The sequence below is a fragment of the Zeus faber genome, assembly GCF_960531495.2.
Source record: "Zeus faber genome assembly, chromosome: 20".
NCBI lineage: Eukaryota > Metazoa > Chordata > Actinopteri > Zeiformes > Zeidae > Zeus > Zeus faber.
The window spans coordinates 24349845-24482344 of record NC_137207.1 but is presented as its reverse complement, the minus strand read 5'-3'; the positions used below and the strand labels follow the sequence as shown (position 1 = coordinate 24482344).

Genomic DNA, 132500 nt, shown 5'->3' with positions numbered 1-132500 from the left:
GCACGGCAGGCACCAAGCCTCAAAGGAGATCTTTAATACTGAATACCAACAGAAAAAACAAAAAGTTTTTTTCAGCTTTAGTCATGGAATATGTGAAGTATTATGTAAAAAAATAAAATAAAATAGAAAATAAGTTATGTACTGTATCGTTTTGTTATTTACAACCTGAACGGAACACTACATTGAACCACGAACAGTGAAGAATTAAAAATAATGTTTTAAGGCTTGGGAAACAACTACTATTTCTTTCAGTCCTTATTTAAAAATGTCATTTTATGGTCAAAATGAATCTCAAAGACCAATGAAATAAGTGAAATAATATTCAACAGCTGAGTGGAAATTCCAGTATTTCTGTGTGAGAGTGAGACGGTTAATTTCTGTTTGTTTATGCATGTATACATTGATTCAGGTTGTGCAACAGGTTAGTGTGTGTGTGTGTGTGTGTGTGTGTGTGTGTGTGTGTGTGTGTGTGTGCGTGTGCGCGCAGTCAAAGTGCACATGCTCTGGTGTCAACACATGGCGGACTCAAGCAGAAGCTGCCATGGCGGTCAAATCATTATTATTATTATTTTTTTTCTGGTGTTAACTTTCTCAGGTCTGAGGTGAGAATGATCTGAAACTCTATCCTGGGACCAGCTCATGTTACGTCTGCTCTGCACAATACGTCTTGCCAGCATCCCATTCCAACAGGTTTCCACCAATCACAACCGTTTATCTAATATGGGGCGGGGTTGATACCGTGACAATGCAGAGGAGAGCCCTTTGCACACCTTACCAAGATGGCCGCCGCCGACCTGGAACGGTCTGTTGAATCCGCTATCGCCGTTGAGGCAGTGATGGAATGCGCCAGAGTTACTCCAGACTCCCGAGTCGTTTCAAAGGCTTGTTCTCTCAGAACGAAACCTCTGCGACTCGTGCATTTCTATTTCCTGCTGTGCATTTTTGTCCGTTTTGTCTTCCCTTTACACCAGGACTTCCTGTCTGCTACCGGTGCACACTGGGAGCTGGGGTTTAAAACCAGTGGCGTGTAGTGCATGGTGGTAGTACTACAGTAGCCGAGCACCCTTCTCAAGGGTTACCAGGCTAAGCAGAGTCTCACGCCGAGCGGCGACCCGAGGACGCGTCAGGTCGCACGTTGTCCTCTTCTGTCGCGCCAAAGGCCAGAGAGACAGACGGGTCCGAGGCGTGCCCTCGGCGCTCCGCTCGGACCCGGCGTTTAGAATCCAACCCCAGAATCCAATTACGATCCATTACGACTTTTTTTCGACTTCAAGGGATTTTCAGGTCGCTATGAGAGAAGCCAAGTGTCAGGTTGTCCCAGGATTCAAGGACTTTTCGGCGGTAGACGAGTTGAGGTTTTTGAGCCCGGATCGAGTCATCGATAACGACGGCTGGAAGACATTGACCACAAATACAAATATCACTGTATTATTTTTGACCGTAATAGTAATACCTCAATCTCGATAGTTTCACAGTATTTTCTGGGTGACAATTGGTGCTGTCATGATTGAACTGGTGTTTATCGGTGTCATTCAAGTTAAATGTTCAGTAGTTCTTGTAGCCGGCCGGGTCCCCTCCCCGCTCGGCGGTCTTACAGGCCGGAGACAGCGGGTTTCCACGTTTAGCTGTCCTTCTCCGGTTTCCCTCTTATGTGCTGTCATTCTAAATCCACCTTTTGCTAAGACCTAACGCCACGCCGGGCTTTCCATTCTGGGAGAGAACAGCGTGGAGCCTGTGGGGGGAAAAAAAAAACAAAAAACAAAAAAACCCTCCACGTCGGACAGCCGCCGGCGCTGTTCCGTCTTCACATTCCCGACACGTCAACACTCACTCTGGAACCAAATTCTAGTTTGTTTGGAGCCGGGTGACACCGGAGCGCAACACGAATACATACTGCGGGGCAGTAGCTCGGGAGGTGGAGTTGACAGTTCGATCCCCGGCTCCTCCTGCTAACATGCTGAAGTGACCTCGAGCGAGACACTTAACCCCTTATTGCCCCTGATGGCGGCGTCCATCGGTGTATGAATAAGTGTAGTTTAATTGGACAAAAGTGTCTCCTAAATGATGATGTACTGTATATAAGAAACCGTCTCAGGAAACAGGAATTCAGGTTCCAGTACTTTTGGCCTAACCGCAGGAGGAGCTTCGCTCGGAATTTGGTTCCACTTCGATAGTTCCCGGTCCCCAAAAATATCCCCGCCAGCGAGGTGCCGGTGCAGGCACGGGTTGTAGTACTGAACAACGCTGGTTGGTCAACGCACAAGCAACAGGGCTTTTTTTTTTTTTTTTTTTTTTAATAAAAGGAACGGGAAGCCAGAACCTGGAATACAGTGAGCGATGCGACCGGCCCCTGCTGAAATGACGTATCCAACCAGCCGCACGTTTGGCGTCGCCTCACCCTGATCTCCACGGTTCACCCGGTGCCGTGGGAAAGCAACCAAGAACTATTTCAGGGAGCGTTTCAGAATGTTCCGGGTCCAGATGGTTCCTTATTTAGCTCTTTGACTTGTTGGAGAAGAGCCTAATATGCCAAAATCGTGTAGTTGAGGCATGTCGTTTGAGAAGCTCCCCTGCTACTATCAGGAGGACTGGGCAGCAGACATCACCTGGACCGCCTTGGCATGGCGGTCCAGGTGATGTCTGCCAAGGACCGACTCCAGTTCTTGGGCCAGTGCCTTGCTCAAGGGCAGTGACGCGAGGGTGAACCTAACCTACGCGGATCATTTGGTGTGAGAGGGGGGGGGGCACTGGAGTGAGCCTGCAATCTGACATCTCCAGGAGGGGTTGAAGGCAGGACCTGTGAAGCATCAGCACAGCGTCTCCTAGCAGGTGGTTGGTAAATACAGATGGTTTCACTCCATACGATCTCCATTACTGTTGACACTTCAATCCACTACATACTGTACAGTACCAGGGGTGCGCTGACTTTTTAATTAAAGCTCTTATCAGTCCTCAGCAAAGTCAGAGGTCCAGGACTATTGCAGTGGACTGCAACGGCATCGGTGTCCAGAACTACTCTAGAACGTTCTGCAACTGTACGTAACAGTGCATTGAATTGGGGACGTGCAGCGTTTGGCACATGCAACCGATGATTTGAACCAAAATCCTATAAAGGCACTGAAGACGGTCACGTCTTTGATATGTGACCTAGAAGCAGGATCATCATAGTTGAGACGACCAATGACGGTAGCTCGATTTTAAAAACCACGTCTTCCCACTAATGTTTAAAATGCGGGTTCCCCTTTTCGGTGGCATTGACTGGGATTGCCCCCCCAGGAGGAGAGAGCATTTCTCAGGCCGGCAGCAAAACTTGGCACAACACCGGTGGAGAGGTCTCGTAGGCTGCTGTCGCTCGCTTTGAGGTACAAGACGCAAACGTTTTCACCTGGATCCAGGTTGATTCGTGTTTCAGACTCTGGATTTAAAGTGACGTGGGAATATTATTTACACTTGGAAAACCTGTGCAGTAATATAATGCAGTTGGTGGTACAGCACAGTACATACCGACACATCTATTGTATCCTGATGGACACATGCTTTTACTACTCAAAAGGATTATAACCACGCCGAAAAGGTCTCTGGTTTTATCACTTTCATCCCACCAAAATAATAATAATAATAATAATGAACTTATACTAATAACTTAGTTAATATATAGCAATAATTTACAATTATAATTTATACCCTATAAACCCATTTACCAATAATCCTGTGCCGAGAATCGCATTTGTATATTCTGTATATTTTTATATATTTGACTATTTATGTTTTGTATTTTTCACTCTTTGTGAAAGCGTCCCTCTGAGAACCTTATCCTAACCTCTAGGAACGCCAGGCCTCCTAATCTCGCGCTACGTGCTTGTCGCTGTGGCAACAAATCTCTGCGGTCACCGTGGGCCTGCGTGAGAGAGAGAGAGAGAGAGAGAGAAAGAGAGAGAGGGGAGGAGGGCAGGGTTCACCTTCTTCCTCCAGCTCTTCTCCTCCTATTAGCGCCACTCCTTCCTCTCCTCCTTTCCTTTCCTCCTCCCCATGTCTCTCCTCCTTTCCTCCTCACCTCGTCCCCCTTTCTCCTCTGTGCTGCTTATTTATTTTCCTTCCTTCCTTCCTCTACGCCACCTTTCTCCACCTGCTTTCACCTCCTCTCCTTGTTCTCCTCCCCTTGGCCCCGCTCCTTCTGTCCTCCCTCGCTCTCCTCCTTTTCTCTCCTCTCCTCGTCCCTTCTCCTGCCTTCTCCCTTCCTCTCATCTTTCCCTCTCCTTTGCTTCCTTCCTCTCTCCTTCTCCTCCTCCCCTCCCCCTCCATCACTGAACACGTCACTGAAGTTCTGGAAGTTAGAGCATCAGGATTTTCCGATAGATAGACGTAAATAAGGTTCAGCCTCTGATGATTACAGATGTGTGTTTTACCGTGTTTTACTGTGTTTAACTGTGTTTTACCGTGTTTAACACATGGACATTGTGATCAGCGATGGATCTTTACAACAACAGAGTTTTAAAGCTCTGCTGTTCTGTTGCGTGACTGACATAAAGCTGTGTGTGTGTGTGTGTGTGTGTGTGAGTGTGATTAAGGGATGGTAGTAATGAACTGCTGGAGCTGAAAGAGCGTGAGACATTGTCTCACACAAAGAGAGAGAGAGAGACTATTGTTGGTCTATTGGAGAGGCACATCCATCATCCCTCTATCACCCATCCAGCTCTCTATCAACCATCATCCATCCATCTTTTCATTTTCTTCAAGTCTAAAGGTGTTTTCTCTGTATAAAGTACTTTCCAGAGGGTGTGGCCCCCTACAGTCAGGCAGTTTGTTGACATGTCCCGCTCTCTAAACTAAATAAAATATTGAAAGTGTCTGTAAACCACCAGACAGACAAACAGACAACAGGACGTTTGTAGAAGTGAGTGTCTCACAGAAAGAATGTGAATTCTGTTCATTTTTAGAGAGGTTGGCACTTTTTGTATTTTTAGAGCTTATAGAGCTTATTGTGCGTCATCACCGGGTGTCATGACATTTCACTGCATATATGTATGACCGTATGTATATGTATGTGACAAATAATCTCTTGAACTTGAACTTGAACTTGAACTAATGAGAAAATCCACACGGTTGACTCAAAACTCTGGAATGGAACTTTACTTTCTGAACCCGGATTCCACAACCCTGGGAAATGCTGGGTTTTGTTTAAGGTTCTACCTTGGTTCAACATTGCACATGGAGTCGACGGAACATGAGCAGCTTGCTGTGTTGAGCTCTGAATGGGGCGGTCAAAACACAGCAATGTATCACATGAGCTGTCAAATCATCCCATCCATCGATCCATCCTCTAATAACAGAACCTCCCCCCCCCCCCCCCCCGCAGTGCACAATGCTCTGGACGGCCACGCTCCTCGGGAGAAACGGGTGGTTCAGTGCCACCGGTGTGGACAGCCGTGCAAGGGGGAGGTCCTGAGGGTGCAGACCGCACACTTCCACATCCACTGCTTCACCTGCAAGAGTGAGTAGTGTGTGTGTGTGTGTGTGTGTGTGTGTGTGTGTGTGTGTGTGTGTGTGTGTGTGTGTGTGTGTGTGTGTGTGTGTGTGTGTGTGTGTGTGTGTCTGTTAGTGTGTGTGAGAAGCGATGCAACTTCCTGTTTCTAGTGTCTTACTTCGTGTTTCTTCTCTTACTTCGCGTTTCTAGTCTCTTACTTCCTTTTTCTCCTCTCCTACTTCCTGTTCTTGTCTCTTACATCCTGTTTCCCGTCTTTTACTTCCTGGTTCCTTTGTCTTACTTTGCGTTTCTTCTCTTACTTCATGTTTCTCGTCTCTTACTTCCTGTTTCTCATCTCTTGCTCCCTGTTTTCGTCTCTTCCTGTTTCTAGTCTCTTTCTTCCTGTTTCTCGTCTCTTACTTCCTGTTTCTCGTCTCTTGCTCCCTGTTTTCGTCTCTTCCTGTTTCTAGTCTATTGCTTCCTATTTCTCGTCTCTTACTCCCTGTTTTCATCTCTTACGTCCTGTTTCTAGTCTCTTGCTTCCTGTTTCTAGTCTCTTGTGTTAGCGTGGTTGTAGCCCCAAGGCATTAATAGAGTTGTGTATAATGTAATCTGACTTGATCTAATCCCGGTACACAAATTGGTGCACCATCCTGAAATCTCTTTTCAGGACTGAATACATCCGTCGCTGTTGAGCGATTAGTGTTTTCCCAATGTTTTCCTTCCTCTCTGTGCCTGGAAACAAATGTAAGATCAAACATTCAGAGAACCAGAGATTTATTTTGATTAAAACAGAGTCATAGATGAATGCAGGTAGTAATAACTCAGATTTGAAAGATGTTCTCTGATGTAACACACATCCTCGCTTGGTTTAGAGTTTCATTTCTCTTGTAGCTACTGACGTCCAATCTGAATCTGTCCTTAATCCCAGATTACGCTGCAGGTACATTCAGATAAGAAAGTTGTTGTTATGTTTGTTGTCGTTTATTATTGTTACTTTTTTATTTCCATACATTAATGTAAAGCACTTTGAGTTGCATGTTATGTATAAAATCTGTTATTTGTTAATAACACAGGGCTGGCACCCTATTGTAATTGTACGGCAGCCCCTTACTGTTATTGTAAGAGAAAGATTATCTGAATTTGGAAGCTTCAGACTCTGGAACACCAACTTCTGCATAAATAAACCTCTTGAGTCTTGAACACATGAACACGGTTACATCTTGTTTGAACCGTGCCTCACAAAGATCCACATCCAGAGCAGGTATTAGTGAAAAACATTTTGACCACATTTTGAGAGATTTTAAGACCGACATACCAGTACGCCAGCCCAAAATATGTCCAACCCGGGTAAAAGTATCTGGAAGACAAACGTCAGCATAAGCTACGAACACTGGTGGGGTGTCGTTTATACTGCTAGCTAGGTCACAAGGAACTCGTGGTGTAAATTTTCGTCCAAAATCGATCCACATACGGAGCAGATATTGGTAAAAAGCTGAACATATTTGACCCAAAATATTCAGTTGGTCTGGTTACCTGACACGTCACACGTTTGGTTCTAAAATGAAGGAGATGATATTTACAGTAAGACGCTTAATGATGTCATCATATTATTTACTATAAATGATATTTACTGTAAGATGCTTTACGACGTCATCATATTATTTACTATAAATTATATTTACAGTAAGACGTTTTATGACGTCATCATATAAATTACTATAAATGATATTTACAGTAAGACGCTTTACAACGTCATCATATTATTTACTATAAATGTACAGATTCTGATCGCTGGACTGTGTCCAATGTGCGGTGTGGACTTGGTCACTCTAAACTATGGATTTACCTGTATATTTATATATAACTTCTTACCTGGTGGATGTCAGTAGATCTGTTAGATTGATATTTTCAATCCGCAGTCCATATAACTTTGCCGGATGAATGTAAAAATGAATGAAAAATGAATCCTTCAAATGTCATCTGAGCGTCTCGAAAACACTGAAATGTGTGATTCATGGATGAGTTCATGATTGAGAATGTCCACCGTGTCCAGGGTACAGAGTGAACACAGTCATTCTGTACTTGTTAGACGTTACCAAACTATGGATTTACGTGTATATTTATACAGCTTCTTCCCTGGTAGATGTCAGTAGATCTGTTAGAATGATATTATAAATCTGTGGTCCACATTACTTTGCTGGATTAATGAAAATACAATAAACAGTAGTCCACAGGGTTCATCATGGCATTCACTGGAAAGCTCTGAAATGTGCAGCTGAGTGATGTGTTCAAAATCCAACCAGGCATTGGAAAAATAGAAGCTGTGAAATGTTTATTGCTTATATAAATACCACTACGTTTCTCGTTTTCATGGAAAGTAACTTACTGAAAAATTACAAATAATTACGTAATTATTACATTCAACTGTTAATTTACGGGAATACATCATAATTGATGTATAACAGGCACAACGTAATCTCCGTAACGTAATCACACTCACATATGTGACAAATAATCTCTTGAATTTGAACTTGAACTTGAACACTGCAGATACTTCAATGCATTCAAGGTAAGATAAGAATAATATAGTTTAAAATAAAAACAAGACTTGGTTTGTAAAACACATCAGGTACAAACAGTCTTCTTCAGCTAAACTTAACAATTTTTAATGAAAAGGCAGAAAGTGTTTGTAATATTAACAAATTATTCAATAACAATTATAATTAAAAATGATCATTGAAGTTACATAAATGTTGTCTGTATTATAGTATAGACAAATAAGATATTAAACTGAATTGTACATTATTAACAGAATAGTACAATAAAGTAGTAATTACAAATGAATGTATTTATATATTTTTAAAATGAAATATATTTATTGTTATGAAAAGTAATTACTGAAGTTGTTTTTGTCATTGTTACAGAACTGAAAAATAGCAGAAAATATAAGACAAGAAAGACTCAGCTATTTAGAACAATTATTTAGAACTGACCTATCTTCATAATGCTTCATGAAAATGCTTCATACGTAATGCCATGAAAGTTGCACACATGAAATTCCTTGAATGTAATTACCCTACGTTTTTATGTCCAGGTTGCTCTGAAGGTCAGTCACAATATTATAAAAGAAACTATGGACGTAACTACCCGACGCACACCTCGATTATGCACATTTTAGTATTTTTAGAGCTTCTCGAGCTTATTGTGCGTAATCACCGGGTGTTGATCTTGAACCGTAATACGTACCTAACGCAAATAAACTGGACCCTGTGTATTGCTGCCTATGTCGCTCATCTTTACATCAGCATTACGTCTAAAACCGGTTACAATTTTCCGAGTTTCCATTGAATGCAGCATCGACTCACGTAATGTCGCAGTGAGTCCTGGTGACACGCTGAATTACTAGTACAAGGATCCTTGTTGCGCGTTGTGACTTTATCCTAAAAATGAGAAGATCCCTGTCTACTTCCTGTCAGGTCCCTGTCTACTTCCTGGTGTCCAGAGTCCTGCCTCTAGTCCATGTTTTGGACTGTTTTCCACTCTTACAGTTTGTATTACGACTGGCTCCAATGCTGCAAGATAAGAAGGAAACAGAATGTATTTATATTTACAAAAAGGGAAAAGGAACAAAAATTTGTTGCACCACCCGACCAGAGGTTTTACAACCTTGGCGTGTGGGTGATGCACGAACGTTGGGCTACTTCCTGTCGTATTAAGTCGGTTTTTCACAAATTCCTGCTCCGTATGTGGATCGATTTGGATGAAACCACAAGATGTCGGCGACGTCCCGGTTCAAATGACACCTCAACATTGTCCATAGCTTCGGTGGTTGTCCTGTTCCAGATGCTTTTAGCCCGAAAATAAGAATTATAATAATCAGAACAATCACAATAGGGTACATATAATATCAATAATAAATTCATTATAATTAGTATGTGCTGTCTAAAATATTATATATTTGGAAACTCGTACACTTTTTTGCAAAATTATTGTTAGGGTCTCCATAGCGGACTAATGTTATCACATGTGAAACTTGCTTCCCCCAATAATTATTAAATAGCATTTAAGACCCAGCCCACAATCAGGTTGAAACACAGGAGCTGTTTGTTGTGACCACTGATCCACCGTGCCTCCATGGGCCGTCTCTGGTGAGACCACCAACACTTCTGATACATATCTGGGATACTAAGGAGTGGATCTCAGTCCTGCGGGTTCTTGCTAAACGGCCTTTCATCTTTTATAAAGAATCCCCCTAAATGTGCAAACGGTGGCTCGGTGTTTTCTCTTACCAGAGGATTCTCCGGGTGGTGAATCTTTCCAGCAGCTTTGCTAATTGCTGTTTTGTGGACCCGCGGTCCTTCTGAATCCCATTGTCCTCACTAATCAACACTGACGGTCGGTTCTCGCTGACCTTTGTGTTGCATACTGACGGAGTTTAGAGCAGGGAGAAAACAAAGAAGTGTTTTCAGACCAGGACAATTCTCCGTCGCTTTCACAAAGGAGGGAAAATTAGTCCCGATTGGCTTGTTCCATGTTGTGATCAATGTGGGAACTTTCCACGTGGGAATTTTTAATGTTTGTCACAATCGTCCGACAACATCCTGTGTGTGATGTCCATGCTCTTTGTTTGTTAGAGCTTCTGCATTTCCAGGTGTGTGATATAGCGATGAAAGGTTCTGAGATTCGATTCTTGACGAGTCACTGGGTAAGAAGAGTCGTTTGATTGGTCCCACTCTCGGTTGGTGCGGTTCAGGTGGTGTAACGCACGTTGAGCGAGGGAGGACTTCCTGAACCATCAACAAGGTTGTTTTTTTTTTTTTTTTTTTTTACTCCAGTCCAAATGATTTATTTTGAGGGAATGCAAAGTTAGAACTCAGGCACATTTTCAACACGAACGCCTTGGCCTTTTTTTCCACATGCATGTGTTCCTTTGTAAATATCAAAGTATTATCAAGTCCAGGATTCACTTGCTCTCACAATCGAATCTTAAAGAACTCCTCTCATTCGTGAATCAAATTTTGCACTGAATCCAGATTCAGACTCAGTGAATGCCTGTGTCTGGCTGATGATGGAACAAACAAACGACTCTTTTGCCCGAGTGACTCTGGACGCCTGAGTCGCTCATTGAAAAGGTTTTTTCCCTGCATCGCCAGCCTGATGGTTTCCCCTCCGACGTCCTGTCGTGGGCCTGTGCTCGTGTCCCCAGTGTGTGGCTGCGACTTGGCCCAGGGAGGCTTCTACGTGAAGAACGGAGACCACCTGTGCACCCTGGACTTCCAGCAGCTCCACGGGACGCGGTGTCATACCTGCGGGGAGTTTATGGAGGGGGAGGTGGTGACGGCTCTGGGGAAGGCGTACCACCCCGCCTGCTTCGTCTGCACCGGCTGCAAGTAAGAGCCCAGCAGAAGGCTAGTTGGAGGGTGGTCTGAATGACAGATCAACTAGTCGGGGGTACAAAAGGCAAAATTTAACTTGCGGATGATTTCACTAAAATTGAATTTCAAGTGGACAAAATGTCAACCATAACATTAAAACCAAAAAGAAATTATATAAATTCCGCTTTTTTTTTTAACTCAGGTTGTTTTTTTCCCCAACAGAAATAGACCATATGAATTTATAAGAGAAAGGAAGAATCAGGCTCAATCTCCATCAGCCTTGTCTCTTGAATTTGAGTCATATCAATGACAAATATACACGGGGTCCAGTTTAGTCATGTTATGTACGTTATACAGGTTTTCAAGGTTCCGTAACTAAACACAAAAGAAAGGGACGGTTCCTCCAAAGGTTCTTAGAACTTCCTTTGCTGCGAAAGCGCCCTCTGTGACCGACACGAAGCTCTTCAAACTAATCACTTCATGCCAACGCTCTTCTACTTCCGGTAAATTAGCAACAGTTTTTCCACTAATTTCCGCTCCAAATAGATAGATGTGGAGAGTGATCAAACTTGAACAACATGATGTCTGAAACATTCCGGATCTAACGAGACCTCAGCCATGTCTGTGCGTACTGCGGTTGCCATGGGCCAGACACTTTTAGCCCGAAATATTAGTTTATTGGCTGAGTGAATAATGATGATAATATTATGAAGTTGATATGATATAAGTATGATGTTCTTCTGGCTTGTATGTGATGTCATGTACTAACATGACATCAAAGAGGGGGAACCTGACTGGGTACAACCGCTCAGAGCGTCTCCCGGCATTCAGCTATTTGGCAGTAAAACAGCCAGTCAGCAGAAAGGGACTCTGGCCTGACGCTCTACTCGTTGTGTGTAGCTGTGTGTATTTATTGTGTATTTATCCAGTAGGTCAGTGAGACACAGACGCCTGTGACGCACAACGGGAACAATCGGACGATTTCCCCCCCGAACCAGGAACAACACAAAGCGCCGTATTCAGTCAAAATGACTGAAACGAGCCCCACCCTCACGCAAACTCATTTGTATTGAAAACTGAAAGAACATTTTCAGTAACAAGAAACTGAGTGGGTACTACTTTGGTTTATTTTAATATTAAAACAAATAGTCTGGTAATAATTGGTAAATGGTGCTAATTGTCTGGAAATTCCAAACAGTTCAGGTCGTATGGTAAATGCTAGAAATGTTCTGTGAAACCAGGCAAAACAAGATAGTTTTGGAGTTTGGGGTTGAGTCTTTATTTTTTGGGCGTTCTGTGTTCTATTAGACAGCACTGTTTGGTTTCTGTATTTATTTCGATGTATTTCTCACATTTTCCGCCCTCCAGACGGCCGTTCCCCACCGGGGACCGGGTCACCTTCAGCGGGAAGGACTGCCTGTGTCAGCGCTGCGTGAGGCCGCATCCCTGCCCGACAAACATCCCCTGCTCCAACAGTGAGTAACAAGCAAACTAACTGTCTGTCTATCTGTCTGTCTGGTGTGCTTATCGGCATGAAAGTCCAGTCCGAGAGTCTGTCCGGGGATTTATTTCAAGCCAACACATTATACAAGCGGACTATTCAGAAAAACAACAAATACAGCTGGTATGACTCAAGTGTAAATAAATACGATGCAGGTCAAATATCGGTTCAGGAGTTGAATGATACCCCTTCCCCACTGCACCAGCAACCTGGTAACACCTGCTAACAATCGTCATTTGTCACCAGTGGGAAAGGAAAAACCCGGGTCTCAGTCCCGGGTCAAGTGACCCGGCAATAGACACGGGTTTTAATCGGCTCCACCTCTGATCGGCTCTGATGTGAACAGGACGCCCGGGTGGACCTACTCGTTTTGGCTCCTTACCCTGCGCCGTGCCACGCCCGTTGAAGTTCCGGAAGCCGCTATAATATATTAAATAATAATTTATATAATAATTAAAATATTATATTAAAAAAAGCTCTAAATGATAATAACTTCATAATAATATTCCAGACACAATATATATTTTTGTATCAGAACAATAACAATAGGGGAGGGGGGGTACAATTCAAGAAGTTCTTTAGTGTCTTGCGTGCATCGGGCTGAAAACCAGTCCTCCCAGTTCAGTTTGTACAGCATTTGATTAATTACACTTTTCATTTAGATAAAAAAAACAACCCCCCCCCCCCCCCCCAAAAGAATAATAGCATAGAAACAGTAACTACGATAATAGTAGAACCCCCCAAAAATCAACTTTTAAGGGGGTTTTTGAATTAAAGGGTTTTACGCCCTATCTCTTGGCCCTGTCCACCCTGTTGACTTGGAACTTTGGGTGCGGAACGGGTGCGGAACGGGTGCGGAACGGGTGCGTAACGGGTGTGTAACGGGTGCGGACGGGGTGCGGACGGGGTGCGGACGGGGTGCGGACGGGGTGCGGACGGGGTGCGGACGGGGGGCGGACGGGGTGTGTGTTTGCTGTTAATTGCTCCGTTTATTCTTCTACTAGTTCTACTTCTTCTCTTTCTTCAGCCTTTTTGAGTCGGCTTCTCGGAGCCTTAAGAAACTCCGAAGGTCGCGAGACTTTGCACACTCTTCAGTCCCGGTGCAGCGTTTGATGTTCCATGCGTCCCGTGCATGGGCGTGGCCAAATGGCTCTTTAGCAGACCGTAGAAAATGTAAAACAAAAAATCCTTTTCACCTTTTGCCACGAAAGCTCACAAAATTGGGTACACATATGTAACATCACTAGACTTAAAAAATAAAGATCAGCGCCATGATCCAAACACAACAGGAAGTTGGCCATATTTAATTAAAGGTGCCATATTAGTCACTTTTTGGTCATCTCCTCCCTGGTCGATTTATGGGATGGGCTTCAAACTTGGCGAGTGTCTACAAGACACCTTCATGATTAAAAGTTGGTAAAACATTGAGTTTTCGTCACACGGTGTGGGCGTGGGCAAAGCCTTGAATTTCATGTTTGGAAAAAAAGGCTGTATTTTCATGACCTTTACGTCTCTTTTTGGTAATTTTCATGCTCCCTACTTTCGCAAACTCCTCCTAGATGATTTATCTGACTGACTTCAAAGTTGCACGTGGAGGACCCAGTCACGGCTGCTTGCAGCTTTTATTCACTTTGAGCCTAAATGGATGGAACGATCGTTTTCAAAATCACAACCCAGGAGGCCCTCAAATGAACTGAAGTGCCAACATTTCAGCAAGTCTCTCGCCGTCTGTTTCCAAGTTGTTTGGCTGGAGCTGCAGCTGAACCAGGTTCAACGATCCTGATTCTCACTACGACAGTGAAAACAAAGTAAAACAGTGACGATATCCACACAGGCACACAGGAAATAGAATAAAATAGAACCATGTCACCAGGTCCAGGTGCTTTTAGGCTTTATAATCAGTTTTGTTCAGATAGTGTGTGTGTGTGTGTGTGTGTGTGTGTGTGTGTGTGTGTGTGTGTGTGTGTGTGTGTGTGTGTGTGTGTGTGTGTGTGTGTGTGTGCGCGCCTTTACACAATAATAAAAACTGGATTATAAAATCCCTTCATTGCATAATAACATTGTTCGCCGCAGAGGTGCCCTAATACACAACAATACTCACACACAGACACACACACACACACAAAGAAACATTCACATGCAGCACAATGGCGTCTTTGTGGAAATGTGCATTGGGAAGCGGAGGAATGATTCCTCAGATGAAGGGGGCAGATAAAGCTGCAGGTTGGAGTTTTGATGAAGAGGTGCAGCGTTCCCTGCACAATGAAGGACCACAGTGAGTGTACGGAGGGAAGCCATCCGTCCAGGCTGCATGGCAGGCTGCTCAGGTCCGGGCTGGTTTGGTCGATGGAACCTCATTTGTTCAGGTGGTGAGGTGTTTGGGGAAACCTGGGCGGACAGGAAGTGATGCCATAACCGCAGGAAGTCGTGCTCGATAACGTGTTCTGCAAATAAACAAACAAGAATTTGATTTAATAGTGTGTTCCTGCAACAGAGGAAGCTGCAGTCCTAGTACCCTACAGCGCCACCCAGCAGGTTTATTTTACCTATTCTACCTGCTACTTTCTGTCCAAGTTCCTATAGTTTTAAAGGTTTATTCCACCCAAATACTACTTTCTGCCCAAATACTTAGAGTTTTAAATGTTTATTTTTTTATAAACTCTTATCAGTCCCACAACGGGGAAATTCGCAATTTCTCTACATTTACCCATCCTGGTATCTGACGTATCTAGGAACAGTGGGCTGCCATGTAGAGGCGCCTGGGGAGCAGTTAGGGGGTTAAGTGTCGTGCTCAAGGACACATCAGCATGCTACCAGGAGGAGCCTGGGATCTAACCAGCAACCTTTTACTTACTAGACAACCCGCTCATATCGTATCCCTCATACCTCTGAAATGTAACTTTAAAACTTCATGTTCCGTGTTTAAATTCTTCTTCCATGTTCAGAGCAGTGTGCAGCTGTTTTTAGTGCAGGTTCCAGCTCTGATTTAATACTCCAATTTGGTCCAAAACACAGGAACAGTCACTTCATTCTGTATTCGTTTCTAAAGGAATTTTGATCACTTATCATGTTAAATGTTTTTCTTATCTTTTTTTTTTTCTTAAAAAAATGTAAAAAGTATTTTCAGGAAACAACAACCAACAGAAATACTTTTTAAAATGTTCCATGTATTGTGATGGATTGGATTAATGGATTAAGCGAAGCTAATAACACGATGAACGCAGAAACATGGATTTGTCATTTACTGTCATTTTCACCTAAAAGCTAAAGATGAAAGATAATCAGAACAGAGCAAAGATTGTGATTCAGACGGCGGATTCAACCCCAAATTCATATCCACGTCCAGAGCGCCGTGTCGGCCCCCGGCAGGGTGAGCAATGTGCATTCCTCGGTGGTTGTTTCCTGTCTTCCAGACTGCGTGGGCTGCGGCCGGGACATCAAGAACGGGCAGGCGCTGCTGGCGCTGGACGGCCGCTGGCACCTGGGCTGCTTCAGGTGCAGGAGCTGCTCCCGGCTGCTGACCGGGGAGTACATCAGCAAGTGGGTGTCGAGGGGATACCGCTGTTTTAAGGTTCTCGGCCAGCGCTTCACAGGCGTGTTCCTGCCCCGACGCACTTTTTACAGCGAAATGAGCCCGCGGTGCAAAAGCACTCTCCACTTACTCATTAACAACAGCAGCAGCGTCTACAGATTAAACATTCACGGTTTTGGGAGAATTTAATGACGCTGCACAACTCGGAGCGGAACCGACTGATGTTCACCGCTCAGGAGGACTCACTTTGCACTACACCAACTGAACCACGCCAACCGAGAGTCGGGAAACGTACAGACTCTTTTTACCTAGCGACTCGTCAAGAACCGAATCTTGAAAACAGAGTCAAACATTCGTCGCTACTAATAGTTCTGACTTTCAGTGTGAAACGTGTTCTGATGAACACTGAGCTGAGCTGCTGTTCTGCCCGAAGCGATCAACTAGATGAATCAGTGACGCCCTGCAGTTTGGATCTTGCAACACAGGGGCTAATTTCCATTATTTCTTTTTGAAAGTAGAATTTGAAAATTCTTCACGGCGCCACCCGGTGAGCGCTCACGGCACAGCGATTGGGGGGGAAAAAACACTGTTTCAGACCATGGGTCCCAAACGACAGGCCCGGGGACCACAGCCGGCCACTACGTGGTTAGAATATATGGTTAAATCCGGCCTACAAATTAAAACTAACACTTAATTAATCTGCACGATTTTACTTGTTGTTTTCAGAATATAAAACAGAATTAATAAAGACGAACATCACAGGTTTACACAGGGTCCATCAGCGTCAGCCCTTTGTTTCCTGCGTCTGTTCAGCACGCACTCTGACACTGTGTTGGTGTAAACTCTCCTTTGTCTCAGGGACGGCGTTCCGTACTGTGAGAGGGATTACCAGCTGCAGTTTGGAGTGCAGTGTGACGCCTGCAAACAGTTTATAACGGGGAAGGTTCTCGAGGTAAGAGACGACAATACAAACACGTCCACCCGGCTGCGGATGAGCATTCACCTTTGAACACATTCCACATTCCACACAGAATTTCACAATTTCACAAAAAACACCAGAGCGCTATCAAGCCACAAAATCATAAAATGATACTGTATATATACAGTTATACATTATACGGTTTTGTTAGAATATCTGATCCCTGCTGTTTAGAAGGAAAAAAATAATAATAAATAAAACAAAATGAAGAATACCTAAATATTTTAAACAAATTAATGAAATAACTTATTTGTCGACAGAACTCCGCTATCTATATATATATATATATATATATATATATATATATATATATATATATATATATATATATATATATACACACACACACTGTATATATAGACAAAAAAATATTAATTTATATTATTGTATCTTCATTAACATTAACATGTAAATCTAAATCCTCACTGTTGAAGCTAAACCTGTGTAGCTGCATTAATTGTAAACTCCATTCAATCAGTGAATTCTGATTGTAATGAACCAAGCGCTCCACCTCGAGAGTACACACAGTGTGTGTGTGTGTGTGTGTGTGTGTGTGTGTATGTGTGTGTGTGTGTGTGTGTGTGTGTGCGTGTGCGTGTGGGGTAGCTATGTGGGTGTGGAGGGTGTTATTGAACCACAGGACATCTGGTTTCGGAGCCTGTGATACTCTGGGGGGTCGACCCCGTTACACTCTGACAGAGTCTGGGTGGAGCAGCCGTTGTACCGAAGTGGGACCCTTCACATTTAAAAAGTAGAAGTCTTCCCAGACCCCTCCTCCATGTTGAATATCAGAATGTTGTTCAATTCAGTTTGCACTACTCTCAGAGAACCGTGTAGTTACTGTATCTCCACCACCAAGTACGTGAAGAACACCACCCCGTACCGGAAGGTTCATCCAGGCGTTTTCTGGAGTTCTTGTTCTCATGTGAACCTGAGATTTGAACAGAATTTCGACCGTGAGAGACGAGGTGGAGCGAAGCCATGACAACCCCAAGACCAGACGACGATCTGCTGGAGGAAGCGGAGGAAGGTTCTGAGCGAGCGTGCACCACCTTCTCAGCAGGTCCAAGAGGGAGCGACCTGGAAGCCTGGACGTTGCTTCACCTCGACATGACCGCTTGAACGGCAGCTCCACCTGGACTCCTCCTCCACTGTGCTCCCCATCCGGGGGGAGGGAGAGAGAGAGAGAGAGAGAGAGAGAGAGAGAGAGAGAGAGAGAGAGAGAGAGAGAGAGAGAGAGAGAGAGAGAGAGAGAGAGAGAGAGAGAGAGAGAGAGAGAGAGAGAGGAGAGAGAGAGAGAGAGAGAGAGAGAGAGAGAGAGAGAGAGAGAGAGAGAGAGAGAGAGAGCGCAAAGTGTGGAGTTAGTTGATGACTGTCAACACACAGTGGAGGTAAGAACGTCTCCAGACGTTAAACACTTGAATATAGTTTGAATGTAGTTATGATTGAAGGGTTTGATGCTGTTCAGAGCAGATTTAACTCATCGGTGTGTGATGAACAGCTGTGCATAGCTGCGACCCCGTGTGGTGACGTGGTGCATGGACTTGAGTTTTTTTACTATTTTTAGTATTTTAAGTTCATTTAAGGTGTCTTTGTTTAGACGGGAGGCTGAATGAAAGATGATATAAACACAACAGTGAAATAGTTTTATACTGGGGGGGGTGGGGGTAACTCAGTATTTGTATGACTGTGACTGAACAGTTATTTCGATGTCTCCACCTCTGCTTATTGACTGATTTTGTTCTGTTCAATAAGAAAATTGTCAGTTTGCAATTTCTCACTGTTTCTGCAGAAAAGAGCTACACACACACACACACACACACACACACACACACACACACACACACACACACACACACACACACACACACACACACACACACACACACACACACGGAACAGATCAGATTGTGTCACCGAGGTCGGTACCCCAGAGGAAAGGCTTTGAGTGTTTCCCTGGAAACCATGGAGACAACAGAAGCACATCTGGGGAACATCACAGCTCTCTGCAACATGGCGGCACAAAGTGTGTGTGTGTGCGTGTGTGCGTGTGCGTGCGTGATAATTATAATACTTTTGTTCAAGGTATATAAACAAAAATAAATCACATAGTAGAATACAGGAATGCATAAAGATTACAGGAAAAAGTGGGGATTGAGGTTTGGATAGTTCTTGGATACTACCCGGATACTTCTTTGATACTATTTGGATACTTCTTTGATACCATTTGGATACTACTTGGATACTTATGGATGGTAATCAGGTTTTCTTGTCTTTCTCCAGGCAGGAGATAACAGCTTTCACCCCAGCTGCGCACGATGCTGCAAATGTAAAAACATGTTCAGAGAAGGAGAGGAAATGTACCTGCACGGTGAGTTTGGAGAGTGTACGGCGAAGAAAAACCCCCGATGGACTTCTAATGAAGGCGCCACGAGGCGCGTATCCGGGAGGTTTACACTCTTCACCTTTCAGTGCACCACGCAGCGTTTTTTGCTTTTGGACGTAGCCGAGGTGTTTGTTGCCCTTGTCAAAGCGGAGGGAGCTACTTTTTGGTGCTTGTGCTTCTCGCGGCAGGATCGACGGTGTGGCACCCAGACTGCAGGAGCGACAGCAGGGCAGAGGAGAGACACAGGGTGAGGCCATCTGCACGTCTCCACCTGTCTAACCTCTTTGTCTGTTCTACCGTCCGCGTTCTGATCAGGCACAGGACTCCTCCTCCTTCTCCTCCTCCTGTCGACATCAGTTTGAGATGCAGTGGAATCCAGAAAGCAGAAGCCTTTCATTTCATTTCAGTCGTCTTAAACGAGGTGTCGACTGATGTGAAGGGGTCGCTGTGCTGCTGGTGAACGTTAAGCAGGATCTCCTTTCCCTCCGCAGACGTCTTGGTCCGTCAGATCCACAACGCCGTCCCTTGATTTCTTTTTCCCGCCGTCCGAACTCCAGGTCTCAGCGCCGAGCCCGCCGTCTGCACCGTTTGAGCGCTGAGCAGGCTGTAGCTCCACCGCTCGGGCCCGCTGCACGCTAACGCCTCACGTCATCCTAGAAATCCACTATTTAGAGTTAATTTCTGAAATGGCGGTGACTAAACTCACAGTTCACAGTTTGAGGGTTGCAGATGATGAATGATTGCGGTGAACTCATCGGATTATCAGAGGTTTGCTGTTAAAGAGCCTCAACTGGCAACCCCCGCCAAACATCTGGCAACCCTGCTCTTGCGAGCAGCGGGTTCCCTGCCTGCTCGCCAGTGTGACAGCTCATGAGCTAAAAGTCGAATAATGAATGAAGTAGTGATGAAGTCCTGAAGCACTCTGCATGTTCCACCAAACCCATTTGCTTTAGGTCTTTCCTCAAGAACAACCGACGAAAGGTTTTGTGAATGAGACGGAGTGTAGTTCAGAGGGGGACGGTCTCAGGGGCCCTCAGAGCCGAGCGCCTGCCGACTCCGTCCCCCTGGGTTTCCGCATTAAAATACGTCAAACGATGCCGCAGGAGGGCATTGGTCGGGGTAAAACGGGTGTGGTAAACACGCTTTTTAATGGTGCCGGTACAAGACCTCCAGCCGGGCTTGCTAGAACGCAGCGCTTCCTTTGTTTCACGTTTCGGGGCTGAAACGGTGTATTTTGTGAGGCATTCCCCGGCGCGGTTCGCGTGTGTCGGCGCTAAAATAACGCAGCTTTTCCCTGTTTGGTGCCCCCGCAGGCGACCAGATCCTCCACCGAGAGCATCTTCTCCAGACCCGGCTCCAGCGTCCCCGGCTCCCCCGGTCACTCCTTCTATGTGAGTTGTGGGCGGGAAGCCGCCGTTTGGCGTGGATTCCAGGCGCACGGCGTTCTGTGTGGGCTGACGCACCTCTCATCCTTCATTCCGTCTCGGCAGGAGAACCCCACTCGACGCGCTGACACTTTTTCCTCAGATTCCAGTTGACGATAGCAGACGATCCTAGGTGTAGATTTACCAAAGACAGGAGTAAAAAACAAAAACAAACAAAAAAACCCAAAAAAACACAGTTTAACACCAAACTCTTTTTGTGCCGTTTTGAGACGTTTTTCTATCCAAACGTGCTTGGCCCTGTAACCTTGACTGATCGGAAGTAGGGAGGCCAGTTTTCCTCTTTTATCTTTTCATTTGTGGTTGAACGTTCCGAAAGGTCAGGCCTTGCTTTTTTCGTTCCCTAAAAGTGCCAACCAGCTGAAAGGTAAAACAGTAGACTGCCCCGAAACCTTGTGCCTGACCAAGATCCACCGCATTATTGAGTTGGATTCTCGACCAGTCGATTTGAATGTCGCCGGATTTCAGATTGAGTGGTTGAATGGAATCCAAACGGTGCCCGGATGTCGTCTTGGTTCCACCTTCTCTCCCTCTGCTTTCCCTTGTTCCGCCTCCGCCATCCGCTGTGCCCCACCTCCGGAAAAACAGTGACTTCCATTTACCCTGACAAACACCGTTTCCCCACCGAAACGTTCTGGATAGATGCCCTTTGAATCTGAATCGGGGATCCAGAAAACAACTGACTTTGTTTCTGTTTTGAGTGGGGTGACCTCTTATCAGAAGGTGGTGCCTCCGCGTGGCGGCGGCGGGGGCAGCGCTTTGTTTTCCCGTCCGATGTGATGTCAGCGGCGACCTTTGACCCTCCGCCCTGCCCTAACCCTGCCTCTCCACCTCCCTTGTCTCTCCGTCCTGTGCTCCCATGTTTCCCCGTGTGTCGTCCTCCTCTGCCTCTCGTCGAACCCCAGGCCAAAGTAGACGGCGAGGTCATTGATTACAAGGATTTAGCCGCCATTCCCAGAGTCAAGGCCATTTATGACATAGAGCGTCCTGATTTGATTTCTTACGGCTCCTCCAACAACAACAACAAGTCGTCCACATTGGACGGCAGAAGACGCAGACGGGACAGACCCGACCCTGCAGAGGTAAAGCTCGTCGCAGCACAAGCTTCTGCCGCTTTTGGTAGGATGCTTCCTGGGTGCGATGCTTCCTGGGTGCGATGCTTCCTGGGTGCGATGCTTCCTGGGTGCGATGCTTCCTGGGTGCGATGCTTCCTGGGTGGGATGCTTCCTGGGTGCGATGCTTCCTGGGTGCGATGCTTCCTGGGTGCGATGCTTCCTGGGTGCGATGCTTCCTGGGTGCGATGCTTCCTGGGTGCGATGCTTCCTGGGTGGGATGCTCCCTGGGTGGGATGCTTCCTGGGTGGGATGCTTCCTGGGTAGGATGCTTCCTGGGTGGGATGATTATTGGGGAGGATGCTTCCTGGGTAGTATGCTTTGCTTCCTGGGTAGGATGCTTCTTAGGTAGGATGCTTCCTAGGTGGGATGCTTCCTGGGTGAGATGATTATTCGGTGGGATGCTTCCTGGTTAGGATGCTTGTTCCTGGGTAGGATGCCTCTTCCTGGGTGGGTTGATTAATGGTAAGGGCACTTCCCAGGTGGGATGCTTCCTGGGTAGGACGCTTCCTGGGTAGGATGTTTCCTAGGTAATGGGCCTCTTGGGTAGGATGCTTGCTGTGTAGGGCGTGTAGTACAATGATATGACCAGACACTGCTTCCTTCAACCCTATTTGCTCTCTAGGTTTAACTCATTTCCATGTCATGTAGAATTCTGACGACACTAAAAACTTTCTTTGTTTTATTTTGTTTTTAGTCACCATGGCCCTTATCTCCCACTCCGTCTGAGGTAAATACTTCACTTTTCTCACAGGAAACTATAACAAAAAAACACTCGACGACCAAAAAAATAACCTGTCAGTCTTCCCACTTGACAAACCCAAAGATGTTATTTGTAAAATCTATACATTAATCCATTCACATGGTTGTGTTTTGCCTATGACTCGGTCGGACCACCAGGGGGCAGCAACCTACAAACGGCTGCTTTAAAAAGCGCAGCATTGAGGCGTCTGTACGAACGAAGCCGTGTTGTATTTACTGGAGTCGTTTGAAGGTTCGTGTCGTCTTCTCAGGCGTTCCCGGCCATGAGGAGATCCACCAGCCAGAGGTCGGTCGCAGCCGCCGCGGCCTCCACCCGCCACAGCTACACGCCCAACGTGCTGGGCTCGCCCCAGCACTTCCACCGGCCGGGTAGGCCACGCCCCCTGCGGGACACCTTGTGCACACGCATTAGATCTATGAAACGGCACGTAACCATAGCAACGGTGCGATTTAAACCAGTGTTGGAACCCGAGTAGAGGAGTGATGGCGGAGGGTGGACCCCGGTTCCTCTGACTCTTCCGCTTCTCCTCCTCTTCCTCCTCTTTGGCTCTTCCTCTCTACCTGTCTTCCTCCATTCTCCTCTTACTGTCCACTTTTCTCCATCTCTTCACTTCTTCCCCTCCAACCTCCTCCTCTTCCTCTCCTCCTCCTGACTCCCCATCTTCTCATGTTCCTTCGCTCTTCCTCTCTACTTTTCTCTTAGTCATGTTTTTTTTCCTCTTGTCTCCTCCCCTCTTCCCTTCTTCCCCCCTTCCCGTCTTCTCCTCTTCCTCCCCTCATCCCCGCTTCCTGGCGACTGGTAGGTGTCCCCTGCGGCTCCGCCCCCTGCGGCCCCGCCCCCTCTCCTCCTTTCTCTCACCACTTCCTCCCCCTGGCGACAGGTAAGCCCCGCCCCCTTCCCGCCTTCATACGCCCCCCCCCTTGACTTTCTCTCAGCGCCGCTTGGAAGCGCAGCGCCCTCTACTGGTGGCTGGGTGTTGTGACGTCTCTAAGCTGCGGTGACCTTTCACCTCCGTACGCCCTTCTCGCCTCTCCACCACTCAAGGATCGGGACGGAAGATTGTGACACGGATACCTGCTGTGGCTTGCTTAATTCGGCCTAAAGTTTGGTGCTAGAAGGTGGTCATTATGCTCTTCGGTTTGTGTCGAAGCAAGATTCCGATCACAGCAGTTATGATCCTAAAATGAGGTTGAAATATAGAAGAACAACTTCACCAGATAAACCAGCTGTAATGCTGTATGACAACACATCACGAAATGTCAATGATTTTAACATTTACGTTCAGGGAATGGAGATGCTCAGATGGTTCAGAATGGCTGCCGCCATTTCTTTATATTATTATATTACCTGATGAGATTAATGGATTCAACTCTACAACAGTTTTCCACATTAATATTTGTTTTGTTGCAGACGAAGGCACCAACATGTACATGAAGCCTCCAATTTACAAACAGCAGGGTAGGACCCCTCCCTACCCCAGATTCTACTAACTACGCCCTTCTCTCAATAACCTAACTACGCCCTTCTCTCACTGATCTAACTACTCCCTTCTCTCAATAACCTAACTCGGCCCTTCTCTCACTGACCTCACTACACCCTTCTCTCAATAACCTAACTACGCCCTTCTCTCACTGATCTAACTACGCCCTTCCCTCAATAACCTAACTCGGCCCTTCTCTCACTAACCTAACTACGCCCTTCTCTCACTCACTAAGGTGCCTGTGTCAGTTGACTAAACACCGTCTGTTTGTTTGTTCTTGTGACAGAAGGAGGTTTCTGATGTGAGTCTGTTTGATGCTGATCATGTTGATCCAGTGCATTTAACGCAGTGGATTCAACTAGAGTGGTTGATTGGATGATTTGGTTGATTGGTTGGTTGATTGGTTGATTGGTTGATTGAATGTGCCCTTCAACCCTCATTCATCTGTCATTGTCTGACTTGCATTAAACTTGTGGTTTCATTTAGATTAGTCACTTTCAAAATGTTTTGTTAACTTCCAACATTAATTGCAGGTTAAAATGTTAATTTAACTCTGGGGAGTAGCATTTACTCCAACAGTCGTCTGTGTTGAAACTCTCAAGAGGCACTTTGAGCAGAAAGTCTTTCACATGCTCAAGTTGACAACAGTTTTTTGTTTTAATTAAATAACAGATATTATATCGATTATATTTCAAAGTATTTTCTCTCCTCTAACAATGAGAATATCTGTAAATAAATGTTCTGTATTTGGAATATCAACATCTGTTCTTGACATGGATGTTAAAAGATCTTTTTATTCGAATGTCTGTTATCTCCATATAAGATGTTTTCCTCGTCGCCCACTCCAGATTTGTTCCTCGTTCCTCAAAGCAAGTCGACAGGAGACATCATCAGATCTGCAAAGTTCCCGGCCGCCTGCTCCCCGAGCCTGGACACCGTCCCGAGGGTGGAGAGCGAGTTCTGGCCCACCCCGCCCTCCCGCGCCGCCTTAGGTACCGAGCTCCAAAATACAGGAACACCAAAATAATAAAGAACAGAAACATGGGATTGTTACTGAAACAAACAAGAAACACTTCAGGGAAATCAGAGAAAGTCTGAGTTTGACGACCGTTAAATTGTTTTATCGGCAACACAGAGGTCGTTGTTTAACAGGTTTCGAATTTCCGAGTGTCCATGAACGCATCGTGACGCAGCTTCCATCGTTTCTATGTGCAGTGGATGAAATGTGTGATGGTTGGTCCCTGTTTGTCAGGCTCGGAGAGGAGGACGCTGCCCCCCGGTGGAGGGGAGGACTCCGTCAAAGGAGGACACCTGCAGGAGGAGCATCTCAACAAGGTGGAGGAAACTGAGAAAACCTGTGAAATGATCCAGTTACACACACACAGTAGAACTGATCCTTTACTACAGTATTTTTCACCACTATGATTCACTGACTTATGACGGGTTAATATTTCTGCACATGTTAATTCCTAAAATCCAGAGCGGTTTGGGGAAGCTCATCCTGATGGAGGAGCGGGAGCGAGCCGCCAGCAGCGGGCGCTACGCCTGCGGCGGGCGCTACGCCTGCAGTGTGTACTCCCAGGGCTCAGACACACACCACTCCAGCACTACAGCCGGTATGAAGGCCAGACACATGTGTTCCATTTTGTATTTTTCAAGATTTGTTTTGTTGGAGGACACTGAAGATCTGCCTTGATGGGGAAAATCAAATTAAAGACATTTTTTTTTTGTTTTACACTTTTTATACTTCACATACATCCATTGATCTGATCTGAGCACAGGTTTAAGTACTTTTACATTTAACACCAACTATAACCATAATGCTATATAATACAACTGCTACTACTACTTCTACTTCTATTATTAATAATAATAATAATAATAATAATAATGATGATGATGATAATAATAACAATAGTATTATTAATAATAACAATAATTATAATATTAATAACAATTATAATGTATTATCATTATTATCATTATTAATAATAATAATAATAATAATAATAATAATAATATGAACAATAATATGAATAATAATATGAACAATAATGTGAATAATAATAATAATAATATTAATAATGATTAATATTAATAATTATAATAATATTGATGGTAATAATAATCATAATAGTAACTTCATACACATTCAGATTCTCATCTTTCAAAAACTGGACAAAGTTTTGAAAGTTTTCTTTCTTCCTCTGATCCATTGATTTGTTGTTGTTGTAGTTTTCCTCCATCACCTGAGGTGGTGGGGGACATGTTTTTTTGTGAATGTTGAGGGAGTAGAATGCTGTGAATGCACGTGTGGCGGACCACGCCACCCACCATGTAAAGCAGCAGGCGGAGGAGCAACACACAGAAAACAAATACACACAACGCTTCTTCCTCGGAAAGTATTTATTTTAAACACAATTATGTTGCAGGCGACAACGTGTGTGTCCTCTCTCTCCTAGATCCTCCTTCTCCCACGTCCAGAACCTGCTCCCTGCCGGGCCACGCCCAGAACGGCCTCCTCCAGGTGGGAGACAACGCCGTCACCTTCTTGTCTTTATTCCGCTAATGTAGATGTTTATCTGATCTCTTTTCCTCCGTCTTACGTGACCTGAACGTCGTGTGTGTCTCCATTAAAGCCCACATCCCCAGAGTTGAACCTGTTCTCCAGCAGCCACGGAGACCTGAGCGCCGGATTGAAAGGTGCGTGCAAATTTTACACAAGATATAATAACCATCGGTCTCATTCACACCAGTGTTGACTCACGTTTTAATGAAAATAATAATAGGAAAAAGCGTTTAACGGATCAAAAAAATAATGGTGTATATAAATATTTTATATTTAATTATTTTATTTGTATTATTATTTATAGTTTATAATATATAAATATATATTTGAAATAAATATTTGAAAAATTTCAGATTCATTTCATTTTTTTCTGAATGTTCTAATTTATTTTTCTCTGTTATTTTCCGGTTCCCTCCTACAGATCACAAGGTACGTTTTAGGGAAGTGTTATAAACGAATAAACTGTGCAGAAAGCTTTTCTATGGAGCAGCTCGATGGCAGATCAAAGTACACCACACGCCACCCTTCCATTTTGAATGCAAAGGGATTTCTCGACTGATCCATTCAAACTTTAAAACCAAATAACAGCTCGTGCCAGAGCAGGTCTTGTGTTTGTGGTGTTGTGTTCCTAAAACCTGACGGTGCTGCTCCGTCCCGTAGCTCTCCTCCACCCAGCGCCCACTAACACGCCTGGACCGCGGGGCCTCCATGCCCGATCTGTCCCAACCAAAAGCAAGTATCGTTTGTGTTCTCCTCCAGTTTATTACAGGAAAAAAGTCATAAAAATAGATGTTTACACACAGAACACGTTTAAAACATTGTTTACTGTTAGTGGGGAAAAAGTGGAGAGGAACAAATCAAAATGCATCAAAACAACTTTACACGTTGAACTTAAAGGTTGATTCTGCTTCCTTTGGACCTGGACCCCCTGACCTCACACCGGAACACAGTGTATGTGGATGCATGAAACACGCCTGTAGCAGGTAGCAGGTAGCATGTAGCAGGTAGCATGTAGCATGTAGACACGGAATGAACAGCTGGAAACCTCAACTCAGATGGTATTTGGGCCCAACATGGAGCTGAGTGTGACGTAGCCCAGTGCTTTAGTCTGCCCTGGAAGGATGACTTCACTCCTTTATCACAGCCAGAAAGAAGAGCGATCACAAACCCCGAACTCTGTCAGGTTTTCTCGGGGCTTTTATTCACTTTATTCACTCTTTGGCGCTTCCTCGAATCGGCTCCTTCGGCCGCATGCTGATGATAACATGAGAGGCTAGAAACGGGAAGTTGCGTGGCTACCCTGCTGGCGGCCTGCTTGGAGCCAACGTTCCGCTCGGGATCAACGGCGGCAACTGCAAAAAAAAGGTCCTTTCAAGGCAACGCGACGTCGGTGTTTTTCAAAAGACGGGAGTTTCCTGTTTTTTGTTTTTTTTTGGAAAAGTCTGTTTCCTGTCGTTACCTTTGCCCCATTGAGCCGCATCGAGGCAGCGTGAGAAGCAGCAGAAAAGCAGCACGGCTGCCAGGGCCTGCCCTTTAACCTCAGACTTTGGATTAAAAAAAGGTGTTGAATAATAAAATAGTTAAAGGTGTTTTTAATCCAGACTCCGTGCTCAGTGACTTCCTGCCTCCGTCACCTTCCTCCTCCGCAGGTCTATCCCTATGAGCTGCTCTCCGTCTCCAGCCGTGGAAACCTCCCCGGGGACGTGGACAGGACCAGGCTGGAGGTACCAGCTCCTTTTGCTTATTTCCGGTGTCGGCAGCGTGAAGGTTTGGGGCTTTTTGGGGATTATAAAGCGGTGTGGTTTTATTTTGTGATGTTTGACTTTTGATGACTTATTATCGTTTTGTTTTTGTTGATTAATTATTATTTTAATTTAATTTAATTTAATTTTAATTTAATAGTTTGTCTTATTTTACGTATACTTCCCATCCTTTTTAAAGCAGCTGTCATTTTTTTAAATATTAAAATGATTAAAAATGTCCGTGATATTAAATGCCACCGACGCTTTTAATCATTTTAATATTTACATTGGAGGAAAAAAAAAACCTCCAATGTTTCCACTGGGATGGAAGGACCAGACGGTCAGAACAGGCAGAACCGGCAGAACAAGCAGAACAGGCAGAACAGGCAGAACAAGCAGAACAAGCAGAACAGGCAGAACAGGCAGAACAAGGAGGTGGTGTTGTTGTAGTTCCTGCTGATGCCTCCAGGGGGCAGTACAGAGTTTATTGATGAACCATTAGATGTGAAAAGAGCTTCTATCATTCTGTCTGTCTCTCTCTCTCTGTCTCCCTCTCTCAACCCCCTGCCCCCCCCCCCTGCAGTGCCACCTGGCTGAGCAGATGTTCATTAAAATCTTTGGGATGGAAATGCGGGAGTTTGACAAACTTCCTCTCTGGAAGCGGAACGACCTGAAGAAAAGAGCGAATCTCTTCTAGACTCCCCTGCGGCTCCGTCCGTCGTCCTGCGCTCGTTCACTCGTCTCCTCCTCCTCCTTCGTCGTCGTCTTCCCTCGTTCATTCGTTCATTTTGCTTCTCTCTTCCTTTCGGCCTTTAGACCTCGGACACAAAGCTCCACGTGCACTGAACCCTGTTTCCCTATCTAATATTTGAAGATTTCAGGAAGTTATCGTAAAACAGCATTTTTAGTTTCCCAATATCGCATCAATATTTAAAAATATATTGTAATATATTATATCATATCCTATCATATCATATATTTGCTGCCCCATCAGACTGCATGACCCCTCTAAAACCAAAAATAAATATTTTAAATAAATCAAAATATTCTATTGTCATTCCCATGAAGGATTTATTGAGACAATTTAAGGAAATTTCAGGCTGTTCAGTGGAACTGCACTGAAGTGTCAGGACTTCCAGGCAGAGCTCCCTTGAATAGAGATCATTTTTCATTTTAATGACATTTTCTCCGCATTTTGAAGACCCTGGTTCTGCCTCCAGGAGCCCGAGGAGATGCAGACGTGTTTTTAAAATGGAGCACAAGATGAGCATCAGTCACTCTGACACTTTGTTGTCGTTTTGTTATGTTTTCTACCGTGCCTCCGTCCACCGCCCGTTGCTACGCAGGTTGACTAGTGGAGGAAGAAAGGAAGGAAGGAAGGAAGCAAGCGTTTCCTCCTCCTGCTCACACCTGGTTTCCTTCATTTCGTACAAACTGTTCAGTTCATCCGTTCAAATAAAGAAAGACTTTTAAAAATGTCTCTTTATTGTCGTTGCATTTTAACTTATTTTAATAAATACCTTAATGGATGTGATAAATAGGTTTACTTCCCCAAGAAATCCATCAAGTCAAATGGAAACGCCACAAAAAAATCCCACTCTTTCTCTGTGATTTAAAAAAGATGGACGCAAAAATCTTAAATGTGACTTTTTTCTTTTTTAACCTTTTGCATCCGTTTCTCTTCTCCCAAATTATTTGGTGGCCGCAAGCGACACAAAGCCCTTTCAGATCTCAGCTTTCAAATTCAATGGTTTGTTAATTGGGGCCTCTGACTCCAGTTGAAATGCACACAAAAATATATATTTTTAAAATTTCCCCAGAACATCCCAACACACACCTTTCAGTCCCATCTTGACGTGCGGCCCATGAAGTGCCACAATTATACACCATATTAAAACACATGTATAATCATAATATTCCATTTACGACAACTACACGTACACAGCATATTCATGCACAGCTCTCCACCCTCATGAACAGAACAGAACAACAGAACAATCTTTAATTGTCACACAGCACACCACACCACACCACAACACATGCACACACACACACACACACACACACACACACACAGGCACATGCTTTTTGGGGTGGTGGCCGGTGAAATGAGGCCTCTGCATTTAACCCATCCTGGCTTGTCCTTCCTCCGGGGGGGGGGGCAGCCAGGAGCAGCGGGGCAGCCAGGAGCAGCGGGCAGCATTCGTCGCGCCCCTGGGACCTGGTACCAAGTGTCCATCGCTGGTCAGACGATGGTGATGTGTGCATGTTTTTGGTGGGGTCCTTACTGATGGTAGGTGGTGGGGGAGAACATGCAAACTCCACACAGAAAGGCTCCTATTTGGGAGATAGCCCGCCGGGGCACGGTGCCAACAGCGCCCCAGGCGGGAATCGAACCCAGGACCTTCTCGCTGTGTAGTAAAACATAAATAGATCATTGACCCCTATGTGATTAATATGATTGATATCATCAATATAGTTCTAGTTCTAATACTAGTACTAGGACGACGGGACTGGGTTTGTTTCTGAGCCTCCACCAGGTGTCGCCCTGCACCGTTCCCTTTCAGCACGGCGCACACACCCAATCAGCACTAATTGGTGAAACAGACCATCATGTGCAGCACGCGACGTGCTGTTTCACTAACGAAACACTTCCATCGTCATCCTCACACAGCAGCATGAACACAGACGTACACGTGAAAAGTACCTTCCACTTGCTGACTGGAAGGTACTTTGGGCTCCACGCAAACAGGTTTTTTTTTTTTTGTTTTGTTTTTTTTCAAGTCAAAACAACCAGTCATGGATTATATTTATGAATTCACAGCATTCAGCTGATTTTTCACAACATTTTATATATATATATATATATATATATAAACAATTTCAGTTAAAGTTACTGGCGTACATGTACCCGGAAGTTACTATCTCGTTGTCATGGCGTCGGAGTGATTTGACATTCCATGCTGCGTTCAATTCACCACCATGCTCGGAAATCCCGACTCCCCTCCAACGCACTTCGCCGCTAAACCTGTTCCGTGGCCTCTGTTCTGGGGATGAAAACATGAACCTGCGCAGTAACTTACTGCGTTTTGGTTTGACCTGATTTAGCGTTTCGCGGGCGACTGCACGGGAGAGTAGTTTTGATCCAAGTTGAACGTGCTTTCAACTTAAAACCCAGGCAAAGGGAACTCTGCTCACCGTTAACGGTGTGTGTCGCCATTTAGCCGTCTTTATATCTGCAACCTTGCGATCTGCCCCCAAGTTTCGACTTAAATGTCCGTTATTTTTAGCATAACTTCGAATTTTCTTCGAGTTTAGATCCGCTGGAACGCAGCGAGAGCCCCGTTTAAAGCCCACCTTCCTCAAACACACACACACAGAGAGGGCGGGGACTCGAGCCGGCTTCCGATTGGACACGCAACCCCACGCGCGCGGCGTCCTCATCGCCTATTGGTCAACAGCGCCGTCCGTCGCACTGTCCGCTTACTTCAAGCCCCGCCCCTCCTCCCCTCCGCCCCCTCCAGGCCGTCCGCTCCGACCCCGAGCGCCGCGCCGCAGATACCGAGGCAGCGCACAGCGGCTCCCCGACATCCTCGCTCCTGCCACCGGGGGGACGGACGGGCATGACCACCGGCCGAAGGACGCTTCCCCGGAGCCGGACCGCGGTGCTTCGTCGCAGGCGTTGACAAGGAGAAGGAGACGGAGGTTGGGGAGCGTTGGTTCATGGACGGTGATGCGTAGCGGACCGGTCGGGTGAGCGCGGAGCTCCGGGAGCGGAGCCCCGGATGGGACGCTGAGTGCCGGGACGGGACGGGCGCAGGGAGCGGGAGGGCCCCCCTCCCTCCAGCGGGGGAGGAAGCCCCGGACTGAACGCTCTTTTAACCCGAGAAACAGGGGGCGGGCGGCCGTAGTGAGCTGCCCCAGCACCACCCGCACCACCCCGGATCATTTGGACCGAAAGTTGGAGCTGCTGGGTGGTGGTGGCACCGTGAACCCCATCCCATAGATCCATTTATTATTATTATTATTATTACTATTATTATTACTCAAGTCGCCTCTCACTATGAGATTTTAATAACTACTTAGAATTCATAAACCAAACTAATGGGGAAAACCACAACAAATTCCACCATTTTTTTGTGTAATTATGTAAAAAAAACAAGTTAAATCTGGGAAACACTTTGAATTCAATTTTTATTTGAGACATCACCCCTTTACACTTAAACCTCAGGAGGATGGATTTGCTGTAGAAAGTTAAACAGTTACTATTATTATTATTATTATTATTATTATTATTGTTATTTGGCACTACCACCTGACCAGTTTTAAAGGAGATATTCTAGTGTTTATTTCTAGTGGCATCTTTATTATTATTATTATTATTATTATTATTATTATTATTATTATTTTGAACTCCAATCATGTCCTCCAAAGACGGTTCATGTCGGAAATTCCAAGCCAACATCTTCAACAAGAGCAAGTGTCAGAACTGCTTCAAGCCCCGGGAGTCCCACCTGCTGACCGACGAGGACCTCAGCCAGGTAGGACCCTGAGGAGACCCTTCAAAATGTCTTAAAATGTCCAAATATTAGGACTTGGAAAGTCTTGGTGGTTTGGGTGAACGTGAGCGAGGTTCTTACGCATACCGTCGACCCCTGCACCTGATATTTGACACTACTATACTTGATACCGACCTTACCGTCACCTGTTGTAGATGAACCACCTCCAGCTAGACTCAGCTTCACACCCACCTGCAGAGAAACATCTCATACATTCCTTGTAAAAAGTACACTTTACATTTATTCCACCTCCTGATCTCTCACCTTGCTGTCTGACCTGAAGGAAACACTTCTAATAACACTTGATTCAAGAGATTCAAGATTCAAGATTTAGGAGGTTTATCTGTCACATACATATGCATACTTTCATACATATATGCAGTAAAATGTCTTTGCAATGCACCTGAAGATTATACACAATAGTTACTAAACCGAACATTATAGCTAACCTAATTCCTACCGAGCCAACTAACTGAAACTAACTGATTCCTAAAACGTAATGGAGTTAGTGAATAGAATATTATAAATAAAATACAAAAAAAAACAAGGCTCAAAAAGTAATCCAATGTGGGGCTACAAATTAGAAGGGAATAGAGTAATGTTTATGGGAAAGGCTATTTGTATAAGTCATCTGGTTGTGAACCATAACCCTGTTTCTACTGCTGCTGACCTCTGACCTGCACCACACATACAGTACTGACCTGCACCACACATACAGTACTCACCTGCACCACACATACAGTACTGACCTGCACCACACATACAGTACTGACCTGCACCACACATACAGTACTGACCTGCACCACACATACAGTACTCACCTGCACCACACATACAGTACTGACCTGCACCACACATACAGTACTGACCTGCACCACACATATAGTACTGACCTGCACCACACATACAGTACTGACCTGCACCACACATATAGTACTGACCTGCACCACACATACAGTACTGACCTGCACCACACATACAGTACTGGGCTGCAGTACACATACAGTACTGGGCTGCAGTACACATACAGTACTGGGCTGCACCGCCCATACAGTACTGACCTGCAACACCCATACAGTACTGACCTGCAGTACACATACAGTACTGACCTGTACCACACATACAGTACTGACCTGAGGTACACATACAGTACTAACCTGTACCACACATACAGTACTGACCTGCAGTACACATACAGTACTGAACTGTAGTACTTTAAGAAGAGTGCTTTGTCCTAAATTGATCTGAACAGGTCTTAAAAGGTGTCTGGAGCCAGTCACCGTGAAGCCTTCTGGTGGTTCCTACATGTGTGCTCTGTAGCCGTCCTCCTTGAAGGTGGAAAGTTGCTTTTTTAAGTTATTTTTCTCTTTCTTTTTCTTTTTCTTTCCTTTCTTTGAATCTGCTCATTGTAACGGGTTCAGCTTTTGTTCTGCGGTTTCAAAAGAGCGGTGACAAGTGACCTGGAATCCCAGCGTCCCGTCTCAAGGAGCTGATGGGTCACACACATACACATACACATACACATACACACACACGTACACATACACACACACACATGCACATATACACGTTTACACCCATACACATGCACACACACACACACACACCCACACACCCACACACTCTCAGGATGATTAATTTCACCAGTGTGTCAACATCAGATGACTTCTCTCATTGAGGAGACGTTTCTTAGAATCAGGCTCGTTCTCCACCCGAGTCCCCAACACAGAATGATGTTTAATCTTCCTCCACCTCCACACTACATTTAAGATAAGATAAGAATTTATTCATCCCAGCGGGTGGGGGTTTAGGTGGCGGAGCAGCAGTGCAGGTTGATGGAACAGCTGAAGTCAAAATGGGGCGTTATGATTGGTTTATTTTATGATCATTTAATCTCAGACAATTGATAAGAAATAGATAATAAAAAATAACAACGGAGGTAAAGAAAGCAAAACAAACAAATTGAAAGGAAACACATCTCCTGCCCCTAATTCAGCTGTTCACATACAGTGGGGCAAAAAAGTATTTAGTCAACCACCAATTGTGCAAGTTCTCCCACTTAAAAAGATGAGAGAGGCCTGTCATTTTCATCATAGGTACACTTCGACTATGAGAGACAGAATGGGGGAAAGAATCCAGGAAATCACACTGTAGGATTTTTAATGAATTAATTGCTAAATTCCTCGGTAAAAAAGTATTTGGTCACCTACAAACAAGCAAGATTTCTGGCTTTCACAGACCTGGAACTTTTTCTTTAAGAGGCTCCTCTGTCCTCCACTCGTTACCTGTATTAATGGCACCTGTTTGAACTCGTTATCAGTATAACAGACACCTGTCCACAACCTCAAACAGTCACACTCCAAACTCCACTATGGCCAAGACCAAAGAGCTGTCAAAGGACACCAGAAACAAAATTGTAGACCTGCACCAGGCTGGGAAGACTGAATCTGCAATAGGTAAGCAGCTTGTTGTGAAGAAATCAACTGTGGGAGCAATTATTAGAAAATGGAAGACATACAAGACCACTGATAATCTCCCTCGATCTGGGGCTCCACGCAAGATCTCACCCCGTGGGTTCAAAATGATCACAAGAACGGTGAGCAAACATCCCAGAACCACACGGGGCGACCTAGTGAATGACCTGCAGAGAGCTGGGACCAAAGTAACAAAGGCTACCATCAGTAACACACTACGCCGCCAGGGACTCAAATCCTGCAGTGCCAGACGTGTCCCCCTGCTTAAGCCAGTACATGTCCAGGCCCATCTGAAGTTTGCTAGAGAGCATTTGGATGATCCAGAAGAGGATTGGGAGAATGTCATATGGTCAGATGAAACCAAAATAGAACCTTTTGGTAAAAACTGAACTTGAAAGAAAGCTGAGTTGCATCCAAAGAACACCATACCTACTGTGAAGCATGGGGGTGGAAATATCATGCTTTGGGGCTGTTTTTCTGCAAAGGGACCAGGACGACTGATCCGTGTAAAGGAAAGAATGAATGGAGCCATGTATCGTGAGATTTTGAGTGAAAACCTCCTTCCATTAGCAAGGGCATTGAAGATGAAACGTGGCTGGGTCTTTCAGCATGACAATGATCCCAAACACGCCGCCCGGGCAACGAAGGAGTGGCTTCGTAAGAAGCATTTCAAGGTCCTGGAGTGGCCTAGCCAGTCTCCAGATCTCAACCCCATAGAAAATCTTTGGAGGGAGTTGAAAGCCGTGTTGCCCAGCGACAGCCCCAAAACATCACTGCTCCAGAGGAGATCTGCATGGAGGAATGGGCCAGAATACCAGCAACAGTGTGTGAAAACCTTGTGAAGACTTACAGAAAACGTTTGACCTCCGTCATTGCAAACAAAGGGTAAATAACAAAGTATTGAGATTAACTTTTGTTATTGACCAAATACTTATTTTCCATCATAATTTGCAAATAAATTCTTTAAACATCAGACAATGTGATTTTCTGGATTTTTTTTTTCCCTCATTTTGCCTCTCATAGTTGAGGTGAACCTATGATGAAAATAACAGTCCTCTCTCATCTTTTTAAGTGGGAGAACTTGCACAATTGGTGGCTGACTAAATACTTTTTTGCCCCACTGTAAATTGAGTTGATTGTTCCACGATATACTGTATTTACATATTTAACATTGTAACATATTAAACAAATTGAACATATTAAACACATTTTACATATTTAACATATTTAACACATTTAACACATGTAACACAATTAACGTATTAAACATATTTATTTAACATAGTAAACTTAGTAAACTTATTCAACATATTCAACATATTCAACGTTTTAAACTTTTTCAACATATTTAACATATTTAATATATTTAACATATTAAACATATTAAACATATTCAACATATTTAATTTACATATTAAACATATTCAACATATTAAACATGTTAAACATATTTATTTGACATATTAAACTTATTCAACATATTTTTGAACATATTCAATGTATTAAACATATTTATTTTACATATTAAACATATTTAACTTATTAAACATATTTATTATCATATTAAACATATTAACTTATTAAACATATTTATTTAACATATTAAACATATTTAACTTATTAAACATGTTTATTTTACATAATAAACATATTTAGCACATTAAACATATTTAACACATTAAACATATTAAACATATTCAACATATTCAACATATTTTTTTTAACATATTCAACGTATTTTTTTTAACATATTCAACGTATTAAACATATTTATTTTACATATTAAACATATTTAACCTATTAAACATATTAAACATATTTATTTTACATATTAAACATCTTTAACTTATTAAACGTATCCACATCTCTGAGTGAACACAGAGCAGCTCTACACCAACGACTAGTGAGCCCAGTATGGCCGGGGTGGGTGCACTAAAGTGAAGCACAAATACTACGTGGCAGCCATGTAGTAGTAATAATACAAAGTATTACAATGAGTGACCTTTGACCTGAGGGTGCAGGTTAGACCAAGTCATTACAGAGAAGAACCAAAACATGCAGCGAACCGTAACGCTCATTCATAACAAATCTGTGGCCAAAGCTTTTGTCATGACTTCAGCATTTGGCCTACGAGCACACGCACACGCATACACACACACACACACACACACACACACACACACGTACACACACACACACACGCACGTACACACACGTGCACAACAACACTGCAAGAACCACATACTCTGCTCGGTTTATCAAGACATTGCAATGTGGATGGAATGGAGAAGTGGTTTGTGAAATGAACGCAAGCAAGCACGCGCGCACACACACACGCCCACATGCACACACACACACACACACACACACACACACACACACACACACACACACACACACACACACATACACGTACACACACACGTGCACACACGTGCACAACGACACTGCAAGAACCACATACTCTGCTCGGTTTATCAAGACATTGCAATGTGGATGGAAAGGAGAAGTGGTTTGTGAAATGAACGCACGCACGCAAGCAAGCACGCGCGCACACATACACGCACACATGCACACACACACACACACACACACACCCACACACACCCACACACACATACACACACACACGTGCACAACGATACTGCAAGAACCACATACTCTGCTCGGTTTATCAAGACATTACAATGTGGATGGAATGGAGAAGTGGTTTGTGAAATGAACGAACGCACGCACGCAAGCAAGCATGCGCGCGCGCACACACACACACACACACACACACACACATAAATGGCAGCGTTCTCCATCCAGAGTCCAAAAATGACCCAGATTCATCTCTTCATCTCCTGCTCGTCCTCCTCGGTCTTGGGGGTTGGGTGGGGGTTGGGGTGTCAGTCGAGGAGATGCTGCTGCTCAACTGTTCTTTAACCCTGAGCCTTCACCACCACCACCACCACCACCACCACCACCACCACCCACCACGCCCCCTGGTCACGCCCTTTCTGTTCCAATTTTTGTTTTTCCAAATTTTGTGTTGACCCCCACTGTTATGAACCAGCTCCAGGGCTAATCACACCGCTCAGGTGTTATCTCTGGAGCCGCCCCCCTCCCCCCGGCCTCGGCGTCAATATTTAGAGAGCAGCTCTGCAGTTTGGGGGCGTGTGAGGGTTGAAGGTTTGAGAAACGTTCACCTGGATCTGGAGGAGGAAGCCAGGTGAACGTTGAGCTGGATCCTGCGGCTTGGCCCCCTCTCCACGAAGGCAAGCTGCTTTCCTTCATTGATTTATTACAAAAACAACACGACCTCATAACCTGATCCATTCATGACTCAATAGATCAGCTCACGTCCGGGCCCCTCGGTGTGACCGCATCAGCTCACGTCAGGGACACTCGGTGTGACCGCATCAGCTCATGTCAGGGACACTCGGTGTGACCGAATCAGCTCATGTCAGGGACACTCGGTGTGACCGCATCAGCTCATGTCAGGGACACTCGGTGTGACCGCATCAGCTCACGTCAGGGACACTCGGTGTGACCGCATCAGCTCACGGATCCCATTTCAATCCCAGCAGATCTTTGTTTATGAACTTTATCTTTATTGATAAACTTTTAATTTATTGATAAAACTTTATCTTTATTGATAAAACTTTATCTTTATTGATAAACTTTTGATTTATTGATAAAGTTTATCAATAAATCAAAAGTTTATCAATGAATCAAGTTTATCTTTATTTATAAACTTTATATTTATTGATAAACCTTTAATTTATTGAGAAACTTTATCTTTATTGATAAAACTTTATCTTTATTGATAAAACTTTATCTTTATTGATAAAACTTTATCTTTATTGATAAACTTTTGATTTATTGATAAAGTTTATCAATAAATCAAAAGTTTATCAATGAATCAAAAGTTTATCTTTATTTATAAACTTTATATTTATTGATAAACTTTTGATTTATTGATAAACTTTTGATTTATTGATATTGATATTATTTATGATCTAGTCCTGGACATAACAGTGAAACTAGGTCCAAACGGTCGTTACTGGACCTTCTGGACGGCGCTGACGTGTCGCGGAGGAAGTAACTGACGTTTCACTATTAATCATTTTGCTGGGACCCCATGGCCCCTCAGGAAGGACGGGGGGAGTGGTAAGCGCTACCTCAGTAGACAAGTTCCAACGCTCGAAGGTCACGAGGCCAGATGAATGAAATCTCGGGCTCATGGGGAACTCTGGTTCTGCAGTCATCGATGGCTGCAGTCATCGTGGACATGATGGTGTTTCCGGGGTGGGGGCGTCTCCCCAGCTCCATCTTCTCCGCTCCTCGACGGATGTTGACGTCTTTGAACCCCCGACCCAAATGCGGACCCCAGCTCTCTTTGCGGAGTGTCTTCCCTTGGAGGGCCCCCTCCCTCCCCAAAGACCCGCGGTCGGCCACGCCATCCCCGCGGTAGCCACGCCTCCCTCGTAGGTCCCGGCTGCGGAGCCCAACTCGGGTGGAGGATTAAATTCCTAACGTGTCTTTTTAAAGGACGGACGGATTGAACAACTGAGCGGGAGGAGAATACATCCATGTGCCGAACGCCAGGTACCACGGTTTTAATGACCCGGCGGCTTGTCCTGTTCAGAAATGGACGCTTCATCTGAGAAGGTCACATGTTTTATTTATTTTTGTTGTTGTTTGTTTTGGTTTTTTTCCCACCGTGTAATCGCAGTGAAAGTGGGTTGATGTGGGATTAGAGGCGTGGCCACAGCCACGCATGGAGGTCAGCCCCCTCGCTGCCGCCCCCGGTCAACGGTGGTGCCTGGCCACGGCTTCCTGGGTTGGCTTGTTGTGTGGCGGTTGCTGTTGAGGTGCGTGCGCCGTCAGTCGGGTCAGGCTGTCGCGGGCCGCGCCGATGGCACCAAAACACCCCCCACCCCACCCCCCCCTTACGCTCTGCTGCCTCAGTGTTGGAGTCAAACACTCGACTCTTCGTTCCCCTGAAGATGATCCCATCTAGATTCGATTTGGGGGGGTAGGGTCTCGGGGGGGACCTTTGGCCTCCCACTCCAACCCCCACTCCTCCTCTTGTTGTTTCTACCTCTTCTTCCACCCCCACCCCCCACCCCCCTCCCCACGCTCCACCGCCGTCTCCGCCCACTTAGGGCATCAGAGGGGAGTCACGTGGTGGATTTGCTCTTTTTTTTTTTTTCCTCCTTTACTCCGGGGCAGCGTGCTACCCTGGAATGCAGAGGGTTTTAACTGCAGCTGTGGCCTCGGAGCGAACCTGAACCCAGCTCACAGACTGGCTGAGCCGGGAGGAAGTACTTACAGCTTTGACTGGAGTGAAGTACCTCCGACGCTCAAGTACTCTGAAGTGAAAGTACCACTTTGACATCTCTGCAGGAGTGAAAGTAGAGATATTTTTTTTTTTCTTTGAAATGTAGCGGAGGGGAAACAAAATCTCAAGTCTCTTGAAACTGAATATACTTAAGCACTTTGGAAAATGTCCTTGAGTACAGCAGGAAAGTACTTGTACTTAGTTACTTCCACCGCTGCTGCGTGGCGGTGCGGTGAGGTGGTTTCCAGACGGCTCGGTCACAGTTATCCTCAGATTATTAAACAGATGACCGCCCGTCGTGTTGTCCTGAAATAGAAAAATAATTCAGAAATCACCATGACGTGACGCACGGATCTGGAATGTGACGTCAAGTTGATGAGAAGAGGAGGGTGTGACCTGAGGCCTTGAGCTGGAAGTCTTGGTTTGATACCCTACTTTACATTTACACCGTCCGTGTTGGGCCGGTTACATTGGAAAGTCCCTGAATTCCATGAGAAAATGAATCCTGCTCTTTTCTTTCTTTCTTTTCTCCAAATTTTTCCTTCTTCTGGTCCATTGCTTTTGTCTTTCTCGTTCACTTTTATTTATTTTTTATTTTTTAATGAATATTCATCCATAGCGACAGTCAACTGACCATAGCTCATTACGCTGCTTCAGATAATTCACAGCAAATTCCCCGCCACCGCCAACTGAAACGGCACATAGAGGTGCACACGCAGAACGCAAATACACTTAAAGGCTGTTTCTTATAAACGGCGGCTAAATAAAGCGTCAAATATGAGATTATCTCAATAAAATAATCATGCGGATTACAACTTTAAAGCCGGGTTTTCCATGCCTGCGCTGATTCTATCTCTGTGTTTATTAGTCTTCCTCCGGGGGACTTTCCTGCAGTTATCATGACAATAAATTGTTCCATGTCCTGTGGATGGATGTGTTGTGAGCTCGACCGCCCGTGCTCCAGGCTTTATTTTAACTCTCCATAATGCTGATGTTGTTGTTGTTGTTGTTGTTGTTGTTGTTTTGACCCTCCAGGCCAAGCCCATCTATGGAGGCTGGTTGCTACTCGCGCCCGAGGGAACCAACTTTGACAATCCTCTGCACAGATCGCGGGTGAGTGTCCTCACTTTGCACTTTGGTGATTAAAACCCCCGGAACCGGGCTCTGGCGCTGAAATGGTTTTGTTTGGCCGTTGAAACGCTGCTGCATTTCTGAAGCACCGACTTCAACCCCCCTCTCGGTGTTTTAAAGGATTCGCCGCTTTTTCTGTTCCTAGCACGACCTCGCGGAACGTCTTAGTTTTGGAAAAGCGCTCGGCTGCAGCGTCGCTGTGCTTCAATGCAGTGCGATGGGGCAAAACTTAAACAAAAAAAAACAACCTAGAAATCAGTCATAAAATGTGGTTCGAATAAGGCAAGTTGTAGAACAATACAGAGACCCAGCGCTGTTTAAAACCTCAGTGTTGACAGAGCTCAGTGTCTGCTGGAGAACAGTACAATGACTGAGCGACAGGTGACTCCAGAGGAATGTCTCTGATTCCAGGTTGCACTGATAAGAGGCAGCTACAGAGAGACATCCCAGTCGGTACGGCCACCTGGCAGGAAACTACCAGTAGATGGAGGGAGGGAGGGAGGGAGGGAGGGACAGATGGAAGGACGGACGGACGGACTGACTGACTGACTGACTGACTGACTGACTGACGGAGGGATAGGAGTAAATGACAAATAAGGTTTTTAAAGGGGGTAAAATAGATTGAGAGGCATACATTATAAATACGTATCATGTTTATTCAGGCATGTCTCGTGAAGTTGAAAGCCTTAATGTGTTGAAGATGATCAGGTGGTTGAAGCATAGAAAGTGTTTTCTCTGACGACAACACGGTGACGTTTTAGAATTTTAAACAGATGTTTTAAACTCAGCGTCGCTTATGGAGAATTGTCTCCATCTAGTTTATTTTAATGATAATTGATGTGGTCACAAAAACACATCAATCAAAAGAAAATAATAATAATAATAACAGTAGTAAAAATATCATAATTTAATATAATAAAATGAACCGTATAATAAACCTTAAAAGTATGAGTTTGGCTGCATGCCAAAATATAGAAACGTAAACCAGTTCATGTGTTCTGTGTGGTGGGAACTCCAATAATTACACAACTTTCTGAGCTGAGCTTTCAAGCTGACGGAGGTTTTCAGCTCATTGTCCTTACGTGGAAAAATGCTTTTATCAAAATAATTATAAGAACGTTGTTGCTTTAACGCCACCCCCCCCCCCCCCCCCCCCCCCGGTCTGTTTCTCAGGCTCTAATGAGGATGAGGTTGACTTTAAAACTGTGGACGCGTTTCCCTGGGGGGAGGACCGCTCCCCACCCGCCTCCCCCATCCGCTCCCAGAAGATGGGGGAGGCGGGGCGGGGCACCGTGGTGATGGTGGTGGTGGGGGGGGTGGGAAGAGTCCTGGTTCTCACAGTACCCCCACCTCCACCACCCTGCCCTCCCCCGGCTGATGGCTTCCATATGGGCCCAGTGAGGAAGGGGAGAGAGGGAAACCACTTCCGGAACATTCCCCTCCGTCACTGTAAACACCACCCACCCCCGCCCCCCACCCCGCTGTGTTTACCATACAGTGTGTTTTTCTTTTAATTGATTTATTTTGTAAACAGGAAGAACTAAAAGCATTAAATGATCACAATTTTTTTTTTAGTATTTGACTCCCACATCAGGTCCCACATGACGTTAATACAATAACAAAAAAAACAATTTTGACATTCAAAAAAATTAATAATAATATTAATAATTTTTTTTCCGCCATCTGAGTACAAACTCCTAAAAGTATTCTTGTTACCAAATCGCACCGTGCTTACATTTTTAAGAATATATTTTTAATAAAGCCCAAACTGCAGCACACAGGCAGTGTTATAGATGAAGTGGTTTATGAATATTTATGTTCTATTATCTCTGTCATGTTCGTTTCGACGCTCGATGCGAGGTTCACTGTCTGAATATTTTTTATCAAGTTTGAATGGAAACAAAATGTGACCTTGGAAGGTTCCTCCTTCCTTTATTGGAATAAAGCTTTTAAAAGAAGCTGCTTCTCTAAATAACATTTTAACATCCTGTGTCTTTTTCCCACTGATAAAAGTGTTTTTACTGTAAAATGTCCTGGATGTAGTATGTTTATGGGATGTCTGCTCTTCAATGTTTAATTTCTGCGTCGCCGTGATGATGGAAGCTGAGAAACTGAACCCAGCGCCAAAACAATGCTTTGGGGGGTGGTGGTAGTATGTGGGGGGGGGTGCTGACGTAGAGGGGGGGTGCTGACGTAGAGGTGATGTCTGTGTGCTTTGGGGTCATTGGCGGCGGTCATACTGCTGCTCAAGGTGCCTTGTACTGTGTGTGGTATGTCCTTATCATATGGATATGGTGATGTGAGGCTCCATCCCGTCTGGGGTTCTGGTTCTGGTAACCATGGTGATGGCTTTAAGAGCGATGCACTGGAGTACAGGTACTCCTCACTTAACAACCCAGTTCTGTTCCTACGACCAGGTCATTAAGCCAATTGATAAATAAGCGAGGACCCGTGTTATTTCACGGTAAGGGGGCGTGGCTGGTATATTTAGTGTATATAGTGTATATAATATATATAGTGTATGATATATATATATATATATATATATATATATATATATATATTGTGTATATGGTACATGTAGTGTGTGTGTGTGTGTGCGCGTGTGTGGCGTTCACCGGCCTCCATTCAAATGAAATTGAGGCGGATGTAGAATATCAGTCATAATGGAATCTAGCGCCTGATATCAAGCCACAGTCTGAATGTTGTTGTGACTTAATAAATGTTATGAAATCACAATAATATGATAAACTGTTGTGTTGAATAAAAAGTCATTTTCTGTCCGGCCTCGTCACGCAGGCAGGACCCTGTTGATTTGGATGAATAACGTTCCTCATAATTCAATTTCAACCAAACCTCCACCCTCTCCCTCCCTGCAGAAATGGCAACGGAGGTTCTTCATCCTGTACGAGCACGGCCTCCTGCGCTTCGCTCTGGACGAGATGGTGAGTGGAGGGACGCCGCTGGGTGTCGGCCATTTTGATTTCAGACGGAAGTTTGATCACATGCTTATTGTTTTGGGTTTGTGAGAACAGTCTCAGTTTGTATGTGCTGGGGCAGCTTGTGATGCGGTGTGTGTGAAGCTTGGAGTTTTGGCTAATTTCTAATTTCCAAAAGCTGTTTTATGAATGAAGTCTATTTAAAAAATAAACTTCCAATTGAACATGGAAGCGCAAAATAAAATTGGTACAGTGACCATGGTGACGTCTTCTGGCCGGGAGGAGCATGGGTGCGTGTGTGTATGATCCCATTGGTAGAACGCCGACATCGAAAAGCTTGATTGTAAATGTTGAGTTATGCAACAGAGCAGTTTGACTGTGTGTGTGTGTGTGTGTGTGTGTGTGTGTGTGTGTGTGTGTGTGTGTGTGTGTGTGTGTGTGTGTGTGTGTGTGTGTGTGTGTGTGTGTGTGTGTGTGTGTGTGTGTGTGTGTGTGTGTGTGTGTGTGTGGGGTCGGTCGGTCGGTCCGTCACTGCTGTGTCAACCCCGGTCCTGAAGTCGTAGGTTCCCTCCGCTGGACGGGACGGTCCTCAGAGGGTTCTGGAGCACTGTCATGTTTAAAATTGTAATTGTCGTTACAATCATTGCGATGATGATGAATGTCATGGAATAGATAAGACGTTATCAAGCCCCGAGAGGAACTCATGACTCTGACCTCAGCCACTGGAAGAACAGCCCAATTTAAAACTCAGTCTACTTGTCTTCTTGTCAAAAAGACATTTATTGGCTTTTAATGTTGGAACATGACATTTTGGTTGGATAGTTAATTAAACTAATCTCAAACCTAATTCACATTCTGTTTATTGCATTATTTGCATTATTCGCGTCCCGCAAAATGTTGTGAATTTAGCGTTCAAAGTATCCAAATACAGTTTGCAGGTGGATGACTTTTCTTTCGATTTTTGGAGGTGTAGTCCAGGTGTGAGGGGCGTGGCATAGTGGATAATGTGGAAGAAATTCTTCTGCAATGATCGGTGAGGTTAATCTGCCCGCTACAAGAAAACAAAAACTGAGAATATGCAAGATTATTTATATTGCAGAATAAAGAGAAAGGTTCCGTACTGCTCCAAAGCAGTGCTCTGACCAGTCTGATCTTATTTCTGATGAAGAGGGCTTCATACAACAACAGAGGGTGTGGCTTGGGTCAGAAGTCAGTGACAAGTCTGTCCCTCATCTGTCTCCCTGGATGCCAGCCTCAAACAGTCAATTCACAGGAACTTGTAAATGACCTGGCAGACGCGGATTTACAATCCCTTACAATGCACCTCCAGGCTCCCCTGTGGCTATTCTTCATCTCCTTACAAGGTAAACAGGGCCAAATGTGATCTGGTTCTTCCATGTTAGAGTTGACATTGTGGAGAGAGAGAACATTTCTCTTTACATAAAGTTGGGGGGTTCCTGGGAAAACAGGTAGAGGAGCTAGAGGCCTTTGTCCTCATTCAAAATAAATGATCGTAAGCATTTTTCTCTCACAATAATCACTTTGTCAAAGTAACGTTTTTTTGTTTTTTTTAAAGGAGCAATGTTGAACTTTTGGTGCTGTTTTAAAACTCACTTGAACCTTTTAACCTTTGTGTTTTTTATTTTAATGTTTTTTTTGACTCTAGTTAGTTTCTAGTTGGGTTTGAGTCCCGACCACCAGAGTGGGTGCGGGTTCGAGTCCCTCCATGTTTTTAGCTTTTTATCTCCCTGCTTTTATATAATGTGTTTTAGTTATGTAAACCACTTGGACTTGCCTTTGTGTGTGGAGTGTTCCGTGCCTCAAACCAGTTGTTTCCCATACAAGAGCCTCAGATGGCTCCAAAAACCCCCAAACTGCTGCATGTGTCCTTTTCAAAGCCCACGTCCTCCTCCGCGCTCTGAAGCCCGGCCGCGTTCCTCCGCTTTCTGCTTTTGTTCTTATTTATTCCGTGCTCTGCAGCGTGGGCACGTGGGCGGACGGAACGTGGAGCGGAGGAGCCAGATGAGAGAGGACGCTGATTCCTGACACGTCCAACATGAGATCTGTGTTATGTAAAGGAGTGGGAGGGAGGGAGGGAGCGAGCGAGCGAGGGAGGGGGGGCACGCATATTTCTGTGTATTTGAGGAAAAGTGCATAATGTGCCCAGTGAGCTGGAAATGTATTCAAATTATACAGAACTGTGTCATCTGTAGAGTGAGTGATGGATGGATACTGTAGATACTAGAGATAGATCTGTGGATACTAGAGATAGATCTGTGGATACTAGAGATAGATCTGTGGATACTAGAGACAGATGTGTGGATACTAGAGCTAGATGTGTGGATACTAGAGCCAGATGTGTGGATACTAGAGCTAGATGTGTGGATACTAGAGCTAGATGTGTGGATACTATGTGTAGATGTGTAGATACTAGAGATAGATGTGTAGATACTAGAGATAGAGGTAGAGATGTGTAGATACTATAATAGTAATGGTATCTGCTAATTCATGTCATGACAATTGACATTCTGACCAAAGTGGGGAAATAGTTTTTCACCTTAATGTTGAGCAGACTTGCACAGTGTGGTTCTAACTAAATAATTAAACACAGTATTATTATATCTTCTGTTTTAATTTATTTTTATTTTTTTTAGTTTTTCATTTGAAAATAAAAGCGTAGGTATTTAGCAGGAAGGAGCGTTCTCCTCTCCATGCAGCTATTTCTAATCCTTTGACGCTGGGTTTGGCGTATTATCTCTGAGGTGACATGAGGAGGAGGCGGAGGAGGCGGAGGAGGCGGAGGAGGAGGATCTTCCTTCGTCCTCCGTCACTCTTTATCTTTTCATCTCCTCTCTTGAAAGCAGCATCAAAGGTCCGGAGCCGGAAATCTCAAGTGTCTCTAAATATAGCAGCAGAGGGAGCGTCAGTGGCCACGCGTGAGCCCCGAGCCATCTGACGAGGATGGATCCAAAACGGCACAAAAACCAATGTTTTATTTTTGGCAGCAGGTCGACTGCTTTAGAGCGGGGCCCGGCAACAATGGCTGCCCGGTTGCCCTGGGCGACTGGGTTTATACAACTGGCAACCATCCTGTGCTACTTTTCATGTAAAAACAAATTCCACCAAGGAGGATGGGTTTTCCTGGTGCTTCGATTTACTGAAACAAGTGACATGATCATGATCAAGTGACATTTCAATCATTATAAAATGATTGAAATTCGGCAACCAACCGGGGTAACTGCAGTTGTCAAGGTATTTCCTGTTATTTTTACTTTATACAAAATGTTATTCCCGTGGTATATTTGTCAACTCTGCACTTCTTGCCCTTCGGGACATCCTGGAAGGGAGACCCCTCGTTTGAGTGCCGCCCCAGCTTTTCTTACATTTCCCAGCAGGGAGCTCCATCCCTCGCCGTTTTGGCTCGGGTGTCGTCCGTCCAGCGGCTCGCGCTGGGAACCGGACAAAAAGAGATTTGTTGTTTTTCACGTGAACTCCAAAACGTTGATGCAGATAGCGCGACATCTATCCGACACGGAGCACCCCGCTGCCTGCTGCTTTTTAACGAGGGCAGTGCCGCCGGCGGGTGGGGTCCGACTGTATTTGACTGAAACCAACGAGTCAAGGTATCGGTATCCCTGCCATGAAGTCAGAAATCAACGCCTTAAAAAGCCATTGACATAATACAAAAAGTAAGGACCGATGGCCAGGAATATACAAAGTTTGGCTGCATTTAAGGATGAAAACTAAGTTTGGTTAAAGTTTGCTGCGGCAAGGCGCACCAGATGAATTTGAAAACCTTTTGAAAGAAAGCTTTTGTTTAGAGCCGCAATCATTTCATTTCATACTAAATATTCTATTTTCCGTCTAGTATTTTGCATTGGCTTTCTATGTATTAAATCTGTCCTGATTTAGTCCTGAAATGGTATTTAAAAAAAAGTATCTTTAAGTCAAAATTAGTGTTAAACCTTCAGATCCTCTAATACAGTTTGGAGCTCCGCCAGAGGTCATTGGAGTCGGTGGAGGAGCTCCGTGACAGAGCCCCAGTGTCACGCCTCCTGGTGGACAGTCTCCGTTGAGGAAGCTGAAACTATCTGTGGAAGACCGAAGACGGAACGTCCCAATCCGTCCATAAAAACATGGACGTTTTTACACTATAGATTTAGTTTGACTTTTTACTTACGAAAAAACAAAAAAAAACATGGCAATTATTTCCGAACAATTTGAATGTGTTTGGTAGCTATAAATAACCACCATGAGAAAGCAATTCAACTGTCAAGATTGACGTCGGCCGGGGCGGGGCGCATACCGCGCTGATATTGAGGATACGTGACATCGACAGAAGAATTGTGTTCGGAGCGTCATGTACCCCCGCTCCCAAACTGTTTCCTCATCCCGAGTGTTGGGTTGCGTCCCCGGCGGCTTTGAGCGTGGCGTCGTAAACAACATGAGGCCCCGCTGCTCCGGCGTTGGGCGACAGAAGCGTCTCCAGCGAGGCGGCGGCCACATCAGAGGGCGTCGCCTCCCGCAGCAGCGCTCCGCTCCGGGGCTGCAGATGAGAGGGTGCCCCTCTGCGGCTCTGGAGCTCTGGCTCTAACCAGACCCAGATGGGCTGCGGTCCCAACCTGCAGGAAGTGGCAGCCCTGTGGGGGGTGGGGGTGGGACCAGGCTGTGGGGAGAGATCACAGTCCGCCTCGAGTCCGTGCATAGGTGTTGGTCCCCCTGGCGGGGAGGGACGCCCAGCCGGGCGGGGCTTCAAACCTGCACTGCGCGACCTTCTCAGGGGGAAGACGCTCCGCATTCCCTTTATCAGCTCAAGGGCGGGTGTGTGTCCCCCACTCTCTGGGGGGCATTCTGCTCTGGGAAGTCCCGCAGGAAGTGATGTCCGGGTGACTCGGGGTTGTAAGGAAAATCAACCCCTCGAACGCATTTATTCTGAAAAGGGAAGATCGAGGATATTGTCAGTTCCCAGAACCCCGAAAATGCATTCAAGATTTATACAGAATTAGTGTAAACAAAGAAGCCTGTGAAAGGTTGTTCAGAGTCTGAAATGGGATTTGCTGAGACATGCAGACACCCTGTGATGCTGGCGGGAGGTTCCGTGTGACTGGAAGTGACTTCATAGCACTTCCTCTGAAGTTAACCGATCATAAAGATTTGCTTCAGATTGTAAAACTCATCATTTTAGTCTTTTTCATTTGGACTCAAACAAATACAAATGAGGAATGCCGGTACTTGGTAGCTGTACTGTGATGGTCCTACTCCATCACAACCACTGGATTCTCTCTGTTTATAGTATGGATGGCAAGTTGAATGTTGTATTGATTATCAGTTTTATCTTTTGTGTCGATATGTTGATACTTATGGATTCATGTTTGGAGCCTTCTGGGTTTTCTGCACAGCGGTGGTCAGAGGATGATGAAGAAGATGATGAAGGCTGTGTTTTCGACAGAACCTTCCTTCAAGGGTTGCTTTGCTGAGTTTCCACTTTATTTATTTATTAATTTATTTATTTTAAACATAAGATGGACCGTTGCTTACCTGGAACGTGTGTGTGTGTGTGTGTGTGTGTGTGTGTGTGTGTGTGTGTGTGTGTGTGTGTGCGTGTGCGTGTGCGCGTGCGTGCGCGCGCGTGCCAAGTCATCCCCAAATGGTCAAAATTGAGAGAGAATATTCATGATTTGATCCTGTCGATATCGCTGAGCCCTGATTTCAAACCGCAGACAACAGTTCAGCAGTACTGACGACACCGCCCTCTTCCCTGGCGCTGTTCTCCACCCAAAAAACGATCGAAAAGCAAACGTTTAAACCTCGACGGAAGTCGCTCAGCACGGCTTAACGTGCTGTCGGAGCCACTGGAGAAAGAAGAGCGGAGGAGGAGGTGGAGCAGGGGGAGGAGGTGGAGGGTGCTCTGTCTGCCATTAGAGAGCTACGTCAAGAACATGTTGGCCTGCGTTCCTGTGCTCAACATGTGCTGCCATGCGCGGCTGATGCGTCAGCGCGACCGCGGTGGCTCCAACTTGGCACGCGTTCCCCAAACAAGAGTTGTTTTCAATTTATTATTGTAATTCACAAACGCAAAAAAAAATTATTTTATCATGGGGCGTGTGCTGGAATGTCAGCTCCGGAGCCGTTGGTGTACATCTGGTCACGAGACGAATGCGCGCAATTTCATGAGAGCCCATCAGTTCAAATATTGATATCTTATAATCTTATGAAGGCTTTGCATGCTACGTCTCGCTCGCCCCCCCTCTCCCCCACTTGAATACAACTAAGTGATTTCAGCCCAGCGTTGCCAAGGGAACGAGAGTTTTTGCCTTTTGTCCGACAAGGTTGAACGTCGAAGCGTTGAACATTCTCTCCCTTTTGTGGCGAGCTCGCCGTCTGTCCCTGCCGCCTCTATTCAGCGACGAAAGCTCTGGAAGCCGAGCGCCGCTGAATGGGGGGCCGAGGTCGCAGCGTCTGCGGGGGCTGCATTGTTGGCGCCGGCGGAGGCCTTTTTGACGGGCGGCAGGAGACCCGGACGTAGCGAGCTCCCGTTCGCACCCGGGGCCGTTCCTTCCTGCTCTGCTCTGCTCTGCTCTGCTCGATCCAAATCTGGGGAGATTTTCTCTGTCGGATCTGTTTTACTCCAGAATGCCGTACCTGTATGTGCGATGCTTACAGAGGTGACGGTGGAACTAGGATTTAAATAGTTATTATTGTACATTCTCTTACGTCTTGGAAATGGAAATGATGGTGGAGTTGAACCATCGGTCAATTTGTCGGGGGACCCTGAGGAAGCTCTGGAAGGACCCCTGCGGGGGTCCCCGAGCCCCACTTTAATCACCACTGATTTAGATGATTGGAATACATGAGCGGGGATGTGAAGGTTCAGGCTCCTCATGTGAACACAAAGAGCTGGAGAAGTGGATGATGTGCATGGAGAAAAGGCTTTGTGTGAACAATATAAATGCTTATTTAGTTTGATTAAAGCGGTCGAGGCAGATGTGTAATGTGGCTTTTTATATGGAGATGTCCAATTTGCACTCTGCACCCACCCGGCGTGTAATGCAAGGACAGAATAATTAGCGCACGACAAACACTCCATTACTCTAGGTTAGATCAATGGCGCTCAGGGTGGCGTCTGGCGACCCCCAGGGGGCCTTCTAGAGGTTCCGCCGGGTCCCCAACAAAATCGGGTCCCCGGAAAAGTTGACATTTTAGGTTGTGATTTTTCCACGCCAATGAACGTCCGATCCCAGCGGAGGAGGGTGAACCGTGACGGGGAGTAACCTCATGTGGTGTGTTCTGTGCTGTGTTTCTCTGGGAGGTCCACCGTGTTCCTGGTGCTGAGAGAACATCTCATCAGTGTGTGTTAGTTGTGTGGGAGTGTGAAGGGCTGCTCATGCCAGCAGTGTGTTCTGCAGCGCCGCACACACAGACACACACACACACCCCTACACCCCATGTGCGCTGACACCTACTTGAAGCCTGGTCATGTGATGGCGGTTGGACCCGTCCTGGTAGGAATGTGTGTTTCTGTGCTCGTCACTTCACGCCCACTGCCCTTCGGCGGCGGGGGTTGGGGTTGGGACCTGTGGAGGACGTTGGAGGGCTGAGAGATAGATTTTAACATCCTAGTGATAACATCTGGACTCTGCCAGCCTCCACCCTGCCCCCCCCCCCCGCTGGACGGAGGGTGTGTCTTGTTCCCCGTGTAAGACGAGGCCGTCTTTAAGCGCCGTCTGGGTTTTTGTGGTCCGGCCTCGACGTTTAAAGGACGCCTAGTGTTTCTTAAGGATGGCGGCTCGCACGTCGTAGGAGTGTCGTCCTGTTTATACCTGCGTGTCTTGCTTGCAGGCAAAACAACCTGTCGGGTTGCAGCGAAGGGTAATGAGATCAGCAAACCGTCTGTCAGGATGGGCTGCGCCGCCAGTGCGACGTCGTGAAAGGAAACCTTGTTCATATCCTGTTTGATGAGGCGAAGTTGCTGGGATCCAGTGGGAAACAGGTTTTTATTGCTGGCTCTGTTTTAGTGTCTCTACTCTATTCAGGGAGGTGACAGTGGAACCAGGCTCCAAAACTTCTCAGTCATTATTGGACATTCCTCAACACCGCTGACGTTAAACTACTGATCGTTTTGCTGGCCGCCCCCCTTGGAACCTCTTGAAAGACCACCGCGGGACCCCAAACCAGACATTGAGAGCCACCGTTATAGATGGTAAAGATTATAAGTGGACTGTGGTTTCAGCACAGTGACTGACCGCGCTGAGTTGCTTTTATTGATAATAACAATAAAACCTTTATTCCTCTTGCACCTTTCATACATGACATGTTACTCAAAGTGCTTTACACTAAAATAAGGCGTCAAATGTTCACAATAAAAGCAAAGCAAAATGCATTTACAAACTACAATAATTCTATAATTAAAAGAATGAAATAAATAAAACAGGGGAAGAATAAGCGCCCTCAGCGAATTATTGTCTTGTTTTATTTCAACGGAGTCTTGGATTTTACAACCATGTAAAATCTGTGCATCCCAAAATGCACCGAATAAAATAAACCCTTGTGCTCACTTTTCTAACCTGCATTGTCTTTCTTCCTATTTTTAATTTTTTTTATTTTTAGCACTAATGGAGCCGTTTAAACTGTGCAGCCAGACAGGCGTGAGCTGCAGGAATGGGGAACGTTGTGGTCTTGTGATGCTGTACACGGTTGGTTTAGAAGTGAAGTACCTTGTCCAAAGTTGGCAGCGCTTCGCCGAGATGCCCCCTGGTGTCCACGCGGCCAGCTGCTTCACTCGGTGACCGTGTATCCTAGTGTGCTGTGACCATTTGATGAAGCGGTTTGAGGGTGAGAAAAGATCACATGATGTTCCTCGGTGGCTGGCGGATATATTGACATTGTGATATGAGAATAGACGGTGTCTGGGATTGTGGTGCGGTGATATGGCTGTTCTCGTCAATTGTCATAACATCCACATTAATAATGATATTTTTACTTGTTTTCACCGTGAACTTGGCTTCAAACTGCTTGGCAGCGTCTCCCCGTCTGCGTCGCAGCCCCGTCTGGTTGTTATTCCAACTGGAACATGACGTTCTGACGGCCTTTCAGCGGCTGAGGTCATCCTCGTTTCATCCAGGCTCTGTTCATTTCCTGAGTTTACTGCTGTCTGAATGGTGAACCCTGCCCCCAAGCCCGTCCAGAACCCCAAGACCCGGCTCAGAGTATTTATTCAGCATTTTTTCTTTTATTCTTTTTTTTATTTATTTATTTATCTTCTGTCTTTTTTTTCTTTTCTCTCCAAGCGGAGCCGGTCTGTTCTTCAGCCTTTTTTCCCTCCGGTCCCTCTCAGATGAGATGTGAGGACATGAGCGCCAAACAAAAACAAGATATTCTATTTTTAACTGATTGTGACGGCCCTTCTGTCCTGCGTTGGAGTTGGAATGTAGAGGGGCTTTGTGCGAGCTTGGCTCTGCAAAGAAGGCCCCGGATCGGTCTGTTGGTACCGGTCGGGTGGAGAATAGCCAACTAACACCACTTACCAGTTCCATCAGTTATAATTCTATTTCATTTTGGGAGGGAGCGCTGACATTTACATTGCATCAGTCAGTGGAGGCTTTTATCCAAAACGACTTCCACTCAGTGGTCCATCACTCAGCACTGGATCTGACTGGACATTACGTCATCAGCAGCAAATCCTTCAGTGAGAACCGGTACCATCAGCAGAGTCCCACAGTTAGAAGGTGTTTTTTTTTTTTTTTTTTTTTTAATCAGAATCAGTCAAACAGACCCAGAGTCCACTGGGAGCTTCACTCCCCAAGTGGAGGGGTGTGTGTGTGTGTGCGCGTGTGTGTGCGCGTGTGGTTTCTAACCTAGTACTTGTTTTTTACTAAATACTAAAGATGTTTCCCACTCGGTACCCATTGCAGCCTGGTTGCCCTGGAAGGGGGATTACTTCTGTGAACCTTCCCAAGTGAAATGCGGCGCCCATGAAGCCCATTGAGATTGCAGTGTGGATCAGGGCTTGTTAAATAAAAAAAATCAGCGTGACTTGATTCTGCCGTCCTGACGGCAGCAGGAAGCCCGTTCCGACGTTGGGTTTGGGGACGAGAACAGTTGACAGGAGTGAGCCCTAATCTGTGACCTGTTGATTTATATAATATATAGAATAAGGTTCCTGTCGAATAAATCAAGCAGCATAACTTGCACCTCCTCCGCCAGTGGAGGAGGAGGATGTCGTAGCGCAGTTGGGGTTCTGTTATGGATTGAGGGGAGTCGGGGAGTGCGTGGGAGTCACCCCCCCCCCCCCCCCCAGCTCCAGTAGGAACTGATCTGCTGGAATGTAAACAGGCCTGGATTACAGTGGGGTCACTGTTCCCCAACAAAGCCGCAGAGCCTTGGGAATAGCGGTCAGCTCGGCCCTCTAATCAGGGTCTGCTGCGGCGACCGACCCGCGGCAAGCCCCGCACTTCAAACTCAGTGATTTGTGCCTCCGCTGGACGAATGTTGACGTTCCGCGCGTCGTCCCTGTTCTCCAAGCGAACGGCGGAAGGCAAGGAACGCGCGGGACGTCCATAACAAACCAGACAAAAGGGACGGCGTACACATGTACTCGTAAAAGCTCTTCGATCCCCAACACTGACACCCTCCACGGGTGTTGTCGCTGGGGCACAAAGCGAGGTTGTGTGGTGTTGTTTTTTTTTTTTTTTTTTTTTCTGAAACCCGTCGACCGCTTCATGATGTTCGACTGCTTTCTCTACACAAAGCAGTGGGTTTTGAGAATGAGGTAAACTCACAAGGTCTTCAAAACCAACTGAAAATGTCAGTCTTGGTTTTTGTACTTGGCATCGGCGGGTACCCCGTACCTCGTGTGTACAAGCGCAGGCATCAGTGCTCAGATACTTCCTGGTTGAACCGCATGACTTTCCAGCTCCAGTTCCAAACAATGGAATCTCCCACGTTGCAGCATCTTGTAGTGAACACACAGAGCCTCGGCCTGCGTCACGGGGATGTTCAGGAAGCGGCGTCCGATGGGACCAGGGCGGCTGGAAGCCACCCCTGCTTTGTTGCAAACATCCATTTGATGTAGTGTGTGCGATATGCTGACAAAACTGCTCGTTTGATCCCGATTCCAAGTCGCCAAACATTTATTGAATACATTTACTGTGTGATACGATCAGATTGAAAACAACTGAGTTTCATGGTGTTTATCGGAAGGCCGGAAAAGCTAGTCTAATGCCTTGGGGGGGGGCGGAGTCTGGCGGTCTGCCTCCGTCACTCTTGTTTCTTGGTCCGGTCAACAAGCCCCTGTCTCATGTGGTGGAGATATGGATCTTATCTTCTCGCTCTCTGGACACTTTGATCAGTTCAGTTACAGCGGCGCTACTCAGCCTGGAGCAGCTGGCCTTGTCATCTGGAACCCTGGACCCGGACCCTGGACTGGAATCCTTGACTGGGGTTTATTATCATCATCGACCCTGGGTGATTTACTTGCTTGAGGCAAAGCCATTTGTCACAAAATCGAAATCGTCCAGAGGAATGATCGAGATTCTAACTTTCTTTCCCTTTCATTCCGACGATGCAAGGTCCAAGGTGCAGAAAACCACTTTCACCCAATTTAGTGTTGGTGCAAGGAACTTTTAGACAATTTAAACAATATTTATTCATCATATCTGGTTATGTTTATACTTCAAAACCCATGTTATCCATTGGAAAAACACAGTGATTTGCAACAACCAAGCTCTAACAAAAGCGATTTGTGATTACAGTGGAGAAACAGACTCTGAGGGTGGAGAGGTGGAGAAGTCCTCATAGAATCTGCTTTTGCTAGAACGATGCCGAAAAAATAAATGAGATGTTCTCATTGGCACAGAGTAAACCAAACATTAGTGGCGTCAACAAAAACCCTTCCAGCTTTATAGTGGCTGGCTTGGCGTCTGCTAGTTAAGCAGCTAATAAAATGGTGCCATGTTCTGAGGGTCTCCTCTGGGTTCCTCCTGTTCTATATCTGGATCTCATTGTTCTTTCAGCGTCCAGAACTCCCTGGACAGGATCACTCAGCACGGGGCCACTCGGTCTCTCAGCGCCACCGCTAAATGGGCTCCAAGCACTACAATGTTTCCTCATAAGCTGCTGTTCACTTGAGAATCAAATTTCTCGTGACCTCCTAGTGGTGGAGGTTTTTTTTTTTTTGTTTTGTTTTTTTTCCCTGCCATTATGAGGAAACCTTTTGGAGGGATTTGGTTGTTATTTGGAGAACGGACCAATCTTGTCAGTGAAACGACATTTGCGGGGGGAAAGGTTGAGACTTTGGACGCTTACTTTGGTCTTCTTTAAAGATCTCCAACCATTCATTCATTCATTCTTTTAGCAGAGTCTGTGCAGGCAGGAAAACGGTGGATGGACGAGTGTGAACTCGCTGTTACTTTCCCATAACTCTGGTTCCCGCCGTCCTGAGCTCTCTCTCGCTCCCTTGTGTCCCCGTCTTCCTCCTTTCACTATCCTGCGCTCTCTCCCGCTGATGGGGAAAAGAGGGAAGTTAAATAATACTGTTGGCTGTTCTCTCAGAGCCCCCCCCCCACCCATCCTCTCTGTCCTCGTCAATAAAAGCCAAAGGCGGCCTGACAGACTGCTCGCTCAGTTTGCTCCAAACACAAGAGCAGGACGGCGACAAAAGGTTTCATTTGAAGCCCCAGGGTGAGAGAAGTTTAGCCAGCTCGGAGACAAACGGCAATAAAATGATCCAGTAAGGCTGGGGTGGGGGTGTTCGGGGAGGCTGGAGGTTATTAAGAGACACTTTCACTCTGCAGCAGTGATTCTTAACCGTTTTCATATCAAGGACCCCCTATTTGATGCTCTTTCGGCCACGGACCCCATTTGATCCGATTTCATCTCTGGCATCCCAATCTGAGAAGATCTACACTATAGGTGGGGAAGGAACTGTGGAACTATGACCAAAACAGTTAATAATGCACATTCATTTCAGGTTGCTTGTGTCTTGGAAATGAAATTATGCTGAAGATGAACTGTTTTTTGTTGGGGACCCACTGGCATCTCTTGAAGGACTGCCTGGGGGTCCCCAGACCGCACGTTAACAACCTATGCTCTACTGGACATTACAAAGTACCCCCAAACATGCATCCTATGTCCAACGCATATTTTGGTGTCTGTGGTCCCACGCCAGGGCTATTGGTGCACGGCAACAAGCATCCCATCGTAGAGTGGCCCGCCGTTTGGTCTCAAAACGCCAAATTGAATTCCTGTTTGGATTGCCGTCCGAGGTCATTTTTTTAACGCGTTACGCCGCTGAAGTGTCTTGGACAGATTGCTTCCCTGTGCTGTAAGCTATGGGTGTTGTTTTTAAGGACGGCGGCCAACATGATTAGTTACGTCACGTCGCTAAGACCTCTACGTTGGATCACATCCAGCTGTAAGCTAGCCCCGGGTCCAGGTCCTGGGTCTGGGACCGGTGGGCGGGGGAGGGGTTCACAGCTGCATCCTGGTATCTGTCAGCACCGCGACAGGTGCCGGTGCACCGCTGACCTTTAACCCCTCCACTCGGTCTTCACCTCCGCCTGGCGACCTGCTAGATCAGCCACCTGCCGGGGTCAGCTTTCTGCTCTGGGATATTATTAGGCTCCCCTGCATGAGGAGAGCCAGGGTCCCCACATGGAGAGGTCTGGAAAAGTATTAAATAAGTTGTATTATAAACCGGATTTAAAAAGAGAATCTGAAATTTGACGTTGAGGGGGATTTACACTTTTCCTTCCAATGAAAACCCACATTCATATGAATTTGAAAAGGAACATTTGTCTTAAATTTCACTCAAATCCCCTGTTAAATGCACTTTATAGCCTTGATCTGGTACAGTGTTGAAACTGTAATTTCGGTAGGCCTCAGTGCTCGGAACGCAGCCTGTTTTCCACGTTATAAGACCTTCAGCTGAAGGTAGATTGGACTGAAGGAACTCTTCAGACCTTTTCCCCAACTGTTGTTGTTCCCAGGCCTCGGTTCAGGGCTCAACCCTGCTCGTAAAAAATCCACACAACTTGCGAGTGCGTTGGCCAGCGTTCCGTTGTTGTTGGGTGATCTTGCCCTGTTTGTTAAGAGCCCGGTCCAGGCCCCAGAGCCTCCCACGGTGGGCGGCCCTCGCACCAGACGTGGCCCGTGCCCAGCCCCGGCTCCAAATCGGCTTAGCGCTGCCTCCTGTGATTTTACTGTTTTTTAAGAAAGAAACCGAACCTAACAAACCCCGACTACCGATGGAACGCCCGTGTGAAAACATAATGTTGAAAAATGTAATGTGACTTTTGATGAACTGTGAGGTTAGAATAATTGACAGGAATATTAATAAACAAACACGGCCATCATGCCGACCTGCTGGTTTCACTGCTGTCTAAACGTATCTTCTCCAAGTACCTTCAAAACCAGGAGCCTGTATCCATCATCCCGTCATAACTAAGTTAAGAAGCTGCTTTGCAATTTCCCTTCTGGGAAGAATAAAGTATCTATCCACTGTGGCTGCCATGTTGTTGGAAGTCCTCCAGCTGTAGCAGATACAGAAGCAAGTTAAATTCAGTTATGGCCAAAATACACTTCCCCAAGGCTGCACCGTCCTGTGTGCCAGCGCTTGCTTTGCTCCTTGGACGATAAACATGAGGTATTTGCGACCAAATGGTTTCTGTAAATGTGAATCCGTGTCGAGTCCTGTGTCAGGTTGATGCAGTGATGTCCTCCAACCGATACAATAACCACCAGAAAGAGGGACCGGTGAGAGGACTGGCACCCAACGTCCAGGCCGGTCTCCGCGGTCCGCTGGCGTCCAGCTCGGTTGCAGAGCCCGGGCTTTGAGCCGCATTGTGCGGAAACATTATTTTTTTTATTATTATTTTTTTAATCTACCCCCCGTTCCCCCCACGGCCAGCACCACCGCGCTGCCTTCCTTTCTGCCTGACTGGCTTGTCGGTGCCGACTCGCTGAGGTCTTGGCAGCGCTCCGCAGCTCCCAGGGTGTTATTTGAAGCCCGGTTGCAGCTCTTATGTAATGGTGCTTCTCACCATGTGGGCTGATTCCTGCAGAACCCGGCTGAATGCGAAGGCGTCTTCTTGTGGTTGGAAGTGTCCCGTGGGCGAGCAGTGTTTGTGCGGCTTCTCTCTTTTTTTTCGGGATGAGGATTATAAAAGGTGTTGGAGAAGCGCCCGGCTCCCACCGCCGTGCCAGGCGAGGGGGGGGGGGGGGGGCGAGGCCCCGGCTGAACCGGTTCCCCTGTTCCCCTTGGCCCACTTTGTGAAGCGCTGTAGTACCGAGGCTGCGTGGGGGGTGTAGGACCTCCAGGACCTACAGCTGTGGTCCCAGAACCACAAGCACCAGGACTGGTCACTCACAAAGACCTAATAATAATAATAATGACGATAAATATATATATCCACTTCTCCTCTGGCTCCGTCCGGGCCAATGCGAGGTCGGGGCAGAGCGACGCTGTTTTTTATTTTTTTGAATCCATTTAATGTTTTTATTTTTTTCTAATAAGTATAAATAAAGACATGTTTACTTTAAATTAAAAGTATAAACCTTTTCACGCGTCCGAACGAGCACCGTGGACTTTCGTCTGGACCGATCACCGTGCACTAACTGTGCGTCACTGAATGTGCCTCTTTTGTTGTTTAGTTCAAGTGTCCCACAAAAAACGGTGTTTCAACAATTCCGATCGTTCCTGGATCACGCCGTGCGGACACAAAAGAAACGGACGCTTCCCCCAAAGGTGCTTGGAACTTCCCGCGGTGCGAAAACGCAGCACGAGTTACAGTTTTCCGAGTTTCCTTTAAACGCAGCGTCGGCTCCAGTTGTCTGTCTACGTGCCCCAAGCGGCTAATGGGTTCTGAGAGACGAAGCTTGGACTCGTATAACTTGGGATGTTGATGTCACGAAGCGTCCTGCTCCTCAAACTCGTCTAATCGCCGCAATGTTCTTGTTCGCGTGAAATTACAACACTTTTCCACTCATACACATCGATCGTACATCGATATTGATCAAACTCAAATGACGAGACATCTGAAACGTCCCAGCTCTAACGAGACCGCAACCTGTGGTTGTCGTGTTCCAGATACTTTTAGCCCGAAAAACGCTGATAAGATTAAAAAAAGACAAAAAAAAAAAAAAAAAGCATTAGCAATACTGATTCAGCCCTGCAGTCTGGCCCCCTAATAACAATAATAATAACAATAAAAACAACAGATCATCTGTGTGAGGTGAATTACACTAAAAGTCCCAGAATTCCATGCAAAACGGCAGCGTTTGTTGCCCAACATCCAGCTTTTAAGGCGTCACTTTCTTTCCTCCAAAGTTTCTCGTCTGGGTCACTTGAGGTGCAGGATATATTTTCTTCTTTTTTTTGTGACTGTGACAGTTTAGTGACCATAGCTTCATTGCCTGTAATGGCAATGGCAAATGTAATGCCACCAACAATGGACACAGCAGATACATTGAACAGCTGCTTCTTAAAAAATGCCATCTTAAAAAAATAATCTCAGGGATTACCACTTTAAAAAGCAAGAAGAAGAAGAACACGCATGTAAGAGAAATTCAAATGGTGTTCACTCAAAACAACAATGTTGGAGGCTGAGCTGAAGGCCAGATTATGAAAATGCCCAAATTAAATGTATTATTATTATTATTATATATATATTTTTAAGGGTTGAGGGGACTGTCAACATTTTAGTTAGGAAAACCGTAGACAAGAATGGCCGATATATATATATATATATATATATATATATATATATATATATATATATATATATATATATATATATATATATATATATATATAGTGTGTGCATGTCTTGGTCCGTCAGTAAATCAGTTATTTTAGATGAGATGCCACTTTGTACCACACACACACACGGCAGTTTAGTTGGATTTTACGGCATTTCATGGCGATACATTGTTGTAGTTGTCTTGGATTTGGCTGGTCGTCAGGGCGGTGGATTCTGATTGGTCGGCGCTGTGGGTGGAGTCCTGTGTGCCCGCTGTGTTTTACAGACTGTTTCCCTTTAAAGTGACTTTTACATCGACCATTCCATTCACGTCACCATGGAAACCAAGGTCAACTTCCCTGACCTGGGAATCTAGTAAAATCAGATCTCTCTCTCTCTCTTCTCTCTCTCTCTCTCTCTCTCTCTCTCTCTCTCTCTCTCTCTCTCTCTCTCTCTCTCTCTCTCTCTCTCTCTCTCCTCTCTCTCTCTCTCTCTCTCTCTCTCTCTCTCTCTCTCTCTCTCTCTCTCTCTCTCTCTCTCTCTCTCTCTCTCTCTCTCTCTCTCTCTCTCTCTCTCTGGGCACTTTTTTTTTTACCGGTCTCTCCCTGTTCATGGTTCATCTTTTTATGCAAATGTCAACCAGGGCGTCTCAAGGCGTGGCCCGTAGTCCAGGTGCCGGCCCTTCGGGGGTTTCCATGGGGTCCAGTTAACGCAAATTTATTTTGACACCGTTAGTTGAGTCTGTCAGCTGTGGAATAGACGGTTGACAATGACCCAAATCCGGATGGCCACGGACAACTGGGGCAACCGTTAATGTCAAGCCCTGTGAAATCGGACAGGTAGTGATAGCATGGGGAACGGCCCAGCTCTGCTCTCTCAGGGCCGCCGTCCTCGTGCCAGAAACCTGGACGCCACCGCCGCCGCAGCAGAACTTGACTCTGGCGTCGTTCTCCTGAAGCTGGACTGCGTTGTTCTGCGCTGGCGGTGAAGCAGCTCTGAGCGGCTGCATAGTTCCTCTGCTGCGGCGTTCAAACGCATTCCTGTAGAATGAGGTGTGTGTGTGTGTGTGTGTGTGTGTGTGTGTGTGTGTGTGTGTGTGTGTGTGTGTGTGTGTGTGTGTGTGTGTGTGTGTGTGTGTGTGTGTGTGTGTGTGTGTGTGTGTGTGTGTGTGTGATGTACAAAATGTTGCAGAAATAAACCATTGACAGCTGAGCTTTCAATATGCGGCAACTCAACTTTTCTTTCTTGCCGCAACTTTTTTTTTTTTTTCTTCATTGAAATCCTGCGTCGGACGTTCGCACACGTGACTTGAAATGGAACTGCTCTTCAAAAGGCCGTCAGCTGAGCTCACGGTGTCGTTGGCGGAGCTGCTTGTGACGGGAGCAGCCATCATCCTTTCTGGTTTCCTCCTCCTCCTCCTCTTTGCCGCCATCGGCGCCGAGCTCCTCAGAGGAGACTGGGCCTGGCGTTCGGTTCGACAGACCGTGTCAAGATTCCTGCTCGTGGCTCGTTCCTGCCCCTTGTGGGTGTTACATCCACGACGATGGGGGAGGGAGGATCGCACGGCCCAGAGATGGTAAAATTATGATCAGACAGGACAACAAGAGCGGCAGTTTCACTGGTGATTCATGGAAAGTGATTTTAATACAAACGGACGAGTGCGTGCAGGGAGGCAAAGGTGGTAGGGCTGAGCTGGTGCCAAAGAAATGACGTAAAACCAAACCCAGACCATCTTGCGGAGTAGTAATGGTAAATACATAACTACTGTGGCTGTCCAAACAAATCAAAAATAACAGCAGCCGGGACGCGGCGCTAACCTACGTTTAACGTTCAGGAGAAGCTCTGTGGGCGACGTCACCAAAGTCCTCTCCCCCCTCTCCCAGGCAAAGCGAGCGCTCAGCTGAAGGACACCGGGGCTGGCGAGGCCGAAAAAGGGCCGTGTCCCGTTGTCTCGTAGGCTCTTCTGGAGGAGAGGGTCAATGGACAACTTCGTCCCAGGAAGCGTGGGCAAGACAGGCTGCGGGGAACCCATTGTTCAAGCGGCGAGACGAGGAACCAGCGCAGGCGCAGGTGTCAAGCGCCGACGCGTAACCGCCGGCAACAGCGTTTGTTTGCGGCCGTTGGTTTTCTAGTTTAATGAGTGCATTAGTGAGAGAAGCCAGAGGTTGTGCAGCGTGGCCCTCCAAGGGCGTTCAGTTCAACCTTCTGGCACCTGAGGACCACCCCCATGGAGGTAGTTCTTGGCTTTGTATTGTATTTTTATTTATTTATTTTTTTAAACCCAAGCGTGTTTACCCGTGTTGTCCCGAGTCGCTAAGGGACTCGCAGCCTCGCTGGCGTTATCGCTTCCAATCAGCGGAAGCTCAGATCCCCAAGCTCGTCCACGCCGGGGAGCCGGTGCCAGCTTGTCAGCCGAGCGCTCCGCCCCCCCTTTCAAGACCCCACCCAGAGCCGCTTTTTTGGACGGGTGCAGCACTCCCTGGAAGCTCCCTCTCGTGTTTTTCTTTATTTTTTTGTTTTTTCCTGATGTCGTAAACGCCGAGCGCGTTTCCGTCATAATTCCTTTGTGTTCTGAGCTGCTAAGACAAACAAACAAAGCGGCGACCGCGATACCAAACAGGTGTTACTGATCAAATTACAGGTGTTCATAAATGAATAAATGCACATCTGGAGACGTGATGGAACGCTGCCATCCACCCCCCCCCCCACCCCCCCGGGGCGCAGTGATTTGTTTCACCTCGCCCGGAGTCCAACACACTCCGTCGGCGGAGGAAAGGGTGTCGAGAGCGAGGTCATTTGTTTTCTTGACCTGCTTGTGCCGCTTTGGACGAGGCTTTTCTGCGCTCAATATTATGTCGTTGATTATACAATTATATCGTTTGGATAGTGATGGAAACATTCCTGTGATCCCTCTCGTACAGGGTGTGATTACCCCGTCCGGCGTCCCCGTGCGCTTTCTGTGGAAAGTAAAAGTTGCTGTGACTTTGCCTTTGGGCAACGGGGAAATGCAACTTCACAGCCCGTTGCCCCCACAATGCCTCCGATAATACGCGGATTCATTGACTTTACTACTGCTCGGCGTGAAGTCAATTAAATAAAAAACAAACAAACAAAAACAACAACAACTATGGCTGGTTTCCTTGGAGTGCTCGGGGTCTTGGCAGCATCCTAACACCATTGCCTCATCTGAGATAAGCGGCGCATGCATTCAAACGGTGACGACAGAACACCTTCCTCGCTTGAATATTTCCATTTTTTTCGGTGATGTCACCCAGTCTCCTCCGATGCGCTGGAAGCTTCATATCTACGTTCCACGTGCTTCCCTGAGGTCGTCAAACACACTGCGACTCCGAGGGTTTGACTCCCTGACAAGTATGAGCTCAGGTGGCCCCGTCCGGGAGAGGGGAGACGGCTCGGCCCAGCTCAGCACCCGCGGCAAAGACTCCCGTCCGGCAGAGTAAACTGAGTGCCAGCCGGGTTTGGCTTTTTACCAAACCTGTCTTGCACGTTCAAAATGGACTCCGCTTTTGAAAGCAAGTTGCTAAACCCAAAAAATGAAAGTGTGTGCGGAAGCTGCCCAGCGATGCAGAGCGAGAGCGGAAGAGTTGGAATTTGGAATATAATCCAGTCCACGTGTGTCATTATGCAAAACTCTAAATTGTCACTTTTCTTTGAGTGTGACTCCACTTGCGTAGGCACCACATGAAGTCAAGGACGCCATGTTTTATTATTATTATTATTATCATTATGGAATAGAGTGACGTAGGTGTCAAAAGCGGCCCGCAAAACACAAGTGGTAATTTCCAGTTGCGGAGCGTGTCACACACTCCTTGACGAGTTCTAAGTATAACGTTCCAACAAACTCTCTCCCCGCGCGTCGTTGGAGGGATGTTGGGATTTTGGGATGTCTGGCTCTGCAGAAAGGCGGTCACATCAATTCTATTACAGCCCTGCAGATCAAAATCCTGCCATTGCAGAAGTGGAAGCGGTTTGATTCCTAAACATCCGAGATCATCTTGATAAGCCGCTGCAGTCCGCCGTGTGAGAGAACGGAGGCCGCGCGCTCTGGAGCGATCGTGCAGTCCTCATGAAGGGTTACAGAAAGTTGTGTGGGGTTTTTTTTTTGTTTTGTTTTTCTTTTAATTTGGGTGTTAGTCACCGCTGCGTCAGAGTGCGCTCATCGGGCTGTAATGCATCTGGCTGCATCTCGAGGCAGCGCCCAGGTGAGGGGCCACGCCCCCTGCCACACCTGGCACCTGCAGGCGTCACTGCCCGGCGTCTCCTCGGTGCCTACGTAGCAACGCTCCTCAGGTAGCTTCATGTCCGACGGCAACACGTATTGTAGGGCTGGCACGCTTGCATTCCCCCCTCACCCCCCCGCTCCCACACTTGACAGTGACTCACCACGCCCATCCTCTGGACTCTCCACTGGGTCCTTCCAAATTCCTTGGACAGAGTCGTTCACGTCCAACGCGGTCGTCCAGACGTGCACGCGGACCTCCCTCTGAACCACTTGGGAGGCGGAATCAGATGTTTACCCAGGCGCCATCAGTTCCATGCATCGGTCACAATAGGACGGCTGTTGGCGCCTCTTCATATCTGTAAGCGGTGCTGGAGGTTTTGGGGAATAGTTCATCACTGCTAATGAAGGGGGCTCAACACAATACCTCCTGAAGAATCATCTTCAACGATGAACTATTTCACTATTCATGTCGTGCTGATATGACGCCACTGAAAGGCTAAACGACTCTATCGCCCCCGCCCGATCTCCATGTCTCCAAAAACTTGGTCATTTCCTGTTGGGGTCGGAGGGGGGGGAAGGGTTGTCGTCCGCAGTGACTGGACAATACCACATTGTATTTGTGTGTTTTGTTGCCGCCTCACAAAGGGCCCCATTGTGGGCCCCCGCAGACCCGGGCAGAAATGGCCGAGTCCAGGTTGGGTGACGGACGGAGGCTGGACAAGGGGGACAGGAAGGCCTCTGGGTGGAGGGGCGGCGGCCCATCGGGGAGCGGAGCGTGAGCCCCTGTACGTGTGAGACGTGTCCAGTGCACCCAAACCTGGAGCCTTGCACTGGACACGCCCCCGCTTGTGCACGACCGTACAAGTTGTGTTTGTGGTATTTGTGATGACTTGGCTTCATCGCTGCTTCTCAGTTTCTGAACCGGAATTTGGACTAACGTAGGGATCTGGATTCAACTTTCCAGTGAGGACTTGGGAACCTGGAAACAGTTTCCCGTGGTCTAGTATTGTACTGAGTACACGCCAAGTATGTTTTTTATGGAATCCCATAACCTGGTGAATCAGAATAACTGTAGAATCACAGTCCCAGGCGCCTCACAAACGTCATGGTGTCCGACTAGTGAGACCCTCATGCCGTAGGATCTACCCTACCCCGTCTGAACCCTATTTCATTGTCCTCTATAGAATTGAGTTCTTCAACTTTGGAGGTTCCTGCTCATTCAGGCTTCATTTCAAGTCGTTTGATGATGCTTCTCTGGTTTACTTCAGGGCGCAGCTTGGTCCGTTCTTCGCTTCCCTTCATTCACTCCACAGCATCCGTCTGTGTCTCGTGGCTTTTAGTGATGGAGCTTATTTAATGAGTGTAACACGGCGGTGGCGAATGTGCTGTGAACCGCCGGCCACGTGGCTGCTCCGCGGAGCAGCCACTGCCCCAAAATATCCCAACATGGAACAACAGCTCATTTAATTCACCTGAAAATCTGAAATAAAAGCAAAGAAAGAAGAAAAAGAAAATATATTTCTTTATTTGCCTGTCTGTCTTTGTTTCTTTTAGATGAGTTTACTGCTGTTATTATTTTTCCTAGATTGCATTTCTTTAGGATCTGGGACTGAACATGTGTCAATACAACAACAGTGTTCACCGTTCATTCGGCCTCCAGTCCTTTTGACACTTAGGATTCTTATAATTCTACATACATTGTTCATTTGGTTTTATTCATGGCATTTTTTTAAATCTAATTACATAATGAATGGATTTGAGCATATTTACTTATTATTATTATCATCAATAATCATGTTAAATTCCCCAAATAGTTCTTAAAAACAGTCACTATTTATTTATTTACCTTGGACTCGAGGGCAAAACGTCGGCTGCTTGCAGCTCTCCTCGCTTTGTTTACGCTGACAGATGGCCGAGCGAGACAACGTCACGACTCCAAATCGCCGCCTCTCTCCCTCCCGCTTTCTCCGTGCGCTTGTGGTCCCTTGACCGCCGGCTCAGCGTTTCTAATCCCCCCCCCCCCCCCCCCCCCACATCTGACGGTGACAGGCCCCTCAGGTCAAGCTGACGTCTCTCTCTCTCTCTCTCGCTCTCTCTCTCTCTCTCTCTCTCTCTCTCTCTCTCTCTCTCTCTCTCTCTCTCTCTCTCTCTCTCTCTCTCTCTCTCTCTCTCTCTCAACCAGCCCTCCTGGCTTCCTCTCCCAGCTGTCCCGGCGGTCTTATGCGCCTCACTCCACCCCCTCCTCGCTCTGTCAGACCCGGCTGTCCCCGCCCGGTCCTGTCCTGTCGCCCATCCCGTCCCGAGCCTCAGGAAGCTGGACTGCAGAGCCGCCGGTGCGTCCTGGTCCAGCAGTGTCTTTTTCGGGCGTTGTCACAACAGCGCTGTGTAGGAGCTTTCACCCGGGTCTCGCCCGGGTGAAAGCTGGGGGTGTTATGCGTACTACGATATTTCACCGGATGCGACGAGGTTCATTCATCGTTTTATAGAAATATCCAACCTCACTACTGACGGTGTCAGAAGATAGAAACCAGGATGTTGATGGAGGGTGTGACAACACATTTTATATAATCTAGTAACTGTGGCCGTTCAAAAGGAATCATGAATAACAGTCTAGCAGTAACGCCCTCGCCTAACGAAGGGGGACACATTTTACCCAGAAGCCTCTCTGTCCACATCAAGGTTCTGGCTGACGGACGGGCCGCGCTCACACCGCACACGCCGCGCTCACACCGCACACGCCACTACGCCCTCGACGCCCCGCCTCCCCTTGGTTTCCCGATGCCTCGACACTGGCTGCGCTCCGCCCTCCGCCCAGCACCCCCGTGGCGTTACGGGGCCGCCTGTGATCGTGCCTGTATTTTTAGTGCCGGGAAGTGAGGGAGCAAAGGTTGTTCAAACAGCTGCTCGTGTGCGTCGGGCGCTCGTGTTACCGCGGCGGGGAGCGGCTTGTGCCGATCCAGTCGTTTTCCGGGAGGGGTTAAAGACCGCGGGATGCCGTCGACTTCCACGTGGAAGGGTGGGCCCGCGAAAGCCCTTTGAGACGGCGGGGAAGGGCCGGAGAAATGAACTGGACTCGACTTTGGAACGCGCCGAGAGCTGTTTGTAGCACCGGGCCCGGCTAGAACAGTTACCCAGGGAAACCAGATTTTTGGGTCAACCGCCTTGTGTGGTCCCGTCAACCAAATGAGCTTTGGAAGGGATTATAATTACATAGGATAAATATCGCTCTATGACAATTATTCCCATTCAACAGCTTTTTCTTTTCAACCGACGGCTGAAGCGTGGTTGCCAAAGTCACGACCACTTCTAAAGGTCGGTGTCAGGCTCTGAAGTGCGTGGGTTCACCAGAGCCTGACTGGATGGCTTCTTTCAGGTCCTCACTTCCCCTCACCGTAAACGATCGGCGTCCTGTGTGTCTGACGCTGAAGGAACAAACTCTGCTGGTTTTTAGCGCGGCACGGTGGTAATCTCCTGCCTGTGCTCTAATCCCTTTTCGTATGTCTTTCACGTCTGCCCCGCCCTGATCCCGCTCTCTCATATTTGATGTTGTATTTGTGCTTTAATCCGCTCCTTCTGTCTGAGGCACTTTGAAAACTCTCAAAGAAAAGCAGAGTAGTTTATTAAGTTTGTTGTTGGTGTCACCTTGCAGGAGCTCATATATATTATTACATATTCATATTGCACATTGTAAAAACCATTAAGGGCGGGTCTGTTGGGGGTGACTGGATGGGGGTGATTTGTTTTTCCTCAAATTCAACCATTCTACAGTACTTGCAGGAGCTTGCACCTTTTCTGCATTAAATGGTTGTTGACTTGCAATATTTTCCAATTCCTGAAAGTTTACAGCCAAAAATAAACATAAAACTGCGTGAATTGAATTTCAAGACCTGCTGCTGTTGGTTTATTGGAGACATAAAGGAATGCGTTGTTGTTGTTGTTGTTGTAATTCTCCTTCAGTAACTGTAGAGGACAGTCATTCTGAGCTCTCAAAGTAAAAGTCCTCCACAGCATTTTGAGGAAGCACATTTGGGTTTGATCATTGGCACCACCCAAGCCGGTGGCAGGTGTTTGAGCCTTGGGAACCCGCAGCTGCCCCTGACGTCGGGTGGCTCCGGCCCTCCCTAACGCGCCCCCTCCTTCCTCCTCCCTCCCCCACAGCCCAGCACGCTGCCCCAGGGAACCATCAACATGAACCAGTGCTCGGACGTGGTGGACGGGGAGTCGCGGACGGGCCAGAAGAACTCCCTGTGCGTCATCACCCCCGACAGGGAGCACTTCATCCGGGCGGAGTGCAAGGAGATCATCAATGGGTGAGCGACCAGTCAACCCTGCCAATGGTCAACATCAGCGGCTTAGTTGTAGTTTTTATATATATTATAACGGTTTAATAACACAGAGCTGCCTATGTGAGGAATTAAAATGTCCCATAATCCCCTCGTGGTTGCCGCCCGATTTCCGCCCATGTCTCGGGAAACACAAGGGCATTATGGGATGTATGTGGAGGACGCATTATTCTCTCTCTCTCACACACTCTCTCTTGCTATTCTTAGCTCAGTGTCTGAGTCACTCCGCCCCTGTCCTGTTCCCAGCATGCATCTGACCCAACATCCTAGAACCACAGACTCTGGTTCTGTGACACCTCAGTCCGTTGTCCTGTCTGTGGTGTTGTCACTTTGTCTGTCTGTCTTTTGTCTGTACAGTGTTACTCAACCCCGCGGCTCGCAAACGGCATGCGTCTCTTTAAGGATAAGATTAGGATTGGGCTCTTTAAAATGTTATTTAAACTGAAATAAAACATTTTAATTTAGTGTGAGATGTTGTCTGCAGTATTCAAAACTGATTTTCCCCTTGCACACATCAACCTTTGACTTGGCTTGGAGAGACAGTGCATCTATCGAGATCTGTTCCCTGCGAGTGATCCATGCTCTGTTCACTGACTGATCAATAGCTGATCACCTGGTTTTGGGTCATTTCAGTATTAATGAGTCATATTTAATGATATTATTACCGTGTATAAGTAATAAGCTGGAGCTGCAACCTATCACTGGACCAACCGTGCCACGCGAGACCACAGTGTCCAAATCCTGCATCGGCTTCCACGCTACGAGCGCCCCAACAGTCTGCAACTAATGGATAGAAAAACAACTGTAACATCAATCCCCGTTTTTATTGAATCCTTTTAACTTCCTCTAAGTGTGATATTCCAGAGAACACAACATCGAGTCGCCGAGTCGGCTCGGCGCTTCCTCTACGTAACTTGTGGTTTGCAGTCTGCCGTATACATTTGTACATAAGTTGTTCATAATAATACATGATACATTTGTGTTTGCAATGGTAATAAAATCATGGTAATAATAATGTTTTTGGTAATAATAATAATTCCTTAAGATATTACTAGTAGCTTTATTTTTAAATGCATAATGGTTTGACGGAGGAAAGGGACGTTTCAGAAATTTGACTCTGATGAAAATATTTTTTGTTAATGTGGCTCCTGAGCTGGGAACAGTTGAGAACCTCTTTCTGTCTGTGGTTCAGTCTGTCATCCTGTCTGCCCTTCTGCCTTTTATCTGTCGTTCTGTCTGTCCGTCGTGGTCTTTCTTTATTGTTTTTAAAGTGGATGTCATTCTGTTTTTCTTCGTATATCTCTGCCTCTCTCTCGCTCTCTCGCTCTCTCTCATAATGACTGTGTACTCTAGGTGTATTCTGCACAGTAACCTGCTGTAAACTCGCTACCTTCCAGTTTAATGTGTAATCTGACCCCCTCCTCTACCTCCCTCTCTGTGTTGATAACAAGTCATGTGACTGACGGCCATTTAATAACATAACTACATTTTAATATCCCATAAATCCTGCTTGTGACTTGTGTCAGTTAAACACTTGGTGACTTACTAAATGCACTGACAGCTCGATATCAATGGTTACCCAGTTGCCCTGAGTAACCGGATTTGGGCCATTGCTCCGGTTGCCCTGTTGTCAATAAATACCTCACCTGCTGCAATGCATGCTGGGAGCTGCTGTGTGTGATGAAGGTTCCATCACGTCTTCCTCTTCTGCAGGTGGCAAGAGGCTCTGACCGTCTACCCCAGAACCAACAAGCAGAACCACAAAAAGAAACGCAAGGTGGAGCCTCCGACGCCCCAGGTAATACCACCCCCAACCCCCCGCTACTCTACAAATAGTACCCTACCACCCCCCAGGGAATACCCCCCCACCCCCCATGTAACACCCTACTACTTTACAAATAGTACCCTACCACCCCCCAGGGAATACCCCCCCACCCCCCATGTAACACCCTACTACTCTACAAATATTACCCTACCACCCCCCAGGGAATAGCCCCCTACCCCCCATGTAACACCCTACTACCCCATGGGAAATACCCCCCCCCAGATAATACCTTCCTATCCCGCAGATAGTACCCTCCTGCCCCCTAGGGAGTACTCTCCTACCCCTCAGGTAACGCCATGCTACCCCATGGGAAATACCCCCCCCCCCCCCCCCCCCAGATAACACCCTTCTATCCCACAGTTAGTACCCTCCTTCCCTCCAGGTAATTCCCTTCTACCCCATAGATAATATTCTACTACTGTAGGTAATACCCTCCTGTCGCCCTGCTAGTAACCTCTTACCCAATAAGTAATACCCTGCTACACCCCAGGTAATACATCACTACCCCCAGGGAATACCATACTACCCCCCTGGGTAATACCCTACTACTGTACCCCGCAGGTATTACCCTCTTACCCCACAGATAATACCCTATAGCCCCATAGGTAATACCATACTGTCTCCCAGGTAACATCCTCCTGCACCACGGTTAAATACCCCCCCCCCCCCACCCCAAATGGATAAAAATAGAATAAAAATAAAAAGCAATCTACAATCCAAATGTTATCCAAAATGTGATGCTGGCCTGACGTGGTGCTTTGCAGAACCAGTATTAATTCACTCTGTGCACGTGTGGAGGTGGAGTTCAGTGTGGTGACGTTTTTATGGATGCCCACGGGGGAACATTTGACACACTTTACAGTTAAATTCTAACGTTCTGGAAAACGATGCGGGAGCTTCTTCCTCAGAACTCTGATGTCATTTTCCTCAGTTGACAGAAGGTGGTGAGTTCCCAGGGGCGACTGAACCGCTGGAGCTTGTGCCGACAAGCTCCAGCGATCACACATGGAAGAAAAAAAAAACCCCACCTTTTAAAAGTGGAGGAGGGCAATAAAGCTTTTAATGACCTGATGAAGTAATGTTGTTAAATATGGTGTAAAGTCGGCCCACCCAGCATCACCTCCACTCTCTGGTGTCATGCTTGTGTGAGTAACCAAGGCGTCTGTCTGTCTCTGTTTGTGTGTTGGGCAGGATCTCACGATTTGATTTCGATGCAACCGGTCATGAGTCGTTTCAGTACTGATTTAATCAGATATCAGGGAGACGACTCAGTGTGATTCTCCATTGATTTATTGATATTTTATGCATAATGAGATTAATTTTTCACCTCACCATCCCACGTGAATTACAAAAAATATTTCACAGGACAAATTCAGTCTAATACATGAATTAATTAAAGTTGGAAAAGTGGTTGAATGACATCAATATTAGGATTTTCCAATCTGTTCTAGTATCTGTTTTATTTAACCCAGCCCTACTGTCTGTCTCTGTCTGACTGTCTGTCTCTCTGCTTTCGTTCCTCATCTATTTATCCGTTCCTGTGATTGACTGATTGCTCGGTCGGTTCTCCTCCATCTTTTTGGCTCCCGGCTACTTTGGGCGGCCCCGATCTTCTCGTCCGTTGTCATTTGTTTGTGTCTTCTTGTCTAATTGGCTTGTCTATCCGTCTTTCCCCCACTCCATCCCTCGCTATTCCCTCCCTCTGTCCGTCCGTCGACGGCAATTAGAGCGTCTGCCGGCTGGAAGCGCTTCCACCACAGGACAACGCCGCAGACACGGGGGCCACCACGGGGCCACAACGGGGTCATCGGCTGTGGAACAGCCAGGCTTTGTAGTGCAGTTAGCTCAGCGCCTACACAACTTCCTATAGGGTGTGTGTGTGTGTGTGTGTGTGTGTGTGTGTGTGTGTGTGTGTGTGTGTGTGTGTGTGTGTGTGTGTGTGTGTGTGTGTGTGTGTGTGTGTGTGTGTGTGTGTGTGTGTGTGTGTGTGTGTGTGTGTGTGTGTGAATGATAAGTAACTTATTTGAGATAAGGCTTAATTATTAATGAGAACTGTGCAAGTCAAAGAAAGAGCTCTAAAAAAAAGAACAAAGTATGTTTATATCTATGAACTGGAGTTAACAGGGAGTTACACTATTCAAACTAGTGAGACTATATGGGCAAGTAAAGTAGAAATAATAATATTATTCAATAAAAAATAATAAAAAATGATATAGCAGTGCGGTGGCAGTATAGTAGTGAAATAAAATGTCAATAAAGGTACGATAATACTAACAGCAATGGTAATAATAACAACAATAATCAGGATAATAGTACTAATGATAATAATAGTCGTAGAATACTTGAAACTGAAGGTGGCGCTAAAGGGCATGTTGAAGGCGGAGCACAGGACAGCACAGCAATGGAGCCAGTATTTCCCTGAACGTGGCCGCATGTCGCCGGACCCGCCTGTCACTGTTCCCATCCCTCTTACCCTCCGTCATCCTCATTAAAGTTGTTGGAGCTCAGTGTCAGGCTGAAGCCGCCTGGACACTGGATCAGTTCAGAAGATCAGTGGTGTTGACTCCCGACGATGGAGGTTGTGGTTGAATGAACGCCAGAGTTTTCCTTCAAAGTCGGTGTTTGGTTCCTCACACGGCGAATCTTACTGATTCGACATTTAATACAAAGTGCGCGGGCATCCGTCTGATATCTGGTTGAAATGGTGTCATGCAATCATAAGATCCTCAATGAATCGATCCTCTACCAGGAGTCCTGTCATCTGGTATTCAAGATTTTTATTTGTCACATACATATACATACTTTCATACATATATGCAGTGAAATGTAATGCAACGCAGCCGGTGATAGCACACAATATGTCCTAGGAAAAAATAAAAATAAAAAATGTCTTTCTATAGGCCGACTAACTGACTCCTAAAACGTAATACAGTAAGTTGAATACTTATAGAATAAAATAAAAATATATAGAATAAAATACAATAAAAATAAAAATAAATAAAATAGAATAGATAGAGGGAATATGCCTATGTATATACAGATATGTGCATTAAAGTGGCATGTGACTTAAAGTGGCATGTGAATGTGAATAGAGTGAGGTAGTGTTTGGGATAATACAGCACAGTATACAACAGTACGGCGCAGCAATACGGCATCACGAACAACCCTGAACAGTGACACAGTATGCGGTACAGTATGCTACATACAGTACAGAAGGTAGTGGAGCCCATGTGTGTGGCTCAGTTAGGACCCCTGGTGAGGTCAGCATTGACAGTTCTAATGGCTTGCGGGAAAAAACTCTCTGTCTCTCTATTCTCGCTGTGTGACTGCGGAGGCGCTTGCCTGACCGCAGCAGCTGAAACAGTCCGTTGTTGGGGTGAGGAGGATCCTTCATGATCCTGTGGGCTCTGCTACTACACCTCCTGGTGTATAACTCCTGCAAGGGGGGGAGGGTAGTTCCAGTGGTACATTCAGCTGAACGCACCACCCTCTGCAGGGCCCACCTGTCCTGGGCAGTACAGTTCCCAAACCAGGCAGATAACCGGAGTGCCGGCGCAGGCGACCGCTAGGGGCGGCGCCACTATCGCCACGACAGATAGTAGGTAGATTAAAGAACCGTGGCTGGATTTGCTGCTTTTTGACCCAAACAAACTGTGTCCAGCGCATGGACGGTCAGTGCTCCGTATCGGCCAATAGGCGAAGTTCACCGTTCAAAATTGGTATCGAAAGTCAGATCTCCACTCAAACAAATCTCCACCCACCTCCCTGCCTCCAGCAGGCGGCTGCTTCTACCGGCGAGGTTGCCTCCGTCACGTGCAGCGGGCACAAGTGTTTACCTTCTGGGAAGTGCCCTCAAAGTCAAACACTTGAGAAATGCCACAGACAGACGAGCGCGGTGACAAAGAACCCTCCAGTGGGCGGAGTCGGGAGGAGGGGATCGCTCCTCAGCCCCAAACACACTCACAACAAGTCGGTACCGGGGTTTCAAAAGCCCCATCTGATCTTCTCTGTTGGATTGATTGGATGGAGAGGTTTCTTCTGTTTTTCAGCCCAGGCCCCATCATGCAACCACACAAACACAACCAACATCCTCGTCCAAAACCAGAAACCTTAAAAACGAGCTCGCCGACGGGGAAGAGGTCCTGGTACCCTGGACTTGATTGCCGGCTAAGCGGAGCGCTCCGCCCTGTAACGGCTGGTGCCATGTTGGTTCTACCTTCATCTCCTCCTTAGTCTGATGTTCTTTGATACCGACCACAAAGAAGCTTCTTCATTCCAGACACTTAAGATCTCTTGCTCTCTGCAGACACTCACTCACGCCATCGTATCTGACATTTTACAGATATATTAGGAAACCGGTCAGATACAAATTCAGTCTTTAACGTTAACAGAAAGTTTGGTTTTTATATGGATGAATGGGTGGATGGGTAGATGGATGGATGGGTGGATGCATGGATCGATGGGTGGGTGGATGGGTAGATGGATGGATGGAATTTGGCCTCTAGACTTCCTGCCTTCCCAACATTCAGGCTTGGATGTAATGGATGGAGGCCCAGAACGCGGCCTCCATCCTTCAGGGCTCCAGGGTCAAGACCTCCAGGGTCCTGGCCTCCTAGTCTGCAGGCCCCTGAGCTCAAGCACCCAGACCTCCAGACTCCTACGTTAGCTTCAAACTTCCAGGATTCCTGCCCTCCAGGCCCCCAACCTCATTCTCAGGCCTCCCGCCACAGTGTGGTGTTGTTGTCCTGCCCTTTATGTCATAGATGGAGGTCCAGAACCGAGCCTCCAGACCTCCAGGCTTCTTGGCCTCCAGACCTCCAGGCTTCTTGGCCTCCAGACCTCCAGGCTTCTTGGCCTCCAGGCTCCTCCTCAAACCTCCCACCCAGGTGTGGCGCTCTTGTCAACAGGACACACAACTGAAAACATATTTTTGTGATTGGCAGGACGCAGTAACTCCAAGCTGCTGCCGCTCGGCTGGAGACTTAGACGGACACGCTGTGAGTTCAGCCCAGCTCAACTCCTGATCCTTCCTTCCCCCTCTGTGGATCCTTCCTCCCCTCCCGTGGATCCTTCCTCCCCTCCCACTGGATCCTTTCTTTCCTTCTGCCCTGTGGATCCCTGATCGTGCCGTCCGTCCGTCTGTATCTGTCTCTTTCTATCTCAGCCCTCTTCTCTCTGCCTGCATTTCTCTCTATCAATCTCTTTCTATCTTATGTGTAGAGTGATGGGGAGATGATTTGACCCCCCCCCCCATCCTTCCTCCCGTTGAAATTGATCCCCGATCTTGGGATCCACATTTTAAGAGCTTTGCTCCGCACCGTGTGAACCGAGCTGCGGTCCTGCCGTCCTCCAGTTAGGGGCGTCGACGGTGTGAACCAGGGTGTTGTGTAATAACACAGGTGTCCCTGTCTTCAAGCAGCTCTTTGTTCCGAGGCGTCCACCTGCCCGTCTGCCCCGCCCCAGTGCTCTTCCCATCATTCCACGCGTCAGTTTCCTCCTGTGCCATCCGATCCTCTGTGTGTGGGAAGAAATGGAAGTTTTTTTAATTTTGGTTTTGTTAAAGCATTTGTTAAAACTTAAAACACAGTGCGGTCCGTCTTTGAATGTGGTCTGCGTGGTCTGTTTTTGAATGCAATGGTAATTTTTAAAGTGGTTATCGGTGAGATTATTTTGCAAAAAATATAATTTTAGAAAATCCACTGTTGGATCGTTCATTTAGCGGTCACTTAATAACAAACCATTTTTTCACAATTAAAGATTATTTTCAGTGGTTGATCTGTCTGTTAATTCCATTAATCCCCTCAACCCCAGAATGCATATGTCGGTTTCAAAGTAATTTTGTTTTTATTTATGGCTTTTTGCATATGTTTCAGTTCATTGCATCACACATTTACGTCATCAAAAACACCATAATTAGGGGATTTCTGGTATTTTAGATGGTTAAGGTGCTCTAGTTAGAAGTGTAAAGCACCTGGGTCATTTCTGACCAAATATATGCTTTCTATGGTTAAGGTTCAAATAGATAAAATTGTGCAAAGTGCAAAATGATGTTTGATGCTCAAGATGATACGCTGAGCTTAGTGTATTTACTCATTCAATTCAATTAAAATTCATTAAATTCATTAGAACTTTATTGACACGATGTGCGGGCACATAGGTAAACATCAGCCTAAAACTGAACTTTTCAATCCTTTAATATATATTTTTGTTACGAAACAAATTCTTCTGTTACTATTTATTTCCAAATTTTTTTATACATTTTTATAATTTATAAAAAAAAAAAACGTGTTTTCCAGGAGCCCGGTCCGGCCAAGGTGACGGTGACCAGCGGTGGAGGTGGAGGCATCCGGGCGTCCAGCGTCTCCTGCCTGCCCAGCTCCATTGCCAGCGCCGAGCGGGTCCCGGCGAGCAGCGCCACCCTGTGGCAGGAGGAGGAAGTGACCCCGTCGCCGCGCTGGGCCCGGGGCTCCATCCCCTGCAGCCGCAGCGCATCCTGCATCAGCCAGCTGGCCCACGGCGGGATCAGCTCCAGCGGCACCACTAGCTCCACCCAGGACGGTGAGCAGGGCCCTGCCCAGCACTGTAGATGGTCTCCAAGTCACTGAATGGAGATTGGATTCATGAATGATAAACCTAGTGATAATAACTATGATGATGATGATTTCAATAATAACCATGATTGACATTATTATAATAGCCCTTATTTGTACCTATTTGCACATTTTATACACAACATGTAAATCAAAGTGCTTTACGTTAATAGAAGGCAACCTAATAATAATAATAATAATAATAATAATAATCATCATAATGATGATGACGATGATGATGACGACAAATTATTATTGAGGTTTTTATAATAACCTTTATTTCACCTTTCGTACACAACATGCAACTCAAAGTGCTTTACGTTAATGGCAGCCTAATAGTAATAATTATAATAAGGAAAAGAGCAAACAAGCCAAATGCATTCAATGTAAATAAGTATATATTTGTGTATTAAGTTGTGTCTCTTTTCCTTTTGTCCAACTCCAACGTCGACACAGACACCTCTAAACTCTTACAAACTGAAAGTAAAACTGAGCAAACAACATGGCTCTGTTAACAGAACGTAACTTCCAACCTCAAACCTCGTCTTATTAAACGTATTGTTCCATATTCTTAAACAGCCAGAGGTCGGAGGTCAGAGGTCAGGGAGGTCAGAAGACCTTGTTTCATATGTTTTGTTTTAAAGGCAACGCTGTTCTTTATGGGATTGATGAGACGTTGAAGTCCTGTGTGAACAAAAAACATTTTTCACGGTTGAGTTTGAGCGCAGTGTGACCGCCAACGGAGCGGCTCCACTTTGATCCTGTTTCTCTGATTTGGATCCAAATTGAAAGATTTATTTGTTTTTGGCTCAAATCTTGACGTGTTTTTCCCTCCAGGGAATACAGCTGTAAATCTTGACACGGTGGATTTTGAGCCTAATGTTGGGTGGAAGTCGAGCGTGGACATGTTTCTGTGATGCTGACGGTGTCTTGTATTGATCAGGTATCAGTCGTAGGCTGATCAGCAGATTTGATGAGGTTGATCAATTTTTTGTTCTTAATGTTGTTGCTGTCGTGCTCTGAAAATCCCCCAATGAACAAAACTGATCCTCCATGTGTCTGATTCCGATCGGCACCAAGATGGCGGCACGGTGCCCAGCGGGCGGAAGGTCCGGGTGGAGAGCGGCTACTTCTCCCTGGAGAAGACCAAGTCTGAGCCGGCCGAGTCCCCCCTGGCCCCCCAGTCCCTGGCCTCCCCCCCGGGAGCCCCCGACCACAGGTACGCCTCCTCCGCCAACCCCGACCCCACCCAGGGCCCGACCTCCCCCCTTTCCTCCCCCCCAGGCGCCTCCCTCCTCTCCCCCAGCTACTCCACCGTCGGCTCCTCCCAGAGCTCTCTGGACTCGGAGCCCCCCCCGACCCCCGACCCCCTGACCCCGCCCCGGGAGGACGGGGCGCCGGGGGACCCGGGGGGCCGCTCGGGCCGGGAGTACGCTGCGCTGGCGGACGTCCCCCGCGCCCGGCGGCTCCACTACCGCGAGGCGTTCCGCTCGGACCGGAAGCGGCAGGAGCTGAGGGCCCGGACCCGGAGCCCCGGGAGGGAGGAGGTGGCCCGGCTGTTCGGGGAGGAGCGCAGGTGAGAGCCCACCACCTTCAGAAAGTAACTTATTATAATACTTAGTTACTCACTGGGGCTGGAAGAAGTACTCAGAGCTTGTACTGAAGTACTTGTATACTATACAGTCTATATACAAGTACCTGCTCTTAAATGTAGTTAAAAGTATTATCTCTTACTTTCAATACTTATAATCTTGAAAGTATTGAAAGTAAAATGAGTTGTCATATTCAGTGCCCTGTTATAAAACAGCCTATAATACTTGATAAAGTCCTAGAAAACCAAACCACCACGCCTTATTTACACTTACCACTCTGCTGCAGCTTCTATCAGTTGAATGCAGTCCAATGGCGAAAAGGTTTAGACAGTCTTTCCCTGTTGTACCAAAAATAAATGGTGGCTGTGTATTGTGTCAGGCTTTTAAGCTTTTATTGATTTGCACGAACATAAGAGACCAGAAACGGGAAGTAAGACACTAGAAACAGCGAGTGGTGTCGCTTCCTGCTGTCAACCTGCTGTTGCAGTGTTTTGCTCTGGATCTACTAAACAATTGCAAAAAGTATTTTTGAATAACCGTAATATTACATTTTATTTAAAACATAAAAACACAAAATACACCGTGTGTGGCTGTAATTAGTTCCACGTTTTCCAACAGGAGATTTAATGCAACAAAACAAGTTTTTATTGTTTTCTCCATAAATGATGTTATAAATGATGGAACAAATGTTTTAATAAGACCTGGGGTGAAAAACAGCCAGAAGGTGGGGGTGGTGTATTTTCTGCTCTTTCCTCCTCTGGTTTCCTCCTCTCCGCTACCTCTCTTCTGCTTCTCTTTCAGGGGCCTCAGAGAGGTGCTTCCTGGGGCCCTGACCCCACGGGGCCTCTCCAACCCCCTCATCCCAAAACCACTGCTGCCCCCTGCTGACCAACGCTGACTCCTGCTTTCTGTCATTTCATCTGTGCACTACCCTGGGAACACACACACACACACACACACACACACACACACACACACACACACACACACACACACACACACCACACACACACACACACTTGATGAAGTCATGCATCCTGTACACAGTTTATTACTTATGATTCTTCTTTTCTTATAATGATTTATTTTCTAATGACATGACTATTTACCGACCTTTACACTAACTACACTACGGCGAGTGAAAAGGGTCAAAAGCGCCACGTTAAAGTTGTAAACATTGGACAATTATTGACAAATGCTCCCATCTAAAAGAAGACGTAGAAACGACACCAACATCAGCCAACATGGAGGCTCCTCCTCCACCAGGCTTCGTAGCGGACCTTTTGGACCTTAACGCTCAAACCAAAATGAAACCAGTTTGGGGATATCAGTGGTGTAGTTCTAGGGGCGGAGCTTGGGTGAACTCCGGGTGAGGGGCCATGTCCGCCAAAACACAGAGTCCGGACCGGACTTCCTGTTTGGAGAGCTTGAACTCTCAGCCTCCAGGGAACAGTCGCTGATATGTTCAATTTGTACTATGATTAAATCAAATATTATTATCATTATTTTTATTTGTGCCTTTAACACAGATCCACACGTTATTCTACTTATCCTTATGATTTTTGATGCTTTTCGCTCACCATAGTCACACACACACACACACACACACACACACACACACACACACACACACACACACACACCCTCCCTCTCGGGGGTCCGGTGTTCTCAGCTAACGCCATCTGCTGCTCCTGGGATCTGGTCCTTAACGCTCCTCTTCATCTACTCACGTAGCACACTCCTCCCATCACATCACATGCTTCCCAGATTCAGGATTTCACAATCCTGTGCCAATCCAACGGACTGAACCTGACCCGTGAGGTCAGCTCTGAAATATGGGATTACATTCGAAACCCTCCTATTTTGAATCCATTGGCCTGTGTGAATCTCTCAGTACTGATGACTCCTGTGATTGTCATGTGTTTCATGCCACGCCTTGTTGTCCAGATCAGTGTCTGAACGTCCTGTCACCTGAACATCCTCTTGATCTGATTGAAATCAGCGACAGAACGACACTGATTTTGCCAAACAACTTGCTTCCCTGTCCTTGAACACATGGGATTCCCAAACTTCTTTTTCGTGTACGGCTCCTTTGCTGAACTAGGGGGCCGCCGACCGTAGTTTGGGAACCCCTGCTCTAACACATTAGAAATGGGGCAGCCTCCTGCAGTTAATCTGCTAACGCTTATGTAGTCACAGCGCTGCTTCCTTAAACATGCACCAATTAACGGGGGTCCACAGTGATGGTTGCCCATTTGCCCCCGGCAACACGTTTTGGGCCATCGTCAACTTTCTTGTGGGGTGTGGTTGCCCCCTTGTCGACCACTTTTCATATGCTGAAAAATAAATAACCGCGGCATATCTCCCTTTATATGTTAAACAGGCGGGCAGGTTATAGTGGGCTAGCGCGCCCTCCAGTGGTCAAGAATGACACATAGCATCTTAAATTCAATTCTGAGACTTTTAAGTTTGACAGATGTTGTTGCTCGATCCAGAATCGAGGAGGTCGAAGTGTTTTTATTTTTAAACCTGATGGGGATCCTTTACCAAGTGGAATCCGTTGAGTTTATTCACATGTCTCCTACTTGTGTGTTCCAGGCGCTCCCAGGTGCTCGGCCGCTTCGAGGAGGCTCCGCCGCCCGAGGCCATGGACACGCGCGGCGTCTCTTCCGAGTCGTCCTCCGACTCCGCCTCCGTCCGGAGGCGGGGCCGAGCCCAGCGAAGCCACCTTGCAGACAGACAGGTACCCGCAAACCAAAGGAAAAGATTGCCCAATCGAGATATAACCCCCCAAAAAACAACATAATAAACATAGAAATTATGTTTATATTTGTCTTCTTGCTATAATAATCATATAATAATCATATTCTGTATAAGAACACCTCATCGTATCTGTAGAACAGCGTCTCTGAGTCTCTACAGCTCATCTGAACGCTCAGATGAACTTTTCAAAACCTCTCTTTACTTGCTTCGCTCATTAACCTTCAGCGCCTGACGAAGGTCAAAGGTCAAATGACTGGAGCAACTAACGAAAGGTTCTTTTTATGACACGTAAGTTTAAAAAAGAAAAAAAAAAAAAAAAAACTTTTCCCTGGGCGCGTGGTGGTTTTGTTTTCTCCACCTCAGGAGGCGTCGTTGGACTCGGGGAGGGAGCGCCCCGCCCCGGACGTCTCCGGCGTCAGACGGGCCAAGTCGCTGGACCGCCGCGTGGCCGAGCCCTCCGCCACCGTGAGTGCAGCTCTGTCCGTCGCGGCCTTTTCCAGCTTTGGTCTGGTTCTCCAGCGGCTGGGACTCTGTCGGTGCCCGGAATGGGCCTGACTCCTCCTGAGTCACGACGCGGTGTTGATTCCACTTCTGGCTGTTTCGGGAACAGCCGCTGGCACCGCGCCCGGCGACTGTCCCGCTGGTGGAGACATTGAAACTGTCAGACGCTGCTCTGGGGTCAGCAGCTGCCTGGAACCCCCCCGCCCCACCCAAACACACACTCACACTCCACCTCCGGGTATAAATAGCTGGCTTGCAGGCTGCTGGACTGTTAGTTGTGTGTGTGTGCGTGTGTGTGTGTGTGTGTGTGTGTATGTGTGTGTGTACAAGGTGTGTGTGGGTGTGTGTGTGTGTGTGTCTTTTAGCATGATGCTCTGTCAGGCGCTGCCCCAGCCGCAGTTGAAGCTAAACAGGAACAAGGTTGGTTGTGGTCGGGTGGAGCTTTCCACTGGGTTTACTTGTAAGCTGGTTTATCCGTTGACTGGTTCACTATTCACCGGTTTGGGATGAAGCGGCTCCTCCTGTGATTTTGGGGTTTGTGCCACCGCTGGATGCTGAGGTTGTTTTGAAGTTCAGCTCTGCGGCGTTTTCCCTAAAGCCTCTTTATTCATCATGTGGAGGACCGTCCTCGTGTGCTCTCTGGGCTCCCTCTCTGTTCCCCGCACGTTTTGTCCTGACCCCGCCCATCATTGATATTCATATTAAAGTGTGAGGTTTGATTATTATTGGTGCTGATCGCTGGGCTCCTCTGCTCCTCAGCCCGACCTGCTGAACTTCAAGAAAGGATGGATGACCAAACTCTACCAGGACGGCGTGGTAACCTCCCTCCATTAACATTAACACTTGTTTATGCAACTAAAACCACATGATACTGAGTCTAAAACCGACTGAACTTCCATGGACACTGATTTAATTGACTGTGTATGTACAGTGTCTCTGCTTTTTATCAGCACCATGTGTCCAGTATTGTGTATAAAATATAAATATATATATATTATTATATTTATATATATTATATATATATTTTTTTTTTTCATTCCTCCCATTTCATTTTGAACTTAACCTTTTCAAGCACATTATAGCTGAGCAGATCCTTAAAATGTGCCCCCCTTCCTTCCCTCAGTGGAAGAAACACTGGTTTGTTCTGACGGACCAGAGTCTGCGGTACTACAAGGACTCCATCGCCGAGGAGGTGAGACAGGTTAACATCTTCCCGCGACGTTAGCGCCCCTTGTGGTCAGGAGGAGGGGCGACAGTACCCCGACTGATAGAGCGAGCATGAGTGTGAATGAGGAGAGAGAGAGAGGGACGTAGCGCTAGCTCTGTGTAACAGCTGTTGCTCTACTGCTGGGTCCCGGTCCGAAAGCGGGCCACAGGTGGGTTGGGAGCGGTCCGCAGGCTTGCACTTCCAACAGCGGTTTGTTTTTTCCAGATGTTCTCATTCAGGCCTCTTTGGATTTCATGGAGATGCTGCCGTTCTCATTTATTTTTATCTAATTTAGTTTGAAAAATTAAAATGAGCTCATTCTTTTTGTCTTTTTTGACAAGCACAGAAGCATCGTGGTTTAAATCTTTACTTATATTTGGGTCTTAACTTCATGACGAGGGACAGATCTGTAGAATATTTGCTGCGATTGATTTGATGAGGAATCCGACCCCATGATGAACCTCTGGAACATTTAGGATCATTGAATTGAAATTGTCATAATTATATCCAATATTCTCATTTTCTAGTTACCAGATGTGTGAAGAAAAAAAACACAAGTACCAGTAGTTAATATCCTGGTTCGCTGAGTAGCTATTAACCCCAGAATGCTGATGATGATTCAAAAATCAACATTTTAATCATCACAATTCAAAATTCATGTTCCGACAATTAAGGTGTTTTTTGGGGATGTGAACCTGCTGCTTTTCAATTATTTTTTCATCAAATATTGATGTATTCAACAATATCTACAAACGTATACAGTGTAAATGTAAAAAAAAAAATAAAAATACACAAATAAATACAAATATCCTTTTCAAATAATGTATTTATTTTTCTTCCATTTTTCCCCGTCAGGCGTCGGATCTGGACGGTGAGATCGACCTGTCGACGTGCTACGACGTCCCAGAGTTCCCCGTCCAGAGGAACTACGGCTTCCAGATCCTGGTGAGTCCGTCAGGCCCCCCCCCCGTCCTGAGACCACGGGGTTGTCGGGTTCGAAGCTCTTCTTTGTCTGGTGATGAAGGATTGTCACCTGAGTGATGACATCACCGGGTTTAAATGGATCCTCCATCGGCCCCCGCCCCCCACCCCCGCCATGCCATCGGGAACCAACCCGTCCAGCCTGTCCACACCCACTTCCCCCAAAAAATTCTTAAAAAGAAATAACTGAAAGAAATTATTAAACAAATATTTTCCAAAACAATTATATTGCAATGCTATATATATATATATTTTACCCCCCCCCCAAACAAAATTGCTAAATATAAAAAAAACAAAGAGCAAAGACTTAATGCAATGGAACAGATTTTTATTTATTCAATAAATTAAAATTAATCAAAATTGCGGTGGAAGGGCAGCCAGCATGTTTTACTGAACAGAAATAGATCATAAATAATAATAACTTGGTAATAAAAAACACTGTTTACTGAACGGAGGGATGGGAACGGGACTCGAGGCAGCCGCTGTTGGCATGCTTAAATTTGATGTTTTTGGAATGTTGCCTCTAAAATATCACATTAGCTAGGGTGCTTGAACGGTTTTGGATGTTCTTGAAATGTTGGTAAACGCCAGGAAAATAACAAGTTACGCAACAACAAGTGGAATGTGTTGCATTAAAGCCTCGGGGTTCTGGAAAGTTGGCTTTTCCCCGTCAGAAAGTGCTGGAAAAGGAGCTTGAACTCCTGTATGAGCCTTGAAAACACACTGGTATTTGAGTCTTGCGCACATTTTGGGAATGTGCTTCCTGTTGGACATCCTGGAAATTGCGGTGTCCCAGCGGCTCACTTCAACACGACAGGCAGTAATAATAACAAATAATAGAATAGAAATATGAAAATAAAAACTACGCACAAACAAAAGTTGTATTGCATGGCGGGGAAAATTGAAATATATATATATGAAATATATTTTCCAACTTATATTTGCCTTTACAGTAAATAGACCCTTTAACCCCGCACAGCACATTTCCCCCCCACGACATAAACAACATTTTATCAACACAAAAGAGAATAAAAACATAGAAATAAAATCAGATAAAACTCCCAAGAAACCCCAGAGACGCAGTGGGACTCGAACCCGCAACCTCCTGGCCCTCGTGGCTTTATCTTCCACTCATGACGGCGTCTCCCCCCCTCCCCCCAGAGTAAGGAGGGGGTGTGCACGCTGTCGGCCATGACGTCTGGGATCCGCAGGAACTGGATCCAGGCCATCATGAAGAACGTGCGTCCCACCGTGGCCCCCGACGTCACCCGGTAAGACCCCCTCCCCCCAGGCCCCCGGACGGCGTGACGGCCCTTTCCATCACTTCAATTAACCTCGTTAATATCTCTACCTCTCTCCTCCCTCTCTCTCCTCCTCTCTCTCTCTCCCCTTCCTCCCTCTCTAACTCCCTCTCTCCTTTTCTCTCTCTCTCTCTCTCTCTCTCTCTCTCTCTCTCTCCTCCCTCTCTAACTCCCTCTCTCCTTTTGTCTCTCTCTCTCTCTCCTCCTTTCCTGCGACCGGTCTCTCCGTCCTGCTTCCAGGAAAAACATCTCTCTGAAACTGTCCGTTCTCAAGCCAAGGTTGGAGTGTTTGTGTGTTGAGTAACTACCCCCCCCCCCCCCCCCCAGTGATGTCATGGCTCAGAGATGTCCCCCCCGGTGGCGTGTTCAGCGTTGTCATGTGATCGTTGGATAACGTCTCCCTGTCAGTTGTGTCAAACTTTAAATTATATATTAATAATCATCATAACAATAATAATGATAATTTAAATAATAACAATGTTTATGATAATGTTAATGATCATAACAATGATAACAATAACAATGATAACAGTGAATATAATAATAAAACATTTCACCTTCCATGGTTGAAATGCAGCTCAAAGTGTTTCACATAAAAAATAATTAAAAACTAAATCAAAACAATAACATGCAAAGTGGATTAAAGGCAGTTTGTTAGTGCGTGGAGCGAGCAGCGGGGTCAAAGGTCGTTAATTTATCCTGCATTTAATCCAGCGCTGGGTTAAGCCTCTGGATCGCTACGCATCCCATAATACTCTCTTCAGTTAGAGGGGTGCCTGCTCCGCTTGTGGCTTTCACCCTTGAATGCACACGGCGGCTCAAACATGACCCTGATGAAGATGAATGAAGGTATTTTTAAATTATGTGAACTCAGTATTCCTCAGTTTTTTTTTTAAATGAAGTACTAGTCAAATAAAAACCAAGTCATACTAAGCTGGGTCATGTTTTCAACACATCATGTTTATTCTAGGGCTGGGAGTTAGAGATAAAGACGTAACCAAGCAGAGAATCATCAACTTTTTCCATCCGTCCTGTGTCAGTGAATTTGTAGAGTTTATCGTGTGTGTGTGTGCGTGTGTGTGTGTGCGTGTGTGTGTGTGCGTGTGTGTGTGCGTGCGCGCGTGTGCGTGTGTGTGTGTGTGTGTGTGTGTGTGTGTGTGTGGGGCTCCATTTACAGGGGGGGTCAGACACCTTGACGCTCGCCCCGTGGGGGGCGGGAGAAGTGGGATATTTTGGGATGTTTCTGCATGGACACCTCTTCCTTATTGCGGCCTAGTGTCATCCCACCACACACACACATCCAGATGGAAATAGGCCTTTGCCTCAGCCTCCGTGTTATTTAGCTGCGCGTCTCTGTTTACACTCAGCGTGCCAGGCGGCATGCGCATTACCCCCCGCTGTGGGACCCCCCCCCACACACACACACACACACACACACACGTTGGAATCCCCCCCTCCTAGTGGAAAGGCCGGACACACACCCCAGAGCTGCTCTGTGTGTCTGGTTACCGCCGGGGACCGAAAGTGCCTGGGATCCAGCGTCCAGCAGAGCTGTTGTTGTGCAGTCATGACCTCATCGCCTGATTGCCGCAGATGGCAGTCTTTATGTCAAAATGTCAGATTCCACAACTGTAGCGTTTCCCTAAAATAACGTAACTGGAATTTTTTTATCAGTGTGAATAAATACAACACCAATTGTGAGTTTCGTTGGGTTCTGTTGATACAAATGTTTCCCATAAAAGTCTCTTGTGCGACACGTAAACACTTGTTGTTACAAGTTAAGGACTTGAGGAAATAAACCGTTTGTTCAAATAACGCAGACTAATCGTCGACTAAAAATCGAGCCCCTGGAGGGCGGAAGCAGCAGTTTATTTTATTAGAATTAATAAAGTTGAAACTGGGCGTGACGCTGAATCCAACCACTGTTGCTAAGCAACCGGTGATTTAGCATTTTTAATTTTCAGTTGAAAAAACAACTGAACGCGCTTTCAGACGCGCCACTCGTCTGAAAGCAGCGATGCAGATGACGCCTGCGCTGTGAAGGCCACCAGTGGGCGTCGACTTCTGGATTCAGGGTGGAGCAGCTTTGGTGTTGAGTTGCTGCGATGTGTTCTGTGTTTTTTTTTTTTATTTTTTTTTTTAATTCCCCGCTGCGTCGCTCCTATCGTCTCCAACTGTTCCGTGTTCTGTTTCCGTGGAAACGTCGCCTGTCGTCGTCGTCCTCGCCGTTCAAATCGTCGTCCGACTTCCTGTCGTCACTCACCCCCGCCCCCCGTTTCTCGTTCCCAGCAGGTCGCTACCGGAGGAGAAGGCAAAGTGTCAGCTGGCGTTGGAGCGGTGCCTCCGGTCGCCCCAGGAGCCCCGGCCGGGCCCCGAGGCCCCCCGGGCGGAGGTCCGCACCCAGCTGGCCGCCCCCGCCTCCGAGCCCCGCAAGAGCCGGGTGCGAGAGCGGCGGCGGGAGGGGCGCTCCAAGACCTACGACTGGTCTGAGTTCAACGCAGGGCAGGCGACCACGCCCGCCTGGGAGCGGGCCGACACCGTGGACCTCGGCTCCGCCCTGTCGTCGCCCGCCTCCTCCTACTCCTCCTCCTCCACGGCTTCCTCTCCCGGCTCCGCTTCCTCCTGCTCCGCTTCCACGGCGCCCGTCCAGACCTGTGCGGCGACCGCCGCCGTCACCACGGCTACCGCGCCGAGCGCCACGCCCACGGACCAGAGCGGGATGGAGGTGGACCGGCCGGCCCCGCCCGCCGACCCGAGTACGGGTTCGGACGTGCGGGTGGAGATCGAGCAGCGCTGGCACCAGGTGGAGACCACGCCGCTCCGGGAGGAGAAGCAGGTTCCTATCGCCTCCTCCTCCACCCGCAGCTCCGTCAGCTCCGACCGGCTGCCGCCCAGCGAGCTGGCCGCCCTGCTCAACAAGGAGGTGGGAAACTTTATTTTAACAGTGGTGAGGGATGAACTTTCTTTAAAGGCGGCGTTAAGCACCCTGAAAACTTTATTTAAACAAAGTAAAAAAACTTTATTTTAAGTACGGGGTAGGAAACTTTATTTGAATACGAGGAAACAAGATGATGACCATCCTGGAATTAAACAGGGGTGTAAGAAACTTTATTTAAGGGGACCTGAAATGAAAAACTCATTTATTCAGTGCTTGTGCGCATTTGTGCCTCTGATGGAACTACTACCGACACACACTGTGACATAAGAACAACTCAGTCAGTTTGTTGTGATCTGTCTGTTTCCGAAAACATGTCTTAAAACGTGTCTCAGTCCTACGTAGCATTGAGACACATTCCAGTTAGAACCGCCCTCTGTGTGAGTAACTCCACCCACAGCTGGAGCGCGACCGGGCCTGCTAGCATCCAAGCTGAGCGCTAATCATGTGAAGTGCTCTGTTGTCCGCCGCAGAGACCAGCACAAATCTTTTCGGATCAGCTCGGATCATGAATTTTAAAAGGCAAAGGAACATTAAAAAACAGGAATTCATTTAATTCATTCAATTGAAAATGTGCATAAAGAGACAATAAAAAAAAATACAAGATAATAAATAAGAAATAGAAAAAATAAAAAGTAAAGGAAGGGGCCAACATCAGATAAAAGCAGATCTATGAAAATGGGTTCTGAGAAATTGATTTAAAAGAAGTCACTGACTCTGCCGCTGACACTTTTAGTTTTAAGTCTAGACTTTGGAACAGCCAGGAGGGCCCCGCCCGCCTGAGGATCTGAGGCTGCACAACTGGCTTATAGAGCTTATTGTGCGTAATCACCGGGCGTCATGACATTTCACTGCATATATGTATGACCGTACGTATATGTATGTGACAAATAATCTCTTGAACTTGAACTTGAACTTGGAACTTATATGGGGTCAACATATGTGTTCTGCAGCTCGGAGCCAGTCCCCGACGTGCTTTAAAGTGATCAAAAATGTGAAAATCCATCCAGAACTGAAAGGGAACCAGTGGAGGGAAGCCAGGACTGGGAGGATGTGATGTCATTAAATTGGAGAAATGCGACGGAACCCGGAGTAAAGCTTAAACCCCATTGACTCGGGGCCTCAGGAGGGGGGGCCCCTCCCACTGAGGCAGATAGCCTGTTTTCAGACTAAGTGGATTGGACGCATGTTAGAATGTCTCTAATGCATGATCTGAGTGAATTTTCAAAGTTCAAAATCTTGTTTTGGGGACCTCCGAGACCTATATTAACTTGTTGAAAAGGAGCAGAATAGCTCCCCTTTAAACAAGGAGGAAAGAAACTTAAACAGGGAATTAGGAAACTTTATGCAGTCAGAAACATTAAACAGGGATTTAAGAAACTTTATTTAAATTTTCAGTTTATTGAAACATAACTTTTCTAAACAAGCAGGAAGGAACCAGGGAGGTCAGTCAGGGGTTCCCCTAGTGGAACTTGAATAAACTGCAGGGGGTCAGCAGCCAAATGACATTTATTTCTGTCTATATATATGATTTAATTGAGGTTCCTGCGTGTGTCCTTCTGAGCAGCTGGGTCAGAAGCAGAAGGAGCTGGACCGGCTGCAGGAGCAGAACTCCCTCCTCCAGGATCAGCTGAACGACGCCCGCGGGCGGGAGCAGAGCGCACGGGAGGGCTACGTCCTGCAGGTACCACGCCCAACCCCCCAGCGCAGAGCGGAGCGATCCATTACTTTGGTCTGATCAGACGCCCAACCTGGTGGCCATCACCTTCCCTGGCTTGAAATGCCTTTTAGTCAGGACAACCAAATATCCAAGTGCTTCCAATAAGAACACGCTCTTTGGCACCTTTTTATAAGTCTGCCACCAAAATGACATACCTTTTTTATATATATATATATATATATATATATATATATATATATATATATATATATGTAAAAGTATATTTTTTTATTAGATGTTTATTTTGAATAACTACACAAAAAAAAATCACTTTTAGTGAATTTGAACCGTCTTAAAAGGGGATATTTTACAACAAGGAGACAATTTGGAGAAGCTGGATTTGGGTTCAATTCTCCCCCTCTCGCCCAAACCTTGGATCCTCACCTCACTCCTCTGAACTCAGGCGGTTCAAACTCAAGTTTACAGGCAAGACGGCTGTAAGGGTCAAATGTGCGTTGAAAACTGAAACCACAGTTTGACTTAAATATCAGATATTTAGATATCAGTTTCTGACCAAGTTTAACATAATGACTGTTTTTTTGTGCTGCGGTTTAAATGATCATGTTGGATTCATTTACAAACGGGTTTTATATCCAGGTCCTGCACATTCAGATGAATAAAGATCTACTGGACAAGCAGCATATATCTGTTTTGCCTGTATTAGGTCATTTAGCGTATATTGCGTTTAAAATTTTGGTAGACATTTGCACTTGAAGTAATTCTACTGTAAGCTAAGCTGTGTTTGGACTCCTGATGACGGGCGTGGTCCCTCTATGCATGGGCGTGGCATGAAGTTTCACTAATTGTCGTGTGGAGTCTCACATCTCCTGGGGAAGCGGTCGATGGGTTGACGGTGGATTTGGTCTGATTTGCCGCTGGTGAGGGGCCCCGGTGGAGCCGGCTGGCGCTGTGCTTTTTCTCCCCCTTCACCTCCGCTCGCCCGTCTGTCTCTCCATTTGTTTTTCACTTTCTTTCCTTGTCTTTTCCTGTGCATGCTTTCTGGAAACCTGGGCTCGCATGCTTCGACTAATATGGACTCTCCTCACCACCTGCATGTCAAGTTGATACAGACCTTCATCAGTTGGAGGCTTTGTCTATACAGACCTTTATCTGTGTAAACCTTTACAAATAGAGGTTTATGCATCTGTGATACAGAACTTGTTCTGTGCAGACCTTTATCAATATAGACCTTTATTTCAGATGCATAGAGATCTGTCTATATAGACCTTTGCCACAGGTACATAAATATATATAGATACATATAGATCCTCATCACACATGTATACATCTCCATCTATGCAGACCTTTATCAGAGATGCAGTCACCTCTGATGGATCAAAACAATTACGGACCAAAAATAACGATGAATTTTTATTTTTACACCATTTTGAATATGAACACTTAAAAGATCAGTCCGAGCACAAACGGTCCATGCATAGCCTTCCCTCAAATGGCACCTTCTTAAAATCACTTTGACGGACTTGCTTTGCCTCGTGGGACTCCAAATGAGCAGTGAGCCTGATCACATACAACACACGTTGCCCTCGGCAGCAGCAACGCTGGCTCTTGCTTCGCTGCCCACAAGCTCTGAAAGCTCTGACGGGGGCACCCAAGTGTCTCCATTAGATTAATACTACCTAATTAAAAATTATACATATCAGATATATATACAGCTGTATCTACTGTATATTGGCCTTTATCACAGATACATTGAGTTCTATCTATATAGAGCTTTATCAGGGCTATACCTTTATCTGTACAGACCTTTTATCACAGATATCTAAGTGATGGGCAGCCGGCTGTCATGGAGTGCCGGGTGCAGGACTAGGTGGACATTGTCCAGGTGGGACATATGGATTGGTGGGATCAGCTGGTGTATCGATCGGTTGAGACCTGCACGCTGTCGGCACTCCAGTGACACCCGGGGGTCCGGATTCAGCTTCAAGGACACAAACATACAGGATCTTGTGGCACTACTTTGAAATGGCTTTTTGGTGTCGATGATGCAGGGGGAAAAAAATGTACGTCAGATGAGGAAAATAGAAGAACATAGTTATCACTGTGGAAATAAATACTGGAATACAGAAAAATGATCTGCCAATGGGGTCTGAAGTTTTTACCCGATAATATTTCTTTCAACAAGAATAATATGTTGCGATAGTTGTAATGATCTTAAAATCTTAAACATTGTATTTAAAATGCAATTTCTTGGAAAGCATTTCCTTTGCACTGATCCTTATTCCCCTCAAATAAATGCTTAGAACGAGATATTTATTTTAAGTAAAATAGTTGTAGATGGAAGTATCCGGGTATTTTTTTTTTGAAAGCACACTGCAAAATAATTTACACACAATTCAAGGCCAGTTAATTCATCTTAAAAGAAAATAACGACGTTGGTTTTGTGAGTGAGTATTATGTGCTGGAAAAATAAAACTGAAACACTTGTTCTTACAAATGTAATGTTCACTGATATTTTTCAATATTTGTCACCCTAAAAGGCTTCCAGGCTGTGGATAATGACTTCTGGTCCTACTGCTTTTCTAAACATTCCTTCTAGAGCACTTTAGTGAACCACTTGTTATTTATTTTTCTTTTGAGGGGAGGATGAAGCTCCACCTGTATCCATTGTTCATCTTTACCCCATTATCTTTTATTTGTACAGCCTGCTTTTGTCACGCATCCTTTATATTCCCAAACTTCCACATCACTCCTGAAAAAGCACAGTGTTAAGCAAAGTGTGAGCTTTTCAAAACCTATCAAATGGGCTTCTATTCTTTAGAAGAAATTTCCCAGGTATCCCTTGGAGATGTGCTCCTCCGCGGGGGAAAGCTTGTCACTAATGAAACTGTCTCATCAATCTTTTCAAGAGTGCCACGCCGCCCTCCTCCTCGCCTCACAGAGTGCCAAGGCAACGTCTCCATAAGCTCAACCAGGACTTACAGGGCGAGTTGGATTCACAAAAACGTAAACAGGACCATACCCAACAGCAGGTTCAGACTTTAAGGAGAAGCTACACCGAAGCCCAGGACTCTGTGGGCCGCCACGAGGCCGACATCCAGGCCCTGCAGTCTAAACTCACATCCGCCATGGCTGAGATCCTGGCCAGTGAGCAGGCTGTGGCCCGGATGCGGAATGAGCTCAAGCTGGAGCAGGAGCGTTTCAGGGACCAGGAGGAAGAATGGGGGCGTAGCGAGGCCACCCTACAAGCTCAGCTACGAGACAGCGAGGACAGGCTCCGCGATGTGGAGGCCAGCCTCTTGGAGAGGAACCAGGTCCTCAGGCATCTGGAGCAACAGCAGGCCCTCCAGAGAGACCACCTTAGAGAGGTGCAGAGGCTTCAAGATCGGCTGCAGGAGGTGACCGCCAGACTGAGCGCCACAGAGGAGGGGCAGACACTGAAGGAGGAGCGCTTGAGGCAGGAGCAGAATTGCATGCAAGAAAGCCACGAAAGAGAGAGACAGAACCTCACCAGGAGATTAACTGAGGCGGAAACTGCACAGAGAGAGATGGGACGTAAGCTCTTGGAGACTGAGCAGCAGGTAGAGGTCCTTTTAAGGGGTAGGCGGGCTTCATCTGGGAAGGAGGGCAGGGACGAGGTTCTTAAGCTGCAGGGGGAGTTGGCCCAAAAGACCGACTTGGTCGAGACCCTTAGAGAAAGCGTCCATAGGTTGGAGGAAGAAAAAGGCCGCCTCACCTGCCGCTGTCAGGAGCTTCTTAACCAGATTGGGGAGGCAGACCGTGAGGTGAACAAGCTTCGTACTCGCCTGGAAACCGAAGAGGCGGATTACTATACCCTGGAGCACTCTTATGAGAGGGCCTCCCAAGAATTCCAGAAGATGAGCCAATTTCTCAAAGACAAAGAGGAGGAGATTCGCCAAACAAAGGAGATGTATGAGAGACTGGTGGAGCGCAAGGAGAAGGACCTGAAGGAGGCCCTCATTAAGATGGCCGCACTCGGAAACAGCTTGGAGGAGACGGAACAGAAGTTGCAAGCTAAGGAGGAGCTTCTTTGTCAGATGAGTCGGAGCCTCCTGGAACAGGGCCAACCCTGCAGTGCTGAAAGGGACCTGCAAGCCAAGCTTGTGGTTGCAGAGGACCGTATTGCAGAGCTGGAGCAGAACCTCAATGCCCTGCAGCTGGGCTACGCTGACCTCTGCATAGAACGATGCAGAGCCCAGGAGGAGCAGACTCAGGAAACTGATGAGACTTCTCCTACCCTGCCAACAAACACAGAACCAACACTCCCCTTTGACACTGTATCCAAGACAAAGAATTCCACAAGCGGTAAGGAGTCACAAGATAAGAGGCCAAGGATACGATTTTCCAGCATTCAGTGCCAAAAATACATGAACTTGGAGGGCGTTGACAGCAATCAGGTGGATAATGCCCCTAATGACACCAGCCAGATCAGTAACCAAGATATGTGCCAAGACTTAAAAACATCTGAAGGGACTAGGTCATCTGATGTTACATTGCAGTACAGTAGTGACCCAGAAAAGTTCATTTCTATCATACATGCCCTTGAGACTAAATTGCTGGTAACCGAGGGGAAGTTGAGAAACCTCACACAGAAACTAGATGAGCGAGGCCTCATTCAAACAGATGATTTGCCTGTGTCAGAGCCAAATAATAGTTTTTATCAGCCGCAAATGACCGGTAGTGGAAGTGAACGTAATGCTAGCACCGTCACCAACTATTATGCCAAGGCTCTCTGGTGTGTTGAGGAAAGTCGACAGAAAGTGCATGCTATTCTAAAGGGCTCCCAAGACACCAATGATCCACAACTGCTGTCATTGTCAGAAGTGGAGAATGACTTGTTCAATGCAGCACTTTACATCAGACAAGGGGAAAGGGCCTTGGAGGAGCACTTACCAGAGATGCATCTAAATCATTCACCAAGTACAATCCATGGCAATGATTTGGACGAGGAAACAACCAGTCTCTTTGCCAAAACACTGACTTTTGAGGCAATTGTTCTGAACAAAATGGCCTTTTTAATACAGAATTCCAAGTCTGATCTTCTACAAAGTCTTGGTGAAATGCATAAAGAGATTGAGAAGGTAAACGCTGGTGGCGATTGCTTGGCCATAGTCTATGCTGATGTCTTGACTCGGAAGTTGATGTTGGAGAGTACATTCTGGAAAGAGCTGGAGCAAGCAGGGGCACAGTGTCAAATACTAAAAACAAATGACACAGATATTAATAAATCAGAGCAAATGGGCTCAGCCGAGGTAGATGTTGACACCACAGTTATTTTCAACACCTTTGTCAAAGCTGAACTTGCGTATTCTATTCAAAATCTCAAACAGTATTATGAGGAAAATTTCAAAATGATCAAAAGGGAACTTACTGAAGCTCACAATAACCTACAACAAAGGGAAACGGCTCTCAAAGAAATCTTCGATGCGCTCAAAAAGCCTGATTTAAAAAACAGAATTAAAGAAATTAGGAACAACCTTTTAGGTCAAAAGCCGAGGTTGGCTGATGTTAGTCCCCCGGAACTTGCTCCCTACATGGAGCAGATTGAAATGGACGAAGCCAGAGACATGGCTGAGGAAATCATGAACAGACACTTAGCGGTTGGCCTCCCATTTTGTACCGTTGACTCAGTGGAGTCGCTGCAAAACGTCCAAGAGAACCTAGTTTCTGAGCTTCAGAGACAGGCAGCAGTCCTCCATAAATTTGCCCAAGAGATGGAGAGGTGTGGAAACCATCCAGCAATGGCCAGCATGATCAGTGCCCTTCCAGGTCAGCAAAGCACACACGGTTTCACAAGCAGCTCTCTTTGCATGCGTGAAGCCCTGATCCAAGCCCAGGTTGCTTATGTTGCCTGCAGACTGCGTGCCATCCATGAACGGGAACTGGGCAAGTGTCAACGGACCGGTCAAGACATGGACACTCTTGTCCAAGAGCACGCACGCAGCGTCCGTGCCATTCACCAGAAGTACGAGTCTTCCTTGAAGGAGGAGCGTCTCGGCTTCAACACGGCGATTACTGTTCTTCAGGAGGAGAACCACACCCTGAGGGATGAGATCGGCCAGCGCATCATCCAGCTCTCCCAGCAGCAACAGCAACTTGTCCTCCTAGAGGAACGGTTTCAGGAGGAGGCCAAGGAGCTTAAGCGGAGGCACGAGGAGGCACTGAGCCAAGCAGAGCAGGGCCGAGCCTCCACAGAGCTGGCCCTGATAGAGACCACAGCCGACAGCCAACGCAAGTTGGAAGTCCTGCTTGTCGACATGGAGACCATGGAGGAGCGCCATGAGGGCCACGTGAGGAACCTGGAAGAGCGGCTCCAGGAGAAGATCCGTGAGCTCCAACACGTCCACAGGGAGGAGATTCAGAAGTTGCACGGCCATTATATGAACACCATTCGCTGCATCCAAGAGAGCCAGCTGGACAAGATGAGCCCGGAAGGATCCTGCTCGCCCCTGAGCGACGAGGCCGCTGCCCTGACCTCTCCGATGGAGGAAGAGGAGCCGGCTCCGGCCAGGTCGGACGTTGATCCCACAGTCATTCTAAAAGACAGAATCCTGGAACTGGAGACCCAGATGAACACCATGAGGGATGAGCTGGAGAACAAGCACCTGGAGGGAGATGTTGACAGCCTGAAGGAGAAATACCAGAGAGACTTTGAAAGTCTTAAGGTTTTTACTCTTTCATCTTACCTAAGCTGCCAATCTAGTTGATGTAGAAGATAGATTAATAGTAACTTTTATTCCTGTCTTCATTCATATAGAAAGTCTTCTTTCTTCTTTCTATCTTAGACTTTTACTAATCCTCTGTGATGAACTGTAAACTTTTTGAGAAATAATTGTAGTTGTACAACCTGAAATAACACAAAATGTTAAACAAGGCATGAATCCACCTCTAGCCTACAGTAAAGTGTAGATGTGATCCTTTGTTTTTAATCCAATTGTAGGATCTATTCACTAAAGCGTTGAACACGATTTCTTAATTGCATGTCTCACTTTGATCACATTACCTTCTCTGCAACGGCACATTACACCGTGCACAGATTAAACCGATTAGAACGAAGGGACAAACTACAATTAACTGCATTAGCCCACTCTTGCTCACCCTAGCTCGGCTTTAGATCCCAAAAAGGCTGGCATGGCTTCCCGCTGTGTAATCTCACCTTGTACCTGTTGGTGCATCCTTTAGCTCTATGGGCTCTGGACACTGCTTGCTCTGCAGGTTGTAGTTGTCACATGTTAGACCGAGGGGGCTCTGCTTCAGGTAAGTCCGGTGGGCGTTACCGACGGCTCTGATCTCTCCCAGGCGACCTGTGAACGGGGCTTTGCGGCCATGGAGGAAACGCACCAGAAGGTGATCGAGGACCTCCAGCGGCAGCACCAGAGGGAGGTCGCCAAGCTCATGGAGGAGAGGGAGAGGCTGCTGGCCGAGGAAACCGCGGCCACAATTGCCGGTAAGGAAACTTGACGTAGACCTCGCAAGATCACCACGTTTTGTCCGAGGCGTATCAGCCAAGTTCAGAAGGTCGAAGTGCTCGTTGATGTTCTGTGTCAACCGCCTGGATTTGCTGTTTAACACAACCCAGATGCTACACCTAATAAAGTAAAGGTGGAGGAAAAACATGGCCGAACTTTTAACTCCCTGAATCCGGAGTTGTCCACTTCTGTATTTAGTGTGTGTGGCCCATTTACTCTTGCGTAATAAGATTGATCTCTCAACCAGCTCCCTACACGGTGCAAGTCCAAATGAAGCCCTATGCGACCATGCACGTGTCCAGGGACAACTGGAACCAGTCTAATAGGTCGTCCACTACGTCAGCCAGCTTGTCCTGGACTCCTTCCTATCTGAGCCTATCAAGTTCCTATCAAGTTATTGTCCATTTACCTGTATGCTGCTGTCTGAGGTGCAAGTTGTGTCTTTTCAAGTTCAGCCTTGTGGGTAAGTTTAACGTTTCTTTATTCCTCGGTGGGTGTGCTGCAGCGATTGAAGCAATGAAGAACGCTCACAAGGAGGACCTGGAGAAGACGCAGCGCTCGCAGCTCAGCGGACTCAACTCCGACATCGATGAACTTCGCTCACAGTACGAGTAGGTCTTCTTCTTTCCACACCTAAATGTTTTTTTTGTTTTGGCTGTTGGCCTGTAATTTGACAAAGTTCAAACAAATCACGTTGGTGTTGTTGGCACGGGCCTCCAGTATTTTCACTATATTAGAAGTTTTTCTATGACACTAGCGCAAACATCAAATTAGATAATCAGGTACAACTAATATTATGATATATTATTAATACATATTAATACAATTATTAGAGCAGATTGCGATATTTTTGTCTAGTCATTACATTCCACAATTGAGAACATGTGTCCATCCCAATTTAAGGAGAATTTTAAACCAATCATAAAATAAATAGAATGTGAACTTGGGTTGGGTCTCCATGATGGACCTTTTATCTCCCACTATTATAAACGGCTCTTCTGCAATAGGTAGACATGTGTTATTACACGTTTTATTTCATGGCAATATTATAATGGAATATAACGCACAAAATAAAATGTTAATCCCAATTATTTCACACAAACATGACAAGGGTATAAGTTAATTATAAGGATTGTAATTAATCATGTTTTTCCCCCCCGTGGTGCGGCTAAAGGGAGGAGCTGCAGTCGGTGCAGAGGGAGCTGGAGGTGCTGTCGGAGCAGTACTCCCAGAAGTGCCTGGAGAACGCCCACCTGGCCCAGGCTCTGGAGGCCGAGCGCCAGGCCCTGCGCCAGTGCCAGCGAGAGAACCAGGAGCTCAACGCACACAACCAGGTGGGCTCGCGCCCCCTGCAGGCCTGGGGGAGCACTGCATAATATTGTTATTATTGCATAATAATTGGACTTAACTTAGATCTTAGATCTAAGGTTTAAGATTCAAGATTCAAGAGGTTTATTTGTCCCATACATGTTCATACATATATGCAGTGAAATATCATTGCAACGCACGGAGACAGTGGCGCCACAATGACGATTCTGGGATCTATACTTATATAATAGTATTAATTGTCTGTGTTGTCTTAAATATACATTTAAATCATTCTAAATGAAACTTACCCTAACTTACCTTTTTAGGAGTCACCAGGCAATACTCATCCATTGTTATCCATGCCCGTATTAATGTGTACATATTTATTCATCCTCGACAGAAATATCCACTTTATATTCATATTAACACGCATCCACTCACAACCATAATAGAAACATCATAGAAACTGAGAATGCAACCAGTAATAAAAAATACACAACAAATCCTACCTACTAGTGACGTGTGAACCATCGTAAATCTGATCATTTCAATTCATTAAAATTCAACCTAAATCTCCACAAAAGATAAAAAAATATAAATGTAAAAGGAAATAATGCTTTTAGTCAGACGGGAGCCTGAACCATAACAGTTATTCATTAATTCACTATTTTATCATTAATTAGAGACATTACTTCATCAAATTAGTGGTATCGAATCACGAATCACGAGTTTAAATTCAAAAATTGTATTTGGAATGTTCTATTTCAGTTACATGTTTTTTCAGCAAAGCATCAGAAAAGAAAAGTATATTTTAGTGTATTTTCCAAAGAGAAACCCTGCCTCTGTGTCCTCAGGAGCTGAACAACCGTCTGACGGCTGAAATCACCCGAATGCGCTCGTGCTTCAGCGGGGAGAGCGCCCTGTCGCCGCTCAGCCACGGCAAGGACCTGTACGAGCTGGAGGTACGTGCACGCCCGCACCAGAATGCCAGCACGTGCAAGGACCGCAGTTGCGCCCTCCGAACGTGAGCGTTTAAACCACTTCTCTTTCGTTCGTAGGTTTTACTACGGATCAAGGAGTCTGAGATCCAGTATCTGAAGCAGGAGATCCACTCCCTGAAGGACGAGCTGCAGTCGGCTTTAAGGGTACGGAGAATAAATTATGATCATTATAATAATCTCTGTAAATAATAACATAAAAACATTTTTATTGTTTCCCAAAACCGAACATGTATATTTTATTCATCATTCATCATTTGCGATATTAACAAAATTCAAATTTCACAATTTTTTTTACCTCAAGTATTGATAATTTGACGATATTTCGGGATGACCATCGCGCTGACATAACATATTTACACTGGGAGCCAACCATTATCAATGTGGAAATTATGACCATTGATTAGTCTATGAAGTTCAGAAAACTGCATTATTTTACTGAAAAGCTCCATAAAAACAACATTTAAGTATATCACCATAGTTACCAGAAACAGACCCCAGACAATATCTAGACTTTTACGTCAATATCAATATTATATTGATATTCTGATACTAAACTAGATATCGACCTTATATCGATATTGTGATATGAGACTAGATATTAATATTATATCATTATCACCATATAAGACTAAATATCAATCTAATATTGATTTCATCATATGAGACTAGATCGATCGATATTGTATAGATAATGTGGAACCATGTTAGTTATCAATATAGCAATAAGAGACTACATATCAATATTATATGGCTATCACAATATGAGACTAGATATTGATATTATATAGATATCGCGATATGAGACTAGATATTGATGTATTATATTGCGATATGAGACTTGATATCTGTATATTATATTGCGATATGAGACTAGATATCGATATAGGGATATCATGATGTGAGACTAGATATCTTAAAATTGATAAGGCGATATGAGACTAAATATCGATATATGAATATCAGAATGTGAACCTATATATCGATTTTATATGGATATTGCGATGTGAGACGAGAAATCGATATATGGATGTCAAGATATGAAACTAGATATTGATATATAGATATCGAGATGAGACTAGATATTGATATATGGTTATCGCAATACGAGACAAGATATCAATATGTGGATATCGTCACATGAGACCAGGCGACAGAATGTCATGATATATTTGAATATTGTCTCCTGGGGTTTTGGTTTGTGCGCAGTGTTTTCATTCGAGCTCATTTCTCTGGATGTCCCGTCATCCTGGTACTCTTCACACTCTCATTTGACGACACTTCCTGCCGCAGGATAAGAAATACGCCACGGAGAAGTACAAGGTCATCTACACGGAGCTGAGCATCGTCAAGGCCAAGGCCGACTGTGACATCAGCAAGCTGAAGGAGAAGCTGCTGGTCGCCACTGAGACGCTGGGGGAGCGCAGCGCGGAGGGCGCCGTCACCCCCGGATACGGTCAGAGCCGCGACCGAACATTCTTCTTTTCTCAAAACCTCTGATGCAATTTTTTCTTTCCTCAGTAGAGAAAATAATTTGGCCATGAAATAATATTAAATAATATATTAAAAAATATTAAAATATTAAAATAACTATAATATTATAGTTATTTTCAGTAATTAATACGGATTCCGTCAAAAGAAAAAAAATATATATATATTTCTTTGTGTATAAATAACTTAAGCAAATGTTCAGCAATTAAATCATATTTTTAGTGCTTTTTTGTTTTAGATATCATGAAATCCAAGAGTAACCCAGACTTCCTGAAGAAGGAGAGATTGATGAACTCCAGGCAGACCAGAGGGATTCGCTCCAAGGTAAAAGCACAACAACACGTCGGTATTTCCATCCATTTGGGGCTGGCTTCACGCTCTGTGATGTCATAAAAGCGGTCGATACTCAAATTCACATGAAATCAAATGTAATGTGGAATATCTGCACTTGGATCAATCATTTCAGTGACAAATTACAGGAATATTCTTTTTTTTATTTTTTTGCCTCAATCTGTTGCTTATCGGGCGAAATATGAATTTTCATACGTGAGTTGAGTGACAAAGAGCAGTTGTCACACGCCTTAATTGCTGTTGTTGGGAGAATTTGGGAACGAGAAATAGGGATTATGGGCCAAAGAAGGGTTTTGAAGCCCTGCATTAGGATTAAGGTAAAACCCTTTGCTTTGAGGTTCCCCTCGAAGCGAGGCGTGGGGTGGGGTGGCCAAGGGTGGGGTGGGTGGCGCGGGGTGGGGGTGGGGTTGTTTACGTCTAGCCTCTCATCATGTGTAGTACAATGTGTGCCCAGCAGGGGGTGTGCTGTTTCTAAGTGTGTGTCTGTGTCTCAGTCCATCACTGAACAGGTCTCTTGGGATAGCTGACCCCCCACCCCCACCCCCCATCAGAGATATGCTGTAGGTATAGCATGAGACCCCCCCCCCAAAAAAGAAAAACATTAAAAGCCTGCATGGTGTGTGTGTGTGTGTGTGTGTGTGTGTGTGTGTGTGTGTGTGTGTGTGTGTGTGTGTGTGTGTGTGTGTGTGTGTGTGTGTGTGTGTGTGTGTGTGTCCTGACTAATAACTGGTTCATCGCTCCCATGTCCCATCACAACTTAACTAATCGTAAACTTTTATCTCTGACCACTTAACTTAACTAATCGTAAACTTTTATCTCTGACCACTTAACTTAACTAATCCTAAACTTTTATCTCTGACCTCTTAACTCAACTTAACTGATCCTAAACTTTTATCTCTGACCTCATTACTTAACTTATCCTAAACTTTTATCTCTGACCTCTTAACTCAACTTAACTGATCCTAAACTTTTATCTCTGACCTCTTAACTCAACTTAACTGATCCTAAACTTTTATCTCTGACCTCTTAACTTAACTTAACTAATCGTAAACTTTTATCTCTGACCTCTTAAATTAACTTGTCCTAAACTTTTATCTCTGACCTCTTGACTCAACTTAACTAATCGTAAACTTTTATCTCTGACCTCTTAAATTAACTTGTCCTAAACTTTTATCTCTGACCTCTTAACTTAACTAATCGTAAACTTTTATCTCTGACCTCTTAACTCAACTTAACTGATCCTAAACTTTTATCTCTGACCTCTTAACTTAACTAATCGTAAACTTTTATCTCTGACCTCTTAACTCAACTTAACTGATCCTAAACTTTTATCTCTGACCTCTTAACTTAACTAATCATAAACTTTTATCTCTGACCTCTTAACTCAACTTAACTTATCCTAAACTTTTATCTCTGACCTCTTAACTTAACTAATCGTAAACTTTTATCTCTGACCTCTTAACTCAACTTAACTGATCCTAAACTTTTATCTCTGACCTCTTAACTCAACTTAACTAATCCTAAACTTTGATCTCTGACCTCTTAACTCAACTTAACCAATCCTAAACTTTTATCTCTGACCTCTTAAATTAACTAATCCTAAACTTTTATCTCTGACCTCTTAACTTAACTTAACTAATCCTAAACTTTTATCTCTGACCTCTTAACTTAACTTAACTAATCCTAAACTTTTATCTCTGACCTCTTAACTCAGCTTAACTAATCCTAAACTTTTATCTCTGACCTCTTAACTTAACTGATCCTAAACGTTTATCTCTGACCTCTTAACTCAACTTAACTAATCCTAAACTTTTATCTCTGACCTCTTAACTCAGCTTAACTAATCCTAAACTTTTATCTCTGACCTCTTAACTCAGCTTAACTAATCCTAAACTTTTATCTCTGACCTCTTAACTTAACTGATCCTAAACTTTTATCTCTGACCTCTTAACTCAACTGAACTAATCCTAAACTTTTATCTCTGACCTCTTAACTTAACTGATCCTAAACTTTTATCTCTGACCTCTTAACTCAACTTAACTAACCCTGAACTTGGTCATGTGTCTTAAACCTGGCGTACCCTCAAGCCCCGGCTTTGTCCCGTCTCATCGTTGACGTCCTGTCTTAACTTGGGACACGGCCGTGAGTTTAGGATTCGTGATCTCATCTCTTGACGCATCTTAAACTCATGACCTTTGACCTCCTGTCTCTGACCGGTCTTATCTCAACTCAGCCGTGTCCCGAGGCCGTGTCCTCTCTGGCCGTTTCCCTGCTTGTGCTCTCACCTTTGACCTTCCATCTCGTCGGAACAAATCCTACGAGCGCCGCTGAGTCTTATCTGACACCTGCTATCGTGACAACCCCTCAACTCCTGACTCTGTTTATCTCACCTCAACAGATGCCAGCCTCATGGCCGGGTCTTATCTTTGACCTTCTACCGCGTCTGATCAAATCCCAACTACTTTTGTAAATCCTAAATCGCAATCGGCAGTGCCTTGTATCCGTGGTAACGTCTTTGTGCGAGGGGCGCGAAAATCGAAGTTCCCGTTCTTCACCTCGACACAGCAGGGGGTCGCCCGGCCGCCATTTTTGACTGTTATTTAAGATTTTAGGACCGATTCTGTCGATTGATGAAATTGCATTCCTAATCTTGGGTTGTTCTTAGATTAGGATGCTGTAATAGTCAACTTCTCATCCACAGATGAGACAGGAATTTGTCCTAAATATGTTTAGGAAACACGATTCTTTATTACCGAATAATCCTAAATGTCGTCCTAAAACCGGGATGAGAGGGTTTCCGATTTAGGAGATTTGAAATTCCATATTTCCATATTTCCATCCGTCTGAACCTGTGTCCGCCAGAAGATATCAGCTCCCGCTGCTCCTCCTTCTCATTCTCCTCCTCTCTCCTCCTCCTTCCCGTCGTTCTCTTGCAGAGCCTGAAGGAAGGGCTGACCGTGCAGGAGCGACTGAAGCTGTTTGAGTCGAAAGATTCCAAAAAGATTTGAACGTTTCATTTTTTTGTTTGTTTTGTTTTTTTCTCAACGTTTTGCCGCAGCCACCGCCACCAGGGGGCGCCGTGCGCTGGGGGCACCGGGTGGTTTGTTTACCTCCCAGAATGGGTCCTGTGTAAAGCTCTTCCCGCGCCGATCCAACCCTGTCCTGCAACAAGTGAATAATATGAATCCTCCCACTCAACCTGCTGTATTTTAATAGATATCTTTGGTTCCAGTGATTTTGTTTTGGGTTTTTTTCGGTTGTGTTGTACATAACCCCGTGGTGTCTGCGAGAGAGGGACGTGTGCAGGCGTCTGCTGTATTATACTTTATTATAGAGTTTAAATGAAGTGGAAGAATCTGACGCTTTTCTTGATGATGGACGAGAATTTTTTTTTTTGTTTGTTTTTTGTTTTTTACGTAATTTGTGTGTTTGTGAGTGTGAGTGTGTGTGTGTGGGGGGGGGGTGTGGGTGTGGGGGTGTGGGTGCACTTATCTCTTGACTACTTGAGGAAGCAGGTTGTTTGTTTTTTTATTTGTTTTCAGTGATGTAGTGACTTTCGATCGAACATAACAGTGCAACCAAACTTTGTGTTTCTTTTTACCTGTGTTTAATATGGTTTAATATGGTGAACCACCCAAAATACTACACTGAAAAAATAATTGGATTTTAGCCATTTGATCAATTTTAAAAATGCCTTAATTTTGTTAAACCTGTATGTTTCTTTAGGTTTTCTGAACTTAAAACACATCTTAAGTTGTCCATTTCAAGTTGAGAAACCCCCCAAAATATAAATGGAATAAAATAATAATAATTATTAATAATAATAATAATAATAATAATAATAATAATAATAAAAACCCTATATATATGACAATTTCTTTCAGTGTGGTGACTCCGCAGCTATTCTCTCACTCCCTTATCGATGGACGTTATTCATAGTTTTTAGTTTTGCTGTGGACGTTTCACCATAAATATCACAACATTTATCACTCTTTTTGCATGAAGTGTTGAATTACAGAGTTACACTAACGGTCACTTTGTCCCCGAGTTTCTCCTGCTTTCACTGCAGAACTCTGATGCTTTTTGCTTTTTGCTGTTTGTGCCTGAACTGAGGAACCTCCACATCACGCCTTGTGTATAATATCTACGCCGCACAGAGACGCTGTGTTCTTTTTTTTTTTTGTTTTGTCTTGTTTTAAAAAATCTGCTTAGTAGTTATATATGGAGAAATATATATATGAATATTTTTTATTTTCTTTTTTGGAATGTATACCATCAAATAAAGTGTTTCTGAAATATTAACTGATTTTGCCGTTGACTTACTCAGATGCAGATAGGGAATCTCTACACCGGAGATTATCATAACAACTTTATTGTGATCAAATGTTTCTCCCATTAATTAACACTTCTGTTCTCAAGCTTATTCTGGATTTTATAGTCTGACGTTTCCTTTTGTTTGGCTTCATTTCAATCGTATAAATGACTAAAATACATCATGACAAATAAAATAATGGAACTATAATTTAGTTCCATTATTTTATTTGTGACATCATTTAATGATGTTTCTATAAAGTAAAACGTAACAAACTGTAGTAACTCAATGGGTCCAGTAGGTGGCGCAACCGTCCTTTACTTTGAGTCTACCACAGGTTTGGACGCCTTTTCTGTTTGGGGCCTGAGTGGGGCCACTATCATAGTGGCCCAAGCTATTAAAGAGAAAAAATAATTTATATGAACTTTTACCATTTATATATTTTTTTCCAATGTCAGGTTTCATCATTTTGTTTTGCAAATTGTTGTTTTTGAATGAGGAATAAATATAGAAGAGACAACTTTTCGAAAACTAAAAATATATTGGCTATGTTGGATAGGAATCAGTCGTGCACATAATGTTATAAACGGTGATTTTCACCATTTTAATTCATTGTTAAACTTGCAGTGTTCACTTTGTTTATTTTATTAGAAACGTAAGATGCTGAATAGAATGAATCGTGGCTAAAATGTGCTCACGTTACATCACATTTCTTTAAATCAGTCGAATTACAATGAGCGCATTGGTAACAGTTTCTATGGTTATGAAATTAGAGTAATAAAAAAAATAAATAAACTTAAATCTCACTTCCTGTCCCAGAACAGAAGCCAGGCAGCCGTCGAGGCCCTGGTAGTTAAACCCTAGGACCCTGATACCATTATCAATATCAATATTGGTGAAAATCCATTGCAATTTTCGTAGATACCGTTGTCGTGTGTGTGTGTGTGTGTGTGTGTGTGGCAGCGACGGCGCGTTGACGAAGGGAGTCTCTCATTTCTCAAAGCGGAGACGGTCGTTGTACAGCACCAGCACCGTCAAGCTCCCCGAGGCCGGACCCAGTCTCCGGCGTCGCCGTCTTGACCCGGTTCCCACTCAGGTCCAGGTGTGGGACGGACCGGTCACCAAGCGAAAGGCGCTGTGTTTGGCGCCGGGCACGGGCGGTCAGGTCCTGGAGGGATCCCTTTTTCGATGAAGTGGATGACGTTCAGGCTGAGCTCCAGCTCCTCCTGATGAAGGGGGTCGAGCCTGGAGGTGCTGCTCTGCGCCCAGCTCGGCATTGTGGGTGACCGCGTCCTGCGGGGTGGGGCGGTCCAGCAGGACGGGGAGGAGGCCTGGACCCGCTCAGGTCGACCCGGAAAAGAGACGGGAAGCCGGAACGCCAGCGACTGACAACAGACGGGACATGGTGGTGAAACCAAACCCACACCTCCTGGAGCCGGGCCGCTCCTCGCAGCAGGCCGCGCACGGCGAAGTTGGGTTTTTTCCCGGGGGGGACGGGTTCCTCTTGGCCTCTGCAGAAAGCCAGAACCAACCAACTGTCCCCCATCAGAGCTCCTCCGCTTGCTGAGCGACCGATCCGGCTTCCTGATCGCTGGTGGATGGTGGGAGGGGCCCGATCGGCCAGCTCCTCGAAGGCCGTGGGGTGGACATGCGAGATTTCCTTGCGGGGGGAGGATGAGGCTTCTCAGGCCCCAGGAACCCCCTCCTCTCAGGGTCCACCGTCCGGCTCGGGTCCAGGAGCCTCAGGTTGAGCAGCCGGCGGAAGGCTCTGGGCGCCACGGCTCGGGTTCTGGTGGGCGTGGGTGACGTTGGCAGGGATCAGGCCTGTGACCTCGGAAAGGTTGGCGGTGGAAACACTGGAGGAGGAGGAGGGTTGGCGATCAATTTAATAGTTGGCAACTAATCGATTAATTAATCGAAAAATAATTAATTGTTGCGGCTCCACAAGGAATTAGTCTGATTCTGTTCATTCCTTTTGTGCATTTCACTACAGACCATGGGCATAAAAAAAATTCTTAAAGACAGTATAAGTAATAATAATGGTAATAATAATACAATGGGAATGGGAAATACAGCTATTATATATTATAATATATATACTGTATATTATGAATATTATAGATCCGTTTATATGGTTATCTGAAAATCTTACATGAACAATATTATGTATTCATACATATGTTCAAAACGTGAATAAACGTGGTAAGGTTAAGGTATCAATCAATCTTCAGATATTGATCAGGAGATGAATCTGATCATGTGCAGTTTGCCGTCAGTCCGCACGGGGGCGCTGCTGGCTCCAAACTATTTCTGTCACTACTTTATTGAGTTTGAATTATATTTAATGTTTTAAATGTTTGTTCTGTTCAGAATTAAAGTCCCAAGTCTGTCGATCACAAGCACAGAAAGATGCACCACACAAAGCCCTGTCATACTGTATAAATAATACAATACAATTTAGAAAGAATGGAAACAATAGAAACAATAAACCTGAAGATCATCAATATGCACCTTCTGACAAAACGAGGACATTGTATTTGCAGACGTACTATTAATAAGATTAAAAAAATGTATTTGTTATTTTTGTGTTCTTGTATTCCTCCTGTGTTTTAGCACTTTAATATATAATATATGTACAGTGTGTATATATATATATGTATATATATATATATATATGTGTATATATGTGTGTGTATATATATGTATATATATATATGTGTATATATGTATGTGTGTATATGTATATATACCCACATATATATATGTGTGTGTGTGTATATATATATATATAGATAGATAGATGTGTGTGTGTATATATGTGTATATATATATATATATGTGTGTGTATATATGTGTATATATATGTGTATATATATGTGTGTCTATATATATATACACACTATTCACGAAAAGTTTGGGATATTCGGCTTTCGGGTGAAGTTTCAGGATGAAGATAAAATGCACTATAACCTTTACAGATGAACTTAATTTGACCTTCTCTAAGCTTTTGAATGCACATGTCAAACTGTTCAATGTTTCAGTACTTTTTGCACAACCTGCTGTTCTCTAACAAGGAGCTGAACGGCAAAATTCACAACGGGTGTTTGATCCATGAATCGATCGAATACATTTCCTGGTTCAATTAGAATTGGTATTTAAACAGTCCTCTTCATCATGCTGTTCACATTTTGACGTCATGAGACCAAGACCACACCTAACAATTGATCAACAGTAGCTCGCCATTGTGAGGCTTCAAACAGGATGTTCTCAAAGGGAAGTGGCCACTGAGCTTAGAGCGTCACAGAGTGTCATCAGCAGGTTGCAACAGAGATACAGAGACTGGAAGAGTCACAGAAAGGCATAGAAGTGGACGTCCTTTGGCCACATCCCACACTGATGAGCGCTTCATTGTGAACAGTGCCCTGCGCAACCGCATGATGATGCCACTCAACTCCAGGCACATTTAAGGGAGGTGAGAGGCACCAAGTGTCACGTCAGACCATTTGAAACCATTTACATCAGCGTGGTCTGCGTGCTAGACGACCTGCAAGGGCACCTGACCACACCACCAGGCACAGGCATCATCGTCTTGCACGGGCCAGGGAGCATTGACGCTGGACGAGGGACCAGGGGCCTCAGTGCTGTTCTCTGATGAAAGTCGATTCACGTTGAGCAGAAATGATGGAGACGTCAAGGATGTTGGAGACGTCAAGGAGAGCGCTATGCATCAGCCACTGGTGTCACCAGACGAGCCTTTGGTGGTGGTGGTGTTACAGTGTGGGCAGGTGTGTCTGGTCAATACAGAACTGCCCCACACTTTGTGAATGGTACAGTGACAAGCTCATACTACCTGAATAACATCATTCATCCAGTCATTGTGCCCCTGCATGAACAACACAGGCCTCATTTCATCTTCATGGATGACAATGCTCCAGCTCATGGAGGTGGCATCATTAGGTAACGGCTGCTGGAGACTGGGGCACCTCAAATGGAGTGGCCTGCACTGTCTCCAGACCTGAATCCCATCGAAAACCTATGGGATCAGCTGAGTCGCCGTGTAGAGGCTCGACTTGTGAACAGCATGAGACGTGGTTGTCAAGCTGTAATTGATGCTCAAGGGCACATGACAAGTTATTGAGACATTGACATTTTTTGTTGTGGTATAGCCACCACTGTTGTTGGCTTTTGTTTCAATAAATTGTTTGAGATGAGGAAACCACCATTGCATGCTTCTACTTAAATGCTCTACTTTCATGATATAATATCACTGTAGCGGGAACTTTTTACATTTTCCATAAATTTCACCTGAAAGCCAAATATCCCAAACTTTTTGTGAGTAGTGTGTGTGTGTGTGTGTGTGTGTGTATATATATATATATATGTGTGTGTGTGTGTGTGTGTGTGTGTGTGTGTGTGTGTGTGTGTGTATATATGTATACACACACACACACACACACACACACACACACTGATCAGCCACAACATTAAAAGCACCACAAATATGATATACACCCGTGAAGGCATGAACTCCACCAACAACTCTGTTCCCTGAAGCTGAATCCAGACCCTGAAATAATCAACTTGCTGATTCAGCTGTTTCTGGTGTGTGGGCCGGAGGAGGTCCTGGTGCTGGTCCTGGTCCTGGTGCTGGTGCTGGTCCTGGTGCTGGTCCTACCAGAGCAGGAGTCCAGCTTCACCTCCATCCTCAGGCCTTTCACCAGGGGTGTGAACTAAGAGAAGATTGGAGGAACAAAATATAATAATAAAAAAAAAAAAACCAAAGATGTCTTGAAAAATACCTATAGAATCATCTTACTTATTCATCATACTATATACTATCTATAATATACTGTATGTAGTATGATATATATAGTATATAGTAGGATATAGTATAATATAAATAGGATATAGTACAATATATATACAATATAGTTGGATATAGTATAATATATATAGTATATAGTATTATATATATATATATATATATATATATATATATATATATATATATATATAGTAGGATATAGTATAATATATATAGTATATAGTATTATATATATATATATATATATATATATATATATATATATATATATATATATAGTAGGATATAGTATCATATATATAGTATATAGTTGGATATAGTATAATATATACTATATTTATTTATCCAGATTTGTGCTTAATTTTCTTGGACTTTGGATTTTGACCTTCAATAAAAAGATTTAAATTTCAATTCCCCAGTCTCAAGCTGATGACATCATTCACTTAGAATTTACAATAAATTCTTAGTATTTTGATGATAAGATGTTTAAACCACTTTACTTGTTTTCAGTTGGGTTTTAAACGTTGCTGTTGCTCAGAAGCGACAGGCGGTTTGACCTGTTCGGAGCGAGCGTCCACTCTGGGTCCCTGGACCTGGCAGATGACCTTTTGGGCGTCAGGGTGGTGTGGGTGGAGGCGGGGGCGCAGGTGGAGAGGGAACCTGAGAGCCGGGTGTCCGTCCTGGGGGCAGACAGGTCGCCCACTGCCCGCCTCCGCCCACCCTTCGCCCGACGCTTCACCCCGGGGCCCTGACCTTTGCGCCGGGGCCCTCGGACCTGGGAGGACCAGGTACGGGAACCCCGGTGAGGCTGTGACGGAGCCCTTGGGACCTGCTTCACCTTTGGGACCGGGACGCTGCACCGTGTCAGGGCTCATCAGGCTGCTGGACGCTCCGGATCTGTGACGGGGTCAGCATCCCAACGTGACCACACCTGTCTCCACTGAGCTGCAGGGCGTATGTGAATTTATAATAATAATAATAGTAAAAACTGTAAATGATTATTAATATAGTTACCATTAATAATAAAATAAATTTAATAGTTCCTCTTCTTCTTCTTAATAATAATAATTATAGTAATCATAATACATATTATTATAGTATTTATTGGATTTTGATCTTGGGGGGGTTCTACATTTATGAAGCTCTCTAAAATAAATTATAAATGACTGTGTGATATTGATATCTTGTACTAAATGTTCCATTTATTTTCATGTCATTAGGTACAACACTTAAAATCATCATCATCCGTGATCATTTTGACATTTCTAATTTTGGATTCGGTCTCTACCAGAACTCCTGGTTAGATCAAGCTTGAATAAAAAATACTTTAAAAAGATCATTATTCATTACAAAAAAAAGTAATTCCATATATATACTGTATGTATGTATGTATATATGTATGTACTGTATATGTATATGTGTATACTGTATATATATATATATAGATACTGTATGTGTATACTGTATATATATATATATGTGTGTGTATACTGTATATATATAAATATATATATGTGTGTGTATATATATATACACACATACACATCTTATATTCCTAATAAAATGTGTTTATGTGTGTATATACACGTGTGTGTATATATGTGTGTGTATGTGTATTTACACATAATCATGGATCCGTCCGTAATCTTGTCGACATTTGTCGTTGACATTCAATTAAACATTTTAATCATAACAAGATTAAGAGACCTCCTGGTTGAGTAAAATAATTTGATTAAAAAATAAAAATAATACAAATAATAATAAAGACATTATGAATTATTTTTGGTTTGACTTTTGGTTTATTTTTTTACACACTGGATTCCTTCTTAGAAAAGAAAAGAAAAAGGAAACCCATGGTGTTGTTCTTTGTTTAATTAAAGAAACTGTGTAATACAGCAGTGACAGTTCATTAAGTGCAATAATACAATCCAACATGACGTCATTCATATATAAAACAATACGTTTACCTCTTCAAACATTTTACTTACAATAATCAAATACATACAGTATTCACAGCTCAGTTCAAAGGATTGTCTTCAAACTGAGTATTAATGATTTTAAAGATTCATATGTTGGTTTTTAATTCTCTTCCTCCTTGTTTCCTCTCACGATGGTAGGATCTCAGGATCTTTAATCTTCCAGTGAAGTCCTGCCTCTCATCACAATCACTGTCCAGAGTTTAGTGCATTGGTGTTTCTCCTTTCTACCCCTCAGCGTCTCATAAGGTACAGAGTGTTTGTGGAGACTCTGTGAGCGTTTAGGGGTCCGCGGCCACCAGGGGGCTCAGGGGACACTGGGCGTCGGCTCGCTGGATGGACGGCGGCCTCTTCGGCGTCTTGGCGGAGGACGGAGCGATGTCGCCGAACACCAGGGGCCGTCCGTCCGGGCAGAGCGGGACACTGGAGTCGGCCTCGCATTTGGTGGTCCTGCCGGGCCAGAGGGCCTCCGCCGGACTGGGCCGCAGGACCAGGCCTCCGCCGGGGGCCAGGACCTCCGGGTTCAGCACCGACACCCCGACCTGGCTCATCTTGATCAGCAGGTCCAGCGACTGTTTGCGGCTCTCCAGCGACGCCTTGAGGGCCTTCCTCTCCCGTTCCTCCTCGTCCTCCCCCTCTCGTCCGCCCTTCTCGTCCGGTTCTTCTTCGTCTTCCTCCTCCGTTTCCGTGACGATGTCTTTAGTGTCACCTTCCCTGCCTCCTCCTGCACCCGGGGCCGCTGCGTCCACGGATTCCTTCTTCACGGACAGGTCCAGGGGCCCTTCGCTCTGACGGGCCGTGCGCTCCAGCGCCTGGTGGATGTGGGATAGTTCGCTTCGGATCTTGTTCAGGTGATCCCAGAGGTGGCCCTGGCCGGGGAGGTCCTCCTGCTCCAAGTGGGAGATTTTGCGCTCAGCCTCCTGGTACTCCCGCAGGGCCTTAGAGAGGTCGCTGAGGAGGCCGTCCACCGACTCCGAAGCCCCCGTCCCGGCCATCCTGCCGATGGAGGCGTCCTGGCCGTGGGCTCCCCCACAACTCGGCAGGGAGGAGGACTCGCTGGTGGGGCTGCTGGGGGAGTTGCAGTGCCACTGCTCCACAGGCCGGGAGTGAAGCTGCACACCCTGCAAACTGAACAGAGAGAGTTCAACAGTTTGTCTTCTACAACTTTTTGATTTAAGACTGAAACTTAAATCAAAATGGTTATTACAATGGTCATTATGTTTCTTACCTGCTGTGGAGGAGGAGCTTGTTGGCGGCCATAGTGAGAGGAGCGGTGTTCTGGACGTTTTTGAGGATGTCGAAGGTGAAGCCCTGGGCCGGCCTCTTCTCCGCAGGGCCCTCATTTCCCCCCATGGCAGCCGCCGTCCTCTTCGGACCCCAGCCGGCTTTACTACCCTCCTTGGTCGCTGCCTGAAGCTTCTCCCCCGCCCTGTGGACCGGATCTGGGGACTCTCGCTGCGGTGACACCCAGCCAGCGGGGGTGACAGTCGTGGTCCCTGGCCGCAAGGCTGGCACCTTCCAGAGGTTGACTTTGGGCTGGAAGCTGGCCAGGGGTTTGTGTTCCAGACTGCTGGCGGTGGTCTTGAGGCCTTTGCTGGCATCGCCGGGGGCAGGGGCGGCTCCGAGGGCGTGCTCACAGAGGAAAGGGTAGTAGAGTCGTGGGGCCAGGAGGGTTCTGTCCGCTTGGGGGTGCCCGGCCGAGGCCGGGTGCATGAGCTGGGCAGCGGAGGCGAGGAAGGGGAGCTGGGCGAGCTGGGCATGGGCCTGGGCGCTCATGCTGGAGGCAGCTGTTGGAAGGGCCGAGTTCATGTAGGAGAAGAGGCCAGGGCTGATGGGGTAGCCCACCCCCAGCACCGACAGGTTGAGCGCGGCGGGGTCTTGGTAGTCTACCAGGTTGGGCGGAGGAGGGTAGCAAGGGATGGAACTCCCGACGCGGGGCTGCGTGCCCTCAGCTTTGGCCTTAGTGTGGCTGGTTGTGAGCAGCCGCCAGTGTTCCGACAGCAGACCGGGAGCTGTCAGGCAAGTCTTGGACAGCTTGTATTGTTTCAACTGGGCCTCCACCTCCACCGAGCGGGCCCTCAGGAGCTGGTCCTCCAGCGAGAACATGTCGGCCATGAAGACCTCTGACTCCTGCCGTTTGGATTTCCTGGCCCCATCTGCAGCGTCTCCCCTGGCGATGGAGCTCTCTCTCGTCGGCCCCGTGAGCTCTGCCCCCTCTGCGCCTCCTCCCTCCTCTTCCTCCTCTGCTCCTTGGGTCTCCCTGTCCTCTCCATCCTCCTCCCTTCGCTGCCGGGGCTTCTCCTCCGATCCCGGCCCCTGTCCGTGCTCCTCCTTAGCGGGGGTACGGAGGCCGTGCGCCTGCTGGAGAGGCCGCAGCTGGTCAGGGTGCAGGATGTTGCCCTTCTTGTACGGCCAGTCGGACTCTATGAGCAGGGAGAGCGAGTTCTTGCACAGGCTGTACTTCATGTGGTTGTACAGGTGGGACTTCTCCATGCAGGTGAAGGGGCACTGGAAGCACTTGTAGTTGTAGGGTTTGCCCCACGGCCGTGGGATGTAGTGGGGCTTCTTGGGCTTGCGCTCCTTGTGTTTGCAGGCAGACGTCACCTTACAGCCGTCGTCCTTCGACATGGTTCCGGAAGACGTCCTACGGTACTGATGTGTACACAGATTTATCTGACAAGAACTTTTTTTTCTCCTCAAGACAGTAGTTATCAAATTCTTATGTCTTGCTTCATTTTACCAGCAAAATGTCCTTGATATCTTTGTTCCTGACTTGAGTATGGGAGCTTTCCATCAGCAAGTGGAGTCCTGTTAAATAGAAAACAAACATTTATTAATACTTTATTCAAATATGACTTCAGACAGGTAGACATATTGATACAGTCAACTGGCCAATTTGACTTTGGGTTATTTTTCATGGCACCGGGGATGGGGTCCTGGTCCTGGTCCCGGGTGGTCTGCCTGCACAGAGTGCCGCCACTAGCGCGCCTGCAGGCTGCAGGGCGGACCACACTGCGCCAGGCCCGCTGTACCTGCCACTTCTCATTAGTTCCAGTGCAGCACCGTGCACGAGCAGGACCCAGGGCTGGGGGCCGGAACAGGGCACTCCCAGGGGGCGCTGCACCTGGACCAGGGGTGCCTCAACCCAGGGGCCGGGGCCTGGACCCCTGGAGGCTGGCTACAGGCGCCGCGTGGCCAGGGTAAGGGGTGCGTTGGGCTGGCGTGGAAGGGGAACGGGGTCTAATGAGAGGCCGCCTCGCGCCCATGGGGCATCATTAGTGCCAGGGCTGGGATTTGGGTCAGGACGCAGCACCTAGGTTCAGCTGCTCCCCCTACTGGCTCAGAATGTCATCCAAACTATTTTTATTTTATTAAATGTGCAGATTTCTGCCTGGTTTTCTTGCTATCCTGTGACTAATATGTCAAAATCCAGCGCTTATTCTATATTTTTAAATATAGATTCAGAAATTCACATAGAACACACTACTTCGTCGGTACTTTGGAAGCCAAATAATCTCTCATACGTGTGGTTCATTATTGTATTTCACAATTTATTTGTTTTCGAATATCGCATCTGATTACGAAGACTCCTGTATTAACTTCCTGTTATTTGAGCCACTTATTATGGTCAGGATTTGAAGCAGTCAATTAGTTTAAAGTTAAAGTCACCGTTGAAAATACCCGACAGTTCCGTGTCTTTTTCTAGTTCAATTAAAAGTAAGAAACCGTGTGATCTTTCAGTTTCTGGGAGCCAGGCCTGCGGGCTCGCCCCCCCCCCGTCCGTGAGCGAGCTCTCCAAATTAAAAGACCTCGCTCTGGGGGGCTTTTATTTTGTCTCTCCCCCCAGAGTCGATTAGCGATATAGGAAAAATTCATTCACGCATTTGATGAGAAATCTCCTCCGTCACCGATCTTGGAAATATTTCTTTAAAATATTCTCTTTGATAACGATGAGGCATCAAAAGGACTTAGAACTAAGGCTGGGGCCGATATATCGATATAATAAGGATATCAGGACATCAGACTAGGTATCGTCTCTGGTTTTATTTATTGTAATATCCAGTGAAATATCATAGCACGCAAAACACTGAAGACAAACTGAGATCCCAGGCAAAGAGAGTCTCGCTCTCACTCTCACGGTCTCACATCCAAAAAACAAAATAAAATCGTTATTGTGATACGAGACTAGATACCGTCTGGGATTGGAGTTAGAAATCACAATATCCTGATATACAGTGGTTAAATGAAGAAAAAATAAAGGAAACCAAACCCCAGCACTGTCAGAACAGTCTCTTTTGTAATGTTATTGGTATCATGCTGCAGGGCTGGGCAATATCAATATCACCATATGAGGCTAGATGTTGTCCGCCACTTGTACACTTGCTGTTGTAATATTGCGATATAGGGAAGGCATATGTCGTAACACAGCAAAGTAATGCAGGTTTCTGAACTTCAGACTCGTTTGCCGCTGGAATGAACGCTTCACAATATCCACATCACTAACGATGGGTTTTCTCTTTGGGAAGCACCAACGGTCATCCCCCGAAAAATCTTCATATTATCGATATTGAGCTGTTTGTCCGGAGATATCTCGTCAGTAGCGGGGGCATTTAGGACCAGGCAAGGGGCCCGGGGGTGACTGTGACTCAGGGTGGTAGCCGTAAGGGCCGCGGACCGACTCCCCCCCCCCCGCCCGCCCGCACGCTGGCTCCGGCTGCCCCGGGGCCCTGGACCCTCACCGCCCATAATGGAGCCTAACAGCTGCTGTGAGGAGCCGATCAATAGAAATCATTTTTACACTTCATTTTCTTAACCCTTCCATTACCCCCCTGGAGCCGCGTCGCTGTGTAGCCGTGTTGTACTGTACGCTCCTGGATGCTCTTATCGGTCCTACCCCCCCCACCCCCACCCCCCAGCTGACAGTGCACTCTACACCCCCCGCCCTCACCCCCGTTACCCAATATCCAGACCCTGCGGTCCCGTTTTAAGCTTTTAGCGTTTGATGATCCGACGCGGCCGTTACGCTTGAACATGTATTGTTTCAGTTGAGGAGGATGGACACGGCGCTAAAAGCATCGACGCCCCCCACGGAGAGACAGGCCGGCAGGGAAACTATACCGGGTATCGATCCGCCTCCAGTCAGACACGCTGCACAGCGGCACAACTAACCGCCGCACCGCCGGACCCGAATGGAGGCGATTCGAGGGAGATGCTGTGGTGTTTACCCAAGATGGAGGCTGGACGGCCGGAGGTGGAGGTGGAGGAGGGAAGGATCGTGTCTCTGAGAGGCAACTTCCTGCAAGAGACAAGGAGAGGAGAGGTTGAGCATCATCAGCGGAGTTTAAATTCAAGTATTATAATAACGCGGACGGAAGCCGGCCGGATTAAAGGGCTGTTCCACTAAGCATCATTTCATCAAGGATCAAGGTTGCTCCTATTAAATATTTTTACATGGGGCCAGTCATATCAATGTAAAATAGCGCTAAACATTTGAATAAATACATCTTTATATAAATAGGGTAAAAAAAGCATACAAAATGAAGACAATTTGTATCAAAATAGGAATAAAATGTATTTAAAATGGTAATAAAATATGGTAAAAACAAGAGCTGCAAAAATATATGAATGCATGTAAACTGTTTTTTATCAACATAAATCCAAAAATTAGAGATAATTTGGAACCTGTTTTAATAAAAAAATAACAAATAATAAAAAATCTAAAAAAATAAAATAGTGTCTCTGTATTGATGAAGATGATGGTAAGATTTAACATCGACCCTTTTGAAATAATTCCATGCTCATATCTGAAATCATTCTGCTTAAAAACATCTTCATACAAATTTTACACTGAACTTCCTGTTTTTTAATGTCATTCCAAACACTGAATTCCGTTGAGCGAACACCGCAACGTCCTACTCGACAGTTAATTGGGCTTTCTTTTCATCCTTAAAGTTTCAAAAGCCGCTACAAACTAGTTCAGCATCATAATCATAATACGCATAATAAATATTACTCCCTTGTGGACCAAATATGGAACATAGAATGAATCTGGAAATCTGGGTTTGGAGTGGTGCGTAAAGACACTAAATTCACATTCACAATCTCAACTCACAATTTAAATACTAACTCTGTTGTTTTTACATTGTATTAACTAGTTGTTGTTGTTAAATGAAGTCGTTTTTAATAAATCAAGCGGTATCCGTGCACTCACCGGGCTGCGTCGCGGTGCGTGTCGCGGTGCGCGTCGCGGCTCCTGTGCGTAAAGACGCGCGTCGCGCTGATGGAGCAGCGGCAGCGGGAGGAGGAGTTTTATACTGGAGTCATACTGGGTTCTACAACCTGACTCTCTGGTGTCTGGGGGCTCCACACCGCCCTCACTGGGCGCCGTGGTCTCCACCTCCACCTCCACACTGTGGGTGGTGTCTGGGGTTCCAATGGGTGGATAGATTAACATTTTCATTTCTCCCAACCTTCTTGTGTCTGTTTTAGTACAAATACGCAGGGAAATATATTATTTGTTGTTTTTATTATTATCATTATTATTATTATTACAATAATAATAATTATCATTATAGCCTTTATTTGTGAAACATTTTTCATACACAATATGCACTGAACTGCTCTGCTGATCTTTCAAGGAAATTCAATCAACACATTAATTTATTATTATTACAGGCAGCAAATTATTATTTTTTCTTTTTACCTCTACTGCATATACATTCTTATTATCTTATTTGGTGTCTAATTCTAAAGGGGGAAATATTCTACTTTGGAAAGTAGAGGAACAAAAGAGATTTTTGCGGTTTTTTTATTTTTTTGTCATAAAACTCTCCAGATATCAATTGATTTACAAAAGCAATAATTATTATTATGATTATTATTAATAACAAGTATTTATACTACTTATAACAATTATTTATAAATGTGTTATTTATTGTTTTAGTGTGTGGAGGAGTCAGCGATGCTCCGCGTGCACGTGACCCTGTGTTCATCCAGGTATGAATGCGCGCACCCGTCTCACGCGCGCCGCCGATATCGCGCGCACGCGCTCCCTGAAACGAGTGTTCCGTCGGAATGTGTGACCTGCCGAATTCTGTCTTTCTTTTCATTTGGCCTAAGCTGCACCTGCTGAACATTTTAGTGGTAAAAAAAAAAAGTATTAATAAATATAACTTGATGTTGGAATTTATCTAACCCAACATTAATGACTCAGAGAGGCCAGAATGGTTTTACATAACAATATAATATGATATAATGTAATATGATATAATATAATATAATATAATAAAATATGATATAACGTGATATAATATGTGATATCATATAATATAAAATAATATTTGGTATAATTTAATATAACATGATATGATACAATATAATATAAAAGGACATAATATAATATAACATGATTTCATATAATATAACATGATTTCATATATTACAACTTGATGTACTATAATTGAATATGATATAATATATCACAACTTGATATACTATAATTTAATATGATATAATATAATATAAGATGATATAATATAACATTACATGATGTAATATAATATGATATAATATAACATGATATCATATATTATACCATGATACAATATAATATAATAAAACATGATATAATATAATATGATATTATATACATCATATATAAAATGCTGACTTTATTTGGACCAGGAGCGTTGGGTGAATTAATAAACAGAAGTTGTGTATTTTCTTCTGTCTTCTTCTTTCACTCTCCTCCATTCCTTCATTGTTTCCCGGCATCCCTCTATCATCTCCATTGCTTCACCTTCCTCTCCTCCCTCACTCTCTGCCTCCTTTGCTTTTCATCTCTCCAACTCATCCATCGTACAGTGTATCCCGTCACACTGAGACACTCCTACACTTCCCTCAGTTTCTGATCCCTCTGACTCTCTCTCACTCCATCCCTCTCATCCCTCCTCTCGCTCTCTCAAGCTCTTTCTATTACGTATGAACTCTGACTCCCCCTGTCCATCTCTCTCCCTCCCTCCCACCATTGTTTCGGTTAGCCCGTAGCTTGCGCCGGGTCAGCTCCAGGTTCTCGCATCCACGAGAATCCTCTCGCCCGCGCACGCCCCTGGACGCCCGTGCACGCCCCTGGACGCCCGTGCACGCGGGGCCCTTTGAGTGCTGTCAGCGGCCGTGTGCTGGGGGAGTCAGGGGCCGTTCACGAGCCGTCGGGCCGGCTGTCACGTGCACGAGGCCAAATGGGAGCTGACAGGCCTCCACAGGGCCTAACCATCTGGAGCTAATGTGACAGCGGGGGGCGGGGGGCGTCTGGCGAGAGGGAGAGCTCCTCAACTTCCCTAACTGGAGGTGCATGATGGGAGATGATGTCACAGTGGGAAAGAGAGGTGTTGGATTGGAGTCGGTGGATCAACAGGATCCGATTGAAATTTACACCTAATTTCTCAATTCTAAGTTGAGAAAAAAAAACGGTTTTAACGGATGAAAACTTTGTTTCAGTCCCGTGAAATGTTTTCCAACTGTGGAAACACATTTTTGTCTGAGTTTAGTTTTGCGGCAATTAAATACTCTTATATAAGTTTAGTCTTAATTGGAACTTAATAGAAACTTACCACTCTGCTGCAGCTTCTCACTGTGATTCAATGCAGTCCAACAGGGAAAACGAAGACCTGTTTCTTGTCGCTTACTTATTTTTTCTTTTGTAAAATAGTCAATAAAACCCCCCAAAAAACACCAATATTATCATAAAAGCTGTCTGGTTATATCGTGACCTTCTCCGACTGTGTGGTGTTTTCCCTCTCCACCTCAACCCACCAGACTCCGCCCCCACTGCCCAAATTTGGAAAGACCTGGCTCCGACTCCTACCATGATGGCGGCGAGCGTAAACCCAAACTGGAGGCTTCTAATGGTGCCCTAGAAGGTTTGGGGCTGCTCGTGTCGGCCATGTGTTCCGTCTGACAGGGGTACTCTGTTACAGTCGGAGCGCTGGGAGGCCGGACCAGCTGGGAGTGTGAGAGAGCGCGCACGCACGCACACACACACACACACACACACGCACCCACACACACACACACACACACACACACACACACACTCACACACACACACACTGATGTACACGTAATGACACAACGATAGATGTGTACACAATGCGTTATTATATTCATGTTTCTTATACAGACACATTCATGCAAACTAACAGAGAGTTTTGGTGCAAACGTGCACCAATCTACTTGTTTATCCCACAAAGTCAAATAATGTCAACATCGGCTTCGTAAAGACAGTCATATCCACGATCTCATCCAACCATCATTTTCAATGCCATTATTTCCCACGGTTAAATAGTGTCTAAGATGAGAAAATTCAATATTTTATTGTATATCTTGAGTTATTATCTAGAACTTATTTTCCTCACAAAGCGAGTCTCTCCAGGTGAGCTTCCTGCAGCTCTCTCCTAGTGCCTGGCTTAAGAGCCTGGGGTAGAAGAGCTACAGCGCCTCTCTCAGCCTGCGCTGCCGGGCACATTAACTAAACTCATATCGCTCTCAGCGCCCATCAATTATTTACCGGCGCCTCCCGTCTCTAACCTCCTTTTCTCCGGCTTTTCAAAGGAAGAGCGGCTCAGCAAACCACCGCCCGCTTTACACCAACGCCCCACCGCAAAGACAACAGCCCTTAGTGCCCCCCCAACAACCAAATCTTACATCACTATTGCTCTGATTCAGGTTCTTCAAACAGTAACTGTACTTTGTGTAACTAGCACTTGGAGTCTGAAGTTGAGCCAGTTCACCTCCGTGCTGCTACGCCGTGTCATTATTCAACGCCACTGGTCGTATTCTGCCTCCTTATTGACAAATTAAACCATGGGATCATGTTGTAGGTTTTCATCAGGCTTCAGACGAAAGCTGTGGATTCTCTCATAAGGTCCCTGAAGAAGTGGGAAGTAGAGGAAGAGGTAGCGGGAGGTAGAGGGTAGTAAAGTAAAGGTAGAAAGAGGCGGAGGAAGAGTAAACTAGAGGGACATTGAGGTAGATGAGGTAGAGGTCGAGTAGAGAACCAGTAAGGCTGTGTGGAGGAACAGCAGATGAGACAGAGGTAGAGTGGAGGGAGGTAGAGTGGAGGGAGGTGGAGTGGAAGACGATTAGAGGTAGAAGAAGAGAACACTAGAGGGAAGCTGAGCAGCGTTGTCGTGGAAGTAGAGGTAGGGGGAGGTAGAGCAAAGGTAGAGTCGATGGATGTTAAGTAGAGGTAAGGTAACCTGGAGGTAGAGTTGGAGGAGGTAGAGTAGCAAGAGGTAGGGGAAGACCACACTAGAGGAAAGCAGAGTAGAGGGAGGTAGAACAGCGGTAGACCAGATGGATGTCGGGTAGAGGTAAGGTAGCCTGGAGGTAGAGTAGGGGTGGAGGAGACGGAGGTAGAGGAAGAGTACGCTAGAGGAAAGTTGAGTAGAGGTGGAGAGGGAGGTAGAGTTGAGTAGACTAGACAAACGTTTTCATCCAGAGGCTTCCATGTGGATTCTTCTTCTCACATTGTCAAGCATCATTCCTAAGACATTCAGAATCATATCACATGAGTATCAATTGGTCTCCTGCTCTCGCTCCCTGTCTGTCTGTCTGTCCGTCTGTCTGTCTGTCTGTCTGTTTCTCTCTCTCTCTCTCTCTCTGTCTCTCTCTGAAGAGTCGCCCGGAGCGCACAATGAGACATTTTGGGCTTCACACTCAAATGAACCCGCACAATTAGGGAGCGGGGAGGCGGACGGGTGCTGGCCGAGCTCCAGCGTTCAAACAAGCTGCCTCCACAGCGAGCCGGCTTGATGTCTGAAAAGGCCACACGTCAACGTTCAGTCAGCGCTGGGTGTTTGACTCACTGGCTTTTCCTCTCCAGATATCGGTGCCCTTCTCCCTGCTCTTGGGTCAGATGGAAAAGCCTTTTTAATAGGGCAATAATTCGACGATGAAGCCGCGTGCGGCAGGCGTCTGTCCGTCCATCTGCCCGTCCGTCCGTCATTCCCTTCCTGAGACGTTGGGGTTGTGGAGCAGATAGCTCAGAAATGCATTGAACTCTCAACACGCGCCCAAGATGCACTGACCATCCCTCGGTTCCTCTAAACCATCCCTTGAGGCGTTCGGAGATGAATTTGACACAGTTCAGTGTCGTCAGATTGAATGAAGGGGAACATCGAGGCACAGTTGTCCAAGTCTCCCTTCAAACAGCGGAACCCTGTTCCTCCAACCCCGACTCCAACTCCAATCATAAACCTTTAAATTGGTGACTCCAACCTTGCTCAGGGGAGAAGAGCTCCACCGGTCTGCTTGGCAAGCAGGCGTAGCGGACCTCCCTCGGCTGTAGCCTGTGGGAGAAGAGAACGCCGGAGCCAGCGCAGTGGTCCGGGACGGCATCTCGCGGGATCCAAAAGCCTTTGGTACATCCGTCTTGCTTTTGTCCTTGAGAAACCGGCTCATGGAAAACCAGCGAGGGATTCATGAAACCAGCAGGCACGGGGCCCTTACTTCTCTGCTTCAGGCGAACCAGGCGATGGAGGCCAGTTTCAAGGCCGTTTTCCCAAAGCGGATGCTCTTGACACTACATGTTGATTTGTATGGGCGGCCAGCCTGTCAACACTGTACGAGACACAGACACTGAAGGGCTGTGTTCTGATGAACTAAGGGGGAAAGACCCACGGAGAGAAGACAAAGGGCATCGGAGTGTGTAAGCTGATGCTGGGAGGAAACTCACGTGAATTTGGGGAGAACATGCAAACTCCAAACAAAAAGACCCCAGACAGTGTAAGTGTAAAGGTTCTATATGTTGATGACGGCACAATACTTGTGGAACCGTTGGTCAGTGCACGTTATGCCCATTTCCTGAACGAGCCTCCATGTAGGGTGCTGGTTGCGTCTCAGCCGTTTTTCTTCTGAACTTCCTGCTGCTGATGCCAGCTCCGCCGCTGATGGAAACACAAACCGCAGCCGAGCTCAAGCGGGTGGTTCTGCCTGACTCGCCGGAGCGCGGTCGCACTTCGGACTCGGATGATCGTGGAAAATGAGGCTAAATGTTCGGAGGACCAGCGCAGCTCCGTGGTGGTTTCCTGACGGGAAGCAGCTGGTGGCTCGCTCGCCCTACATGAGGTTCATTACATCCAGTCTCCGCCCTGCGATTCACCACTTAACCACCCCCCCCCCCCGCGCTCCGCCTCACCCATCTCACCCCCCGAGGAGGCGGGGTCTCTGTTTCCAGGGCACCTGTGGGTGTCACCTGACGGGGGGGAAACGCAAGTGGAAGTGAATGGAAGCAGACCTCTCTGTCAGAGCACATCAGCGGTCCTGTCCATCACCGGACGGAGCTGCAGGGTGGGTGTGCATCTGTGTGCGTGTGCGTGTGCATGTGTGTGTGTGTGCGTGCGTGTGTGTGTGTGTTGCCTATTTGTGCATGTTTGTGTGCCTTTGTTTGTGTGGGGCGCACACACCCACTGTGTATGTGTGTTTGCGTGCACAGGTTTGTGAGTTCTTCCACCAACACCAACCCGTCACGCTCGTCTGTAAGTGTGTGTGTGTGTGTGTGTGTGTGTGTGTGTGTGTGTGTCTGTGTGTGTCTGTGTGTGTCTTTGTGCGAACGATTGTGTTGATGTGTTGGTATGTGTGTGTGTGTGTGTGTGCATTTTAATCCGCTGACCCCACAGGGAGTGTATGTGAGTGTGTGCATATGCTTGTTCATCAACGCAGGGCATGTGACTCCATGTGTGTACATTAGCGCCTTGATCCCTGGAAGAGTGTGTGTCCATAAACACATGGGCCTCCAGGGTGTGTGTGTGTGTGTGTGTGTGTGTGTGTGTGTGTGTGTGTGTGTGTGTGTGTGTGTGTGTAATGTGCCTGTGATGTGAGTATCCATCCCAGTGCAGTGATCTGTATCAGAAAGCTGCTATAGCTGGTAGGTAGTTGACTTGTCTTTGAAAATGAAATATCCAGTGATCATCATCATCATCATCATCATCATCATCATCATCCAGTACAGTAGCAGAGTTCAGTCTCAGAAACAGTATTTTAAAACAATATAAAACCTTCATTTATCAAAGAGACCAGCAGGATGTTCATCTATGTTTTTGTTGGGGTTTTTTTTTTGCATCTATGCATCTTTATAACCAGTACGCTGATGTGACGGACACGGTTCTACACACGAACTACACAAATGGACGCCCGGGTCGGTTTCTCCATAAAATCAGACCAATCAGTCTGAGAAATGCACAGAATATACGTCACATAACCGTAAGTAACATCGACTCGTTGTTACGCATCTTCTGACCAGCTGCTGCTTGCCCTCTCTCTCCCCCATCAATTCTCATGCTCGCTCCGCCAGGGTCGAGGGGGCTGCTCGGAGCTGGAAACTCTACCGCTTCTGTCCACAGGGGGCGCTGATTTCACCGAAAACAACAACAAAACTCTGTGCCTGTAAAGGTAAGTTGAGTCTCAACGTAACATAAATACAATAAAGTTTAGGTTTAAAATACTACACTTTAAGAAAACATTTCGTTTAAAACATGCGCCTTGTATATATAATTCTAAATAATTGAGATAATACATGCACGCTGATAATGAAATATTGTTTTTATTTTTAAATTCATGTCACTATTTGCTCTGTTCTGCTCATTGTTTTCAAATAAAAAGTTTATTTTTTATAAATGTTTTTCTGTATCTGAAGTACTTTGCTGAACGGCTTCCAAGATGTTCTTTATGAAACAGGATAATAAAAATAATTATAATAATAATAATTATTATTGTTGTTGTTGTTATTATTATTATTATTCGGGGTCCAGCCTGCAACCGGAAACGGCAGTACACACGGACATGGTTGAGGTCTCGTTGGAACCGAGACGTTTTTGACGTCTTGTTGTTGTAGTTTGATCAATATAGATGTACACTTGAAGCAGAAATTAGCGTAAAACGCTGGCAAATTCAGCGGAGGTAGAAGAACGTTGGCGCGATTTGATAAGTTTGAGGACATGACAATCATGACGACAGGACGATCGCGACGGGTTTTCCTCAGGGCGACCCGGCAAAGTCACCTGGCCCCGGGCGGCGACCGGCCCAGAGCGAGAGGAGAACATCACTGCTTCAACACCGTCCACAACTCCTATCACAGCCTGGATCACTGACGTTGAGATGTCATATGAGACGCCTCTGTGAGTACAGCTCTATTCCGACACACACCACAGTGAGTTACAAGAATGACAAGCCCTGGTTTACCGCTAAATGCAGACGGCTCCGTTTGAAAAAGGAGGAGGCATTTAAGAGTGGCGATAGGCAAGAGAATAATGTGGAAAAACACACGTCTGTGAAAGCGGTTACATACAATTATATTAGTCCCTGCATAGTAAGTCAAATTCCAAAGTACAATAAATGTTATATTTCAGAGTCAAAGCCAGATTTCTTGCCATCAGAACAAGATTGTATTCCATTATAGACAATTAATTTGGTTATATGTCAGGTTTAATTGTGTATTTTTTCCAGACTAGACTGGAAAATACAAAACAATCTGACATCCTACACCTGTCGTTGGTGTGGTCACCAATGATGTCACACTACACGGGGTAAAGACGCCGTTCGTCGCTCCCGACGTTCATATTCGGGCCCGACGCTGGAAATTTGTCGGCCACAACAAAATCGGGTCAAATTTGTGTAGTCTGATCCCGGCTTTACGGAAACTCCAAAAACTGTAATATGTACCAAACACAACTAAACTGGACCCCATGTAATGCTGCCTGCAGCTATATTTATTATTATCATTATTATTATTATTATTGTTATTATTATTATTATTATTATTACTACTTAGTATACTCTCTTATACTCTTACTATTATTGCCAGTAATTATAGTAATAATTACTAAAGAACATACACACACACACACACACACACACACACACACACACACACACACACACACACACACACACACACAGAACAAGTAGTAAACCATCCCATAGTATCAGTTTCACACTGGTTTGACTCCCAGTTAGTGTCCATATGCACTGGGACTCCCCAGCAGCCTGGTCCCTCTCTGGGGCTCCGGCTCGGCTCCCCCTTCAGCCTCACAGATCACCACGCTGCCGCCCTGGGTGCTCCACTCTGGGGACTGGGGACCAAGCGGGTGTCATGTGTAGGACACCTGGGGCCCCCACATACACACCCATGTACTTCAGACGTACCCTGCAACGTAGCCCCCATGTGCCCCCAAACCCAGGAGCCCCTGTCCGACATAACTGGACATTATACCCTGATCTGGGAATTGTAGTAATTCTTTTTGACAGCAAGTTTATTGTATTAAATATCAATCAGTCTGTATTCAAACGCCTAAATTCAACATAATCTATTTGGGCTCGAAGGAAAAATGTAATAATATAAAATAAACAATAAAATAAACAATAAATAACAAAAAAATATATATAATTTCACTCATACACTGCAAGTAAAGGCCGTGGTCTGATAAATTATAGTGCAAAATGTAAAATTTGATTTAAAATCAAGAACAGGCGCATCCTTACGAAGGTCTGCTTCACTGGTAGACTATTTTGGAACAACTCTAAGATGGAAGTACATATCTAGAAAGAGAGAGAGAGGGATGAAGACGGAGAGGGAGGGATGAGGAGCGAGAGGGAGACTAAGCTCTCTCTTTCTCTCTCTCTCTCTCTCTCTGAGGATGGTGGCTCGGGCTTTAGGTCGTCCAAGCGGGAGGAATCGATGGAGACAGAACCCAAAGGCCCTGTGAAGCAGCCCTAAGGCGGCCCCGGCCTCCCCAACTACAAGTCCATGTTTTAGCGAACCATATGTTCCTGCTCCGCTCCCCCCGCGCCCCCCAGCCCCAGCCCCCAAACACCCAGCCGGCAGATAAACAAGCGAGGAAGCGGTAGCTGCAGGGGAGCCTTGTCGCCGCGGCGCTGGCTGCCACTCGGCCGCTCAGACCCCCTGGCATGTGGAGGTCACGTCCTGCTGGGTGGGCTCGTTAGGGTCCTCTGACACAGGAAACGCTGGAAAACAACCTGATAAGGTGAGGGAGGTTTGGTGCGTCGGTGCTGCAGCAGGTGAAGCTTGGATGGGTGGATGGATGAACGAATGGATGGATGGATAGATGGATGGACGGACGGATGGATGAATTGACAGGCGGACGGATGGATGGATTGACAGGCGGATGGATGGAGGGCTGGGTGGGCTGATGGGTGGATGATGGATGGACGAATAAATGGATGGAGGGAGGGAAGGGAGGACGGACGGACGGGTCGATGGGTGGATAGATGGATGGATGGGCAGGCTGATGGATGGATGGATGGTCAGGCTGATGGATGGATGGGTGGGCTGATGGATGGATGATGGCGGATGGATAGATGGATGGGTTGATTGCTGGATGGATGGATGGATGATGGATGGATGGATTGGTGGATGGATGGATGGATGGACAGACGGACAGATGGACGGATGGGCGGATGGATGGATGGATGGGCGGATGGATGGATGGATGGATGGATGGATGGATGGATGGATTGATGGATGGATGGATTGATGGATCAACGGACGGATGGATGGACGGACGGATGGATGGATGGATGGAGAGATAGATGAATAGATTCTTTATTCATCCCCAGAAGGAAACTCATGCAGTGTGGCAGCAGATCACATCAGAAGAAGTAATAAAATCTAATTGTAAATATATAAAATGGGCCCATGGGTCTCAAACTACCACACATCCGACTAAACTATTTAATGCATTTGCTGAATCTGGCCCATTAATTAATATCAAAATCACAACATTTAATGAATGCACACAATTGACTTCATGTTTTCAGAACATAACAAAGTTTGTTTTCCGTTGATGTCTCCCCAAGGAGAAAACAACATGGCCACTGGACCTCATGCACTTTGAGTTTTAGACCCCTGATACCAACACATTTTAATAGCAAGTTTTAACGGTGTACAGGAGTCTAGTTTATCTATTATTCATTTATTGTTATTATTATTATTATTATTATTATTATTATTATTATTATTATTATTATTATTATTATCATTATTATTATTATAATCATTATTATTATTATTATTATTTAGTACTGAGTCACTCAAGGATTTGGATTTTAAGATACCCGATGGAGGTACAGAAACGTTAACGTCAGCAAAGCAGACGAGTACGCTTTGCAGGAGTCTTCAATAGGAACAGTACAAACGGAAAATTATATCAATAGATGCAAGAAATAGTACTAATTATGTATCTTCCTTGGCGTGGTCCATCTATGTTTCTGCTGCCGATGCTGTGGTCCTTGTTCCGTGTCCTCATTACAGCCAAACGGAGTGAGTTCCGTGGGGAGGCTTTGCTTGGGCCGGGGCAGATGTGCAGCGCGCCTCCAGCTCCGCCCCGTGGCCAGAGAAACAGGCCCGAGCCGGACAGCTGTGCCCGGGGCGGGGAGGCGCACGCCAGCTTTGTGGCTCCCCCGGGCTGCCCGCGGCCCGCCGACCTGACCGACAGACAGACAGACAGACAGGCAGACAGAAAGACCGGCAGACAGACTGGAAGTTGGCTATCTAAAATTTATCACAAGGTCACAGCGGGCGGCGGCACAGAGCTGACAGCAGCGTCCGACGTCCTTTCTGCAAGTTTTGTGAGAGCGCTACACAGATGCTCGGGTCTGGCAAATGTGAAGTGTTTGACTGTCATGTTACTTTAATGGATAAACTTGTGCTTTGTGACTTAATCCTCGACATGTTTACACGTCATGTTTTACATGTCTGAGACATATATTTGGTTTCCTGGATAAAGAAGCCAGAACTTAACTCTCTGGTTCCTTTTTACTCTCAAACAATGTGTATTAATCAATGTAAACTAGTCCACAGAGTCATCAAAATTAAGTTGGCTTTCATGAGAAATTTTAAATATAAAATATACTAATCAAAATATATTTAGATTTTTCTGTCATTTGGAAAATAAATACATTTACAATTAAAAAAAATTATATATATATATATATATATATATATATATATATAAAAAATAAATCTCATGTGACTGTGGGAACGCACTCACTTTCATTCTCGCTTTCTCCAGTCAAGGCCTTGGAATGAAAGATTATGTCTATACTGTATATTGGCAGGTCTATACACACACACACACACACACACACACACACACACACACACACACACACACACACACACACACTGTGAGAGAAAAGTGCAGATGATCAGTTGTTTGAATGATGTTTCACATGTTTTCATATAGGACAATAGCCTTTT

At 45.9% G+C, this 132500-nt stretch overlaps 3 protein-coding genes across 10 annotated transcripts in view; 2 read left to right on the top strand and 1 right to left on the bottom strand.

Moving 5' to 3' along the window:
- LOC307245892 (actin-binding LIM protein 1-like) overlaps nucleotides 1-27381 on the top strand; it is a gene marked incomplete at its 5' end in the record, with an annotated part of 32321 nt that extends 4940 nt beyond the window's left edge. For 2 of the 5 annotated variants that reach the window (XM_080021618.1, XM_080021621.1), the window contains 20 exons: nucleotides 5357-5491; nucleotides 10674-10857; nucleotides 12211-12317; nucleotides 15757-15883; nucleotides 16734-16827; nucleotides 19138-19225; nucleotides 19429-19487; nucleotides 19732-19797; nucleotides 20554-20631; nucleotides 21588-21764; nucleotides 22492-22524; nucleotides 22808-22925; nucleotides 23360-23437; nucleotides 23968-24015; nucleotides 24886-25029; nucleotides 25290-25372; nucleotides 25518-25653; nucleotides 26500-26564; nucleotides 26677-26740; nucleotides 27028-27381. In XM_080021618.1, coding sequence (XP_079877744.1) covers nucleotides 5357-5491; nucleotides 10674-10857; nucleotides 12211-12317; nucleotides 15757-15883; nucleotides 16734-16827; nucleotides 19138-19225; nucleotides 19429-19487; nucleotides 19732-19797; nucleotides 20554-20631; nucleotides 21588-21764; nucleotides 22492-22524; nucleotides 22808-22925; nucleotides 23360-23437; nucleotides 23968-24015; nucleotides 24886-25029; nucleotides 25290-25372; nucleotides 25518-25653; nucleotides 26500-26564; nucleotides 26677-26740; nucleotides 27028-27059 — 1916 coding nt within the window. In that variant the 3' untranslated portion in view covers nucleotides 27060-27381. The remainder of the gene's footprint in view (nucleotides 1-5356; nucleotides 5492-10673; nucleotides 10858-12210; nucleotides 12318-15756; nucleotides 15884-16733; nucleotides 16828-19137; nucleotides 19226-19428; nucleotides 19488-19731; nucleotides 19798-20553; nucleotides 20632-21587; nucleotides 21765-22491; nucleotides 22525-22807; nucleotides 22926-23359; nucleotides 23438-23967; nucleotides 24016-24885; nucleotides 25030-25289; nucleotides 25373-25517; nucleotides 25654-26499; nucleotides 26565-26676; nucleotides 26741-27027) is intronic. The other 3 variants (XM_080021619.1, XM_080021620.1, XM_080021622.1) reach the window with 3 other exon arrangements.
- A 5138-nt stretch (nucleotides 27382-32519) lies between these two features.
- On the top strand, nucleotides 32520-106551 carry LOC307245906 (myosin phosphatase Rho interacting protein). 4 transcript variants are annotated; one of them, XM_080021643.1, is made up of 24 exons: nucleotides 32520-32889; nucleotides 41746-41823; nucleotides 44721-44786; nucleotides 69918-70069; nucleotides 71816-71900; nucleotides 78224-78485; nucleotides 79598-79736; nucleotides 82708-82852; nucleotides 83236-83337; nucleotides 84133-84189; nucleotides 84497-84565; nucleotides 85436-85525; nucleotides 86723-86832; nucleotides 89152-89785; nucleotides 91365-91481; nucleotides 98796-98943; nucleotides 99471-99576; nucleotides 100140-100299; nucleotides 101128-101235; nucleotides 101332-101418; nucleotides 102565-102727; nucleotides 103001-103086; nucleotides 103623-103673; nucleotides 106050-106551. In XM_080021643.1, the coding sequence occupies exons 1-23, from the start codon at nucleotides 32770-32772 to the stop codon at nucleotides 103638-103640; spliced, it is 3102 nt and encodes a 1033-aa protein (XP_079877769.1). In that variant the 5' UTR covers nucleotides 32520-32769; the 3' UTR covers nucleotides 103641-103673; nucleotides 106050-106551. The 4 variants fall into 4 exon arrangements, with proteins under 4 accessions (XP_079877769.1, XP_079877768.1, XP_079877767.1 ...); XM_080021642.1 differs by having other exon boundaries at nucleotides 103608-103673; XM_080021641.1 differs by lacking the exon at nucleotides 103623-103673 and having other exon boundaries at nucleotides 99471-99570.
- Nucleotides 106552-114507: 7956 nt separating this feature from the next.
- On the bottom strand, nucleotides 114508-116854 carry prr35 (proline rich 35; the record flags this gene model as incomplete). The annotated part of the gene is made up of 2 exons (XM_080021310.1): nucleotides 114508-115354; nucleotides 115455-116854. 2 exons carry the CDS (start codon nucleotides 116852-116854, stop codon nucleotides 114508-114510), a joined length of 2247 nt encoding a protein of 748 aa, XP_079877436.1.
- Between the last annotated feature and the right edge of the window lie 15646 nt (nucleotides 116855-132500).

Coding starts and splice junctions, on each gene's coding strand:
- LOC307245906 (XM_080021640.1), top strand. CDS start 32,770: ATGTCCTCCAAAGACGGTTCATGTCGGAAATTCCAAGCCAACATCTTC. Junction 83,338..84,132: donor TGGCCGAGCCCTCCGCCACC/GTGAGTGCAGCT, acceptor TCTGCTCCTCAG/CCCGACCTGCTGAACTTCAA. Junction 103,087..106,049: donor CCAGAGGGATTCGCTCCAAG/GTAAAAGCACAA, acceptor GTTCTCTTGCAG/AGCCTGAAGGAAGGGCTGAC.